The sequence below is a fragment of the Anoplopoma fimbria genome, chromosome 11, assembly GCF_027596085.1.
Source record: "Anoplopoma fimbria isolate UVic2021 breed Golden Eagle Sablefish chromosome 11, Afim_UVic_2022, whole genome shotgun sequence".
NCBI lineage: Eukaryota > Metazoa > Chordata > Actinopteri > Perciformes > Anoplopomatidae > Anoplopoma > Anoplopoma fimbria.
Genome location: NC_072459.1, coordinates 17,439,769 through 17,583,138, shown reverse-complemented (window position 1 = coordinate 17,583,138; position 143,370 = coordinate 17,439,769). Strand labels below are relative to the sequence as shown.

Here is a 143,370-nt window from a genome sequence, read left to right as displayed (position 1 = left end):
CCATTTACCATTACCAGTCTCATTTTTAATCATGAATTATGTCAAGTCACTATGTATAGGAGGAATAATTACAGCGACTAACTCTTTCAGTGTGTGAATTCATGTGATTATTGTTTTAAACAGACTATAAAAAATGTAAACCTTTTGTCTATCAAGAGCTGTTTTCTAATGTTTTCAATGGTTTATAGTTTTGAAACATAACCCTGCATATGTGAGCCTGTTCACAGTGGAAGTGTGATTGGTCACTGACTGAGTGATCCTCACACTGAGTACTGACCCCACACAGGAAGTCAAACTGCTGACAGGAAGGAAGCTCCCTCCTCTCCTCAGTAGACCTAATTATACTGCTGAAGGCATTTCCCAAGGCCACAGCAAACCAGTGAGTCAGACATCTTTTACAAACCCTGCTCAAAGCAAAGTGACGAGGAGCTGCTGTGGTTAAGTATGGCACAGAATGATTTAGGATGTTGTATTGATTGTATAAATCAAGGAGGAAAGCTTGTTTTTTTGTTTGTTTCATGTCAGTGCATGCTTTTTACCAACTGCTAAAGGTGAAAGGTCAGAGGACATGATGAGACCTACAGCAGGGTTTCAAAGTCTGAGACTGCAAATAAGGCAAAGAGAACTAACCAATTAGAGGCAGGGTAGAAATGCTTCCCTGAATGCAGGTGTTGGGGGAAAAGTAATCAATCAATTACTGGCTGTGTACCGACTGATTTATTGATTTATCAGTTTCTGACTCTGAGAAAGTAGAAAAATAGTATAAAAGGGTTAGGGTTAGGGTTACACTCATAGTTAGGCTGTGCTATGTGATCTTATCACTAATGTAAAAATTAATGTCATATTTTTTCATTCCCATTCGTTCTCTCCCCTGAATAGTTTGGAGCCCCCCCTCCCACTTTAAAAACCTCAGACCTAGAGTGATTAATGAAACACCAGTAATCCTAACACATCACAGTATTTCATCAGCTATCCCTACGGTTTATGTTTGGGTGTTTTAGGCCCCAAAAGCCTAGAGGTCTTCATCAGGTACAAGTAAACAGTAGGGCTGTCCTTTACTAATTAATTAGTTTGTTCAGTTAACAGATCAGTACAACTGTAAAAGCAGGTGGCACCGTGTATGGAGGCCATTAGTGTATGAATGTAGTTTTCACAGCGCTTTCAGTGGTCTGAAGACTAGAGAGGCACTATATAAATGCAAGTCCATACCAGAGATGTGCTCATAAGTTTCTTGGAAATGAGTCATTCAACATGAAAAAGCATAAAAAATTACAAAAGAAATCTTCTAGTAAACGGTTGGTTTGGAGGACAATCCTTTTAACTCATTCAATGCATTATTGTGATAATTATGATGATTACTACAATTTATATTATTATTATTATGTCCAGCAGCCCAGTGTGTCTAATGAGATGCACAGATGTTTTGCACAGGAAACATAGTTCCATTTTAACGCATGCAAACTAAACATATACAGTGATTACTAGGAAAAAATGTATATTCATTTAAACATGCTCAGGTTTAAACATGGTACTTAAGTAAAGTGGAGTTTCTGGTTTCCAGATTAAGTAATTGTGTAAGCATAACTGTAATTCATAAGCAGTAGACTTTACCTGAAGGTGAGATTCTGTCCTTTGCCCCGCTTCTCTTTGTTTTCTCCCTTTCCGTTCAGCCCTGGTTCTGATCTTTATGTAGTTTTCCTTTTCAGATCCCTTTCACATTGGTCCCTGAAGCAGCCAGGGTTTTCAACCAGCTTCCCTTTCTTCTCTTCCTCTCTTTTGTTCTTCACTGGTAGACGTTGATCGCCCGCTTTCCCCAAATCGACTTGTCCTCTTCCACGATTTAGAACTTTATATTGAATTTATGTAAATTTCCACCTGGAAGGTTTTAAGCTACTTTTTGTTTCCTTTTCTTAACAGAACTATGTCTGTCTGTCTCTCTCTCTCTCTCTGTGTCCTAAATTATTTCCAGATGTGTGTTGTTGCCTGGCCCCCTCTGTGTTCCTCCCCTTCCAATGTTGTCCCGCTACTTGTCCCTCCTCCCACTCAGCCTCCAAACCTCAGCCTGCCCCACTTATCCCACTTTTTTCTTTTTGTTCCAGAAACGTTGGGTTATTCTCTTGTGTCCTGTGTCTCAGCGATGTTCTCTACATTGCTGAACTTGGACATACTGACACAAGTATGCACACTGCTACACATTATTTGTGACTCTCGGTGTGTATGGAGCAACAGTTAATAGTCAACTCATATGTAGCCTCATTTACAATCACTATTATGTAGTACATAATAGTGATTGTAAATGAGGCTACAAAGTGGCTTCACAGTGGCAATATCTCAATCTCAAGAAGGTTCTACCTATAACAGAGCTCTGTCCCAAACACCTGGGTACGTCTTTATACAGCAAGTATTGCTTTTAAATGTTAATACTTACTACATTGTTCATTGGTAATGGAGACGTAATTTTCGATAAAGGGTTTTTACTAATTAAGGTCTAAATTATGCTCAAACTTGTTGAAGTGTTACACCATGTGTAACTACTTTTCTGCTTCTCTTTCATCAAATAATCTCAACAAGACTCCGAATGAAATGACAAAATACAGATACAATACAGAATACAGTCCTCTAGAATGTTTTTTAATTAGTTTACCTATTAAGGGTAATGCAAAAAACAACAACATTATAACAGTTTATGATACCAGGATACAGGTGTGTTGAATGAAGGATTTATTTCTGGATTTATTTTATTATCCGACCCTGTTTAGGCCTTTCTGCCTAAAAATGTGTTAACATATCATCATTGCCAAAAGTACATTAGTTTAATTGAGCATATAATGAATTCCTCATACATGTGATATGATCATGTAAAAATGACAATGTTTACATCATTTTCCAATAATTTTATATCTGTTGCAAATGTGCATGTGTAGTAGTAGTATTTTGTTGTTGCGCTATATGTATTGAATAACAGTAAATTCCCGCAGCTACTAAAGTAGACACTGTTATTTTGAAGGGGGGGTCGGCGAGTAGCCTACTGGCGGAAGTGGAGTGGGAGTTTTATTTTGTCAATGACATTACCCGCGCTTCCATGGGTGGGGCTTCCTCTTTGCCTTGAACTCCCTTGGGAAGCACGCACTTTTATCGCTCTTCTGACTTTTATTAGTTTTAAGTTGTAAATAACATCAGAAGTTAGTGTACATGTTATATAATGTTGTTTTAATGATTTCATGTTAGTTTGTTGTGTTGCCAAATATTGTATTTGTGTAAACCTGCATGTGATGAAGAGGTGTGTCTGCTGTAGCGTGTTGCTCGTATAGGTACTGTTAGCATGCTTAGCGAACATTGTGTTTGTTAGCTGAAAGCTAAGTAACGCTATGTATATTGTACAGGCGATGAGCAAGCAGCCACTTCATCCAGACATTGTTTTGTTTCCATAATTGCAGGTATGTGAGTTTATGTATGTCTTGTTGTATTATTTTCTTAATGTCCAACACGTACGTTAGATTGTTTAATCTATGTAAAGTGTATTGTATTTACTTTATTTAATCTTATTTATGTTAATTACTTTATTTCGTTTTAGTGATAATTAATGTATCTTCCTCTTTGCCTTGAACTCCCTTGGGAAGGCGATGAGCAAACAGCCACTTCATCCAGACATTGTTTTGTTTCCACAATTGCAGGTATATGCTGGAGGTCAGTGTGGAAGACAAACTCTGAAAAGCCTGTTATCGGTTTAGCTGTTGCTGGACAGACAATAAAAACAATTGTAAAGATGTATTTGAAGTGTGTCTTGAAAATACATTCACAACGCAGAAGTAAAGACACTACAAATTGGTGCCGTGACCCGTCGACTGGTCAGCTGGAGCTGACCACCTTCGTTGCTGCAGTGTAAACCATCGGTGAGGTTGGCAGTTCGTCACCGGAGCAATCTGGGATTGATCATCACCCTACTGTGTCTGCTGCCGGATGGTCGGGTATCGTCGACCGGTTTGTGGGAGCTGACTGCAGTGGTGCGCTGATTCACCGGTTTGCAGAGAGGACTCTTGTTTCAGTGTTTCAAGAGACTCAATTCCTTCTAGTGGATCAGACAGACTAATAGTCCATTCCGGTTGTGTTATAAGTGTGAGTACTCTGTCATTTCAATTTCAGATTTTTTTTCTTTCTTGTGTTAGAGGTTTTACTGTGATTCTGGGGTGTGGGAAAGTATGGAGTCAATTACTGTACAGAAAGTGGAGGTCGACACCAAAGAACCCAGCTGTGTCACGATCCAGCCATTCTGCTGTTGAAGGGTCCAGACATGTGAGGCTCAGTGTTAATGCAGACGGACCTCCACCATTCCCCCAGAAATTTCTTCTGTTGATTTTTCACCTCAGAGGATGACTGATTCTGGTATAGAGGCATCTTCCAGTCAGTTAGCTGACTTGATCAGGTCAATTGGAATACAGATTGGAGAATCTATCAAAGCTAGTTTGCGACAAAGTGTCAATCCAGAACAAACGCCTGGTGTGGCGTCCAACCAGCCTCAACATGTCCTTCACCCTGATCAATGTGGCACTACAGTCATTGATGCTTCTAAGCTAAATTTGGTTTTGCGTTCGGAAGCTACAGTCCCGCCTTATTTCAGAGGGGATAGCTCTGATAAGTATTCAGTATCTGAGTGGGAGGGGCTGATGCGGAACTATTCAGCAAAGCAAGGAGACAGTGGGTCTGACTGTATAGAGCAGTGGTCTCAAACTTAATTTACTTGGGGGCCGCTGGAGGCAGAGTCTGGGTGAGGCTGGGCAGCATCGGGTATTCCACAAGAAAAGCTTTGTTAAAAAAATTCCAATCTTCTCAAATGTCTTTATTTTTATTTTTTTAACACAAAATAAGATGAAAAAATAAATAAACAAATTAAGAATTAATAAGTAAATAAATCAGTAATAAATAAAATAATAATTAGATTTCTCTAGTCAGCAACTATGTGTGGTTTCTTCAGTCTTCTATATCTGCTGTATTCAGATTTAAACGTCTTTATTAACAGTTCTTTAACCTCAATGGGTTCTTCTGAACATGAATTGTCCTGAACATGAATGGAACATTGAAGAACATGAACTGTTCTTCTGAACATGGCTTCTCTTGCCTACTCCTTGCTGCTAGAGACCTGGCAGCGCTTCCTCTCGCATAGCTGAGCCACATTTGTCTTGAGGGAGGAAGCAGTTGAGACCCTCAGTATGGCTTGAAGATGATCATCAGTAAGTCTGGACCTGTACTTGGACTTATTGAAGTTCAAGGTGGAGAAGAGCTTTTCACACAAGTATGTGCTCCCAAAAAGGCACATGGTCCGCTTGAACATTCGGGAAGGCTCAGGGAAGCTGGGGGTCAATTCTCTCAAAAATTGCCCAAGCTTGTCTGCTTTTCCACTCACCTCCCTGAACTTGGCTTTGAGGTCAGAGTTGCACTGCAGGTCAATGAGCTCCATTTGAAGCACAGGAGGGGCATCTTGCACATCAAAGGAGAAGGGGTCCGCAAAAATTTGAAATGTGGTTCTGTGCGTCTTGAAGTCTGCAAATCTGTGATCAAATTCCTCCTGTAGCTTCAAAATGGCATCAACATACTTCTCACCACTGAATGGTGTGCCTGCATCCACGAGTGCCTTGCATGCTGGGAAATGGCAAAGGTTTGTCTGAGAGAGCTGGGCTTTCCATAACACAAGTTTTGTGGAGAATGCTCTTTGTGGAGAATGCTCACGTTGTCATAAGCAGCACTGACGAGTTGCCCCTGGCCTTGTAACTTCTTGTTCAGTACATTAAGCTCATGTGTGATATCAACAAGAAAAGCTAAGTCCATGAGCCATTTGGGATCACTTAGCACAGGAACAGCCACCCCATCCTTCTCCATGAAGGCTTTCACTTCTGCTCTCAACTCAAAAAATCTCTTCAAGGCGTTTCCCCTGCTGAGCCAACGTACCTCGGTGAAGTAGAGCACATCCCCATATTCTGACTCTATTTCCTCTAAAAAAGCACAGAACCTTCGGTGCTTTAAGACTGTTATTGCCGACGGACAGGTGTCGGTATGTGACTGCAGACCACATTAGGCTACATTATTTTCTTACTTTTCTTTTATCTCACCGCGTATGCATCACTTTGATTTATTTTGTCAGAGAGACATATATACGTATAATGTCCCGCTGGGCAGCAACTTAAAAAACTTTTTTTTGGAGGTGTTGTGAACGCAGCGCTGGGACGAATGTCCGCGTTTGCCTCATAGACACGAGGCAGCCAGCCAGCACGGAGAGAACTCTCCATGGCAACGCTGCTGTCACTGTAACTCCATGGCAACGCTGCTGTAACTGTCACTCATTGAGAAATGTTTCTCTGCTTGCATCCAGCCCGGTCGATGTCCCGCCCCCGGGAGCCATATACCCCACCGTGATTGGTAGGTTCGTTCAGCTCCGCACACAACACTGTAAAGTGCCATTCATATAAAACTCGCGGGCCGCACTAACATTAAACTTTCATATTAAGGTGGGGGCCACAATTAGCCGCGGGCCGCGAGTTTGAGACCCCTGGTATAGAGGAAGTCATGAATAGATTATTGGGCAAGGCTAAAGTTTGGCTTCGAAGCAATCCTAATGTCATCGATGTCAATGTGGTCTAGTGTGCTCAGACGCCATTGTGGAGAGATTGTCCATTCTGACTTGCCTCTGGCTGATTTCTACGCAGTGCAGCCTCTTGCTGGGGAAAACCCCTTGGACTACTGGATCAGACTTAATAAAGCGGCTGAGGCGACAGAACAGTGTTTAGTCAGTAAAGGTGAGCCTGTTACCGACCTGAGCCGCCATGCAGTTATTATGTTTGTTAGATATTGCCCTGATAAGGAACTGGCCTTGATCTTTAAAACAAAGTCTCCACGTGAATGGTGTGCCCATGAGGTACAGGATCACTTGGATAATTACCATAAAGTACAAGTGGGTTGTAGGACTCAAACATTATCTCAGAAAGAGGTTGCAGTGACGCTCTGTCCAGAGGGTGGGGGCAGTGCTGCACATGTGGGTGGGGCTTCTTCATCAGGGTTTCAGACCTTGTCTGGCCGTGCTCTCTCTGGTGATGACAACCATACAATGGACAGAGTTTTGAGTTTATTGGAGAGAACTGTGTCTAGCAATGCTCAAGTGGCTCGCAATCTGCCGCAGGATAAGATGCGTAGGTACACTCGTGACTGTAAAGTTTGCGGCAGTTCTGATCACAGCACTAGCACACATTGCAGGATGGACAGATTATGTTTCAGATGCTACTCGCCTGGGCATGTCGGTGCTAATTGTACTCAGTCGGTCCCCATGCAGTCTGCAAATCCAAACCAGGTTTCTCACAGGTCGGAAAACTAGATAGCTCTTCTTTGGCAGAGGGCAAGGTGGAACTAAATGGGGTTCCCTCCAGTGATGATGATAATCAGTCAGTGTTTTCTGCTGCTTGTGAGTCAGCTCCAGTAGACAGTACAGTAATTTTTCAGAACACAATGCGAGTTGGTAGAAGTGATAGTTTATTTTTCACTACTGTGTTGGCAGGTGACTGTGGAGATTAGGGGATGTTGGATAGTGGGTCGATGGCCACTTCCCTGTGTGCAGATATTGTGCCAAAGTTGAGGGATGCAGGGGTGGTGAGTGGTGATCCGATATCCTCTGCAGACATTGTCCTGATTGGTTGCGGCGGGAAACAGACAGAACCAGTTGGTATTTGTGAAATGAAACTCAAAATTTTTGACTTTGACTATCTTTTTTTGATCGTTGATGGACAGGTGGATGAACTGATAGTTGGCACAAATCTCCTTAAGCCAATCATACGGAGATTTAAGTCTAATGAGGCTTATTGGCGCGTTTTGGGTAAACCTGATTCAGCTCAAACACAGGAGACAAGCGACTTTATTCGGTTTCTAGCCAATTTGGAAAGATGGAGGGGAGGGACAAGGTGGGAGATGAAATTCAACACGGTTCATCACGCTGTCGTTGTGGAACCCAGTTCATCACGCTGTGTACCTCGAAACATACTGATTGGCAGAGTTGTGTCTCCCTTGTGGGGAGATGGTTGGGTTCCGGTGAAAATGATCAATCCAACCACAAACAAAATCACACTGCGAAGAAATGCAAAAGTAGCCGATGTGTTTCCATGTATTGCATTGGAGGACTTTGAGGATGGCTCAGAACAGAGAGTTCATCAGAATGTCGGGAAGGTCGATGATGGGAGCTGTAATGGCAGTTTAACAGCGCGTAGTTCCGTTAATGGCAGTGTGGCAAGTGGGAGCTCTAAGCTTGGGGACATGGGACTTGAGGCGTTGTCTGTCGAAGACTGTGATGTGTCCCCGGTTTGGAAGGAGAAACTGATTGATTTGATTGTGAAATATGAAGGTGTGTTTTCAAGGCATAATTTGGATTGTGGAAAGGCTACTGGTTTTTGTCACCGCATCCGGTTGACAGATGATAGACCTTTCCGGTTGCCGTATCGGAGACTCTCCCGGCTCATTACCAGAAGTTGAGAGAGACACTGGATGACATGGAAGAGCGAGATATAATCAAGAAATCCAATAGTGAGTACGCTTCTCCTTTGGTACTCTGTTGGAAGAAAAATGGACAGCTGAGGTTATGCACAGATTTTCGCTGGCTGAACGCTCGCACAGTCAAAGATGCACATCCATTGCCTCATCAGGCAGACGTTTTGGCGGCTCTGGGGGGTAATGCATTTTTCAGTACAATGGACCTGACATCTGGCTACTACAATGTGCCACTACATGAAGACGACAAGAAGTACACTGCTTTCTCATCACCTCTTGGGTTGCATGAGTATAATCGTATGCCACAGGGACTGTGTAACAGTCCAGCTACTTTTCCCCATGAGAATGATGCTAACTATTTTCGGTGATCAAAACTTCCTCTCCTTGCTCTGTTACCTCGATGATGTGTTAGTATTTGGCAGGACGGAGCAAGAGAGCCTTGAGAGACTTGAGTTAGTTTTCAAGCGGTTGCGGGAGCATAATCTGAAGCTTTCTCCAGCAAAGTGCAAGTTTCTGCAGAGATCTGTGAAGTTTTTGGGACACATGGTTTCCCGGGAAGGGATCGGCACCGATTCTGACAAGGTGAAGGCTATTGTTAATTTGAGCGAGTCTGATATTCTGGAGAGCGATGGTGCCACACCTTCTGTTGAAAAGATTTGTTCATTCCTTGGCATGGTCGTGTACTACCAACATTTCATTGAGAACTGTTCTGTGATTGCTAAGCCGCTTTTCCAGCTCTTTTCGGGGACAAAGCAGCCAAGAAAGGCACGTGGTAAAAAGCGCCGAAATGTGGTGCGAAGGCTCACTCCCGACGATTGGACCTCAGAGTGTAAGATGGCTTTTGAGGCTTTGAAGCGTGCTTTAGTTGATCAGGCTTTGTTGGCACACCCTGACTTCGCTAAACCCTTCATTCTGTCTGTCGATGCTTCCACCAGCGGATTGGGGGCTGTGCTTTCGCAGGTTCAGGACGGTTGTGATACGGCTAGGCCTATTGCATTCGCTAGTAAGTCATTGACTCATGCTCAGTCTAAGTACCCAGCTCACAGACTCGAGTTCCTTGCCATGAAATGGGCCATCCACGATAAGTTCAGTCATTGGTTGCAGGGGCATAAATTTACTGTGTGGACGGACAACAATCCTTTGAAGTACATTCTGACTAAACCGAAACTGGATGCCTGTGAACATAGGTGGGTGGCTAAACTGGCTCCGTTTGATTTTGACATTCAGTACATTCCTGGTCCAAAGAACACAGTGGCGGATGCTCTGAGCAGGGAGCCTTTTGTGAGACGTGGGGTGATGCATAGGTTGATAAGAACTCCTTATGAGGTGTTGGTGAGAGAGGCAGATGGAATTTCCTTGCCTCAAGTACAGGATATGTTTCGATATTCTTGTGAGCAACCAGGAACGGGGAGACAGACTTCGGCTGTCCCAAACTCGTCTGGAGTCTGTGGGGGTGAGATGGTTGCTGTGGGTAGGATATCAGTAGATGACGTGTCTGCTGTTTTGGATGTGCATCGTCATTGGCACGAGGGTGCTTCACTGAGAGCCGTCTCTCATGTCCAGCATTTGCAGCAGATGGCATCAGTGGATCAGAACCCGTCAACCGTTTTCACTCATGAAGAACTGCAGGAGATGCAGTCTCAGGATTCCACGTTGAGCAGAGTGAAGTTCTTTATAGACAGAGGCCGCCGTCCGTCGCGCAGGGAAAGAGTTCACGAGTCTGAGGAAATTAATAAAACATTGAAGCAGTGGGATAAACTCACAAACCGGCTAGGTGTTCTGTACCGTGTCTCTAAACATCCGGTGAGCAAAAAGAAAGTTTTCCAGTATGTTGTTCCAGTTTCTCTGAGAAGCCGAGTGTTGAAAGGTGTACATGATAACGCTGGTCATCAGGGGCAGCAGCGCACTTTGTGGCTTGCTAGGCAACGTTTCTATTGGAATACTATGGCTGATGACGTTAGATCACATGTGGTGCAGTGTAAGAGGTGTGTGTTGAGCAAGGCTCCAGAGCCTGAAGCCAGAGCGCCACTTGTGTCCATAGTCACTACTGCACCGTTGGAGTTGGTGTGTGTGGATTTTTGGTCAGCTGAAGACACGAGCAACAAGTCTGTTGATGTGTTGGTGGTTACTGATCACTTTACCAGGATGGCTTGTGCCTATCCTTGTCCAAACCAAACCGCCAAGACAGTCGCTCGTGTGCTGTGGAACAACTTCTTTTCGGTGTACGGATTTCCGGCACGCCTTCATTCAGATCAGGGGGCTAATTTTGAGAGTTCCCTCATTGCCGAGCTCTTACAACTGGCAGGTGTTGAAAAATCTCACACAACACCATACCATCCCATGGGCAACGGTCAGGCGGAACGCTTTAACCGCACTTTGGGTGCGATGATCCGAGCTTTGCCACCACGTTCAAAGTCAAAATGGCCCCAGATGCTGAAAGCGCTGACATTGGCCTATAACTGTACGGTCCATGAGACTACCGGGTTTCCACCTTTTTTTCTGATGTTTGGTCGTACTCCTCGCTTACCTGTTGATGTGATGTTTGAGAGTGTTCTTTTGGATGGAGAGACTGTGAATGTTGATGCATATGTTCGGTCTTTAAGAAGGGACCTGAGGGAGGCAACCTTACTGGCTCAGAGGAACATCAGTAAGCAGCAGGCGAAACAGGCAGAGGGGTATAACAAGAAGGTGAAGGGGTTTTCTGTTGAAGTAGGAGACAGGGTCCTGCTATCAAACAAAGGGGAGAGAGGTAAAAAGAAGCTGGCTGACCATTGGGAGGGGGTGGTGTATGTGGTTGTGGGTAAAAATGGGGGTCTTCACACATATAACATTCGCCATCCTGTGACAGGTCGGATTAAGACAGTTCATCGGAACTTGATCATGCCTGTTCATTTTCTACTACTACCTTCTTGGGGGGAGGGTGATAAGGAGATCAGCCTCTCTTCTTCCACCACTGGTCAGAGTCAAGATTCTGCGGGTACCTCGAGTCAGAGGGAGCAGAGTGATACTAGGACCGCTCGTTGGGTATCTGATCTTGCCGAGTCTCAGGTTGATGATAGCGAAAGTGCACGTCCAACATGTGGAGTGGATGGTGGTGTGACTGCTGAGCTGCAGGCTCAGGTGGGCATGGGATCTGTTGGTTCACCTTTCAGCATACGTCAGACATCAGACAGGTCATTCAGTGTTCAGAGTATTGTGTCTGCTGTCAGTGATTCCATGCGTTCAGTTGGGACTTCATGTGGGGAGTCGGCAGGGGAAAGTGAATCTACAACTGTGTCTAGGTTAAGGGAGCAGGAGACGGTGAATTCCTTAAGAGGGGGATTTCGGACCAGGTTAGGTAGACTGGTTAGACCAGTAAACAGACTTATCCAGACGATGTCAACAAAAATTGCCAACTAAGGGATTTTTTTTATTAGGGTGAAAAATGTTTCAAAAAAAAGGAACATGGGATTTTGGGGGAGCATAACTTTGTGGGTGGGTTGCAGTTGTCTGTTATCTTAGGTACACATTACTGACATTGTGTTTTTCCATAGCCTTAAAATGTGTATATGGCACGTTTTCCCATGGTTGAGCGTGTGACTGATCACCTCGCGTTTATCCTGATCCTTAGTTGGATAGTTTCTTAACTGGTTTGGCTGGTTTATATGGTTAGTAAGGGAAAGGCACAGTTGTACCTGTAGACGCTGTATATAAGAAAACAAAGTTATAAATTATATCTTGTGGGTGAGAAGGGTCATGTAGTCATATAGTGCAAAACAGTGGAGGTGAATGTAGTAGTAGTATTTTGTTGTTGCGCTATATGTATTGAATAACAGTAAATTCCCGCAGCTACTAAAGTAGACACTGTTATTTTGAAGGGGGAAGCCGGCGAGTACTGGCGGAAGTGGAGTGGGAGTTTTATTTTGGCAATGACATTACCCGCTACTAAAGTAGACACTTCCATGGGTGGGGCTTCCTCTTTGCCTTGAACTCCCTTGGGAAGGTACGCACTTTTATCGCTCTTCTGACTTTTATTAGTTTTAAGTTGTAAATAACATCAGAAGTTAGTGTACATGTTATATAATGTTGTTTTAATGATTTCATGTTAGTTTGTTGTGTTGCCAAATATTGTATTTGTGTAAACCTGCATGTGATGAAGAGGTGTGTCTGCTGTAGCGTGTTGCTCGTATAGGTACTGTTAGCATGCTTAGCGAACATTGTGTTTGTTAGCTGAAAGCTAAGTAACGCTATGTATATTGTACAGGCGATGAGCAAGCAGCCACTTCATCCAGACATTGTTTTGTTTCCACAATTGCAGGTATGTGAGTTTATGTATGTCTTGTTGTATTATTTTCTTAATGTCCAACACGTACGTTAGATTGTTTAATCTATGTAAAGTGTATTGTATTTACTTTATTTAATCTTATTTATGTTAATTACTTTATTTAGTTTTAGTGATAATTAATGTATGTATGTTCATTGGGTGGGGCTTCCTCTTTGCCTTGAACTCCCTTGGGAAGGCGATGAGCAAACAGCCACTTCATCCAGACATTGTTTTGTTTCCACAATTGCAGGTATATGCTGGAGGTCAGTGTGGAAGACAAACTCTGAAAAGCCTGTTATCGGTTTAGCTGTTGCTGGACAGACAATAAAAACAATTGTAAAGATGTATTTGAAGTGTGTCTTGAAAATACATTCACAACGCAGAAGTAAAGACACTACACATGTTCCCTGATATGCAATACATGTGTATGTGCAAGATTTTATTCGTGTTTGTGTCTTTGTTCACAAATTACAAATTTGCCTCAGAGGGCTTAACAATCTGTACACATGCGACATTCTCTGTCCCAGAACCCTGACATCGGCACAGGAAAAACTCCCCTAAAAAACCCTTTTAACAGGGAGAAAAAAGGAAGAAACCTATGGGAGAACGACAGAGGAGGGATCCTTCTCCCAGGATGGACAGAATGCAATAGATGTCATGTGTACAGAATGAACAGCATAGCAGAGATACAACACATTCAATGTATATGACATAAATGATTCATATAATAACAGTAGTAAGCAGAGTCCATCTTCACAACACTTTCAGTTAGGTAGGTTGACAAAATAAAGCCATATTTGAAATTGTGAATTTAATAAAACAATGTGCGTTACAGAAATACACTGCTTTAACAGCTTCTACTCTTCTGGAATCGGATCTGGGAACATTGCTGCAGGGATTTGCTGACCTTCAGACACAAGAGCATCAGTGAGGTCCAACACTAATGTTGGGTGTCTTCACTAAATAACATTCTCTTAACACTTGTATTAACACTCAACCTCACACGTGCACACACACACACACCTCTTCCTCTTATGTTTCCGTTGATGATGAATGGCTGGTAAAAGCTGACTCGCCCTTTGTGTAACTGTTCATCGATAAGTCATGCTGCGGGGTCACTGGTTTATTCAGCGGCCACCTCCTCTATCTCTGCTGCATCCAACACCATTTGCCCTGAAATAAACCCATTCCAATCCTCCATGCCTCCATCAACTACCATCTCTTCATCTGTCCACTCTCCCTCCTCCTGCTCTCCTTTGCTTTCCCCATTCTGTGTTTTGCACGCCTCCTAAGCATGTTCAATTGTGGTTTCTTCCTGGCTTTCCATCTGGTGTGCAAACGCTTGTTTCGTTTAGGCCAATGTTAAATCAGGTTTCATTTCATGAAAGTGTCTGTCAGCAAACACTGGTCAATAGCAGCTCCAAAGGATGCAATCCACAAATCAGCTCTTTAAAAAAAAATGCACACTTAGTGAGAAAGATTGGTTATTTACTCATGGAATTACTGTTTAACCAATGGCAAAATGATTGACCTGAATGACAAATGGTTAAACATTAATACATTTTATTCATAGAGCGCTTTTCAAGGTTCTCAAAGACACTTTACAACGATTAAAATCATCATAAAAAGCTACACACTAAAAACATAGAACACACAGCATTCGTCACACATTAAAAGCAGTTCTGAAAAGGTGAGTTTTGATTTGTGATTTGAACATGGAAAGATCGGTGCAGTCTCGGATGTGTTTGGGGAGAGAGTTCCAGAGGGAGGGGGCAGCTATGGAGAAGGCTCAGAGGGCTTTACAATCTGTGCACATGCGACATCCTCTGTCCTTCCCTCACATCGGCACAGGAAAAACTCCCCTAAAAAACCCCTTTAACAGGGAGAAAAAAGGAAGAAACCTATGGGAGAACGACAGAGGAGGGATCCTTCTCCCAGGATGGACAGAATGCAATAGATGTCATGTGTACAGAATGAGCAGCATAACAGATACAACACATTCAATGTATATGACATAAATGATTCATATAATAAGACTACTTATAATAACAGCAGCAATTATTACAGTCGAATTATAGCCATGAAAATAGGGATAGTAATGTGACTAATAATAATAATCGAAGTAGCAGTGGGTGTCAGTCGGCTCACAGCAGGAGGCACGACTACGGTCCAGGTACCACAACGATTCATGGAAACCTGCAGAACGAGAAAGCAAAAGGGCTTCAGGGTGGAAGTAAAGCTAAAATGCTTAATGGTACAGGTAATAGTAATAGTAATGTGACTAGTAATAATAATAATGGTGGTAGCAGTTGGTGTCAGCAGGGCCGTAGCAGGATGCACGTCCACGGTCCAGGTACAGCCACGATTTATAGAAGCCTGCGAAGCGAGAAAGCACAAAGACTCCAGGGTACAAGCAAGTCAATAAGCGTAATAGTACAGGCAATAATAATAGTAATGTGACTAATAATGATAGTGGTAGTAGTAGTGGGTGTCAGCAGGGCCTCAGTAGGTGGCACGATGACAGTCCAAATATAACCCCGATTCCTGGGAACCTGCAAGGCGAGAAAGCACAAGAACTCCGGGGAAGACGCAAAATCAGTAATGTGCATAAATAGGAGATTAATACATAAAGAAGGAGGGAGAGAAGAGGAGAGAGGAGCTCAGCGTATCCTAGGTAGTCCTGTACCTACCTAGGCTGTCTAGGCATATAGCAGCATATCTAGGGGCTGGACCAAGGCGAACCTGAACCAGCCCTAACTATAAGCGCTATCAGGAAGGTCTTAAGCCTGCTCTTGAAAGTGGTGAGTGTGTCTGCCCCCCGGACTGAAACTGGAACCTGGTTCCACAGAAGAGGAGCCTGATAACTGAAGGCTCTGGCTCCCATCCTACTTTTATATACTCTAGGAACCACAAGTAACCCTGCATTGATTGAGCGCAGCTCTCTAGTTGGGTAATATGGAACTATAAGTTCCTTAAGATAAGACGGTGCCTGACCAGTTAGAGCTTTGTAGGTAAGTAAAAGAATTTTAAATTCTATTCTTGATTTAACAGGGAGCCAGTGCAGAGAAGCTAATACTGGAGTAATATGATAGTTTTTGTTAGAACACGTGCTGCAGCATTCTGGATCAACTGTAAAGATCTAAGAGACCTATTAGAGCAGCCTGATAATAAGGAGTTACAGTAATTAGTCTAGAGGTAACAAATGCATGAACTAATTTTTCTGCATCGCTTTGAGACAGGATTTGCCTGATTTTCGCAATGTTACGTAAATGAAAAAGGCTGTCCTTGAGATCTGTTTTATATAAGAGTTAAAAGACAGATCCTGGTCAAAGATAACTCCAAGGTTCTTAACGGTAGTGCTGGATGCTAGAGCAATGCCATCTAGAGAAACTATATCGTTAGATAATTGAATTCGAAGGTGATCTGGGCCTAGTAGGATAACTTCTGTTTTTTCAGAGTTTAACATTAAAAAGTTACAGGTCATCCAGGTTTTTATGTCCGTAAGACATGCTTGAAGTTTAGAGAACTGGTTAGTTTCGTCTGGCTTAATTGATAGATATAACTGGGTATCATCTGCATAACAATGAAAGTTTACTGAGTGTTTTCTGATAATATTCCCCAAGGGAAGCATATATAAGGTAAATAAAATAGGTCCAAGAACAGACCCCTGTGGAACTCCGTGACTAACCCTGGTTTTCATCGAGCTTTCATTGTTGTCACGGTGTGTGTGGTGTGGACCCAAAAGCAGAACGACCAGGAGACGGATACAGTTCTGGCGCTTTATTTAAAGCAGAGAACTCAGCATACAGACAGGCAGGATAAGACTCACAGAGGGAAACAGGCAGGGGATCAGGCAGACAGAAATCAGAGGAAGCGGAGGTTAAACTCGGGGTCGGGGACCGAAGGCTGAGTCGTTGACCGGGGCACAGGCAAGGCAGGTAAGTCCAGACAGGCAGGCAGGGTCGGCAACGGGAAATCAGTCCGGGGGATAACGCTGGAAGGTCTGGCATAATGCGAAGTACGATCTGGCAGTGAGTGTGTGTGAGACTGGTGTTTAAATACTGCAGAATTGATGAGTGGATTGAAGGCAGGTGTGTGTGGCTTGGAGCAGGTGAGTATGCTTGGCTGATGAGGTGATTAGGTGAGTGAGGGAAGAGTGTGGTGAGAGAGTGGGAGGGGTGACACACCCACCTCACAGACACACACACAGAGATAACCAAACAAGGGAGCACAGGAGACACAAGGGCAAGGGAAAACACATGAAACACAAGGAATAAACAGAGACATGGCCATGACAATTGTTTACATATACAAACTGAGATCGGTCTGATAAATACGACTTAAACCAGCTAAGTGCGGTTACTTTAATGCCTATAAGATGCTCCAATCTCTGTAATAGGATTTGGTGATCAATGGTATCAAATGCAGCACTAAGGTCTAGCAATACAAGTACAGAGACTAGTCCTTTGTCTGAAGCTATTAGAAGGTCATTGGTAATTTTCACCAGTGCCGTCTCTGTGCTATGATTCACTCTAAATCCTGACTGAAAATCCTCAAATAAACTATTGTTATGCATAAAGTCACAGAGCTGATTTGCTACTGCTTTCTCAAGGATCTTAGAGAGGAACGGAAGGTTAGATATAGGTCTATAGTTAGCCAACACCTCTGGATCTAGAGTAGGTTTCTTAAGAAGAGGTTTAATTACAGCTAGTTTGAAGGCCTGTGGTACATGGCCCGTCAGTAAAGACAGATTGATAATTTCTAATAAGGAGTTGCTAATTAAAGGTAAAACTTCCTTAAGCAGCCTAGTCGGAATCGGGTCTAAGAGACAGGTGGAAGGTTTAGACTTAGAAATAGTTAAAGTCAATTGTTGAAGGTCGATGGGAGAAAAGCCATCTAAATATATTTCAGGTTCTACAGCTATGGATCGATCGGTACTGGTTGAGGGCAGTAGATTATACATTTTTTCTCTAATAGTTAGAATCTTATCATTAAAGAAGTTCATGAAGTCACTACTACTGAGGTTTATAGGAATACACGGCTCAACAGAGCTGTGACTCTCTGTCAGCCTGGCTACAGTGCTGAAGAGAACCCTAGGGTTGTTCTTATTTTTCTCTATTAATGCTGAGTAATAGGCTGCTCTAGCATTACGGAGTGCCTTCTTATATATTTTAAGACTGTCTCGCCAGACTAACTTCATCCACATTGGTGGAACGCCATATCCTTTCAAGTTTTCGCGATATTTGCTTTAAATCGCGGGTTTGAGGATTATACCATGGAGCAAACCTCCTTTCTTTTATTAGCTTATTTTTTAGAGGAGCTATAGAGTCCAGTGTCATTCGCAGTGAGCATGCAGCACTATCAACAAGATGGTCAATCTGAGACGGACTAAAGCTAGCGTAGGAGTCCTCTGTTATATTGAGCAATGGTACTGAATAAAACCCTGAAGAAATCGCTTCTTTAAATTTAGCTACAGCATTATCAGATAGACATCTAGTGTAGAAACTTTTGCCTAATGGCGTACACTCTGGTAGAACAAATTCAAAGGTTATTAGAAAATGGTCCGATAAAAGAGAGTTCTGTTGAGAGACATTTACATTTTCTACTTCAATACCATAAACCAGAACAAGGTCGAGGGTATGGTTAAAACAGTGAGTCGGTTTATGTACACACTGACAGAAGCCAATAGAATCTAGTAATGAACCAAACGCAGTACTAAGGCTATCATTATACACATCCACATGAATATTAAAATCCCCTACAATAATAACTTTATCTGTCTTAAGGACTAAACTAGATAAAAACTCTGAGAATTCAGATAGGAATTCAGAATACGCACCTGGTGCACGATACACTATAACAAATAAAATTGACTTTAATGCTTTCCCGCTCGGGTTTGAAAGACTAAGAACAAGGCTTTCAAATGAGTTGTAATTTAATTTAGGTTTAGGGTTTATTAATAGGCTTGAGTCAAAGATAGCTGCTACTCCACCTCCTCGGCCTGTGCCTCGAGGAATATGAGTATTAATATAACTTGGAGGAGTTGATTCATTAAGGCTAACGTACTCTTCATGACACAGCCAGGTTTCAGTAAGACAAAATAAATCAATATGATTATCTGATATTAAATCATTTACAAGTACACCCTTAGATGACAGAGATCTAATATTTAAGAGTCCACATTTAACTGTCCTGTTTTGATGCACTGTTGCATCGGTTGCCTTAACTTTTATTAAGTTATTTTGTATAACTCCTCTTCTGTTGACTTTAAATAATTGAAGTGGCCGTGGGGCTGACACAGTCTCTATCGGGTTTTGGGTGGGTAACTGGGTGGGTAACTGCTCCAAAGGAAGCGCAGAGAGGTGTGAAAGACTGCGACTCTGCTTCTGCTTCCTGGTCTGAACTCTGGGTCATGACCAGGAAGTGAGTGAGGGCTTTGTGAGTGAGGAGCAGGACTTTGTGTTGGATCTGTTGTGGGACGGGAAGCCAGTGGAGATTCTGGAGAACAGGGGTGATGTGATCACGGGAACGGGAGTGGGTGAGCAGACGAGCATCAGAGTTCTGGATGTACTGGATTTTATTTAGGACTTTGGATGATGTGCCATGAAGAATACTGTTACAGTAGTCAATTCTGGAGGTGATGAAGGCATGGATCTGTAGCGAGGCTGGACGAGCCTGGCATAACTAACAAATGGAAGCCTCTCCATTTGTTCCCCGAAGCATTCTTCTCCCCCTCCCTTCAGCCGTAAAGGCGTCAGGGTTGACACTCCACAGGCTGAGAGGACGATCTCAAGTCAAGATACGAAGTCAGCCCGGAAAATCTGAACCTATGAATAACCTTCTTCCTCTCCTCCCCCTCTCTTTTCTATGTGATAACTGAACATCTGGTCTTCCCAGGTCACATCATAAACTACTTGGGTCAAGTAAGAGGAACTGACCCTTAGTATCTCTGCAACAGTCCCTTGTATCCCTGTATAATACTGCACAAGTCTGTGAAACCTTCAATAACCCCAACCAAAGTATTGGTCATTTGAGTTCAGGAGGACACATCTTTTTCTCATAATTGTGGAGTGGAAAATCATTGTCAGATATTGTGGTATCCGGGAATGAAGAATGCGCCGGGATTCAGAGATAACACGTAGTAATGGTTTGTTTAAGCCGACTTCGGCGTTTATTTCAGGTATCAGACAGGACAAGGGTATGCTTGGGTCTCCGTGAGCCTCAAGCCTCTGCAGTCTATGCGTGTCTCTGCCTCCTCGCTCCATGCGTGTCTCTGCCTCTTTATAGTGGCTCCGGGCCTTCCTCCTCCCAGCCGCCAGGTGTCCCCATCCCGCTGATTGGGGGAAGGACCCGGTGCTCTCCGTCTCGGCTGGTGGGTGGGGGTGGTACACCCCCCTTCACGGTCCCACGGGACCGTTCAGGCCGAGGCTTCAGGGGCGGGATGCCACACTCCCCCTCGTTTGCTCAAGCCCCTGGTCTCTGGGGAACCCACCCAGACAGGCATCCCGACGTGACAGGGCGTCGGCGTTGGCGTGCTCCCGGCCCGGTCGGTGGTCCACCCGGAACCGAAAATCCTGGAGAGCCAGGAACCACCGTGTCACCCGGGCGTTTGTATTCTTGGCCCCCGCCATCCATCCACTTCAGGGGGGCGTGGTCGGTGACTAAGGTGAACTCCCTCCCCAGGAGGTAGTAGCGCAACTTCTCCAGGCACCATTTAATGGCCAGGGCCTCCTTCTCCACGGTGGAGTAGTTGGGCGCTCATTGGGGAGGAGCTTCCGGCTGACGTAGGTTATCGGGTGCTCCTCTCCGGCCCGGACCTGGGACAAGACCCCCCGAGTCCCACCTCTGAGGCGTCTGTGTGGACAATTACAGGGAGATTAAAGTCAGGTGTGATTAGTACCGGTTCTGAGCATAGGGCCTCCCGGAGCGTCTTGAATGCCCGGTCCGCCGCCTCTGACCAGGTGACCCGGTCTGGCAAGGCCTTACGGGTTAGGTCGTTCATGGGGCTGGCCAGCGTGGCGTACCCGGGAATGAAGCGCTGATAGTAGCCCACCAGCCCCAAGAACGCCTTCACCTGCTTCTTAGTCCTGGGTCGCGGCCAGGCCCGTATGGCGGCTACCTTGCCTTCCTGCGGCCGCACTGTCCCTCTCCCGACCCGGTACCCCAGGTACGTCGTCTCCTCTCTCCAGCTGCAGCTCAAAGGGGGAGAACCCGGTGGACGCCTGGGGGACCTCCCGTGGGGCTGCGAACAGTACGTGGGGTAGTAGTTGGTCCCAGTTCTTCCCGTCGGCTTGCATGGCCTTCTTGAGCATCTGCTTTAGGGTCTTGTTGAACCGCTCGACCAGGCCGTCCGTCTGGGGGTGGTACACCGAGGTCCGGAGCTGCTTCACCTGCAGGAGCCTGAGGACCTCCTTCATCAACCGTGACATGAAGCACGACCCCTGATCGGTGAGCACCTCCTTCGCTATCCCCACCCGGCTGAAGAGGAGCATAAGTTCACAGGCGACTGCCTTGGCGGTGGCGGCGCGCAGGGGAAGGGCCTCGGGGTACCGGGTGGCGTAGTCCACTAGCACCAGGATATAGCGGTGGCCCCGGCTGGTCTTGGGAAGGGGGCCCACGATGTCTAAGGCCAAACGCTCGAAGGGGGTCTCAATGATGGGCATGGGAATGAGGGGGTGTCTAGCGGTGGCCCGGGGGCTACCCGCTGGCACTCGGGGCACCCCTGGCAGTGGCGCTCAACATCCCGCTTAACCCCCGGCCAATAGAACCTGGCTAGGACCCGCTCCCGGGTCTTGTCCATGCCCAGGTGGGCCCCCAGGAGGTGGGTGTGGGCCATAAAAAGCACTTTACTGACGTAGGACCGGGGCACCACTAGCTGTTCCCTCACTCCCCCTCCCCGGAGGCTACTCGATACAACAGACCCCCCTGGTGCTGAAGTGCGGGTGTGGTGTGTGACTCACCGAGTCTCGGGCCTGCCCGTCATGAACCAGGACGTGGCTCCAGGCGTGCTTGAGGGCCTCATCCTGGAGCTGAGCGGTGGCGAACTGGCCGGGTCGGGACGAGCCTTCCCCCTCTGGTAAGAAGTCCGAAAACTCAGTAAGGGGGGAGCTCTCCGGGTCTTCCGGTGGGTCTGGTTGCTCGGAGGCTGTGAGGGTCTCCGGGGTGTCGGGGGTAGGTTCCGGTGTCTCGCTCCGGACGGGTCCTCTCGCCGTGCGCGCCGGGGTCCCCGGTGGGGAAGGCCCGTTCCCCTCAGATCCCTCGTCCTCCGCCGTCAGCTCTCCTGGGGACGATGGACGCCGGGTGGCCCCGTAGGCCTGCCGAACCCCCGCGTCCCTCTGCGGGGAGGGCCTCTCCAGCTCCGTAGCTCCCGCGTCGGGTCCCACAACCGGTGGAAAATCGGGCAGTCCCTCCCGATTAACACGGGGACCGGTAGGTGGGGGACAATCCCCGCCCGGATCGTGAATACACCGTGTGTGGTGCGGACTACCACGTGGCACGTGGGGTATGTCCGGGTGTCCCCGTGGACGCAGGCCACCTCCATCGGGTCCCCTGCCTTCCCGCCCGCCAGGTCGGGGCGAAGGAGGGTAACCGCACTGCCGGTGTCCAAGAGGGCCTGCGTGTCCTGGTTCATCACCCGCGCCGGGATGGTCGGACTACCCGCGTTCCCTGCGTCCAGCAGGTCGCCAACATGCACGTGTGGTCCGCCCCGGGTCCGCGTACGCTGACGGCATCGACACATCACGTCCCCTCGGGCAATAGCGAGCGATGTGGCCGGGCTGGCCGCACCCAAAGCAGCGCCGCACCTCCCGGTTCTCCGGTACTCCGCTCAGTGGGGTGACGCCGGGAGCCGGGTTGCCGATGGGGGTCCCCTCGGGGCTTGGCGGGTCTCGGCGCGCCGTGGGGCTGGGGCGGGTCTGGCGTCCAGGAGCTGGGCCACCTGCCAGTTCTCCAGCTGGAGGACCAGGTCGTCCACGGTGGCAGGATGATGGTGGGCCAGCACGCGGCGGGCGTCCGGCGGGAGTCGCCGCAGGGTGTGGTCGATAATCACCCGGTCGATCGGGCTGGGGCCCTCTCCCACTGTCAGCCACCGCTTCACCAGCCGGCTGTGCTGGGCGATCTGGGTGCGCACAGCTCCCTGCGCGTCAAACCGCCAATCCTGGGCGCGTTGCGCGCGCGCCGCGAGGTTGTGGCCATAGTAGGCCAGTATGGCCTGTTTGAGCGCCGGATACTGGCGGGCGACGTCCGCCGGCAGGTCCTGGCTCGCCTGCTGGGCGGGTCCGGTGAGGAACGGCGTCACTATGTGCGCCCACTGCTCCTCTGGCCAGCCTTCCCTCTGTGCGGTCCGCTCGAAGACCTCGAGGTAAGCCTCCACGTCGTCTTCCGGTCCCATCTTCGTGAGGCGGCTGGTCGGGCGGCGGTCGGCGCAGCGCGGACGGCGTGCTGAGTCAGCCGCAGAACAGCTTCGCGGAGCAGGGCGAGGCTCTCGGTGGTCTCCCGCTGGTGTTGCTGGGCAGCCAACGCCGCGGCTCCGTCCGGGTTCGGCATGGTGGGGTAGTAGTAGTGGGACGCTCAAAATGCCCGCCTTCTCCACCATATGTGGTATCCGGGAATGAAGAATGCGCCGGGATTCAGAGATAACACGTGGCAATGGTTTGTTTAAGCCGACTTCGGCATTTATTTCAGGTATCAGACAGGACAAGGGTATGCTTGGGTCTCCGTGAGCCTCAAGCCTCTGCAGTCCATGCGTGTCTCTGTCTCCTCGCTCCATGCGTGTCTCTGCCTCTTTTATAGTGGCTCCGGGCCTTCCTCCTCCCAGCCGCCAGGTGTTCCCCATCCCGCTGATTGGGGGAAGGACCCGGTGCTCTCCGTCGCCGGCTGGTGGGTGGGGGTGGTACACCCCGTCCTTCACGGTCCCACGGGACCGTTCAGGCCGAGGCTTCAGGGGCGGGATGCCACAATATTTCAACTTATATTCATCATTTGACCATACTGCCCTCCAGTGGTCACTTGGAAATACACATATCTAACACGCATGACCTCTGTTAATCCTGTATACCAAGTGTGTAAGGTCTGTTAAACTCATAGTGAAGAAAAGTATGTGGAATATTTGTTTAAAATGTTAGATTAGTTAAGCTACCAAACTAGAACACACCGAAACTAGGAAATAAAGGAATCCAAAATCTTGGCAAAACAAAGCTATAAAATCAAGCCACACCCTGGGACCCGACACCTATCTTGAACAGATAAAACCAGGAGGTTTCCTTTGTTCGCTCTCTTATTCCTCTTGTTTTTTCTTGTCCTCTTGTTTTTTCGTTGTTCGTTTATCTTAGGTGTATGTTTTTAGTCTGACGGAGTGTCCGTTAAAAACACGTGTCCGTTATTTTATTTTTAGAAACAGAAGTTTTGCCAGTATTTTCCCTCCTCGAACTCCTTTGAGCATCTTAGAATTATTCTTTCAAGCAAGCCTTATTTTTAGTGAACATCTGTTGGTCTCGTGAGATATCAACTTTAATTATTATCGTTTAGGCCAAACGAGATTAGTTAGAGAATATCAGCGAGTAGCCTCAGTTAGCGAACTATTCAGAGCTCCATCCCTCTCCAAACACCGGGCCGGATCCAACGCCCGTCTTGAAGCAAGACCCAAAGAATTCAAGGCTTTTGCCTGCTGACGGAGGGAGAACCCCGGAGACAGTGGAGAGTCAGCTGAGAGCCACAGGTCTGTGAACCATCACCTTCACCCTCTTCACCTCCGACGGACCGGAGAGTCCGACGGCAGAGCTGAAACCACCAACCAAAAGGCATCCGGACCCCTCGGCACAAAGTAGGAACATCTCAACCGTACTGTGATCCAGAGTTGGTGTAGGAGATATAGAAGCTCTGAATAATAATATAGATTGACCAGATAGAGCAGAGATAGGAGAAAGAGGAGACCTGCAACTTTCCTTCACTATTTGATATAATATTGCCTGATTGCCTGAAATCCATTCATTCATGTTTTGTATTGTTCATTAATAATCTTGTCGTACATTCATTATATTACCTTTTTAATAAATTACCCATATATCGCCAAGTCGTTGTCTGTCATATTGATTCAAAAGATTGGAGCTATAAGGTCACTGGAATCAGGACTTACGCCTGAGATATTGAGACTGGATAATTTGTCACCAAATTATTGATCATAATTTTATTTTTATTTCTTCTATTCAGAAGTGGTGCCCCGCAATTTTTATCGTAAGCAATATTTTATTTTAACGTAGTCATAAACAACGCTACAGATCAAATGCCTTCATCATTTGATCCATGCCTTCCCAGTACCCAGTACCCACACTCCTCTGCTGGGTACTGGGTACAATTACATTACAAAGGCACGTGATCCCCTTAATATTAAACATTTTCCATCTATCTTTTCTGCTGAGATTGACAACTCTGTGTCATCTCAGCTTTAGAGATTGGCTCCGTCGCCAATGATTGGAAGTTGTGTGCAAATGCTGACCAAGAAATAAAAGTTTGGTCCAACTACCATTTTTCATTTCACAATTTACATGATATTTCATTGCAATTTGAGGATATTAACCTATCAACATTAATGTGGGCCATATTATCTGATGTCTTTTAAGACTGGTGTTGGAAAGTTTTAAATGTCTAGACCCCTCACGGCTTTCAACTTTTGCGATTTGCGACTTTACATTTTTTTTTCTTTTTTTGCATGAATGATAAACCAAAGCTTTCAACTTCAAACAACAATTATTCCTGTTAATCCACATTCATTTATTAACACATAAATAACAAATTAAGTTAAAATGTCTTCTCTGGCTCAGCTTGTCCGACTTTCCCACTCACACTACTTCACATACTTGTCTCATAGGTTCGCCTCTCTCTCTGACATTATTCTTCAACACATTAATAATTACATATTTAGGCACATTAATAATTACATATTTATTTGACTGTCTTTTACAATAGGCTGCAGACATTGGCTGATCTGTCACAGTGATACCTGATCTTCAGGTATCAGCAGATACTGAGTACTGAACCGATACTTAATTAATATGCGAGAACTCTCAGTCAGCAGATTCAGCTCAGGTGTTAGTTTCTCCTTCAGCCTCTGACCCTGTATAACAGAACAGACAAGCAGTTTCACTGAAGTCAGTATGAGCGAACTGGATCTAAAATAGCAATATACCAAGTCATTACTTTGTCTATATATCACACAGCCAGTTAAGAATTTGTCATTCCATGTCAGACTGCTCAAAAAGCTCCCAAAAGTGGGTTCTTCTCAATTCTGATAGGAATTAGTAAATTGGTTAAATGTTGGTGTTCATATGTGATGTCTAACAGCTAGGCATGATGGAAAACTCACTTAAACTGAACCATTTTGTTTTTATTTCTCTTATACATGTATCTTATATATTATTATGTAACAGAATCTAACATAACTTAGATTTTTTATCCTAAACAAAAATAGAAATTATACGATTACTTCAGGCTGTGCGCTTTAAAACTGAACATGACAGAGTACTGTTTCATTTCTGTCTATCACTTTACAATACACCTATTTCACTTGCATATTATCTGATTACTTCTACTCATTTATGCATGTATTAAGTCATATTAAAGGTTACTAAATATTTCGACCACATTGATTGCTATAGTCCAGAAAAACATGTGGTTTCCTTCATAGAGCTGGTGTAGCTTAACGATATCTGCAAGGTGCAGGTTAACAGGGTTAACATGCTGAGTCATGAAGTATTCAAGCAGCTTTGGAACACAGCTAGACATGATTACACCATCGGCTTTGAAACACACTCTCATGCAGACACACAGGGAGTGACTAAGCATTCTAAGATTTACAGATTACTGTAATACAGACTGAACTCATTCCAGCCCATCTCTCTCTCTCTCTCTCTCTCTCTCTCTCTCAATTTATTTACCTCTTTCAATTGTCGTTGCTGCAGTTTATCCATGAACAGTGACAGAAATGCATGCGTAAATACAGTATTGGAGAAAGATGGATTTTTAGATGGAGGAGGGATTAAGCCAGAGCAGAGGAGCTAGAGACAAGCTATGTAGAGACACTGCTGTTAAACATTTAATATCTAATTTAAATTTAATCTAAATTCCGGATTATGGCAGCACAGATTTGGATGTTATAAATTTGGATATGGTTTGTTCTGCCTGTTATTCCCTTTGGCGACTGAACCAAGGAGGTCCCCACTAAACATCGGGCATTCTAAAATCTGCACAAGGCACATCAAATTATGTATCTTAATATTTTAAATGACCAAAGAAAATCTCCACAGGACTTTAATGAATTTGGTGTAGGTGATTTTATTGAAATGTGTTTATTTTATTGAAATGTGTTAACCAGCACAGTCAAGCTCTTCTCTTTGCCTGTTTTCCTTTTATGCTACATTGAAAATGTTAGAGACACAGAGCTTCTAACTATTGCCAATTTGTTTTTGTTATTTCTTGAAATTGGAAATAGAACCTGCGTAGTACAGTTGTTGACATTTGGGTGGGCCTGTATGTTAGTGTTTTGGTCCCACTTGTCATAGGACTGTGCAGTGTTATTGTTGGTGGTGTTCCTCTCATGGACTGTGTCTGCAAAGACAGCACAAAGTGGAACAAAGAAATATTGATTGTTTGGATCAATTGATCGGGTGAATTAAAAACGTATGATTGGTTATCTCTTCACCGCGTCATTGGAGTGCTGAAAAAAGTTCTATAGTCGCTGTGTCTTTCGTAGTGTGAACACAGAATTAGAATTGGTGTACAGTATCGAACTGGAACACAGGGAGCGATAGTGGATCTTGAATTCAAGATCCACTATCAGTGTCCCACTGGCTCTAACTGAGTGAATGTCCAATGTCCAGGGAATTAAAGTCCAGCTTTACACCAGAGAGTGAGATGAGGAGGGGCAACAGCAGCAAGACAAGGGCGGACTGGCTTGTACGGGGAGGCGTCCTAATGGGGTATCTACAAAAACAGAGTGAAAAAAAAGAGAGACACACAGGGAAAGATTTCCTCATTGGGTATGCCATTTATTCTGACAGGAAAAAAAACCTATTTGTTTTCTTTTAATTATTGATCTTTTCTTGTTTAAATATAATAGTTGTGATTTTATGTAATTTAGCTTTGTTTATAAGGGTAACTTTGACATTCATGGCAATAAAGATTATTTTAATTTTGGGAAAGGTTAGGGATTAGGGGTGGTAGGAGCAGCGGGTGTGTCCACATTGGTAGAGCAACACAGAGGGAGAGGGAAAGAGGAAAAATACTAATACACGGAAATCACTCTACAGCCAACAGCTTTGCAAATGAACAACCAATGGGCTCATTGTGATACAGCCAATTACAGCCATTCTTATTATGTTCTGTCCACTCGTTTTTCAGAGCACATGAATGTAAACAGGGTTGTTTTTGCTGTTGCAGAAGTTATTATATTACCAACTGTAATCCTGCAGACTGTTTCCATGGTAACAAAAACAAATCATATTTCTAGTTATAGACTGATGCCGTAGTCATAGCAACAATCACTGACCTGGGTGTTGTAGCTGTGCAGTAGGAGCTGGTCTCCTTGGATGATGCTCTCAATGATCCTCTCTACGTCTGACACCATTCCTGCAGCCCAGCCACCACAAACCCAAGCTTACGCATGAAAAGACAACTATTTGAGTGATTATACTACCTAGTTCCACAATCAGGTTGCATGAAGGATCAATAGTAAAAAAAAAAAGAAGTAATTTGCTCCTTCTGTCTATTGAAACAAGTATAGACCTTAATGACATCATACCATTTTGGATAAAAAGGTCCCACAACAGAATTAAAAGATTTCTTGAAAATGTCAAATTCTGTGAGAGAGAATTACGTTGTCATCAAATTCACGTGTTCAAGTTATTGCTTACCTAAGACCAGGGGTCGGCAACCTTTACTATCCAAAGAGCCATTTTGCCCTATTTTCCACCAAATAAAATGTGTCTGGAGCCACAAAAGCTATTTGATATCACAGCTTATAAAGTTTTATATATAGTTATATTATATATAGAAAAACTACAGTTTGTTGTATTTATGAAATTATAGAACAAGAATAAAGACAATTCTTGACATGTTATTGCTATTTTACCTGTTAAAATACACTGGCATGTGTAGGCCTTCGTGAAAGTATATTTACTTTGCTGCAGCAGTTGAGAAATCGCTCATCTCCAGCTTGATACTTTTCAGCAAATGCTGTGTGCTTGTTCTGGAAGTGTCTAGCATACAGGTAAGCCAGCATCGTTGGCAGTGAAAGCAAATTAATACTTCCACGCAGAATTAAACTCTCTATTTTCCTCCGTGGCTTTTCTTTTTTGGGATTTCTCCAATGATACTTTACCAAGGGCGGGGGTCTGCAAATCATGATTAGCCACCTGCAGGGAAAGGCACTTGACAGTGAAGTAATAGGATGTGACGCACATTTTTGTTGACAAAATATTCAAACATTTTTTATTTTCAGTGACACAGTATCACCTCAAACTCCAAGATAAGAGATGTTCCCTTTGAAAGATTGTCCACTGTGCAAAAAATACAATTAAAATAAACTTTATTTATTGTGGTATTTGTTATAAATGTATGTTTGTACACAGATGTTGAAGGTATTCTTGATTGATGATAACAAGAAGCCTTACGTATAGGGACTTAGGACCCAGGAGAAGATATGTGATGCATGGCAACCCGTGGGGGGATCAGGGTTCTCTGGCTGAGTAAAGCAATGGACCAGTTATGCTAATAAAGAGTTAAAGTTAAGCAGTTGTTCTCACGTGAATATATGTTTCTTTAAAAACACGACATTTATTTCCATGTTATTTTTTGTCAAAGCCTCAGGTAGCCGCAACAGAGGGGCTGAAGAGGTTGCCGACTCCTGCCTAAGACAAATAGTTTTTAGTTGATTTGTACAACATACACATGATTAAAACCACAGTTGCTAATGAAATCAAAGCATTTAGGGTAGTGATGCAGCTCAATGCTACAACAGAAGCACTCAGCAGTGACCTGCACTGCAAGAAAATATCCAAACAGGTCGCTAGTCTCAAAAACCCTCCGACTGAAATATCAACTGTGTAAACAAGATAAACCATATTTGTTGAAGAATTTCCCTGAAACTGAATGGACATTTATTGTGGATGTGCAGAGTCACAATGAGTATCGTGACTTCCTGAGTTTTAATCAAACCTTTGGGAGGGGCAATACCCCACAACTTGGTTTTGACCCACTATCAAGTATCACCAATATAATACACAGATGTTGATGCTCCAATTTGCCTTGTATTCAGCATATCTTTTTACTGTTCTCTGTTAATCACATGTATGTAAAAATAAATAAATAGAGAGAGACCACTTTTAATGGTAAATAGCATATGTTTAATGTGTGAATTCTCCAAACTAATGCATGCATGCTCACAACAGAGAAGCACATAGTGCATGCACTCGAAATACGTTTATGTGTCCACAACATGATCTAACACAAGATGTATTGAACCTTTTGACTCTAGTCGTTTTACTTAAGACAAGACTAAGTATCATTGGTGTCATTATTTTTGTTCAATCAGCTGCTAGTTTATTGTGGGTTACTGAGGATTGGTGTCCTTTGCATATGGAGAAACATAACATTTTTTTTTTTTTTGGATGCACATACTAGTTATTTTTAAATAGTTGTCACAAGGAACAATGAATATGAATAACATATTAATCTGGGCAAAGAAAAGAAAGCACAAATAAAGGCTGGCCTCCCCTCAGCAAAATGATCCTGCCCACAACATCCCACTGAAACCCCACAAAACTCAACACAGGAAAATAACTGTTTTCATATTTTACAACGAGTAGGGACTGTATTATCATTTAATGTTCACTACTATTTTTATTCTAGTTTTTTCGCTGTATAGATTATTATTATTATTATTGACAATATTATTATTTATTTAATCAACACATGTATGCAAGTACCAAGCATGAGCTCTTATAGAATGTTTAACAATTAAAGCTCATAATTGGCATCTTGCTTGCATGTCCTGTCTGCAGCTTCAGATGGATCAGGACTAGATGAAGTTGGCTGATCATCATGGCCGGATTAACCTGTTTATGTTCCTATCAAGAATATTACATTATTGGAAGCTTTTATTATGTTGTATACAGTGACCTAGAAACCAACCTCCTGTAGGAATACTACTTGAACCAAAGGTTTCTTCATGTCCCTGTGTTTGTATGTTATGGTGCACCTTTTTACATGGCTGCAGGTCAAGGATTAGGGGTCATTAGGGGTCTGCAGTCAAGGATTCAGCAAAGACAGAAATTACTGACACGCCTTTATAGTATTAAGTATTACTTGCCTTCCCTGTGAAAAAACAATTCTCTCCTGCGAGAAATTATTTTATTTTGTTTCAACTTTTGTATGTATGTGAGTCATGTCTGAGGCAATGCTGCACATAACCGAAGAAAAGTTTTTGTCCTCTCAAGCACAAGGATTCGCTTTTTCTCACCCTGTGTGTGGGCTCTTTTAGTATTTTTATTTATCTGAAAATTATTTTTTATATATGGTGGGTCATAAAAAGAGCAAAACTTTTGCAAGCCAGTAGGACGACAGGTGCGTAGAAGAATACCTAAGGTAGACAATATAGAACAAAAAAACTCCTGCACACTGTCTTCTTCACTTGCATATAGGTATATTTCAGTCACAACGTTTCGGTACCAACCTGATGAAGGTCTACATACTGAAACGTTGTGACTGAAATATACAGTGAGTACGGAAAGTATTCAGACCCCTTTAAATTTTTCACTCTTTGTTTCATTGCAGCCATTTGCTAAAATCGAAAAAGTTCCTTTTTTTTCGCGTTAATGTACACTCAGCAACCCATCTTGACAGAAAAAAACAGAAATGTAGAAATTTTCATAAGTCATAAGTATTCAGACCCTTTGCTCAGTATTTAGTAGAAGCACCCTTTTGAGCTAGTACAGCCATGAGTCTTCTTGGGAATGATGCAACAAGTTTCTCACACCTGGATTTGGGGATCCTCTGCCATTCTTCCTTGCAGATCCTCTCCAGTTCTGTCAGGTTGGATGGTGAACGTTGGTGGACAGCCATTTTCAGGTCTCTCCAGAGATGCTCAATTGGGTTTAGGTCAGGGCTCTGGCTGGGCCAGTCAAGAATGGTCACAGACTTGTTCCGAAGCCACTCCTTTGTTATTTTAGCTGTGTGCTTCGGGTCATTGTCTTGTTGGAAGGTGAACCTTCGGCCCAGTCTGAGGTCCTGAGCACTCTGGAGGAGGTTTTCTTCCAGGATATCTCTGTACTTGGCCGCATTCATCTTTCCTTCAATTGCAACCAGTCGTCCTGTCCCTGCAGCTGAAAAACACCCCCATAGCATGATGCTGCCACCACCATGTTTCACTGTTGGGATTGTATTGGGCAGGTGATGAGCAGTGCCTGGTTTTCTCCACACATACCGCTTAGAATTAACGCCAAAAGTTCAATCTTGGTCTCATCAGACCAGAGAATCTTATTTCTCATAGTTTGGGAGTCCTCCATGTGTTTTTTGGCAAACTCTATGCGGGCTTTCATATGTCTTGCACTGAGGAGAGGCTTCCGTCGGGCCACTCTGCCATAAAGCCCCGACTGGTGGAGGGCTGCAGTGATAGTTGACTTTGTGGAACTTTCTCCCATCTCCCTACTGCATCTCTGGAGCTCAGCCACAGTGATCTTTGGGTTCTTCTTTACCTCTCTCACCAAGGCTCTTCTCCCACGATTGCTCAGTTTGGCTGGACGGCCAGATCTAGGAAGAGTTCTGGTCATCTCATACTTCTTCCATTTAAGGATTATGGAGGCCACTGTGCTCTTAGGAACCTTGAGTGCTGCAGAAATTCTTTTGTAACCTTGGCCAGATCTGTGCCTTGCCACAATTCTGTCTCTGAGCTCCTTGGGCAGTTCCTTCGACCTCATGATTCTCATTTGTTCTGACATGCACTGTGAGCTGTAAGGTCTTATATAGACAGGTGTGTGCCTTTCCTAATCAAGTCCAATCAGTTTAATTAAACACAGCTGGACTCCAATGAAGGAGTAGAACCATCTCAAGGAGGATCAGAAGAAATGGACAGCATGTGAGTTAAATATGAGTGTCACAGCAAAGGGTCTGAATACTTATGACCATGTGATATTTCAGTTTTTCTTTTTTAATAAATTTGCAAAAATTTCTACATTTCTGTTTTTTTCTGTCAAGATGGGTTGCTGAGTGTACATTAATGCGAAAAAAAAATGAACTTTTTCGATTTTAGCAAATGGCTGCAATGAAACAAAGAGTGAAAAATTTAAAGGGGTCTGAATACTTTCCGTACCCACTGTATCTATATGCAAGTGAAGAAGACAGTGTGCAGGAGTTTTTTTGTTCTATATATGGTGGGTCAAAAAAGACCCTTCAGATATTCTCTGTACGTGGTGGTCCAGCTTTTGAGGAAAAATATTATTTTAGGGGGCAGGGATTTACTTTGCCTTAATGGTACAAATGGAACAGGAACGCCATCAAACTTCATGTTGAATTTTGTGTTATTTAGGGAGGTAACTCCATGAACAGGTCATTTTTGAACCTCCTGGTTTCCGCACTAGATTCAGGGTTAACCTACTGGATCTTTAGTGCAGTGTCTCTGTATCAGCTCAAATCCACTTCTCATGCATTGCTCATACTTCAGTAAAATAAACCGAGCACAAGGCGATATATTCATCATCACTTTTTTCATTTGAACAGTTTTATTTCATTATGTCAAATACAGGAATTTCATGTACAGAAGAGCAACTGGGAACTAGAGAATGAAGTAGCTGTACAATATTTACACATCAAAACAACAGAATTGCTCTACAAGAATATCCTCTGAGAGGTCAAAGAATAGGAAATATCAATCAACAACAAACAGATAAAAATGACTGACATTAAACACTGACATTTATGAATTTGGATCATTTCACCTCTCACTTCCTTCAAGAAAGTCGTGCTTTATTTTTTCATTCATCGTCTTTACAGGCATTAAATCCTCTCTCTCATTGTCTTTTGAAGAACAAACAGAAAGAACACAGCTTAGTTTTAAATACATTTCCCTTCAATCAACTGCTTCTAACTGAGGCAGATAGAAACAAGAGACTATCATATAGTCCTTTTAAATTTCACTGCTGTCTCAATCAACTATAGTTTACCTATGTCTGTCTGAGAGATGCAAAGAATTTCAGTAGGGCCATTTTATGTATATCCCTTTAAAACATTTTTCAAAAACAATAATAACAGCAAACAATCCCATCTCAGGACGGTCATTTTTGAAATATCCTTGTATAAATTATACAAACCATAGTAGTTAATACTTATAGACATCTTGTGTGTGTCTCTCAATATTCTGTAGGTCTTAACAAAGAACTATTTTGTAGTGCTGACCAAAGTATCTTATCGTCCCTTATTTGACTTTTGTGGAAATCCATCACATTCACATAGTTCACTCCCTCCATCTTTCAATACTGTTCATGAAATAAAGAGGTACTTTTAAATGGACTTAATAAGAAAACAAACACTTTAAAAGTTAAATCTTTGACAAACAAACCAACAGTGAATGTTCTCACTAGTAGCATCCGTAGAGTATCTGTAGCATGATCCTTTTGTTTCACAAATTGTGGATGCCTCCATCCTCTTAATACTGCAGGTGGATGTGTAAGCTTGGTGGCTTGGGCTGTGGTCCTCCTTCATGCCTTGGCACTGAGGCTAAGCAGTTCCATAAAGGAGTTAAAGAGGCTTTCAAGCCAGCCCTGGTTAGCCATGCACTGCTGCACCACCTCCTCCTGACCGGGGTCCTCCGCTGCCTGCTCAATGCTGTCCGTCTAGGCAGAAAGCAACAAGTCAGTTATGACACTATAATGGCCAAAATGCAACTCTAAAGAAAACTAAACAAGGAGAGCAAAATCTGCTTGGAGCAACATGCTTATTACTAAAGGGGAATATTGCCATTGACTGTGTAGGTGGGTGAGGGGCAAAGACAAATTCTAATGCATACATTTACTGCAGAACAACAGTCACAGCACATTAGGGCAGTTTGCACAGTCCCTGTGGTAGACACTAATAGATCATTAGAGTTTATTTTCACCATCCCCTTTGTTAGATAGCCCAGCATTATTACATATTACATAGATATGTGTCGACATATTTACCAGTAAATTATAACCAATAGTAGCCAATCAGAATAAAATAGGGTAAGCAAGGTCACCCGGGGTTGCGCTGGGGCTCCTATTAACTCTTGCTGATACAGTAGCTCTAAACTAAAGCTAACCATGGGTTCAGGAAAAACCAGAAATATGTGATTTTATTGGTCCTCTGAAAAACAAAAACAGCTGGATATCATCTAACAGCCTTTGGAAACATTACACATTTATACCAGCATGAATGCTGAGAGGTTTTAGCTTGTCACAAGGGCAAAGCTGATGACAAGGGAGAAGACATGTTACAGAAATAAGGGAAAGAGTAGATCAATTATTATCTTGACCCAACAACCTGATCACTTTTTCTGTGCAGAGGATTGAGAATGAGTCCAATGACATATGCTAGTTGAGGCGTTTTATACACAAATATACCGATAGGATGTTGGAGCCAGACTATTAACTAAATAAATGTAGCTTGATGCAGCCATCCTTACCTCCTTCTTGCAGTGCAGGAAGGTGTGGTACTTGTAGTGGTGAAGGGAATGATACAGACTGTAGATCCGGCAAGTTTCGATTGAGAGCTTTAGATCCTAAAAAGGGTTATGAAAAAAAAAAGGTTGAGATTTTTTTGTATTAAATTTATTCTCCTGAATGACTTGAAAAATAACTACTGATAATTAAAGCAACAACATAGAAGACATTTTCTTTGTACTCTGAGAGATAACCTTAAAATTAAATCACAACAAAAAAACATTGGGAAGTTTCTTTAAACTTAAAAATAAGTGCCAGCTGAAGTTATCTAAGGGAATAGATAAGATCTCTAACCGCTATAGTTCTACCAATCTTGTGGCAGTTGTCCTTTTCTCCACATCAGCCAAACAAACTGAAGAACTGCAGATGGAGTGGTGAAACATTACAACACAGACTGTAACAGAACTGTGCGTTCTCAAGCTTGGTGGCCTGCTGAGAGCTCTATGCTTTCAGCTGAACTGCATGATAGACCACACATCTTCTGTAATCCTGCACCATAGGACGGGCCCATTCATCATATTATGTTCATGGGGCGCTCCCAGGTCTGCTTCAGGTAGACAGATATCTCTCCCTTACCATCAAGCCTAGTGTTACTTAGAATCTTCAGTTCATCTAATCATGGTGTAATCATGGATCACTCACTCTCCCACCTGTAATTATTAATAATCAGTCTTAGAATATCTTGACTGATCAACCAGTATTTTACAGTAATCACTAAATAGTTGTCCTTGTCAACATATCACTGCATGACTATGCACAATATTTTATATTCTCTCTGTGTTCATCAAATGTGTAAATATTGTCATTTATCTGAGAGAAGATGTCATGTCTTTTGTCCCTAGTATCAAAGTCCATGAAGTTCCCAAGAACTTGAAGAGCAACTTGGTGTCAGAAATATATCTAATATATTTCCAAGCCATGTTCACATTCAATCACTAAAACAGCATTGAAAATGACACCAGGGGTACAGTGTACCTCTTAAGACCAGTCAAGCAAGCTAAAGTGACTCTTGTTGCAGGTGTACAGTCTGTTTCTTGATAAGTCTTGGGCCACTGGAAGTCCATATGCTGCTTCAAAGTGGCCTATTATCACTGTAGAAAACATCTCGGATGCTATGCTTTGAAAAGTTAGGACCTTAACTTTTGTCCTACTGTGCTAAGCTTTCTAAGTTCAAACAACAATTTATTAGCTTTCTGAGCTTTCAGTTGCATCCCATGGTCTTCATTCAGCAAATGGAGCTGGCTTAAGTGTCAATACATGACCTAAGTCTGGAACTTCAAGTGGTCACATATAGGAAGAGATGTCTCCATTCAAAGATGGTTGATGACCTTTGACCTGCGACTCTGGCTCAGTGGTAGAGCAGGGTCGTCTTCCAATCAGAGGATCGGCGGTTCGGTGGTTAGCTAGTCCTGATATGCAGGTGGCACCCTGCATGGTAGCCCCTGCCATCAGTGTATGAATGGGTGAATGGTGACATGTAGTGATAAAGCACTTTGAGTGGTCGAGAGACTAGAAAAGCGCTTTACAAGTACAGTCCATTTAATGTCCATTTAGTCTTTCCACTGGATGCTGTGAGAGGTTTTGCTCTGGTGTTCACAGACCACTTTTTTTTGAGTCCATGTGCTGCTTCAGAGGAGTGAAGCATAGGGAGTTCTCCACAGTCATGATGATGTAATACACCACTCCAGTCTTCCTCTTAGGGGTATTCCTGTCCTTAGGGTGTACCTTAGGCGTAAATGTGTGTATGGACAGCACCTAACAATGTCAAGGCGCAGCAGGATTGTCCCTCCCAATGTTTTTTAAGATCTCAAAATTCTATCCACCCCTACTGGTACCACTGTGACTGAGTGAGTTAACAGGCACTGTGAATGTGCCACTTGTGTTTTTTCACCACTCGGAGTCACTACTGTGGTGACTGTGGCTCAGTGGAGAGCAGGGTCGTCCTCCAATCAGAGGATCGGCAGTTCAATCCCCGGCTCCGGCAGTCCATGTCGAACCCCAAGTTGCTCCTTGGGCATCGGTGTGTGGATGTTGTATGAATGTTAGTTAGACTTAGAGTCCTGATGTGCAGATGGCGTGAATGGGTGAATGATATGTAATGTAAAAGCGCTTTGAGTGGTCGGAAGACTAGAAAAGCGCTATACAAATACAGTCCATTTACCATTGACTACTGGGCTTTCATTTTAACTCCACACAGTGTTACCGCTGAGGTCTATGCTGAGTTGCCAGGTTTGTGTGTTTTCTGCTGGAAATGGGCAATACGGAAGAGTGAAGGAGCAATATATGAGCAATACCAAACCTGATGATCTGGCAACCAACTGTACTTCTTCACTGTTAGAGAGCTGCTCTACTGCCACTCTGTCGGCAGTTAACTTTTAGATTTTCTGTTACTCAGTGGGAAAGATTACTCAGTGGGTAGGATTACTCATTGGGAAGGATTACCTATTGAGGAGGATTACTCAGTGTAAAGGGTTCTTTCTGACCTGTTGCTTAGGAATACTCCTCTTGACCCGGTTGAGCGTTTTGCGGTTGTACCCCTCCCCACCCAGGTGAACTTTGACAGCTCCAGATTCCAGGGGGTCTGCAATCATTTTGGGGAATATATGTATAGCCTCCTGGAGAGAGGAAAGCAGAACGCAGTCAAAGGTAGAGTACTGATGTCTACAGTCTCTACTTGTTTTAAACCACTACACCAAGGTATTAACTTTAAATCAACATCAACAGACACTTATAACAGAGTGTGATCTGAGAAGTGCCCATAAAACAAACTATAAGGATGTGTAGACTTACCTGGTGCTGAACACTCATGTTGACTCTCCTCAACAACCTCTTCTTCTGGTCACTAAGAAGGCTATCAATTTTCCTCATTGGTGGGAGGTACAACTCATCTGAGGAGTTAAAGTAGAAGAAAACTCATTTACATTGATTTCTGCCACTGCCTATTATCATTAAAGACCTGCAAAGGACAGTACAAGTGTAAGTAGTTTAAGTTCACAAGAAGAAGAAGCCTGTTAGGGAGAATTTGTGCATCTAGTCACACTTCAATGAAATCAATATGATTTGACTTTGACATGTGAAATCATGTGAAATGTCCAGCCAGTTCGAGAGAGGGTGTGGGGTTGTCCTTTTTTTGAGGATTATTGTTTGCTGACAATTCTGTTTTAAATCTGCACGGAAAAACAATACAAGCTGCAAATAAGAAGGGATGCTTTTGGCTTTAGTGAGTGTAAGGACAGTGACAGAGGTCAATGACTGGGAAATGTTTGATAAAACACTGTATAACTTACAACTATGTGGACTGCCATTATTAGCCCACTCGCTCCTGCAGAGTATGTTTACAACCCTACCCACGTTTTTTACTGTGGCCTGCTGATTTTGGCTACACCACACAAGTTAATTCCTCCAGGAAAAATTCAGTCTGACTACGGTGTTTATAGGCTCTATAAAGGGTTATTCAGCTACGTGTATGGTTGCTGCTGTTCTTTTATCACTCTTGTTGCCTTAAACTATGACCACACACAAGACTTTGAAAAAGTGAGAAAAAAACAATCAAAACATGAGATCACAGAGGAAACACAGAAGGTGTGGAGAAGTCTGTGAGACTGAAAGAACTTCCACAAGTGGGTCAAGCATCAGCAACGCTCGGTGAAAGAAATCTCAGAGGTCATCATCCCTGAACAGTTCCTCAGAACCCAGAGCTTGAAGTTTGGATCAGAGAGCACAATCCCAAGAGTGTAGAAGAGTCAGCTAAACTTGAATTGTCAAAGTGCCAAATTCAAAAGAATAAATGAACACCCTGTCTCTAGTAATACTCCTAAAAGTGTGGAAGCTACTCAAGACAAGGTAGTACACGTACAGTTCAGGTACCCCCCATACTGATCATAGTTCAGCCATTAAACCATCTGTCAAGACCATTAAAAGAGATGTAAGATGCTTTTAAGTTGTGAGGCATACAAGAACATCTTGTCCAGCAAGACAAAGCAAGCAAATACTTCTCTGTTCTGTGCCCAGGCCATCTAGGTTAGTTTGTCACATCGAAAAGATAAACATAATTTTACACCAGTGCTTGTTTATGGAGTGTCCAAGGAGCTATCAAATGATCACAAAGGTTTTGTAGTAACCTGTGTTCAAGGTGATGAGAAAATGTAAGCCACTGCAGACTTCTTCTTGACATTTAGCAGCATCTGCCTATTGGTTGCCTATCGAGAACCCAGAGTCCAAAGAGTTCACCGCCTTCATGTCTCCATTTGGCATGTTTAAGTTTACAGCATTGCCTTTTAGCCCTCTTAACGGCTGGGGGACCGTGTGCTAAGTAAGGGTTATGTTAGACGGCAGACTCATGGATGGATACCTTCAGCCACCCAAAAGTTGTCACAGTCCATCTCAGCCTGTTTGGAGCATAGCTTTCCTCAAGATCATTTAACACTGCAGAAATTTCAGAAGACCCTGGAATGAATAGTCTATACCACCCCAGCAACCCCAAGGATCATTGTTATCTTTTTCTTGGTTGTGGGCACTGGTAACTTCTGGATGCCTTGCACCTTCCTTAGATACTACAGCTCCTGATGTGTGAAGGCACAATCACAAGGGTTGAAGGTGAGGCCTTCTGTTTTGAAGAGCTGGATGACCTAATGGACGTGTGCCACGTGGTCCTGCCTAGAGTTGCTGAAGTTGTCCACATTATCTAGATATGAAACAACAAACTCTGGGACTTTCGTTCTCCAAGGGCTTTACCCTGCAAACAGTTTCATCAGGAGTAGACCTGGAAGCCGGGCTGCTACAGGAAGTCAATGGGGAGCAGAGGCCAGTGGAATTCAAAGCACTGAAATACTACTTGCTTGGGAAATACTTTGTTTTGGAGACTGATTACATAATGAATAATGCAAAGGCTGAGGTCAGACAGGCATAATCCCCCAAAAGAGAGAATTATTTTATATAAATATATAAAATAAAAAACGTATTTACTGCTGCAGAGAACTCCTAAGCAGAAACAGAAGATTAGTCATGACAGAAAGGTTATGGGTAAAACTTGTTAGAATGAGCTTGCTTGAATTGAAGTTAAGCCAGAGTTAAGAGGGGTAAACCATAGCAAAGGATAGGGTAGGGCTCAAGATAGACCGCAGACAAGGATAGGGGGGTCTCGATAGACCGCAGTAAAGTCTGGTGGGATCTTGACAGATCACGGAATGGATAGCGGGGGTCTCGACAGACCACAGGAAAGGATAGGTGGGGGTCATGTTAGACTTCAGAACAGAACAGTTGTGGTTCAAGTTAGAAGGCAGCACAGGACAGTTGTGGGTCATGTCAGACCACAGCACAGGATAGTTGTGGGTCATGTTCGACCGCAGAACAGGATAGCGGGGTAGAGTAAGACCAGAGAGAGACCTGAAGAGTCCCCGGAAACCGGATAAAAGACTCATTTAAATTTTAGTTTTTACCATGGAATGAGAATACGGTCCTGTTAGACCAGAAATTGAGAAAAGCGGTCCTTCTTGACCAGGTCATGTTAGACCAGGAAAAGAGAAAATTGGGGTCACTGAGACCAGGTCACTGCCGACCAGGAAATTAGGAATTGGGTCCTTGGGACCGGAAAATTTGAAATTGTGTCCTCAGGACCGGGTCACATTCCGACTGGGAAATGAGAAACGGTCACATTAGACCTGGGGAATGGAAAACGGTCACGTTAGACTAGGTAAATGAGAAAAAGTCACTTTATACCGGGAGATTGAGAAACGTTCTGTTACGTCCAGCAAATTGAGAACATGGACACGATAGACCAGAGAATAGTCTGACTCAATGAACAGAGTGCAATGGCATCATACAGTGAATAAGAGAATATCCACTTAAACAATAGAATGCAAGAAGTAGCTTTAGTAATAATATAAGGAACATTAGGCCTGACGAAGATAATGGTATCCCATGCTATTGGACAAATTAAATGACATGCCAATATTGCAAGACACTACCTGAAAGTGACACCACCACCAGTTATATGCATGACTTACCAGGTCTTATTTCAAGGCTTTGCTGATGTTTAATGGAGGTGAAGGCAGAGGATAACCAACGTCCCATTTGTCTCAAGGATGTAGATGAGATGCCTTGGTTTGTGGCTGAAAAAGCAACCCCTATTCTTAAAGAATGCCCTGACTAATGCTGAGGTGATAAATTACTTTTGGTGAGGATCACCTCTAATTGATAGTTAAACCAGGATTTAGATAAAGGAAGATTACCTGGGGAATGAAATAAGGCGAAGTGGAGCAAGTATGGGCCTTAGACGTAGGTAGTTAATCATGAATTTAAAAGGAGCAAAAGAGAGTCTGTACGAACCACAAACAGAGCATGCACCTCTGCATTTCCCCAGTGTTTAAGACGTAACATATAATGCCCAGGATGAAAGGCCAGATCGGAAAATGTCTCTATTTTGGTTGAAGGATTTCGAAGAGGATATAAATTCACCACAACTGAGCTCGCATAGACGGCTAATATAAAAACAGAATCAAACAGCGCATCAATGTAAGGGGAAAAAACGCCTGCTCTAGTTCTGTCAGTATCATATGCAATTAAAGAGTAATAGGCTGTCTGCTATTGATAACTGGGGAGAAGCTTTAGCACACTTTTAAGCAGTAACTTTAATGCCAAATTAGCAAACAAACTTGATGAAGAGGATCGTACCATCTAATAATAATATGCCGACAATAAAACCCGAAAATAGGTAGGTTTAAAATGCAACCATCAATGCAGTAGCAAACAAAGGCAGTTAAAGAGGCAATCCAACAGAACCAAAACAAAGCAAAAGCACTCCAAGCAAATCGTAACGTTTTACCGTGGAAACTGCAAAACCCTTAAGCTTATACATCTAACCTTGAGGCTTTGATTTAGGAAAGCATCAGGTTCTGACCAGGGGAAACTAATACCGATACTGCTGGCCTCTGGAAAGATGCTCCGGAAAGTCTGGAATGTAAAACGGGAAAGTGAATCAGCTTTTGTGTTACCTACACATGACGGGCTGATAATAAAGTTATGTGTGATGGCTGACCACGCCGTGTTTCTCATAAAAGGCATGATGTCTTTGGAAAAGAAGCGCCCTCCGTTGATGATAACGATACAACTTAATATTGCACAGACAGAGATCAAACTGTGCAAAGACAGGCCAGTGACTAGCAAACCACTGGCCTTGATAGAACCCCCCAAAACCCACAGATGGCGCGGCATCCGTGTAGAAATGACTCAGAGGAACTCATCAGCTCGTTGTAAAAGAAACGCAGGTCAAAGCAGCACCCATCAACAAGATAGATGAAATAGCATAATGGACACAGAAGACACCATGTCCAGCGAGCGTGAGATGAAAGAGAGCCCCTGAGAGATGACTTGCCTGCCGAATTTCAGATGGCCAAGGAGGGAGTAAAGCTTTGTTTATACTCGCGCTTGCGCCGCAGTGCGACGTCCAAGCATTAACGGAGCCGTTTAAACTCGATGTCCTGATAATCTCCCCAAAACGCCAGAGCGCATACGAGCAAATTACCTGTGAGAACAGGTGTAACCCATAGAAAGCCCATAGACTGTAGGTGTAACCGACAAAAGCAATAAACCAACCTCCACAATGCTGAGGAGTGATTGTAATTATCTGTAAGCTCATATCTCATATTCATGGAGTTTGTTCATGGCATTTTTTTTTCAAAACAACGTTTGTACAAGCCCTGTAAAAACACGTCAAGTAATAAATGCATTTTAAAGAAACAAAGGTGTACTATCCTGTAATCTATAGACTTTAAGACTTTAAGACTCCTGTTTCTAAAGCATTTAAAAGTGAATTGGCTTTCTTTCTATAATACCCAGACATTTTTATATTGTATTATTAGTAAACTATTTGTGACAGTCACTTGATCTAGCACGCGACCACTGCGGGCCTACGAGCACCACGCGTCGGCCGTGAGTACCTCATCATCTGGCGCGCATGCGCTGGCTTCACTACGGCGAGTGTAAACTAATCTTAACTGCTGCTTAGTTTAGCTGTAGTTTAGCTGTAGTGTTTCCAGGTATTGAAGGCGAGCATCGATGGTGTGGATTGAGCTATCCCGTGGGTGGAGATGACCACCCTGCATTCCACCCTTACTTCGTTTTCGCCTGCGGAGCTTTGGATGAGCCTGATATTCCAGTCCTTTACGCACCGCGCGGTTGCCAGGGAGGATCGGCTGGATCAAGGCTAACTGTTAGACTTACTGCTCGCGGAGCAGGGAGAGAGGAAGGACTGGTGCTGGTAACCCACTATCTTCTAGCTGAGCCAGAGGCTTCCTGCTCGTCTGAGGAGCCACTGCACAGCGCTGCCGACTTCTCCTGCGCCGGCCACTGGCAGGCTGAATGCCAGCTCCGGCTGAACATTGATATTAGGTCCCCACTTGGATCCAACATCGTCTCAGTTACCAACAACAAGATGTAGAAAAGGGTAAGGAAAAAGCATCCATTCACATCTGATCGTGCTGAAGTGACAACTGACAGCAGCAGAGAAGAGAACATTTTAAAAGTTTGAGAGCAACGATGTGATTGTCTTAAGGAAACCGTGGAAGACTCTGGTTGGGTAACTTTAAGTGAAACCCACAATCATCTGATAGAGTAGTCATGGGGAGAGAGTGACTGGGATTATGAATGACAAGGAGTGTAAAGATAGTATTCCTGACTGAATTTACGCTAAACTTCATAAAATGCCAATATGCAGATTGCTGGTTGGTGACAGCTGTCTCTTTGATGGTATGCTAACTGCTGCTAACACATTAGCAATGTACATTACTTTCCTAGGTTACGCACCTATCATCCTCCTCAAGCAAAAGATTGCTGTGGCATTCAAGGCAATCATACTTCCTGAATGAACCATGTTTGAGGAGCAAAGGGGGATTATGTGGGGTTTTTTTTCTAGAAGCAGCACAATTAATAGATATTGGATATTGTTATTGCTTATTGATTTGTGAAGCAAAAAGTATGATGTGCGCGTTTAGGCCTCCAGGTCGTCCATCAATTCCTGATAATGGACACCTCGTTGGGCATTGTGTGACCTGCGCTTTTCAAATGAATCTGCACTTACAATTCTAAAATATCAATTTCCAGACTTCATCTTCACTGTGACTGTAGTCAAAGTTCAGGAATGAATAATACATTCAACAACCCAAAACTCTACAGCATGCCTGAAAATGCAATCAGCTTTGCAAAAAACACTCGTAAGTGTGGTGATCTGGTGTTACACTGACAACAGTGAAAAGGCCACTCTATCTCTTGACGAGCCAGCGCTTTTCTCAGCTCATTCACACTTTCACTTAAGCCTTTTACTGTGTTCCTCCATCTGGGTGCTCACCATCAGTGTCTTCCAGTGCTTGGATCATGTCAGGGTCTAGTGCTGTACTGACCAGCATCTCCACATAGCTCCTGAAGATCTCCCTCATGGCTCGGCTGTTAACTCCAGCCCGCACCGGTCCTACAACACAAGAAGTCACCCTGAGTGCCTGAACACAGCAGACACTATCCTAGGGAGATTTATTAATATGTGATTAACCAATATGTGTGAACCATGCTCTCACACACACACACAGAACAGCTGACCTTCGTCATCGCTGGGCCGGGAGGAGTCAGACTCAGAGGAAGAGGATGGCACCTCCTTCAGCCATTTCTTCCTCTTCTTGGGAGGAGGCTCTGCCTTATCCTTTGATGTCTTGGCTCTGGACTGACAATCCATTTTCTTCTCTCCTCCTCTCTTCTCCTCCTTCAACCTTGCAAACTCCACTGTGCCATCTCTCCTCTCTCCCTCCTCTATCACCTGTTTCTCTTTCTCATGACCCCTTTGTCTCTCTTTCTCTTTTTCCCTCTCTCTTCCTTCCTTCTCTTTCTGCTCTCTTTCTTTCTCCTTCTCTCTCTCCTTCTGCTCTTTCTCCTTCTCCCTCTGCTCCCTCTCCTGTTTCTCCCTTTCTCTCCACTCCCTTTCTCTCTTTTCTCTCTCTTTATCTGTTATCTCCCTCTCTTTTTGCTGTTTCTCCTGCCTCTCTCTTTCACTTTGCTCCCTATCCCTCTTCCCCCTTTCTTTCTGCTCTCTCTCCTGTATCTCTTTTTCTTTTTGCGCTCTCTCCTGTCTCTCCCTTTCTGCCCTCTCCCTATCCTGTTTCTCCTTCTCTCTCTGCTCCCTATTCCTTCTATCCCTCTCTTTCAGCTCTCTCTCCTTTCTCTCTCTCTCATACTCTCTTCTCTCCCTTTCTTTTCTATCTTTCTCTCTTTTCTCCCTTTTTTCACTCTCCCTCGCCTTCTCCAGCTCCATTTCTTTCTCCTTCTCCGTACGTTCCCTCTCCTTTTGCTCTCTGTCCTCTCTTTCCCTCTCAGTGTTCTCTTTCCTTTCTCTCTCTTTCTGCTCCCTCTCCTGTTTCTCCTTCTCTTTTTGTTCTCTCTCCCCTTTATCTCTCCTCTCTCTTTCCCTATGTTCTTTTTCCACTTTCTCCCTGTGCTCCCTCTCTCTTTGTTCTTTTTCTCTTTCCCTCTGCTCCTTCATCTCTCTATCTTTCTGTCTCTCCTTGTCGTCTCTTTCCACTCGAGGTGGGGTTTGATTGTGAATGGAGGGTAGCTGTTTGGGAAGTGACTGGCGTCTGTCAATTGGTAGATGCATGAAGAAAAACACAGAGTGAATTAAGCTGTCTTAAGAGTTATTTAATTGACAGGCCTTTAACATTTTTTGACAAAGGTTTCACTGAATTTGCTTCAGATCTATGTTTTTATGTAGCATGAGCTCTGATTTTTGTATTACTTTCCAGTTTGTGTCAGTTCATCTTCCCAACCTCTGAATGAAAATCAGAAACATTTGACAAGAAATCAAATTCATCTCCTTACCTCAGAGTGAGACCAGCTCTATGCCAGGGCTTCCGAGAACACACTCTAACATAATCTTTTTTGTTGACGTTCTCCAAGAACTTCACATACAAACGCTGGTAGCGCATTTTGGCATCACCAAAGTAACCCAGATACTGAGGGAAGAGAAATTAAGAATAACCATTGAGTGAACAGTAATGTTCTCCACAAAAATAATCAAATTACTTACAGAGGATATTAATAAGGATCAATCAAACTAGGTACTCTAAAATGTCCCAGATTGCAGTGAAAGTGAATTGTCTGAATTCAGGAGTTGGAATAAAATATGTGATGCTATAAATGGCCTATAAGCAGGGACAAATCAAATATTAGTGTGTACATTTTACTGTAGACAGGGCACTCACTGCATTTGAGGAAGTACTTTTGATTTCACTCTTGAAGGAACGCTTAACCATTTTCCCATTAAGGGTTTTCCTCTTTACTATAACAGCGGATCAGAGTGCACTGACACCAATCGGTTTAGTGGTTAATGAAATAATTTAATACATGGATTAGTTACAAACCGTCCTTGAGTTAAAACAAACTCCAACTTATGTGTCATCAGTCTGTCCTTGTCCGAGAGCATTCTATATAAAGACAGTGTTCATCTTTGTTTATTACTGCTGCTCTACTTGTCTACTTGTGTTTCAGATTCAGAGCAGGGAAAAACAATGTTTGTTGCTGTATTGGTATTTATTTGCCCTGCACTATGCCCCACTGATAGGAATGTTGGCCAAAACTTCTATGGACTACATTTTCTGGGGGAGAGAAAGTTTAGAAATACAAATTCTCCTGCTCAAAACAGATAATGCCCTTAAGCACAAATTTGCCGTTGTTATAAGATATTTGAATAAGTATGTCCTCAGTTGTGAATGTTGTTCTGTCATTATTTCTGTATAAGACCTATATCAGCAAATGAAAATTGTCTTTCAACGGAAAAGAGATAATTTGTCTGCAGCCAGCACTATCTAGAATCAAAAGAGAAAGAAGATATGGAAACTGAAAAAAGGAAATCAGAAGAGATATTACAAACACATATATTATAATATCATTAGTGTTGTCAAACATCCTTTACTTTGATGCTACTCCGTGTAAGTATGGATAGATATGGGCAGCAATTTAGAGCTCTGGGATCTATTGGAATAATTGCTATATTTGTTCAATATATGTATTTTATTGTTAGTTTAGACCTGTTTTCTAATATAAAAATATAATTTATATCAAACATCAGCCTAGCAGTGGACATTATAAAAGTATATACTTAATGATGCAATTAAATTAAACAAAGCAATTATAACATGAAGGTTGATATTTCCTGTGCAGGTTCAAGAGCTCTTAATCAGTCTGAACCTTCTGCAGGCAGGTAGGGCTCACACCCTCATTTCTCTGTAGTGCCTTTTTGGACAGCTTAACAACACAGACAGCTTGCCCCAAACAAGGTCTGACATCACTGACTTGTTTTGAACCGATAAAGAGTTAACACTAGCAGATTTCTGCCCATTGTTATGTAGTATTGATTGAATCTTTGGGAGAAGTGGGTTAAACGTATGTCCGATGGAAAAACTCACGTTACTGGTTGCACAGAACTGCCTTTGACCATCTTTGATCTCTGGGCTGAATTTCTGGAGCAAGGCTTTCTGCACCCTCCAGATGGGTGGGGGCTCCCGGCCTGTCTGCAAGGCCATCTGGTGACACAAACAATCACAGTATACCGTAATGTAAAGGTATTTAACACTATACATACTTCCTGGGAGCTGTGAGGGGACCTCACCTTAAGCGTCCCGATGTCCTCTGTTCGAACCACAAACTCGTCCCGTTCACGGAAGATTCCCTCTCCTCCACTCTCACTGTCCTCCTCTTCACTCTCCCCAGCTATGGCAGCATCAGCCTGCTTCTTTGCCAGGTGGAGGGAGGTAAGACGCTGAGATGTTGGGGCCTCTTCCGGGGTTGGAGGTGATGGTGGCGGAGAGGATGTTGAAGTGGGTGACGAAGAGGTGAGTGAGGAGGGGGAAGGCTGCTCAGCTTCGGGTTCCTGGTCCAGATCAGAGGATGATGGGGGAGGTGTGGTGGATGGAGGGGGAATGGACTGACCCAGGGGAAGGTTGGAGAGGGGTGAGGATGGGATAGCCGGAGGGGATGTTGATGGGGGAGGGGAGGTACTAGTTGGAGCCGGTTGGTAGGAGGACTGCTGCTGCTCAAAAGGAGGATAGGTTTGAATGGCCTCTTCCTCCTCCTGCTGGATTTGCAGTTGGGAGGGTATGGAGAGACTCAGGGGAGGCAGGGGCGAGGGTGAAGAGTATCTGGGTGGAGTGGAGGGGGAGATGGACGATGATGGGGATGGAGGGGCAGGAGCAAGCACAGGTCCTGATGGAGAATCTGAAAAAAAAAGGGTGGGGGTGAGAAATGTTATCCTGAAGCTGCAATTCCAATAGCCCTGCACTGTAAACTTTGGGGGGGAGGGGGCATGAAATCACCAACTGCTTCCTTTCACCTGTCAGCCAGGAGACTCGCCGGGAGGCAGTAACAAGCTCATTAAATCACTTCCACCCCTGCTTGGTGCGAAATCTACCAGTAACAATGACACAGTCTTTCACTTGTCTCCCACCCACCCATCATCATTTGATTTATGTCATTTAAGTATTCAAGTCAAGAATGATCTTTCCAGAATTTATATCATTTTTGAGTAGGGGAGAAGATTTGAAGAAAGCTAAAGTGGCAGACAGTAAAAAGCAGACAGAACTAACACATACATTACCTTCAATTTGAGGGACCTCCAACATCTGCATTCTAGACATCCTTTCCTCTTCCTCCTCCTCCTGCTCTTCCAGGGCTCCCTGCTGCAGATTATGTAGATCTCTCATTTGTTCTTCATTGTCTGCATAGTGCCCACCTCCCTCCTTCTCCTCTTCTCCTCCTTGCTTAACCTCCCTCTCATCCACTTTTTCTCCATTTGACTGTGAGGAGACCGATTTTTGCTCCTCCTGCATGTGATCCTGTGTGTAAGTGAGCACCTCCTCTTTTCCATCCTCCATACTGGGGATGAGGGGAGGCATGGCAGGGAGCAGAGGGCTGAGTGACGGCTCTTGTGGGGTAGGGGGAGACAGGTTGGGTGGGGCCTTGGCCATGGCAGAAGCCATTGCAGCAGCTAATGAGTGTGGGGTGTCATAAAGGGCAGAGATGGCAGATGAGATGCTTTTCTGCAGGTCCTGGTTTTTACTAACCGAGTCCTCCTCATCAGAGGAGAAGGAGGGCAGCGTCTCCAGGTTTCCTTTTAGCTCATCGTCCAGTGGCTTGCAGGGACTCGGGCAGCTGCTGAGAGCCAGGTCTGCCACATCGCCCTGCCCTCCCTCGCTGAATGTTCGCGGACGCTGTGGAGGAGTTGGTTGTAGGGGTGGGAGGGGTGGTGATAAGGGCCTGATCCCTCCCTTCATAGAGGAACAGGGGTTTAGGGAATCATGCTCACCTCCATCATGTCCCAGTTCAAGGCCTGTCTGTTTTTTGCCTGTCTTCAGGAAGTCCAAAAACGAGGCCATGAAGCCAGGTTTGAAGTCGAAAGCCTTCTCATCAGCCTGCAAAAGGCAAAAGAGCATAATCTCAGCTTTATGATGTTGCCACTGCTTGTCCACTGCACTGGCAAGGTTTATCAGTTAGCTGTAATCCTCTGTACACTGCAAAATGACTAGTTGACAGTTTCAACTTGTAATTTGGTCTCATGTTGGCTCAAAAAGACTCATCGGTCTTTAAAGCAGCATTCATTGATTTTTTTGGACCACAACATGGCAGCGGAGCAAAGCGGTTTTCATAACTTTATCACCTTATAAAGTTATGGAGAACATGAGGGCATACAGTTGCCAGCAGACACAAAGCATGAATGAAAGACAAATAAGTGTATATCCCATCAACTTTAAGCTCTGGTTTAGTCTTCACAAACTCCTAGAAAAATGCAGGAAACTCAGCTGATTTGTGGTGAGAGTGAACAGAAACAGTTGCAAATAAAATTCAAAACAAAGAGCTGAAAGACGGAGCTGAGGGGAACATCCTATTTATTTAAATTGTGAGATCATAGTGAAAAGTCTAACATGATGTAATCAAACATCTAAATTCTAAAAATATTCAGTTTACTTTCACATAAGAAAACACATTTTGGGCTGGATTCATGATACATTCATGATAAGCAATTATCAAAACAGTTGCTGGTTTTGTTTCTGTTGAAAAATTGATTAACTGATTAACTTATTGATGAACTGGTATAGTAGTATCAGCTGTGAATGCTTTACAAGTCAAATCTCATCCAAATGGCAGATTTCTTTTGGAATTGAATATAAATACACTGTGCAATATAAACACTTTATATTTCCTACCTCTTATGTGGCATTGTGTGCATCCACTACTCATTCTGGTTATATTGTATTTTTAGATTATTTTTATTTTTTTTACGGCTTACTTATTTATTAAACATTTACTGATTTATTATTTATTGTACTTTTTCTTTCTACTGATTTCTTCGTTGAACTATCCACTTTGCTGCTGTAATCCTGAAAATGTCCCCACTGTGGGACTATTATTTTAGGTACATCAAATTATCTTTATCTATCTTTCTGTCTGAAAGAAGTCATAAGATAACATATAACAGATAACTACTTTTGGGTGATTGCTCAATAAAAAAATACTACATTTTACTAGTGATCTGTTTTTTTCTGCAAAATCATTTTAAATTTTAAAGTTAACTTTATTTGAGTGTAATTTTGAACATGTGAAATATAAGGAAAGACCAAATTGACAAGCAGACGCTGAAGATGCATGAAAAGTGATTGCAAACAAAATCATTGAATGTTTTTTTGCACTACCGAGTGCGAGAAATTCATATATTGATTCAGCTAACGTATTTTTCATCATGACCAATGCTATATTGTACCGTCATTCTAAAACATGGCGTGTTCACCTCAACTCTTGACAACCTAAAGAAACCTTTGAAGCTCTCTTATATTTAAGAGCATCTTTACCTTAAATGTGTGAGATGGAATAAATATTAAATAATACATTTTACTTACTTTCTAAGCTCTAAAATGACATTTTAAGCGGTTTAATAAATACAGGTCCTGGACACTTGGCTATAGGTAATGAAGCTTAACAGACAGCAGGTGGCAGCAAGAGTTCTGTACTGAAAAATGTAGTAACCGTGGCAACAGCTGCCCTGGTAACAGCCATCTCTCTCCTCTCTCTTTTGTCAGTCAGAAAGAGCTGGCTGTCAGTCAACTATAACCACCTTCTCTCCAAACCTCAAATCACAAAAACGTGATTTATAATTCAAATATTATTTTAGTTCCACTGGAGACGACACCACTCAAACATTTTACATTCAGTTTGAACACATACATGGCCATGATGCTACCTTTTTACACATTACGTATTGGCATAAGTAACTGTAGGCACCTGTGGTATAAAGAAGGTAAAATAATGTGCTCCTCTCTCTACCAGAGGCTGGAGTTTGAATGGATCAGGTATGAATTAAATATGAAGCTCCTGGCTTCGCTCATTTTTGTAGAGGGTGTGAGGCAACTTACTGAGCAGGAGAGCTTCTGCATAGCAGCCCAGTCTTCAGGATTCAGTGGATCGTCAATGTCTTTCTTCCACGCCATCTGTGTTAACGTCAGAGAAAACTGCTTTCAAAAATCTTTAGAGAGCTTCTTAAGTATAAAGTTTACTTTTTCTTTACATGAGCAACAGTGTGATGTGTGTGTTTATGGTAGGGTTGTTTAAAATCAGGGACACATTTATCTATCTAGATGATACTTAAGAGGAAGAGTGTTCATAAAGTGTCACTTTGTCTCTTTATTATTTCATTGTTAATAACCTCTGTAGATGTCCCATCATTTGTTCTGCCCCCGTATTATATTTTACTCTAAAAAAGGAGTTTGAACTTGATACTTAGAATAACTTTAATGTTTTTACCTAGATTCATCAGTAAGAACAGTGTAGAAACTCAAGCCTTTTTCTAGTTTGTCTTGTAAAGTTTAACAAACAAAAAATAATGACAAAAAAATCATCAGCAGACCCAAGGGATGCTCTGCACTGTCTGGACTGCACTTGCCTTAAGGTTCTTAAAGGAACACTTCACCCACAAAATGACCATTTGTATATCAATTACTTACCCCCTGTTACCTTGAATTCTTGAAGTAAACAGAAAAACTATATGAAAACATGCATTAACAAAGTCTCACACAACTTGTGCAGTATAATCCAAGCCTCTACTTCTTCTTCCAAAACACACGCATCTTCACAAAAACGTGACTGTTTTATTCATCAAAAAAGTATTTGTGTTTTTTGATTATTGAAGTTATATAATTTCTAGAATTCAAGGTAGAACTGGTTTAATAATTGATGTACACATGGTCATTTTGTGGGTGAATCATTCCTTAACACATGCTCAGTCGAAATTACGTCTTGTTATTGACTTAGCCAGTCAAGGCCATTTCAATGTTTGGCCCTTTAAAACTCCTTGGTTGCCATGGCTGCACTATATTGAGACTCACTGGCCTGCTGCATTGTTCTGAAATTGCGGAGCTAGATTTTAAAGGGGTTAGTCCTTAAAGCTGACTCAGCATTTTAACATCAGTCCCCGGTAATGTCCCCTAATGTTCTGGAAAACAGAGGCGGCATTATGAGAGGATAACTGTTCAAATACTTACAAACTCAACTGCATATCAGCTTGACTTGATTTGAAAATCTAAGGTATCACTTCACAGTCAAAATACTGCAGATGCCTTATACCACACTGTTGCTGAGGCAACTAGATTTAATTTCCCTCTAACATGAGATACAGTTGAAGCTGCCATGCATTGGTCTTGGCAGCCCTTCGTAATATCGACCAATCCTTTTCCCTCACACCCTGACATCAAGAAGTGACAGACCTCAACAAATAGTATGATGGAAGCCGCCAACATGATTCTACTTGATTTCAAGGATAGAATGATTTAGGATTTTTGATTAACCAATTATTCTGAAATAACATTTGCAAATATAAGTTCTTGGGAGCATAAGTCAAAACTAATTAAAGGAAGCAGAATCTTGGCTGGTAAATAAAGCAATCATTGGCGTATATACTATGGATTACTTAAAAAAATACATCGAAATCCTCTTTTAAGTTAATATCAGGTGACTGCTCTCCCAAAAACTTTTGTCTCCAAATCCCCTTTTGTAAAAAAATGAATCCAATGTTGAAATAATCAAATGTTTTAGCCTTGGATTCCTCCTCAAATAAGATTTATTTGCAAGATATTTGTCATTATGTTTTCCCCCTGTGAAAAAGACACCCCCCTCTTGTGTGTAATTTAACACAAGAGGGGAAATGAGAAAACTCTCAGCTTTGGTCACACATCACAGAGTGCCATTTCATTCAAATTTGCATGGTAGAATCAGCATTGAATTCTTATAGGTGCTCATGATCGTTTAAACCATTAAATATTTCAGTACATGGTTATGGTAAATGGACTGTACTTGTAAAGTGCTTTTCTAGTCTTCCGACCACTCAAAGAGCTTTAACACTACATGTCATCATTCACCCATTCATACGCTGATGACAGGGGCTACCATGCAAGGTACCACCTGCACATCAGGACTCTAACTTACATTCATACAACATCCACAAACCCATGGCACAGCCTTAGGGAGCAATTTGGGGTTAAGCGTCTTTCCCAAGGACACATTGACGTGGACTGCCGGAGCCGGGGATCAAACCGCCTATCCTTTGATTGGAGGACGACCCTGCTCTACCACTGAGCCACAGTCGCCCCTTAGCATTGCATTGATTACAACTAAATTTACACTTCAAATAGATTTGAACATTCCCAACAAAGACAAGTTCAGAATTTATCAGAGAGAAAACCATAGAAGAGCTTTGCCAGTAGAACTAATGAGTAGACAGAACTTCTATTTGGGGTTTTCAAGTGTGCCATTTACCTCTACAGCTTTTTGCTGATGCTTCATCATCCTGTCTTGAGTCTGGTTCTCCTCATTTCTGCTGATGTCCATGGCGGCACTGGGTCCAGGACTCAGTCCCAGAGATGGTGCCGACCCCACAGATCCGTCAGACAGAACTGGCTCAGTGCTGGACAGTGAGTCTGTCCTCAACAAGGATTCTGATGCAGGCATGGTGGGAACGGGTAGTTTGATCTGGTGACAGACACGTTGGATGGAAGGGTTGGGTTAGATAAAACATACCTTTGTTTTGTTGAAATGACTGTAGCTTGGCTACCTAGGATATCTACAAGATAAGAAAGTAATACTGGTTGTTAAACCCTTGAGGGGTTGGTTTCATAGCGATATATTACACTATTCTATAATGGTCAGCATGATTTGTCCTGTTTTGCTTTTAGACTAATCTCATTTGTGTCAGGCCGAAACTGGCAGAGGGACACGTATCGCACACTGTGGTGAAAAACGTATCAAGAAGTATTATGGGCAGACTCTTAAGCATAAGAAGGAATTGCTGCCTCGATTGGTTAATTTGTGTTTGTTATTTTCGGATTTTGATGAATCGGAACTAGCCCTTTAAAACATCAAAGTCACACAATATGACAAACAAACTAACGTCTGAGGCAGGGGTAGACTAGCAACTCCTGTGTGCTGCAAGGTCAAATGACTGTTTGTGTCAAAGAGGTCTGGTGGCTTTGAAGAGAGCACAGACAATGGCTTTAGTACACTCAAATTGATATTGATTTTTTACGTTTTGCTGCTGCTGCCCATGGGCATCCGTAGCTCCTGTGCAGGTGCTCCTGTCTGTTTCTCCAAACTTTGGGCGTGCAGACCATCATCTACTGTAGGTAATACACCCACTATATAAGTACCTCATACAACCCCACTTCAAAAAATGAACTATCCCTTTAATGCGCACAGCAAATAATCAAAACACTGAAGCTAAATAAAATAACCACAACTCAAGTTTACCAGATAAATGCATACACACACACAACATAATATTTACCTTTTGTATTTCTATGTGTCATAAGCTGTGAGTTATTCAATTGGAACTTCTATTCTTCTACTCAGTGCAGGTAGGAAGATAACTAATGTCCTACTCCAAGCTAGGACCATTTCAGCCCATTCAAACTTTAAGGCATGACTATGATTTTGACAGACACAGATTATATGGTCTTTTCATGATTACCTTGATAGGTCTGATTGGATCTTGTAGCAGCTGCTGAGATGGTTGCTGTTGTTGTTGATGATGATGCCGTTGGTGTTGCTGCTGTTGATGCGGTTGGTGGGGAGGACAGGAAACATGCTGCTGATGGTGCAGGTGATGCTGTTGTTGTGTTGCTTGGTGGTGCTCTGCCTGCTGTCGGGGATGGTTGTGTGGATGCTGTTGGAGATGCTGCTGTGTGCCAAACTGTTGCTGCTGCTGATGATATGGGAGGCTTTGAACGTTGTTCATATCCTGATGCATTTCAACATGCACTTCCTCCCTCCTGCCTCGCCCTCGACCCCGCCCCCGACCTCTCTTACTTTCTCCAGCTACTGATCCCATCAGCCCCCTGCAGTAAGGAGGCTCTGGAAGAGGACGAATGCGTGGTCTACCTCGTGGGCGAGGAGGGCCTTCACGTTTTGGTTTAGTAGGTTTCCTGCCTCTTTTTTTAGGTCCATCATGGGGGAGGAGTTGTGGAGGATGTCCAAGGGAGGCATAGCTGGAGGGCTGGCAGAAGTCCATGTCACCTATCAGTGGACTGAGTGCACTTACACCTGATGCGCCACCAGCCTTCCTACAACTAGACACCAAGTCAGGGAGCAGGTCAGGAAGGCGTCGACTGTTTAGGCGAATATCAGCTGGAACATCAGCTTTATCCTCGTCGTCTTCAAATTCGTACTCCTGCGCATAGCTTTTCTTTGTTTGTGGTTGTGGCTCACGTCGCTGTTTGAGCAAGTGAAACGAGCTGGTCTTCAGCAGTTTCTTGGGTCTAGAGGCACAGAATATAGGTGAGGTCAGACCGGTAGTACTTGAACTTCCACCCACTCCTACAACTCCCATCATCTTGTTTACTGAGCCATCCCCTTGAACTGTTGAACTCAAACCCATAGTGGGTGTTTGGGATTGGATGAGGCCTAGCTGGTCAGTATTCACAGTAGAGGGAAGCTCGTGGGCCTTCATAGAGTCAAGTTCTAAGTGTAGACTGCCATTCCCTGTTCCTGGAAGGCTGTGGCAATACCGTCCATAGCCTTGATCACTGTGATGACCAACCATATCATAGCCCTCTCCAGCACTTCCTGTTTTTAAGGCCTCCATACCCTCTTGCCCTTGCCCATGGCCCTGGGTAAGGCTTTCTTGAGCATCCTGTCCTGGCCCAGAATCCTCAGCACAGCTTGATTTGTAATCAGCTGAACAAAACATGTCCTCCATCTCAGGAAAGAAAGAGCGGTCTTCATCGTTCAAGAGAGTGTCTGGAAAGCAGATGGATGTTAGAGGTGCAAACCGCTGCTGTTGCTGCTGAACTTGATTCAGTCCTCCTTTACCCACAGGGCTCACTGTGTCAAACTGGTGCTGTTTGAGCTGGTCTAGGTGGGAGTGTGACAGACTTTCAGGCTCTATTTGTTGGCGCTGCTGCTGTTGTTGCGGAGTTCCCATATTTACTGTCATTCGGTGGGAGTGGGGGTGAGCTAAAAGAGAGTGTGCCATCTGATGGTGAGAGTGTGCTTGCTGCTGATGGAGGGCATGGGAGTGGGCATGGGCCTGAGGCTGGTTGAGGTGGTGAAGGTGTGAGGGGGTGGACAAGCCCAAATCGGGTTCAGAGAGAAAGTCATGGAGATCTGAGGCCGTTTGTTGGGTATGGTGGTTGGGTGTAAGTCTGTGCTGCTGTCCATGTCTGTCTCCACCACCTCCCTCCCCTCCTGTTACAGTCACTCCAACTCCTGTTCTGTCCAGAGTTCCTCCACCACCTCTACTGTTAGTCCGGGAAAGAGATTGGTCTAGCATGTCTAGTGGAGACACTGAGTTCAGACTGGTTTGGGATTTATCTCTTTGCTGGGCTCCAAGGCTGTAGTGTGTATCTATACCCTGGTTCTGGATTTGGAGTTGCAACTGTGAGGACTGGCTCTGTGGATGGGATTCCACTCGAGCAGGCCCTGCTCCTCCAGCTGAACCCATCATGGCCTGCTGGCTTAAAGGATGCTGCTGTTGCTGCTGCTGCTGTGGAGTGGCTTGCTGGGGGTCCATCTTAGGGTGAGTTGTATGAGAAAGGACAGATTGGAGCATGTGAGTTTGCTGGGGAGGGTCTGGCGGTGAATCTATCAGGGAGAGAGGGACCTGGCTTTGTCGAGCCTGCTGCACATCTGATGTGTTACACAAGTAGGCATGTTCATTTGCATCTGAAGGCTTCTTCAGCTCCATGTGAGGGTGGCAGTGAGAGTGGGAATGAGGATGACCATGCTGAGTATGTTGCGAGTGCTGTGTGTGTTGAGTGTGCAGAGAGATTTGGGGATGCTGAGAGTGTTGCTGAGAGTGTGATGACACATGTGAGGTGTGACGGGAGTGCTGTGTGTAGGGATCCCCTCTTCCATAATGGACCACAGGGCCCAAGGAGTCATGTTGTTGTTGATGGGAGTGGGTAGTATTGGAGTGGGAAAGAGAGTCAGTGACCCCTCCTAACCCTCCAACGTTGGACTTTGATATGGTCAACTCTGATTTGGCCTGTTGCTGTTTCTTCTGTGATGCTTCCAGCTGACTGTTTAAGCCACTTGCAACATCATCAGTTGCCGTTCCAGGACCTGAACTGCTGGTGATGTTATTAGTACGAATGACACTCTGAAGGTGGTAGCGCTCTTCTGAGATCTTATTAATGTCATAGGTCAACCCCTTGCCTTTCCCATCTCTAGCTTGTGGAAGCGGCAGTGGTAGTTGCTGAGGAGGTGGGTGATGTTGGGTAGCATGGGGAGTTGAACTCTGGGCATGTAGTAAGTGGTGGATGAGGAAATCGTCATCATCCTCTTCCTCATTTGGGGATTGTTGAACTCCCAACATGTTGGTGTCCGTTTTTGGCTTTGGTGGTGTTGTGTGGTAGGACTGGCTCTGCACTTGCCGTGTATCAGGGTAAACTTGGGGTGAGGACATAAAAGCAGGTGAGTGAATGGAGGACAAGTATTTGGTAGCCCCTGGGCCTCCAGGGGACTGAGCAGGGCGAGCAGAAGAAGGAGAGTGCAATCCAGGGCGAATGATAGTAGAATTGCTGGAGGGCGAGGGGCAAGACTCAGGAAGGTGGTAAGAGCTGCTGCTTCCATTACGAACACTAGCAGCCCCGCTCCCTGATTCTGCAGATGTAATGCCACTGCCCATTGAAGTAGCTCCTGATTCCGGTCCACTTACTGTTGATCCTCCAGCAATCCCATACCCTAAAGAGGGACTGCCTACTCTTCTGAGAGGAGTTGAGCCAAAGCTCGAATCCCCAAAGACTACCTCTGCAGAAAACGAGCGTCCTCCTGAGACTGTACCAGTGAAGGCCTTCCCTCCAGAAACCCCTGTTCCAGAGCTCAGATCCTGAGCATGAGGTGAGTTAAAGCCTCCATAAGACTGGGTCATGTGTGCAGATGGAGGCTGGTTGGGAGAGTAAGACTGGGCATGTTGCTGGGGAGGGGTCTGGTCTGGTAGGCCTGTGCTGGATTTGGCCACAGGCGGAGAGCCATAGGTGGAGAGGCATTGTTTGGGTGCTGGCTGTTGAACTAGGTTGGATGACACCACTGGTAGAGGAGGTGGTGCTGGTGCTGACTGAGACGGAGGCTGCTGACAAGAGGGAGCAGACAAGGTGCCAGTGCTTGTCTTTGAGCTTGAAGAGGATGAGGAGGAAGTGGAGGAAGCTGATGGTGGAGTGTGTGGAGTACGGGAAGAGGATGAAGCTGAGCCCGAAGAAGAGTAGCCACTACTGGAGCTGGAATTCTTGGCTCGGTTAGGGCCAGACGAGGAAGGGGCTGAGGAGCTTGAGGACGACGATGTGTAGGGAGTTTGGATGATAGGTCGATATGTCTTGGATTCCAACCTTGGTGGGGGCTTCGGGTCAGAGGTTGGGCTTTGCTCCCCAAGGGGACTGCAGGACAATCCAGCATGCCGGTGATGGCTGGCTATCTGCTGATAGCTGGATGACCCACCACAGCTAACATATTGCTGTGGGACGAGTGTTGTGGACTGGGCGGGGGACGAGCGTTGGTAATGCTTTATCACACTGTCCTGCCGGGAAACTGGTCTCTCTGAAGGAGGCTGTGGTGGAGGGGGAGCCGTGGGCAGCAGGGCTGGTGTGGAAGAGTACAAGGAGGCATTATACAGCTGGGAGGATTGGTTGTTGAGCTGGGAGGACAACAGGTTGAACTGAGGAGGGGGCAGGTGGCAACTGGAGGAGGTGGGAGGGGCTTGGGTCTGAGAAGGGGCCAGGTGCTCCTGGGAGCCCCGGTAGGTAGCACTGTGGGAAGACAGCAAGCGATCAAAGCCTAAGTTGGCCTGGGAGGGTGTTTTGATGTGCAGCAAGGGATCATGGGGGGATAGCAAACCATTGGAAGTTGGGCTAAATGTAGGCGTGTCCTGCAGGGATAGTGAGGGGGTGAAAGATCGTCCAGAGAAGGAGCCAGGATGCTGGTATGCAGAAAGGGCTGAGGAGGAGTGGAAGGAGCTTGAACCAGGAAGTGCCCCTGACATAAAGAGCTCCGCTGGTGCCGGTGTATGCATTGCTACAGGACACAACATTACATGGACAGGGTTGGTAAATGCAAGTCATTCACATTTAACTAATTAGCAAATTTTCAGTTTGAGACAACAAACTTTCTACTTCTTGAATGTTTTTGCAAATCAAATGAATGCAAATGATTTAGTAAATGAAAGTATTATTTATAATTTAGGGATAATAGTTTTTAAATAGTAACAAGAACAAGCGACGAATTGGATTTTTTTTGTAACATTACACTAAAAGGCAGACACTCACCAGTCTGCCAAGAAGGAGTGCGAAACTGAGAGAGGAGGGAGGAAGCAGAGGGTGGCGGCTGCGGACCCCGCGACTCCAGAGCCGAAATCAGATTCATGACGGAGGGGTCAGGACCCGAGGGATTGGCATGATGGAGGCTGGTGTCAAATAGTCCCGACAGACCTGGCAACAAAACACAACCCTCACTTAATTCATATTCATTATATCATTTTCATATCATAGATCATAGCATCATCAATAAACAGTTTAAGAAAACCTCTTTCTTTCAAACTTCTCTTTTTATTTTTATTGAACTACTTTCATTGTGGCATATAACAAAGACACAATTATTATATTTTGATCTTTGTGTTGCAAAATAAAGTGCAGAAAAAAGATTTTACATCTTGCTTCTCTGCATCATTATGACAATTGTATTATTTTCCATCTAGACAGATGGCTTGTGTGTCTTCTCATTTGGTGAACCATTTTCATCATGCCGCACTGTGATTGGCACAGCTGTATAAAAGATATGACACAAGTAATCTAAGTGGTTAAGAAATGAGTGATTAATCACCCTACCCTATTTATATTCCACTGTAATTGTTTGGCACATGCCACCACAGCACTTTCTCTATATAAGCAAGTACAGAAGGGTAGCCTGGAAATACTCACACTCTACACAAGATGTAGCACTGTGCCATGGTTGGCCTTAATTGTAATTACCTATCTATTTAATAATTACAAGCTTGCACATCATCCCTCACAATGTTTTCCAGTTCTTTCTGGGGAACCCTGAGGTATACCCAGGCCAGACGAAATACCATCTCAGCTATCCCCTTTTAACATAAAGGAGCAGCTGCTCTACTCCAAGCTCATCTTATCTCCAAGGCTGAACCCAGACACCTTACGATGAAGCTCATTTCTGTTGCTTGTGTCTGCAATCTCATTCTTTCGTCACTATCCAAAGCTCATGACCTTAGGTGAGGGTCGGAACATATGTGGACTGGTAAATCGAGAGCTTTGCGTTCCAGCACAGCTCCCCCTTCATCTCAAAAGGTCCGGTACAATGCCTGCATCTCTCATTTTGGTTATACAAGGACCAGATGGCTCAAAGCAAAGACCCTGGTACCCCATATTCATGCAGTACCCCCCAGGTCTGCCCAGGGGACACAGACATAAGCCTTCACCAAGTTCACAAAACACATGTAGACTGGATGGGCAAACTACAGGTTTGACAATTGGTCGGAACCTTCTTTCCAGCAACTTCAAATAAACTTTCCCTGGGAGGCAGAGCAGTTTGATATCCCATAAATATGCCACACTTTCCCGCCCCCCTCTTTTACTCTGTTATTCACCCCTGGAGCATTGCTTCCAATGAGCTTTTTAACTTCCTCAGCGACCTCTACCAGGGATATGGATGGGTCTTTCACAAGTCATTAAACTTTGCATCCTCCTGGGTTCAGATCAACCAGGCCGTTCCTCAAACACAGCAGAGCTTAGCTGGGGGCTAGTGAGTACCCTTCCAGAAGAGAAAACATGGAAAAAGTGCCCTGCATGATGCCCTTTCAGTAGAGAAACATGATTAAGTGCCCTACAAAGTAGAAAACTCTCAGAGTGCTAGTGCCCCTCTGCATGCAGCTGGATCCCTTTTTTATTTTCACCCCTGCCCCTCAGACAGCCTGAGTTTGCCACTGGAATACACCCTAGCTAGGTCTACCATAAGGCTGACACTTATGGACAGTCAACCATCAACTTTCACATTTTCTCTAACTTTACAGGTTATAAAGACTTGTCAACAGTCTGGAAAAATTCAAAAACATTTTTATTTTCACCCAGACTATAGATATAAACACATTTGATGTGAATGTATATATCCTTGAATAAAGTTGATATTTATACCCAAATAAAGACTTTACTACACATTGATAGAAATACAGTATTTCTAAATTTGTATTTCTACAGATACATCCTCTAATGGATCCTTACCAAGTGTGCGTCCAGCAGCACCCCAGGCCCCAGCCTGTCTTGAGCTTCCTGGGTGGTGGTTGGTTGCATAGCCCTGGAGGGTGTGAGGAGGGCCATAGGTTTGCCGATGGAGCAGCTCTGAGTCTGGGTGGGATGACCTGGAGCTCCCATACACGAAGCTGAGGAACACATGGTTATAAGGTTTAACTTTTATATATATCCTTATTTACAACAAGTCTGCTTACACAAGACTAGTCATACTGTTGGGCCTATAGTTTAGTGGTCCATATACCTGTTTATAGCATCCACACTCCAGTACTACAGTATTCCTTCATCCATAATATATGAATATGTAAATATTTTTCATTGTGAAAGTTTATCTGCTGCACACATGATGTCTTCAACTTCACCGAAAAATGTCAATTTTCAGTGTATGTGACCTCAAAGTACCACTGTATTTTTAACCTTCCTATCATCCAACTGTCTTGAGACATAAACAGGGCATGACATAAATGCGGCATAATTCAAAATCTATGCTTAAGACAGGAGGAGGCAGTGTGGGCAGACCAACCACTGTTGCAATAAAGGCATTATTTCCCACTAGCTTCCTACCCATGAATGTTGCCAATAGTGTTCAACACAACCCTAAAAGCCCCTCTTCCAAGAATTTAATTTATGTCTTTGTAACTGCCACCAGTCATTGAACAACAATACGTATTGTACCTTTAGGTCACCTTTAATTCTTACAAACTAAATTTAAGAAGTCAATCATCTTTCATCAGAAAACGACATATGCCTAGAACTTTTTGGGCCAACTGCAGCTACTAACGCTGGGCTTGTTGCACTCTTTGATAACACAATACAAAGGAAAATAGCTGAAATGGCAGCTGGAGTTGGTTTACCAATTCCAATAGTTTGAAAGAGTCCATGGTCCCCATGTGGCAAAGCATGAGTATCATTTCCCACTGAAAATTTTACTGAATTCTACTGCTGGTCTGACTCCGACAAATTTGGAATGTAAATGAGCATTGGTTGCTTACCTTAATCCTCAGCTTTTCCAGTAGGAATAAAATGTTCTTATCATCACATTCTCCTTAGCAAATCTCATAGGCAGCTGTGAATCACTTGCATGTGATATATTTTTTCCATATTTTCCTTCAATACCGTTCCCTGCTCATTCCAGTTGAACTTTTCTTTTTGCAATCTGTGCTTGAAATCAAAAAGTATCCCAGAAAGTAAAGATTATTTATGGCAACCAGCCAATTTCTCACAGAGTCCACCTCGAAGTGTATCCTGGATGACCCTCAGATCTCTACCTGACACAAGTAAGGCTGAATTGTCTGCACTTTACAGGACCCACAGGTTAAAACTCTAGTTACGAGGCCACATCTCCTAAATTGCAAAACTGGGATCTTTCAGGCACATATTATTTAAACCATTCAACTGAAACTTCAGTTGATCCTAAGCATCGTAGCTTCATAAGACGCCATGCAGAAGGCAGCAAGGATGCAGGTAATGGGGAAGGAAGTTCAAATAAAGCAGAAGTAATAGTTTCAAATGGGACTGAACGAGGGTGTAAAACACTGATGCATGAGGATTCTCATGTATGCTTTGAGCAAGTGTCTTGGTTGAAGTTTTTCATCTCATTTAATATATTTTTTGTTATTTATGTTGATCAAATCACATTTGTAGTTCAGATACCATGTCAATTTGTAAATTTGACATAATTGATTAAACCCATTCAAATTGTGGTCAGAATAGCAGTTTATCATGCATCAAATGGTTGCTGCAATAATTGACGCTGAAAGCTTACCCATGTGGTGATGAACTATTGTTTTGGGTTACATGATACCATCTCCAAACTGCTGTGAATAGGAGTAGGAAAAGTAAGTATCATTTATCCACACTTCTACTCTTATTGATTCGCCTTATCGGTATTTAATAAATTGTTTAAAAAAGAACAAATTGTTAAACAGGATTAGACTGTATTTTTATTTTACATATAACCAAACGGTGAGCAGCAACAATATGTTCAAGCTATCAAAGTCACCATTTAAACTAAAATATTATCTCACGGGAAACAATGTAAAATTTCTATAAAATAATACTATTCCTGAATAAAAATTAGTCAGTCAGTATCAGTCATTCCTCCTGTCCTCTGGCCTCCTCCCTCTGCTGATGTGATTCACTGCCTGCAGGTACTGCTGGTAGAGGGAGGAGGGCTGCTTTATCGTCACCTCAAGTTGAGGTGTGGTTAAAACTCTAATACGTATTTTGATGGAGCGACCTCAAAACAGAACTTTTCATCAGAGCAGCTGCTTTTTCATTAGAAAGCAGTCTCTTATGATGTGAAAATAATGTCAAAATGTTTTTGGGTTGTTTTAACTTGAGACCTACAAGCAATCTCTGAATATGTTTAGCAGAGCACGTCAAACATAAAATACATTTTAAAACAATGTTGAATCTTCAAACATCACCAATCCCCATGAAAAATCCTCCTGCCATGTAATCGTATTGATTACAAACTGATTAACACAATTTTAAGATGTGTTTAGTTTGTTTATAATCAGCATCTAGAGGCGAATGTGGCTCAGTGGTGGAGCAGGGTCGTCCTTCAATCAGAGGGTCAGCGGTTTGATCCCCAGCTCCTCTAGTCTACGCGTCTTTGGGGCTAGACACTAAATTGCTCCAGCAGGCTTTGCCAGCAGTGTATGAATGGGTATGATTGTTTAGATTGTCCTGATGGGTAGGTGGCAGCTTGCATGGTGGCCCCTTTCATCAGTGTATAAATGTGTGTGAATGGCTGAATGATGACATCTAAGTTTAAAGTGATTTGAGAGGTTACAAGACTAAAAAATTGCAATCCAAGTAATGCCCATTGCAGTATAGATCTCTTAAGTGCCAGTATCCATCACAGACAGATACAGATCACATCCAGGTCTCTACAATCACACAAAGACAATAAAATTAGAGAAGTACATATGAGTCTCTTATATTTCTGAAAATGTCTTATATTAGGTCTTATCTGTAGGTTATTCAGAAAAGGAGTTGCCGTATTTGATGCTAATTTTAGATTAGTTTCTGATCAATAGCTAACCCTTACGAACCGATAATTAACTGTTAATCTGGTTGAAGGGGCTAACAAGCTGCCTGTCTGCAACAATACCTGATCCACACACACGTTAAATCCATCTTTTACTGCCAGTGTATAAAAATAAAAAAACAGGCACATGTTCTTCGTTCACCCATCCTGGAGAGTTCGCAGCCATGGTGTTGCATGCATTATTGTGGACACATTAGGCCACGCTCACATTAAATCTCCAATGCATCCATTTAGTAAAACGTTAGCTGCAAGGTTGTCATTGTGTGTGTCTGGCTGTGTACTGCAGGCCCGGAGTAACGTTAGCTAGTGACTGGTTCGGGAAAGAGATTGTCTGCAATGTTAAGTACTAAGTTAAGAGTAACGTCATAGCTGTGACCGTAGCAGTGTGTGTACAATTATTTGGTTAAATTAATTGGTGAATAAATGCTACAACTACTCAAGATCCAAGCCTAGTTTCAGTGTCTTAATTGTCAGCCACCTTTTGATTAAAGTAAAGGGTTTTAGCCACACAGTTAGCGACAACTCAGACTCAGGCGCACTTAAGGAGGGATGATATTTAAGGTGGAACAGCTATTCTCTTTTAAATGGTAAATGGACTGTACTTGTATAGGGCTAGTCTTCCTACCACTCAAAGCGCTTTAACACTACATGCCATCATTCACCCATTCACACCCATTCATACACTGATGGGAGGGGCTACCACACAAGGTGCCTGAAGGACAACCCTGCTCTTCCACTGTGCCACAGTAGCCCAAATAAGTATGTTTTGCGCAGCTTTTCTTTTGTTCTTGATATTTATTTTCTAACTTTTAACTGATCAAATTATTATTGGTTAGGTTGTTAATTATTAACATCCCTTGATGCCCTAGAAATTTGTACTCTTGCTTGAATTTGAATCCTACTACATTACATTACATTACAGTCATTTAGCAGACGCTTTTATCCAAAGCGACTTACAGTCAGTAGTATATTACATATCATTCACCCATTCACACACTGATGACAGGCTACCATCAAGGTGCCACCATCAGACTCTAACTAACATTCATCATCCAGTCCACACCGATGGCAAGCCTTCGGGAGCAACTTGGGGTTAAGTGTCTTGCCCAAGGACACATCGACTGCCGTGTGTTTTTTTTTTTTTCCTAATTAGATTATCTTCCTGTGAATTCTCTTCAAAACTTAAATATGAACTTATTCCATGGCCTCTTATAATTCGTCGTTTTGATTGGATAGCAAAACAGGTGTTTGTTCACCATTCTAAATTACAGTTTTTCTACACACATATTTACTTCCGTTCACTTCTTCAAAACTCTTCTTTATTTTTTTTTACCAACGTGCTGCTCAGCACAGCAGTACATCTCACTTCTCTAAATGTAGTTATGCATCTGAAATACCTTCATGTTTTAGCAACAACTTCAGCAACATCTGTCTCACAACATGAATGCAATAACACAATGACCTAAATCCTGTAAAACTAACAGCTTTATAATATATTTTTGTTTGTTCACATACTATAAACCAACATTCCATAACAAAACTAGAACAAGGCATTGTGTTTATGGAATGTAAACCTAGAAGTTGACCAAGATATGTTGCATTATTTTTTGTGTTCCAAAATACACCATGAAATTCCAGTAATGTTGTATATCCACTTCACATACATGTATTGTGTATCTAAACATTTTGTATTGTGTACCTAAACATTTTTTAACAACACTGTCATTTGACCAGTTCTCATCCATATAACACCTGAAAGCCTGCCAAATGCATCCATTCTACTTCGAATGCAAAGAGTATGCATTGTCACTTTAGTGTTTGTATAATGATTACTCACTCTTTTAGTATATCTGTAATTATTTGCTGCTGCGATTACCCAATTTATACAATAAAAATCTTTATCTCATTTCTGCTCACGTTTTCATCCTTCACAGAGTAAAGGGGAGTATCAGTAGAGGGCTTTTTGTGCTTGTTCCCTAAACAGTACTGGCGTACCTCCGTTCAAGACCCTGTCTGTCTGTTATACTCACAGTAAAGGCTTCCCACTGATCATTTCTAAACCGGATAAGGCTCACCGAATAATTTTGTTGGCTCACAACTCCTGTGTTCACGCCTTCAACTTTAAAGGTTTTCCTCAGCAGCCTCTCAATCTGTTTCCAGAGTCAACATTGCTTTGTTGACTGTTACAAGTCTACTCTCTGCTATGGGCATATATGTCACTTCCTTTACATCAAAGACTCCATTCTCTTTTCCCAGGCACAGGCTACAGGAAATGGCTCACGCAACAACCTATGTAACAGGGTGAGGCAACCACGCAGGCAGCTACTGAAAGCAACAATATGATTAGCATTTATGCCTTTATATTCGAGATTTACTTTCATCCTTTGACCTTTATTCTGTTTTCATTTGATGTTTTTTTTAAACATTGTAATGAATTGGAAGCATTCCTGACAGAGAATTGCAACGCGGTTTCGGAGATGGAACCCCTTTGCAGTCTGACGGAAGACGGATGTGGTTGTCAAGGCGACCGCTAACGTGGAGCAAAGCTAAGAGGAGCTAGCTTACGTTACTTCCGCACTTCATTCCAACACACTAAGGTGTAATGAAACCCCACTTCAATCCTTATTGACAGCGGCAGCTTAAATAGACCAGACGGCCAGAATTGTGAGAATCTTTGAGGACGATTAGCCTGTTTGCTAACGTTTATCACGACAACAGCCCCACAGAGAAGCCCGTTTGATACGGATACAGGGGAAGTGACTGCAGCTGCACCGATGCGTTCACGATCAGATACCGATCAATGTGCTGGGAAGATAACTACACATGTAGCCTGAGTGGGCTGAAAGCTAACGTCACCTACTGTCAGTAACGATCGTAGCACTGGCTAACGTTCACTTCATAACTGCAGCGTTACGGTGACAGTCAGGGCACGTTTGTCAGTCACGTGACATTATTGTAAAGTAGTGTTTACTAATAAGGGAGAATGTCACCCTTGACGTTAAGAGACCAACAAGTTAATTTGTAGCTTAAGCCATCATTTGACACATTTTATGGATGAAGTCACGCAGCTGCTGTTACTATAACCAGCTACGGGGGCAGTTTTCATTTCATTTTGACCATCTTTGAATCATGACTTTTATTAAAAGAAATAAAAAAAAATCAATAGATAAAAGAGATGAGTGTAATTGGCACATTATTACCTTCTCACACAAGTTGCTTCTCTATTTTGTGGAATGCAGTGATGGGGTTTTGTTTGATTCGCTAGATAGCAGGGTGTAGCTATATGCATCGGACTGCTTAGATTAAGTAGCCAATTAGTGCTGCTATAGGCTGCCAATCAAGCTTGCCAGCCAACCTGCCAGTGTCCCTGTCATGCATTTGTCAAGTCAAAAGCAGGACAAAGCTGCTGCAGCGGAGACATTGCCGTGCTGGAACTAAGATGTGATCTTTCATTTTTTTTTTTTTTTAAATAACAGACTCGATCTGCTTCCAGCAACCCATCCCCCCCCCCCCCTCCGTTTCTCCCCTCTCCTCTGTCTCCGTATCACTATTAACCTTCCATCGCATTCCATGCATTTTGGAGACAGCCCCCTATACCCCCTCCTCCCCCCACCCCCCCCCTAAATGACAATACGGCTGGCTCTACCTGAGGCTGGTGGCTGTGTAAGCGGCACCGTGCAGCCCGGCTGAATGCAGTGGCGCAGGCAGCGCTGTGGCATTGTTAGAGCCGGTCCCCAGCACACTGATGCAGCCGGAGGAGCGGACGGGTCCCCGTGCTTTGGCCACCGAGGCTTACCTTGCTTTGGCCGATCTGTCGTAACTCCATCCCGTCCCGGCCCCTAGGTCTCCGAATCCTGCAGCGGGATAATTCCTCTCCATGAAAGAAAGGACTGGATGAAGATGGGCAGATAGTGAGGGGGAGGGGAGGGAGGAATGTCTTCTCTAGTTCTGCGCTCGCCTCTGTTTATTTCTCCGCTTGACGAGCCTGTAGACTGGGAGGAATGGAGAGGGAGGAGGAGAGGGAGCGAGAGAGAGAGAGGGGGGGGGGGGGGTCACAGCAGCCAGGAGCACCTCCTCCTCCCTCCTCTCCTCTCCCCATATATTTCACTGTCTATTGTCTCCCGTGTTGAGCTGATGGGCCCTAGAACAGATGCTCCACGTTCTTTAGCAGCAGCTTTAATAAGCGGGGCTACAGTCACAGAGATCCGCCGACAGCTGCTCACTCACACACAGTAAAGACACTTTCGCTCATTTTTTTTTTTTTTTTTTTTTTCTCGCAAGACGCCATTTTTAAGAGGAATGACTGGGCTGGCGTTCATCCTCTCCTTCCCTCCCTGGCGCTCTCTCTCTCTCTCTCTCTCTCTCTCTGTGTCTCTCACGCACACACGCACGCGCACAATGTGTCATGCACAGCAGCGCAGTGTGCTATAGCATTGTGAAAGAGCTTAGCTTCTGTTGCCAGCTGTTTTTTTTTTTTTTTTTTACTGGGTTCGACTGCTGTGATGAACAATGAACACAAGTTGCAACACGTAAAGGACGATATGCTGAAGTCCTCCTGAATTCAAGTGCACACACATGTACCTGTCTCTACTGGCTTGACATGTTACAATGGATGCACAAAAAAGACTGGAGGCATGTGTAATTGTTGGGTCATTTATTTTATAAAACATGTTTGGGTGTTAAAGACCGTATAGTCTCTTATGCATTTTGCAGATTTTCTTCTTTTTTATTTTAAGTGCACAAAACACAACACAGTTTGATGTACAGTTCAACCACACAAATGAACCACACCCTCAGTTGTGCCCACTTTAAGGCATCATGAGTGTAGTGGACAGAGTACTGGCCAGCCAATATGCAGACCATGCTGTCAGTAGAGTCCATTTTGAGTTTGTGTCTTAACTTTACCTATAAGTATTGTAAAAAAAGAAACACAGGAGATCTTCAAAAGTTCACTCAAACCACCAGAGCCCATCAGCTATAATGAGGAGCCTCTGTCAGTCCTCTCATTCGTTGACTCCGGGATCAGCAGGCTCTGATGGCGCACCCCTGTGGTCAAAGAAAGGACAAACCGGTGTGAGCGTTACTAGACACAGCAGCATGAACCACGGACGTCCAACAGTCTGTGGTTTTGTTCCTAGAAAGAGGCTTCACAAAGACAGGGCTTCAGCACACTGTGAACAACTTTGAGCTGAATTGTCAAAAGAGTCTCATCTCAAACAATGACACTTTGATCAGATGCACATCAATGAGACCGACGATGGTACAGGTGGTTTAAATCCAAACAAAACTACTGATGGTTTTGAACATATAAATATATGTTTTCTTTAATATACTTTATTTTGTTAGTTGACAGGTTTCTACTCAAGGCAGAAGGATTGCATTTCATAAACATCAACTATTTTATATATATATATATTTTTATTTTTTTTTTTTTTTATTAGGTACACCTTGCTAGTACCGGGTTGGACCCCCTTTTGCCTTCAGAACTGCCTTAATTCTTCGTAGCATAGATTCAACAAGGTGTTGGAAACATTTTCAAGCAACCAGTTTGAGATGATGTGAGCTTTGTGACATGGTGCATATCCTACTGGAAGTAGCCATCAGAAGATGGGTACACTGTGGTCATAAAGGGATGGAAATGGTCAGCAAAAAACTCAGGTAGGCCGTGGCGTTTAAACGATGCTCAATTGGTACTAAGGGGCCCAAAGTGTGGCAAGAAAATATCCCCCACACCATTACACCACCACCACCAGCCTGGACTGTTGATACAAGGCAGGATGGATCCATGCTTTCATGTTGTTTACGCCAAATTCTGACCCTACCATCTGAATGTCGCAGCTGAAATCGAGACTCATCAGACCAGGCAACGTTTTTCCAATCTTCTATTGTCCAATTTTGGTGAGCCTGTGCGAATTGTAGCCTCAGTTTCAAAGTCACTTAAATCCCCTTTCTTCCCCATTCTGATGCTCGGTTTGAACTTCAGCAAGTCGTCTTCACCACGTCTAGATGCCTAAATGCATTGAGTGTTGCTGCCATGTGATTGGCTGATTAGCTATTTGTGTTAACAAGCAATTGAACAGGTGTGCCTAATAAAGTGGCCGGTGAGTGTGTGTCTGTCTGTCTGTCTGTCTGTCTGTCTGTCTGTATGTATATATATATATATATATATATATATATATATATATATATATATATATATATATATATATATACACACACACACACACATTTAGGACTTGGGGAAACCAACCTTTCATGAAAAGTGTTTTCTTATTAAAATTGGTTATAAAATGTATATTTGAACATGTAGTACCTTTTGCAAATAATGTTTATTTGTCATCTGCAATTTTTTTCAATTTCACCTGAATCCTTGTTTTTATAGGTGTCTGGTGGATCCATGTGAGGAGCAAACTGGAGCATCCACTTACCCTGAATAAGGTGGTGGGGGGGCATCGTGTTGCCCACTGTGGTGCAGGGCCTCATTGTAGCTGGGTAGAGCTGGAGGGATGAGGATCCCGGCCAGAGGCAACGTCTCTGGGGCTGGACGCCCATCTGCTGCCATCCTCACCGGAGCGCTGGACCAGCACACAGAAACCAACCTCAGTAGAATTCAACAAGCCAGTGAAAGTACTGTATAGCTAATCAAGTCTAAAGCAGACATGAATGTGCTTAGTGAAATCGAGTAAATATGTTTGATTTCCTTTCATAGATTGTGGAAATGTTCACCAGATGGTGGTGCTAGAGAGAAGGTTGTGGTCCAACATCAGGATTTGTGAGACACTCAAAGGACTACAGACCAGCATATTCTGTGGGAGCTATTATTAAACTTCTGGTCCACATCACTGTTGGGTGTGCGCTTGACTCAATGTTACTTTATAGGTTTTCATTCAAAATTGTTTGAATGGTTATATTGTGATATGAAAGTACCATTGCTTGTAATGTTTTTTTCTCTACAGAATTAAAGGATTTCTTTGCCAGGCACAAAAAAGAAATTGAATATTGAATAAAATAATGGATGAATACTGCATGTTGAATAGGTTGAATAAATAATGATCTTAGAATAGAATAAAATAAAATACGAAACAAGTGACGCTAGTTGAACCAACAAAGTCTCAAATGTAAACTATTATTAAAGAGACTTTATTCATTTTGTAATTAATGTTGATTAATCATCTGCAGAAGGAATAATACCAGGTCATTCCCTTTGCTGAGAAACGAGGGAGATGTGACCTTTGTCTAGCACATTGTAACGGCCTCTTGTGTCTACCAATAAGATTTAGAATTTAGGGGCCTTGAATTTGGGCTGTTTGCTTTAAATCTGTTTTTTTTCCCCAAAAGAGCTGCTCACTGGGAATTTTTGGTTGTTGTAGACAAAAGTCTAGGGGTTACTGAAACCTTAGACATCATTATTTGAGGAACATGAATATCCATTACCAATTTGATGACACGCAGTGATAAAATGTAATGGCCAGGCTAGGGTGTCCAGATATATCAGTATTGCTATTGATTGATAAGAGTGATATTTACAAAATTAAACATTGATATCATGTTTATAATACACATATGATATTATTGTGTAAATAATCCAGCTCATCTTGGATCATTTTTTATATACAGAAATGGTTTCAGACTCTAGCTCCTCCTAAATGCGCTCGTATTTTGAGCATAATTAATTTGCATAAAAAAAGGACAAAACACACGATGAATAACAAGATAAAGATGAATTTGACTGATAGTGGTATTTTTGGGGGGATTTTCTATAGATGTCTTGATAATATCGTTCGAGGGAACTATTTTGGCCACAATAATTATGAGGTGACAATCTGATATGGTGACAGCCCTAGTCTGAGTTTAAGTGCTGGATGGAAGGCCCAACGGACCAAAGCTACCATTTCATTCCACATCGCTACATCTGCAGCCTTTACTCATAAATGTTCCCATTACAGTGAACTTACTGGCCCGACCTCGGTCCACCTTTATTCTTGTTTTTGTAGCAGTAGATCCCCAGCACAGTGGCAATAGCAGCAAGCACTAGGACAGCCACGATCCCTGCCACCAGCCCTGACACATCCACTCCGAGTGAATCATCTACAGAGAAAACAGCAATGACATCAAACCAATGCTTCTTATACAGTTCTCATAGCAGTTAGTCACTAATCACTACAGCAAGACTTCAGTCATGACTGTCTTCTGTTAGTTGGCTTTTGTCAAACCGACAGCATAAACGTGTGACTCCAACACCTTATTTTTGATGCTCAGTGCAGTTTCTGAACATGACAACAGCTGCACTGTGAAATGTGCAATTTTTGTCCAGTTATAAACTTAAGTTTGCAGCTTAAGCATGCACACGTTACAGGTTCATTCTGAATACACCTTCACAGAGCATTTGATTATAAAGTACAGCCAAGTTTAAATATTATAAATGACCAAAGTTACACTCAATAGCAACCCCAAAATCATTTGGGGATGCTATTGTTAATTGTTAATTATTATACTCATATATTTTTTTGATGTGCATGTAATTCATGTGAAAACACTACATTCATTTGGATGAGCCCAATGCAAAGGCCAAGGCTCCGCGACTGCAATACCATGTTCATCTTTAAAAGCATTACCTTGACTGTTGGCATAGCTGCTCCAAAATAATTTCTAAAAAAGGAAGCAAAAGAAGATTCAATGATGTAACTTCATTAAATAAGAGAAAAATAAACAAGGGGCCACTACAGGGGCCAATGTGAACATGCCTTAAAAGTCATTTTTTTCGAATGCAAAATAAATTATTCACTATTTAAGTTAAACATTTGTTGTTCAATTATATACTAGAGGTGTTCTCCACTCTAAAACTGCAAACGCAACAATGCAGTGATAATAACTAAAGAAAGCTGTAAACTATTAGTGATGTCTGGTTCTATTAAAAAAATATTGTCACTGTTCTCACAGCTGTCACACAGAAGTTACCTCAAATGTCAGGTTTCTCCTGATCGGTCTAGGTACACTGAAAACAGCTGTAGGTTTCTACATCTAAATGAGTGTACAGATCTGGTCACTACCAGCAGCATTACCGTCTGAGTGTCGTCCTCAAACACCTCTCTGGCCTCCTCATAGCTGCAGATCTCTTCTATGCACTCCCTCTCCAGACTGCCGGTGACCACGATCTCAAAGTCCCAACTGTTGAAGAGCAGCGAGCGGGACAGGAAGGAGTTCGCTGACTGCTGGTCCACCAGCACTGGATCTCCTGCAGGACGAAGGCCATGTAAACTCACAGAGCATACACTGAGTTACAGCAGTAATAACAGCTGATACAGAAATACTGTTTCTGAAAAAAAAAACCTTTTCACTGTTTGTCTATGTGTTGGCCCATGTGGTCGCATGCTCTGACACATTTCATTTACTCAGTATGCTCAAAACAAGTGACTTTAATGTACCAATAAATGTCTTGTGTTTCAGATGTGAGCTCAAACTTAATGAGAACACAGTCAATGGTTTATCTAATAAACGTCAGACATGCCGGTGATACAACTGAATGCCAAGTTTTAATGATGAGATACAAAAGTCACATAATGACTTGGTGAGTGCACTGTGCCCCTGTATGAACTGACCAGCTCAGTGAGAAGAGGTGTGGTTTACCTGGAGCATGTCTGAAGAAGACAGAGCAGTGAGCCAGCTGCAGCAGGGACAGCACAGGAATCCACACCGCTGACAAGGCTGCCATTGAAGCCAAAACCACACGGAAAAGTGACAAGGAAGAGCCTCTGTGGAAATGAACGCAACGCGTGTAGAGGATGGGCCTCCAACACTCACCTGTCCAGCCCTGTCGCCCCGTCTGACCTTAACGAAACGTATTATTTTAGATTATCAGGCACGCTCTTACTCCAAACTAAACTGTTCTGACCGTCAGGCTTATAAGGGTTGCGCTGTTTTCCCAGAAGAGCGTCACATCACAAACCTGTTGGGCAGCATACCTGCTGGAGGGAGGAACCTCGACAAACCAGTCCGTCTCACTGTCAACACTCTGTTGTTTACCTGCTTGTTTCGGCCACCAGCTGGTATTGTGTGTGTGTGTGTGTGTACACTCAGTGTCTGCTGACTTGACAACTGTGGTTGTGGCATTTAAACTGATATAAACTAAAGCTGTGTAATACAACCGGTTTCGGTCACATTTCTTTCTGAGCGGTGTTTGACTCCTTTAGTAGTTTTTGGTGATGTATTAAGTTTACTTATGAGCTATACAGATGATTTAAGAGAACACGGAGTATACAGCAGAGTTAATAGAATGAAACAGAAAACGTTGAATGGATGAAGAATACGTCATGCCATCTCCCCTATGTTGCCTATGTTAGAGGCGGCTGTGGCGTAGTGGAGAGCAAGGTAGTTCTCCATTCAGAGGATCGGTGGTTCGATACCCGGCTTCGGCAGTCGATGTGTCCTTGGGCAAGACACTTAACCCCAAGTTGCTCCCGAAGGCTTGCATCGGTGTGGACTGGATGTTGCATGAATGTTAGTTAGAGTCTGATGGTGGCACTGTCATCAGTGTGTGAATGGGTGAATGACATGTAATATACTACTGATCGCTTTGGATAAAATCGTCTGCTAAATGACTGTAATGTAATGTAATGTTACTCGCGTGTTAAGAGCCGCGCAAGATGGCGACTGTGGTGAATGATGCGTGGTAAGCTGCCGTAGTAAATTGTTGTACCTTGAACCATTTACTGCGTTTAAATATGTCGGACTACTAGGATAATGCTAGACTGAAATAAGAACGTAGACGGCGAAAATATTCAGAAACGTGAACACGTGCCGCAAACAAGTTAGCATACCTAGCTAATAGCAACACCTCACTTGTGGTCTAAAATGATAAAGAGAGACAAAAATAACTTTCAAAATAAGAGCAATGTTCTGGTCAACATTAGGGTCTGTCAGTCATAAATATATAGGTTAACAAACATAATAAATAGTAAATAATAGATACAATTATTGATAACTCATTACTGGATTTCAGAAAAAATAAATGAAATTTCAATTGTGTGAATACTTAAACAAACTTTTTTTCCAATGACTGATCTAACTTCAGAATGACACCATCTCAAATTCCGAAAAAGACATCAGAATGTCTTGATATTTTCTGAGTGAGCCTGAATTGTCTTCTATCATTCTGAGGTGAAATTAGTTTCCTTTGAATTGGAATCTGAATTTAAAGGGAAGGCAGCTCATATGAGATATACAGTACATTAATGTGTGTATGTGAAAATGCATACCCAACATAATATATACATCAGTCAATGTATATACTGTGTGTATACAGTATACACTAATGACTCATGTATATTCTGAGCTTGGACACAGTCTACATATGACTAAACTAACACCTCCATCTCCATTGCACTAGTGAACTGGATGTAAAATGTGTTGTCCTATTCATGAACCAATATCTTACACAACTAATCTTAATTAGGAGAAAAACATCTTCTCTGAAGCCCTCAAATGCTCAAAACTGTGCCAATGTGAAACATTATAGAAGACACACCAGAAAGAAATTCTTAGTTGTAAATGCTTTAATGGTATAAAATAGATTTGACTTTTATCTCATTACAAAACTGAATGATGTGAAATGCAGTTTGTATTATAGGTATACAAATTAATTCTTAAAGTGAAAAAAAGTAACCAAACTGCCCAAAGCATTAAAAATGACATAAAAAAGGTAGATATTATTGGACATTTACTATGAGAGATTTCATTTTTCTTCAATTTTCAACTTTTTCTTAGTGTGCATAATAGTGAGTTAATCTGTCCTTGCAAATAAAAAGCAGTGAGGACGGTCTTTGAAGATGTAAAGTGGACTCATGTCTGTGGTTTTTGATTATCTCACCATCAATACAAGAACAGACATAATGTCAACGTCCACCACTACGGCCCTAGACGTCTGGCCTGAATGTGGGATTTGACACTAACAGTTGGTCATGTCTGTGTGTGGGGAGCTGGGGAAGACTGCTGGCTGCTCATCCCTGATGCTGCAATAGGGACCTCCACCAGTGGATTCGGGCTACTGCAGTTGGGGGTGGGGTGAGGATCTTACAGAGGTGGAACGTCTGTTAGTTAGACTGCAGTTCAGAGTCCAAATATGACAAATGGGGAAAAAAGAACAAACACACTCTGTAGACCTGTTACTCTGGGCCTAGTTTTGTTGCTATGCAGAAGAGGGCTAGGCCATCCACAGGCTCCTGTGACACTGTAAAGGAGACAATATATCTCCAATGTGATATGATGGGCAACATAGATTATTACACACCTTCAAAAGCAAAAGAACCTCAAGTCAACATCCACTTATTCATTTTTTCCAGAACTTTCAACCTAGAAACACTGTCTTCATGGTGAATAAAGCTTGCTCAGTTGTCATGAAGATGGCTTAGTTGTCATCATGTGACCTCAGAATGAAACTTCAGTCACATGATACCAGTATGTGGTGAACAGGGACCCCCAGAAGCCTCCAGGGTTATCCCTTATGACTTTCAGCACTTGAGACACTAAGAAGACGGGAGTGTCGATGACATCATCGTGACATCACGTGTGACAGCTGCAGGGAACACTACTATCAGTGAAACAGCAAGATGCCTGGATGAACACCAGAGCCAATTCACACAGGACACTTCCCTATACTGAAGTTCCACATTTATGTCATGCGATGACAACCGAACCATCGCCATGGAGTCCAACAATCATCTAATGAAAACCATGAGATGCAGTTGAAAGCTCTAGAAAAGCGAACCTGGAGATCTTTTTGTGTTAGTGAGATTTCACCACTAGTTCACTTGATTTCTGTGAACAAACATTATTATACATATACCACTTATTAAATGAATTGAGTAAAATAAAGACATTAGTACCAGAATGCAGTCCACCTATCCCCAAAACCATTAACATCCGCAGAGTATATTTGTGTCAAATGAAAGGTGCAAATGCAGAAACCAGTTCTGCTGTCATGACTACTGCACTGCCAGGTTATAAATTGAATGCAGCCTTGAATTAGGCTTTTCTTCATCCAGCTTGTGCAGGCTGTGCATGGCCATGGGACCAGGGCTTCTATACTGAAGTCTGATCAGACCTTTTGTATTGTTGGATGGTTTCATTATTCTGTCACAACATGGCACCACAAGTGGGAGGATGGGGATGAGGCACCAAAAGACAAAGTACAGCAGCTGGAAACGTAGCTGTAGCCTGAAAGTCCTCTCCCAATTCTGCAGCGGGGGTCTGCTGCCCCCTGCAGGAAGGTATGCAACATGGCAGCACATGGATTTCATGGCTCGCCTTTGGGCGTGCCACATTTCACAAGAAGTTGAAATGTTTGACATGTCCATTTTAAAGACATGGTATTGGAAATGATTGTTAGGGTGAGTCTCTCCACGCAGTCTAACAGTCAGCCCTGTGGTGATGTCACTGCTGACATCATTCATCACAGACGCGGTGTCCTTTTCTAAAAGCAGTTTGGTCCTTTTTACAACATGTGATGATATTTCTATTTGTGAACACCAACTATGTACAGTAACGTGATGATTACTCCATGTCACCGGTACACCGGCTACAGTACTTTGTGTTTCTTCACCAAACTGCTACTAACACATCTCCCTTTATATCCTCAAATTAAAATCAACCATTACACTGATTAAAAGTTGCTTTTGGCAAGTGTGCAAATAAAACCATTTGGAAAGAAAATGATGCACCTTATCACTCTCTCTCTCTCTCTCTCTCTCTCTACACACACACACACATACACACACACACTCCTTTTTGAACAATCTGTAGAGGGATGATGCTTCGGTGTCCATGGTAACAGTGCTTAGAGGAGGACACAGGGACAGCCACCCCTTTTCTGTTTCCTTGTGTGATGAGTCGTCGGAGGAGGACACTCCATCTCCTGAAACCGTCTGTGGATGATAAACAGTGGAAACAGAAAGAGGAGTGAATCATTCGAAGGTTTTGCCGTTGGTCAGTCCCCATGTACAAATTACACAGTGTCATGTGAGTGACTGTTGATATCCCAAATAATTATCAAAGCCGGTTTAAAGAGATCTGAAAGGTCTGACTAGAGATTCTTGGTAGTGAGATAAAACCAGCCATTAACTAGCTTTTAAATGTAATGTGAGAGGACATATATCAAATTCAGTGCCCCATGCCTATTTCCCAAGCTACTGTAGCTGTAAATAATCTGTTCCTCCAACTTGACTAAATTGAATTAAAATAAATAAGGACTGTACCTGATGATTTGCACCAGCTCCAAGAAGACTTCATCCACGTTGTGGCGATTCTTGGCCGAAGCCTCCATGTAGTGGATCCTGTTCTCTCTGGCGAACCCCTGAGCATTCTCCCTGGTGATCTGCAGACAAAGCAAACCAGCCTCCAGTAAAATCTTCCACTGTCACCTCATCCCTGTCATCCTGTACAGCTGTGCTGTCTTTACACTTTGCACTCACTTCAGTAAATAGCCACCGGTACATTACAGTACTGTGAGGAGATTAGCCCAGATAGAAACAGACACTTTCATAGTAATCTCCATCAACAGGTTCTACTTTCATATTCAGAATCTGTAGGCACAGGACAAGATCTCGATACCCGAAGTGCTCTGGTTTCCGTTTGTAGTCCGAATAGTATTGACCAATCAGAATGGAGCAGGCTTTGGTTGAATGCAGGTAAACATTTTGTGTTGAGAGCTAAAGAGGCAGAAGACATAGGTCGAAATGCACTCTCGGAACCCACCTGCTACCGTCGCCGTGACGATGATTTCGATTTTTATTGATTTCAATTTAGCTTGTAAACGGGCTACTTCCGAAAGGGTTGTACATGTCTCTCAACTTCAACTCAAGTCTCACATCTTGAGTTGCTCATTGGACAGTAAACAATGAGCAGCACACAGAAGAGGAAGTCTTGGCCCGGATCGCCTCTGGCTACACCGGAACCTCAGAAATAAATCCCCTCGCACCTAGAGGCTTATCGTCGCCAGGCCGATATACGATGGGTTTAGAGATTGCTTTCATATAGAACTCTATTTGTCCGGGCTTTGCTTCCATTTACAAAATCAAAAAAAGTGTTTTTTCCAGTTAAATTTATAAGAAGATCGATTGGTGAAGGAAGTACATGTTCAGTTAAATAGTAAGATGCATTTGACATTAATTTGCATCATTCCTTTTTATTGTGTTAAGTTTTGGTCCCTACAAGGTCACAGCTGTGTTTGAACTTTGCCATCAAGTGATTTGCTCCTCCTTAAAATGAGGCGTAAATGAGACCTGAAGTTTTACAAATTCCCCAATATTTCCCAACCTTGGATGGGAACTGATGAAATTCCTTGACCTTCTGGAACATATCTGTGTACACTCCACTATATTCCAGGAACATTGGGAGAGCTGACTGACGCTAGAAAGATACACGAGGGCCTTACTCACCACTCTTTGCTGTTCTAGGTCTGCCTTGTTTCCAACCAGCACCATGGGGAAGTCATCTCGGTCTTTGACTCTCAGGATCTGAGTGTGGAATTTCTGGACCTCATGGTAGCTGTCGGGGGGACAGAGGGAAAGAATTCGCAATCAACATAGAATGAATGAATGAATGAATGAGTATCAACAACATAGATTCATATGGATTCTGATGAAAGAATGTGCCATGTACAGGAGATGGACACAATAATGACCAAATGTGGTTCCAGGGTCATCAGTTTAATTTAGTTAATAGTGTCTGTGTATGTTAATTACAAAAGTCCCAACTGTAAACACTAAGTTATCTGAATACTCTTACTTATCATTCATGTGTACTGGATGCATTCAGACAAACAGACATCATACATGTAAAGACATGTTGTTACTACTTTGGACAGAAACTAAGCTAAACATCAATATTATAACAATTGTCATAATGCATATTGATCATAGTGCGATAGTTATTTGATTTGTCAGGTTTGTGTAATTTGCCAATGTAAATGCTTCTATGGCTTCAATCGAACATAAAGATGAACATCTGCGCTGCATTCATTGATGAACTGCTAACCAAAGAGCATGCGGTCATAGTCTAACAACTGACAGGACCTGTTAGGACAGCCTGACTCTAATGGTGTTCATTAAGCTTTGAGACAAGAACACCTCTAATATGTAATTTCCCCAAATACAAAACCCCCAGCGACACTTACCATATCGACTCACATACATGTATTGAGCGTGTGTGAGCCTTGTGCATTAAACTAGTTTTTGTTGAAATGGAATGCATGTGATTGTACAAGTACCCATGACATTGAGTCCACTCCCTGTCTCTGTCTAAATAACAGCTTGACAGAGAGTCCTCACGTCAGTCTCACCTACAGCGACAGCTGGCTGCACTTCCTCTTTAGCAGGAGGAAGGACTGTGAGTGACAGCATCACACTTTTACACCAACTAACCATTCAGCACAACATGTCCACCTCTGATGACACTAGAAGCATCCATCTGCAAGGTAGCTCCAGACACACAGACACACACACACACACATTACCTGCCCCGGTCGTTGAGTGCAAACACCAATAAGAAGCCTTCTCCTGAGCGCATGTACTGCTCCCTCATCGCTCCGAACTCCTCCTGACCTGCTGTGTCCAAGACTGAAACACATGCACACACACACACGTTATATATTCACAACACTCACTGCTGCCCTGTAGGTATGTCCACAATCCCCGTAGACTTCTACAAACACATTCTGTCCACTGCACAATCAAATTCTTGAGTTGCTCTACAAGTTGTGACTATACATCTACTCACCCTTGGATGGTTGCCAGAAAAGACATACATTCTTGCTTATATCGTACACATAATAATGGAAAGAAGTTTAGGGTTCACGCCGTACAAATCAGTGGATGAGATATGTAAACAGGAAACAGAGTCACAACTTCATCTAGATAGTTAGAGGCATCTTTGAGGGTTACCGTAAAACCAGGGTTTTTAACATCCTTTTTTTTGTATAATAACAATGGATTTAACTCTCAGAAAAACAATGGCTCATCCGTGTGTTTCAAATGTTATGTTAGGGTTTAAGGAAGCCCATGTTTCGGTAGAGAGCTCTGACAGAGCCAGTGACTAGACACAGCATGTGTGTGTCATGATATGCTGGTCCCACCCTTAACACCACCCATAGCCGAACTGCAACATCCATGTACACTAAAGCATAAAACAGGCGCTCCCAACATCAAATCAAATATCATTTTTTTTAGATATACTGACTATAGGATTTGATCTCCAGTGATGTTTAAGAGTACGGTATAGAGAAGAATAAAGAAGAGTGTGAGATCTAGAGCGCAGTAAACAAGCTGTGATTCACATATCACCGTGTGGTGTAACGGCAGTGTGACCCAACACACTGCAGCCTGGCTCTGTGCAGTAATACTGCCCAAGTACAAGTCCTAACAAGGGAATGAAACCTCCAGAGAGCAAACACACTGTCTGTGTCGTATCGCAGTGCAACACACCCTCTGCTTTCAGACAAACAGTGTGCAGAATGAATTCGTATCCGGTGTGACGGAGCCTTACTGTCCAGCCGGGTCTCCTTCCCGTCCACGGTACAGATCTTGGTGTAGGAGTCTTCGATGGTGGGGTCGTAGTCCGACACAAAGTAGGACTGTGGGACACCAACATTGTTAAACTTACTGCTGTTGAATGCACAGTTCATATACTATATCTCTACCTGTATTACAATTCTCCCAACAAATACCTGGCTCCATCTGGAATGCCAATTGTTTCTGGTAAAGGTGAGAAATAGATGCTGTACATGCATTCAGCAGTGGTACAAATGTGAATATTCCAGTAAAGAGATTTGTAGCCGTAAGCAGAAATAGGACATAACTAAGTAAATTTACCCAAGTTGTGGAAGTGCAATTAAGTACACTTTTGAGCAACTTGTCCTTTTCTGAGTGTTTCCATTTCAACCATTTGTCAGGAGAATATTGTATCATTTACTCCACTACATTTACCTGACAGCCATAGATACTAGTGACTGCTCAGATGTTACACATAGTGTGGTATTGTAACCATCTGAATACTTCTTCCACTACTGCCTGTACTAGAACAACAGTTTACTGTAGTTTCCAAAACAGAGGTGTACCTGTAGTTGTTTTTTGGCTTTGTGAGAAATCAGAAATAATTTCCTATGTCACCTATGTTAATGTTAACTTATGTTAACTGAACAGTGAAATGATGCTTCACTGTTGAAACAACTCACACATTAAGAACTAGATGTGGAGGACCGTAACCATGGTCATCAGGTCATGGGTCACCGATCAAACCTCCACACACTGCAACAGTATAGAGGCACAGCACACAGACGTGTGGAGGCAATGCGAGCAGCCAATCAGAAATGAGGGAGATCTGTGATCTTTTATTTCAACATTCAAGTGCCAATTGATGACAAGTGAGAGCTTTGACCTGTTGAGCTGCTGGTTCCAGCTGATCGGAGAACAGTTCAGTACTCCCTCACAACGAACATCATGTCTGCAGCATAACTGTGATGAAATAAAAGCCGACATGATGTTCACTGTAATATACTACCTACTGCTACTTGTTTTTCAAGTTCATTTTCATATAAAGGATGGAAATATAAAACCAGTGTTGCCGAAAAGCTCGGAGAAAGACATTAAAACATCTAACACGCTGTTGAATTGTTTGATGGATGGAAGGCCTATACATGAGGGTTTAGAGGTTTATGCAATGGCTTTATAAATCCCTTACCACTACTTCATAGATCAAGAATGACTCATTTTCAGTTAGGTTGCCAGGTTGTGAAAAATCCTCCTTACACTTTGCTTTGCCTCTTGAGCTCTTAAGTTCATCAGAACTCTTACCTCCTGGGAGGGTAATTATCAATCACTTCTTCTCGTGTTGAATTCAACACTGGGTCGTACTGATTGATACGTACTTATTGTTCCTACAGTAAGACCTGATAACTTTGGTTCATGACTAATAATGACTCACAGCCAGAGATTTTTTCATTACCCGGAAGATATGTTTCTCATTAAGCCATACAGATGTGGTGCGAGTCCGTACCTGGATGAACTGGATGGTCAGGGCGCTCTTCCCCACCCCTCCTCCTCCCACCACCACCAGTTTGAATCGTTCCTCGTCTCCACTCATACTGGTTTTGAACTGGGATTCGTCCCGATCAAAAACCGTCCAGGGCCTGAGCTAAAAGCCAACCCGAGCCACGATAAAAAACAAACAAAAAAAAACCCCACAAAGTAAAGTAGTCGAGCAGATCCGCCGGTCAACGTTGATGTTCGCAGCAGACACCAGCACGGGCGGTTTTTTTTTTTTTTTTTTAATCGGTGCAGCTTCAAACTAAAACTTTACTCATTTTTTTTTTTTTAAACGAGGTCTTCGACACAACAACCGGACCTGAAGACGAAAGTCCCGCCGGAGCTCTGCTTGTCCATCCGCCACAGCAACAAGTAAAAGGCTCCACGGCAGCGCGGCGGTGTGTCTCCGAGGCGGGCGGCGTCCCTTTCGGCTTCTTTTCTCTTCTTTCTGCTTCTTTGCTCCTCGGCCTTACGGGCTGGTCGTGGGGGCGGAACGGCTTCCTCTTCTCTTTTCCCTCAAGAAACTACAGCAGCTCGCGCACTAATGTTTTCACACACGCGCACAAACACACACACACACGCGCGCGCCGATGTATCTATCGACGTGACCGAAACAGACACGATGAAGCACCAACGACACAAAGCACTTCAGCTTTCTTCCCATTAATATGAAACCGACCAGAACAAATTCCACTTTCATGTGTCAGGTTTCCTTATTTGGTCATCTGGAGTGGCCTAACGTTACCTATCCGTGACATCATTTCAACCTACTGGCCCACGCACGAGGTCTTCTTTCACTGCAGTTTTGATCATCCATAATGGGATTTCATCTGTGATTAAAACGTCGTTGCCTTGTCGTTGTTTTTCTGGCATAAAAAAAAAAAAAAAACACGTAAGTTCACAACAGTTGTTAACACGACGACAACTCTTTCAGGGTGAACTTAAAATGGATTCTTATGTCATCTTCGATCCCTCTCGAGCAGGACGCCATTGTGTTTCAATCCACATGTGGAATGCTTTTGGGAAAAGTGCGCCCTGAGGCAGCAGCAGCACATACCTCACCTCTCTATGTGGACACGTGCCAGGAAATCCTCTCCAGCTCCAGTTCACCTGTAGAATGCACAGTGAGATCCACATCCAATAAAAAGCACATAACACATTTGAATGCTACATTAATGGTGCCATTCTGATCAATATTTATACTTCACTTTCTGACATATTGTGATGAAACTTGTTCATGCTTATGGCTTATAATAAAAAAATAAAATTAAGAGGTTAATACACTGTGAGAGTCATAGAAAGTATTACCAAATATTCACATTTAACATTCTCATTTCAGTTTAAATACCAGTTGTTATTGAGGAAACAATTTAGAACAGATTCATGTTATTTCCTCATCAACCTGCTGACAGCGCTCTCTGTCCTCCAATACAATCCTAAAACGACCACATTAGTGAATCAGCTGCATTCTTAAATGCAAAAAAACCCCCAAAAACCTGCATCTCCCCTTTGACTGACTTGTCACCCACTGAACAATGCATTTAGTCTAAATGCTGCCCCCTGGTGTACAGTATCCCTCTGCTGGGATATCATGTGCCCCCAGGTTAGCTATCTGGTCATCAGATTAAAGTTAACACAAGTTGGAACATGTACGATGTACGCACAATATCGGCTACAATAATGAAGGTTTTAAAACTACATTTAGACACAGGAACCCTCCTTACAGGGCCGCGGGATGAGGTAATGAAGGAAGATCCACCATAAGGCCCTCCCTGTGTCAGCGGATATTGTGCTTTAGTGGTACCTATACCCAAGCACATTCATAATGGAATCATAAGAACCACTCACAGTTAGCCTGGCGCTGTTCGGCCACATTTTTACCAAGAAGATGGAACATCTTGCTTGTAGCAGGCCTTATGAAGATAATAAAACAAAGGAGGTTTGCTCCATGGTATAACCCTCAAACCCACGAATTAAAGCAAACATTGCGAAAACTTGAAAGGATATGGCGTTCCACCAATTTGGAAGAATCGCGGTTAGTCTGGGGAGACAGTTTTAAAATATATAAGAAGGCACTCCGTACTACCAGAGCAGCCAATTATTCAGCATTAATAGAGAAAAATAAGAACAACCCTAGGGTTCTCTTCAGCACTGTAGCCAGGCTGACAGAGAGTCACAGCTCTGTTGAGCCGTGTATTCCTATAAACCTCAGTAGTAGTGACTTCATGAACTTCTTTAATGATAAGATTCCAACTATTAGAGACAAAATTAATAATCTACTGCCCTCAACCAGTACTGATCGATCCTCAAATACAGTAACCTTAGAAACAGAAGAACCTGATATATATTTAGATGGATTTTCTCCCATCGACCTTCAACAATTTACTTTAACTATTTCTAAGTCTAAACCTTCCACCTGTCTCTTAGACCCGATTCCGACTAGGCTGCTTAAGGAAGTTTTACCTTTAGTTAGCAATTCTTTATTAGAAATGATCAATCTGTCTTTACTAACGGGCCATGTACCACAGGCCTTCAAACTAGCTGTAATTAAATCTCTTCTTAAGAAACCCACTCTTGATCCAGAGGTGTTGGCTAACTATAGACCTATATCTAACCTTCCGTTCCTCTCTAAGATACTCGAGAAAGCAGCCGCTAATCAGCTGTGTGACTTTCTGCATAACAATAGTTTATTTGAGAATTTTCAGTCAGGATGCAGTTATGCAGATGATACCCAATTATATCTATCTATTAAGCCAGATGAAACTAACCAGTTCTCTAAACTTCAAGCATGTCTTAAGGACATAAAAACCTGGATGACCTGGAACTTCCTGATGTTAAACTCCAACAAAACTGAAGTTATTCTGCTACCAGGTCACATCCGAAATCAATTATCTAACGATATAGTTTCTCTAGATGGCATTGCCCTGGCATCCAGCACTACCGTAATGAACCTCAGAGTTATCTTTGATCAGGATCTGTCTTAACTCATTTCGAAAATCAGGCAAATCCTGTCTCAAACCGATGCAGAAAAACTAGTTCATGCATTTGTTACCTCTAGACTAGATTAGTGCAATTCCTTATTATCAGGCTGCTCTAATAAGTATCTTAAATCTCTACAGTTGATCCAGAATGCTGCAGCACGTGTTCTAACAAAAACTAAGAAAAGAGATCATATTACTCCAGTATTAGCTTCTCTGCACTGGCTCCCTGTTAAATCAAGAATAGAATTTAAAAATTTTCTCCTCACCTATAAAGTTCTAACTGGTCAGGCACCGTCTTATCTAAAGGAACTTATAGTTCCATATTATCCAACTAGAGAGCTGCGCTCAATCAATGCAAGGTTACTTGTGGTTCCTAGAGTATATAAAAGTAGGATGGGATTCAGAGCCTTCAGTTATCAGGCTCCTCTTCTGTGGATCCAGCTTCCAGTTTCAGTCCGGTGGGCAGACACACTCACCACTTTTAAGAGTAGGCTTAAGACCTTCCTTTTTAATAATGCTTATAGTTAGGGCTGGCTCAAGTTTATAGTTAGGGCTGGTTCAGGTTTGCCTTGGTCTAGCCTCTAGATATGCTGCTAAAGGCCTAGACTGCCAGGGGACTACCTAGGATCCTCTCTCCTCTTCTCTCCCTCCATCTTTATGTATTCATGACTATTTAATGCTATTTATGCACATTACTGACTTTGCTTCTTCCCCGGGGATCTTGTGCTTTCTCGCCTCGCAGGTTTCCGTGAATCTGGGTTATATCTGGTCTGTGGTCGTGCTTCCTGCTGTGGCCCTTCTGACACCCACTGCTACTACCACTATTATTATTAGACACATTACTATTACTATTCCCTATACCATTACTGCTCTTAACATTATTATAATTTTACTATATTGCTGCTGTTATTATAAGTAGTCTCAATTTTTTTCCTTCAATACTCTGCTTACTACTCTTATTATAAGAATAATTTCCGTCATATGCATTGAATGTGTTGTTTCATCTGGCTTAATAGATGGATATAATTGGGTATCATCTGCATAACAATGAAAGTTTATTGAGTGTTTTCTGATAAAAAAATCATTGTTTACATATACAAACTGAGATCGGCCTGATAAATACGACTTAAACCAGCTAAGTGCGGTTCCTTTAATGCCTATTAGATACTCCAGTCTCTGTAATAAGATTTGATGATCAATGGTGTCGAACGCAGCACTAAGGCCTAACAATACAAGTACAGAGACAAGTCCTTCGTCTGAAGCAATTAGAAGGTCATTGGTCATTTTTAGCAGTACTGTCTCTGTGCTACGATTCACTCTAAATCCTGACTGAAAATTCTCAAATAAATTATTGTTATGCAGAAAGTCACACAGCTGATTAGCGACTGCTTTCTCGAGGATCTTAGAACGGAAGGGAAAGGTTAGATATAGGTCTATAGTTAGCCAACACCTCTGGATCAAGAGTAGGTTTCTTAAGAAGAGGTTTAATTACAGCTAGTTTGAAGGCCTGTGGTACATGGCCCGTTAGTAAAGACAGATTGATAATTTCTAATAAAGAATTGCTAATTAAAGGTAAAACTTCCTTAAGCAGCCTAGTCGGAATCGGGTCTAATAGATGTCATGTGTACAGAATGAACAACATCACAGAACTCTGTGATGTTGTTCATTCTGTACACATGACATCTATTGCATTCTGTCCATCCTCCTCTGTCGCTCTCCCATAGGTTTCTTCCTTTTTTCTCCCTGTTAAAGGGGTTTTTTAGGGGAGTTTTTCCTGTGCCGATGTGAGGGTTCTGGGACAGAAGATGTTGCATGTGTACAGATTGTCAAGCCCTCAGAGGCAAATTTGTAATTTGGGATTTTGGGATGAATAAAATACATTTAATTGAATTGAATTATGCCCAGTATAGAGCCATTTGGAGGCAAAGCATTTAGAAAGGAAATAGCAATGTATAAACCAACGGTAAGATGTATTTTATATAAACTGATGCATGTTTGGTTATCTAGTTTTAGTGATGAGGCAAAAAAAGAAAACTTCAAAAAGCCATACATTGTTCAGATCTGTTTTATCATAAGAAAGGATTGAAGCTGATATTTTCTCCATGAGTTATAATCAATGAGCATGTTATTAATAGCAGATCATGACTTCCAATTCTTCACATTTGGTTTCTTGGCAATGATTAGGGCAATAAGCATCATTCTTTTTACTTGTGAGAAATTGTCTAATACACAGAGAGAATGGGATAGAGCAGCTCAGTCTTTGAGATGAATGCTTGATTTTGTTCCACCAGAACTAAGTGAAACAATTAGAAGGGAAATGTTGTGAGAAATGCAACTGTCATAAAAGATACTGTCCTCCTGTGCACCAGGTATTTGTTTCAGCTGTTGTAGCTCTCTAAATTCTGGGGTTATCAGAGTGAGGAGACCTAAAAACCAGATGACAATGTTCAAAAGTGCTGCCCTGAAACACACTGATTAAACGGCAATAAGACAAGGGTTTAAACGTCATCTTTAATTGTCAGTTAATACATCTCAAGCCATTGTGCCAGAAGTCTTAATAAATAACAGGATCTTACAAATGTCAAGATAAGCTGACCACTGTCAATATGTAATAAACAAGATGCATTTGTGTGGAGGTTTATTATGTATTGTAAGTATAGTTCTTTTATTCAGCTCTGCAATAAATAAATGAATAAATAAATAAATAAAATACCTCCTGCATGTGTGAACCACATGGTGTGATTTAGTTCAATTTGACAAACATGCACAGACACAAACAAACACTACCAGCATCCTTCACTCCAGCAGCTCTTTCCCCCTCCAGCACCCTCAGCACCTGTAGGGCAGTGCAGGCTGTCCCATCCTTACAGGGTGGAAAAACACCCCTCCCAGCAGCACCCTCTCCCCCCAGCCAAGTAGCTTGTTGAGGGTGATGCTGAACGGCGACAGCAGGCCCTGCTCCTTAACCTCTGCTGTGCTGCTGCCCTTGCTGTGGGGGGGGCTCTGCTCCCTGCAGGTGTCCTCTGTCGGCCTGTGGCAGCCAGTGTTCGTCTGTGTCTTTGCCTCAGGCTTTTCTCCCGTCTCCCTGTTGTGGACGGTTTTGGACGTGGGGGTACCCCTTGCTCGCTGGCTGCTGCTTGCTGAGGAGGGATGGCTGATTTCCACAGGAGTCAAAGAGAGGCTGAGGCTTTTTCGTTTCTCTAATAGAGAAGCAGAGCCTGCTGGGAGTTGCAGTTGATTGGGCTTTGCTGCTGGTTTGACTGGCTCAAAGGGGCTTGGAGCTGGAAGCTCAAATGGCATCTGGACCTGCTGCTGGCTTTGATTAAGAGTCAAATGAAGAGTCTGAAGTTTACCTGAAACCTGCTGGTTTCCATTTCCATCTGAATGTGAGAGTCTCTGCTGTGTTGTGTTGTCTGTGTGGTAGGAACTCTCTCTCTGTGTCTGCCTGATCGCTGCTGAATCGCTGGTCGCACTGACGGCAGGAGTATTCATGTTGCGACTGATCTGCGTGTGGTTAACTCCAGCGTTGATGGACGGCAGACAATTGTCCAGCTGCTGGAGGAGGACGTCGCCACCAGAGGCCTTCTGGCTCAGAGTGCCCTGGAAGTGCTGCAGCTGACCCAGGAAGTTGAAGTTTGGGGAGATGGAGGGCCGGCGCTCTTTCACAAACCTTACGAGGGGACACACAGGATGTGGGTTAGCTACTAGGCTTCAACAGCTCAAACAGCTCAGGTGCTTTAGTGTTTGGCATTTATTCAGCAACATTCAAGTTCAGAAACAAAGGAGTTTATGTCACTTACATTGTGAGTGTAATTGGAAGTGTATATTTGTGTACTGTAAAATCCTTGGAAAGCGTAATTTATGCCCTTACTAGAAGAAGTTCTTTACAGAGTCCTTAATGGCAGGTATTGTTTTCTCTTTGTTGCTTTAGCTTGTTTGCTATTCAAAGTTATTGTATCTCAGCTTTTGTAAAATGAGCTCAGAGTTGAAATGTCTTTGGAATGAGCGTGGTCTAAATCTTTAAATCTTTATGGTAAATGGTCTTCTAGTTCATTGCCCTTTCTTTGCTTGTGGGAAGAGGAAATATACATTGATAGGCATTTTCCTACTTCTCAGAGCAGTGCATTAAAGCCTCCCCAGGAATCTTTGGGATTCAATTCAAGACAATTTTTTTCTTCAAGTCACTCTTGTCAGTAAGAACAGACTTAATATGTGGTGACAGAAAGTTGCAACTGAAAACCACTGTCAGTAAAAGATACTGTCAGCGTAAAAAAAAAAAACTGACACTGAAAAGTAGAGTGACATGAAGAAAAAAAATGAAGATTGTTATTGAAAAGCACATCAGAATGCAAAATATATCAAAATAATATAAAATATTTTTAATGCCTGTGTTTTCATTTTCAATGCCAATATTTCCCTTTTTACTTCAGGTTCTTTTTTCATCATTTATTTTTTCAATGCCCGTAAATCAAAATCAGATTTTTAACAAATTTAATGGATATATTTGTCTCTATGTCTCTCTTTCTAAATCCAACCGGTCGAGGCAGAGGGATGGCCAACCAGAACCAGATCCTGCTCAAGGCTTCTACGTGTTGAAGAGGAGTATCTTCTTGCTACTTTCACTGATGGAGGAATGTTGTATCTGTGTAAAAATGTAAAAGTATAGCCTAGACCTGCTCTATGTGAAAAGTGTCATGAGATAGCTAGTCTTATGATTTGACGCTATATTGATAAAAATTGACTTGACTGGCAGATACAGTGACTAAGAGCACAGCTCAGATGCAGTTTGAATGTGCTGAGACAGCCGTACCTGTAGGCGTGGTCCAGGTCCATTCCCAGTCTGTACATGATGTAAGCTACAGCCAGAGCCGGGGAGCGGGAGATTCCTGCTGCACAGTGGACCAGCACGGAGGCCCCAGAGGACATGGCTGCATCTGAACACACAGCACACAGCAACAGTTAGTCCAACAGCAAGGTGGGAAAACAAGCAACAGTTAACTATTGTTGAAAAGCACAGGTTACAACATAATGATCAATATTTGTATATGTATATAAGTAAACAAGTCCTGTGGGTAAACTGGGCTGTTATTTGTATTGGAAATATATGTATTAGAGATTGGAGGTAATCAGCTTGTAAGGGTTTTGTGGCTGTTGTTGCTGAATATGTGATTCTGTGGGAGGGTAAGTGAAGGTCCTGACCGATGAAGTGCAGAGCCTGTGGGATCCAGGGCAACAGGTCGTCCCACAGGGAGTCGTCAATGGGGATGCGAAGGTATCTGGAGTGAGGCAGAAAGGAGGGCTGGGGGCTGCAGCGGCTCACACTCAGCACATAGGAGATACCCAGAGAGGCCAGCCGCTCCTATACACACACACACACACACACACACACACACACACACACACACACACACACACACACACACACACACACACACACACACACACACACACACACACACATTTTAGAAAGACACTTTTGGTATTATTCCTGAAAAAGTTGAAAAAGTTCTGCTACTTCTGCTCCAATACATTTCAGAGGCAGATTTTCTGCGTTACTCCATCACTGAGATGTTTAATTTGCAGAACCAGATGTTACATACAAATCGTGATCAGTGTCTAAAATCCCAGCTGTATATAAAGAAGTTCAAAATAGCTCCACCTCGACCAGTTTTACACATCACACACATATCAGTGATGATCATACCATGATATCAATATGCTGCATGATGGCCTGCTTTAAACGAAGTTCTGTTGATAAAAAAAAAAAGGAAGTGAGTAGACTGTCCCCGTCTCACCTGCGTCACGTCGCTCTCCGCTCCCAGGTAGAGCCGCGGCAGGATGACGGACAGCGGAGGCCGCTCCGCCTCTGTCTCCCGGGACCAGACCATATCTGCAGCACAACACACACCGCCTTTAATACCGAGAGGCACTTGTCCTCGCAACTTTGATGACATAATGTTGTTTTCACAATGCGCAAGATATCTGTTCTATGAGAACGCAGTGAAGAGAGCGACTGTCAACATCTGGAGCTACGTTCCCCTGAAACTTTTCCTGATCTCAGCAGAGTCTGCAGCTGAAAAAACAACTAGCAAACTGAGATCACATGCAGTTTCTTATTTAGTCACTCTTTCTCTCACGCAAAACGGTGATGCTACTTATCTAATATTACTCACTGTAAATGCCCCTGTTTCAGGTCGCCGACAAGTCCTTTTTTCTGAAGCAGGTCTCAGTCAAAGTCCTGATTCTCTCTGTCCACTGCTGCTTTCTGATAATAAAACAAACTGTCTCACTGTTGTTGCTGCTGCAGCCTCCTCCGTCCTCACTCTGCGTTCACAAACTGGGATCTAAACGATGAGCTCATCCTCTTTCCAACAATAGATCTCGCCTGGATGATGTCATTTTTAGCCAATCAGCGCCTTGCCAGGCTTCCCACACGCGCAGACGCGTCTCCGCTGTATCAGCGAGCCGCTCAGCAGCAGAGGTGGAGCAGAAGCATCCCGTCAGCCTCCAACCGACTGGAGAGCGAGAAGGATGTAGTTCACCGACCAGCAGCCTCCCCCCCCATCGGTACCACTTAATATGCACAGTGGGGAGAGACAGCTGGAGCCTCCAGCACCTACCTCTTCCAAATGCAGTGTGCATCACCTGATCACCTGTCGAGCAGTAATACATGAGGATCTCTGGAAATATCACGACACATCTGAACATGAAGGTTGACAATGTGACCTAATTCACACTGCAGACAGCACTGACATGTAACCACAAAATAAATATAATAATACGGGAGTAATAGTAGCCAGTGCAGACTGTAAACAAAATAACTAAGTTAAATGATATACACCATCTTTAGTTCATCTCTTGCATCATTTTAGATTAGTGTCTCTAGCATTACTTAATGCTACATAAACCTCAGTTAAATGTGTGTTTAACATTATCACTATATAATTAAATTATACTGCTGGATGTTTGTGTTGCTGTACAATTGAGCCTATAGGTCCCCCTGTTTAAAACAAAGAGCATGCTGCATATCTCCGTGATAGACTAGTTTGATGGGATCAGGTGAGTTTCTGTTTGTTCTGAACAGCACAGGGACATTCTGCTAATGCTAATGCTAATGCTACCCTGCACAGTGGGCAGTGGGTACCTGCTCTTCCTCTCTCCTCTACATCACCTTCTCCTTTTGCCAGTCTCCTCATCTTGTCCCTGCAGAATGTTTATTTAAAAAAAAAAAAAAAAAAAAGTAGGACTAGCTTGTCATTGGCAAGGTAGATATGGGCTGAGTAATCCGATTTTGCATTCATATTCGGACCCGGATTCTGCATTCATGTGCAGAAACAGTAGGCAACGGGACAAGTTCGACCGAAAAGTATTGACCAATCACGTTCGAGTAGCCTTTGGTTGAATGCAAGCAACCAGTCAGTACCATGGGTGTTGCAAAAGAGTCAGAACGCATTGGCCGAAATGCAATCTGGGAAACCACAGACTATCGTTTGACGCTAATTTAGTTATTATTGGATTTATCAAACTAGCTACTTGTGAGACTGAGACTCTGTCCTACACGTGGTCTCTCAACCCCAGCTCACTTTTTGGCCATTGCCCTTAGTAACAAAAATGTCCCAAAAATGATGTGAAATTGCTTAAATTAAATGTTGATACATCACAGTTGATACACACGCCAACATGTGAATAAAGAAATGATGGCACAGTTCCCCCCCCACACACTTTAAGCACTGCTCATTGCAAGGCACTTACCTGTGCCACAGGATAAATTATGAGTGATATATAATCTTGCAGAGGGCTTAAACCATTATAAACTAATCAAGGGTGCATACTTTTGGAATTTCCTGTTACTTTGATAATGGATGTTATTTAGTGACTTGGGGAGAGTCCTCCCGTCACAGAGTACTCCCTTTATATACCTCAGAACACAGAGGAAGTTTCACTTTTCTGTATTTTTTTTTCTAGTTAATACTAAGAATCTTAGACAATAAATAATGACCTCATGTTTCCTTTAACTGTTCTTGTTTGATGCTGTTGACCACCTACTGTGCACGTGCTGCACTGCTTTCATCATGTATCACTGTGAAACAGTAAGACACTGCAAGACAGGAGGCGTCATGTAGGATATATGGCATAGTTTTACTTTCACATTTTTTCATTACAGAGTAAATCTTAATTCTAACACAGGTATTGGACAGGTTCTTAACACCGATACATGAGGCTGCATTAGCTAGTTGATACTGCATACACACACACACACACACACAAAACACACACACTCACAGAATGACAAAATGACTACGTTTTCCACTACAAAGTTCAATGTCCTGTGATTGCCGTGCAGCCACAGAATGTAATGTGACCACGTATTAGAAATGTCTCTAGGCTTTTTTTCTTACCTGCTTACAGCCACATTCACATTCACTCGTATACACACACACACACACACACACACGCACTCACACACTGTGTCCCCTGTAGTTGTAATGGACAGCTGGGTGTCTTACATCCTGTCCTCTCTCACAACATCAGTGCTTGTGCACGAGAGGAAGCCCGGGAAGAATTAAAAAGCCGTGGATGCATGACTCTAAACATTTTAAGATTGCTGAACATAACTGTGTTCTCTTAACATTTGCTGTAGTGGTTGTGTACACATCAGATTTGTTTGCATTGGTCTTTTGAATAAATGCTTGGCTGGAGAAGCAGGATATATATGCAATGAAGCTCTTTTTTGGCGCTTCATTGCCTGGCTGCAGAACTTTAATCCTTCAGGTGGTTGCGGTGCGTATAGGATCGCTGAGTGTACAGAGTCACAGACGCTTCCCTAAGCTTTTTCAACGGCACGCACCTGGAACCATCTCCCAGGTCCAAGAGACAGACTCAAATGGGTATAAAAGTCTCTTCCCTGTACTACTACATAGTGTCCATTCCGGGCCATCCTTCTACTCGAGTGGCTTGGTTATGGGAATGTCTCAGAAAGCGATAAAGTAATACACTGGCATGTATTTACAGACACATCAATAACATAAACGAGCGTACTAGTTCTTTGAAATGAAAGGCTGCCCGTTAAAAGGCTGCCGGGGGAGGGATCAGGTCATTCAGGGGAAAGGTAATGGGAATCACGCTGGAGGGTCTCAAAGAGGGTCTCAACACCTTAAGTGCATTTTCACAGGGAATGCTTGACGGAAAGGAGTGGGCAGAAGCCGTGCAGATCAGAGTGCTGGACCGCCAGCTCTCACTTCATTAGTGGATCCCACCAGAGCCACAAGGAATCATGGATGCCTCATGTTTGTGTGTTTGTGTCTGTGTGTGTACGTATGTCTGTATCAGTGTATGTGTGCAATAAACAGCTTTACCCATTTGTATTCAAGGAAGGCTTAACCTATTCAAATGGTTTCTCTCTCTCTTCACACCAACACACAGACACACACAGCATCAGTACTACAGTCAGGATGGAGCAGAATGGGACCCTCAGCACAACCACGGGACACACACACACACACGCACACGCACGCACGCAGCCACGCAGGCTCCAGCTACACAGGTAAACACAACAAAAACAAGAATGTAGCATCATGTTAATAAACAAGTAGAAGATGAACTGGAATCAGAATCTGGGACAAGAATAATGACAATAATATTGCCGCTGCTGCTAGCAGTGGCTGCTTATTCCCTTATGTAGGTTACACCTTTTTTTAATCAAAGATTCTTTGTTGGAGGGAGGAGGAGGTGGGACACGAGGGCTCCAGGGAGAGGTCGCTGGTGGGGATGGTGGGAGTACTGGTTACGGTGGAAGTCGGGACTCTAGAACTGTTGGGCCAGCAGCTCGCAGAGACGCCTGGACACAGAGTCCTTGCTGCAGCGCAGAGTCAGACGGTACATCTGCGCACACACACACACACACACACAAAGTTAGGGAAGTCATTATTCACTCCAGGTAAAAAAAAAAATATGAAAAGGGTCTGTTTTTTTTGTTTGAGTTTGTTATTTTGCATTCTCCTAGCTAATAAACAAACTGACCTATGTCAATGAAGCATTATGTTCATTCAAAAAATAACCTCCAATTGGAAAGCTGTGAAAGGGCGTTTCTAACACAACATGTTTTTCAGTGGTGACAACAAATTAACTGTTGTTCCTGCAAGTCCAAATCCTTGAAACAACACAAGGAGCAATACATCAGAACCCTAAACCCGATGAGACCTGGCCTTGCTCTGGTTCCGGGTCAGGTCTCGGTTTAACAGCCACATTCAGGTTTGTGTAAAGGCACCAAACTGGTCTACATGTACGACTAGATTTCAGAATTGGAGCATCAACAAAGGGTTTCTGTAAATATAAACAGAAATATGATTGGAAAATCGATTAACAGCAGAATTATATATTTCCACATTCCAAACACCTCTGTCTGGTTAGCTGGCAAGTGTTTGATTAATTAGTAAGTTTAGTTTGAAGAGAAGCTACTGTATATGCTGCATATAAGGCTTTGAAATGTATTTATCATCTCCAATATTTAGCGACTAGTGGAACAATGAGGATAAATGCGATGCGAGTGTCTGGGGACAGAGGATGTCGTATGTGTTCAGATTGTAAAGCCCTCCGAGGCTTATTTGTGATTTTGGGCTTTACAAAATAAATTTGAATTGAATGATTTAGCAATTCCAAACACTTAGCAAAGATGTTTCAGTGAGCCTTGTGTTGTACCTGTGCCTGGCCGTTAGGCTCCAGTCTCAGCAGACAGCCAACCTGCTGGCCCTTGGTCTGGATCACTCCAGCACACACGTAGTTCTCTGGGTTTGGATCCACGTCGTCCAGCAGGGCCGTTCCTAGTCCCAGTAGCTAAGCACAAACATATCCCCATGCACATAGAATGAAGGAGACCATTATAGGATTAAAGTAACATCATAATATGAGAATAGACTTGAGGCAAAAGTTGTTTGGACTAAAAGTTATAAATATGGATTTTCAAACACTTTCAAAAAACTATCAAACTAAAGTACTACAACATCAGAGCCCAGAAAATGTTGTGTTAGTTTACTTTCAACATGGCTTATAACATTTAACATCCTTTCTCCTGATTGCATCACTAGGATGAACAGAAAGATATTATTTGTAACATTGTCGACTACAAACAAATCCCTGGTTGTAAGCAAGAGAGTGCTGTGGCATTACTACTGAGTACTAGGCACTGAACATAAATAAAGACGTACCTTAGCCTTAAGAACTTCAGTGTCCATGCTGTGGTTAGCCTTGAATATCTTTTGTGCTTCTTGTTGAGGCCTGAGGAAAGTTTACACAGGAGATTTCCGCTTTACCAGGGAACCGAATTGAACTGACGGAACACGCACGCACGCACATATGCACACACACTTACTGGCTTAGCTGTTTCCAGCGCTGGAAGAAGTCATGTGAGGTCATCTCAGTTGGCTGAAAGAACTTGTTGATGGTGACGGGCAGCTTGAGGCTCAGGTTCTGCAGAGCTCCACCGTATCTAGACATAACACATACACAGCTCAGTTCTACACATCTTTCTAGGTTTTAGTCTGACACACAGACAAGACAGCATAGCACATAGCACAGCAGCAGCATCGTTAAACACTACGGTCAAGTGACCCGCCGTTTGGGTTTCCATGCACGTGCTTTTGTGCTGTGATGGTACCTGTACATGGAGCGGCCAAAAAGGAGGAAAAAAAATATTTCTGACATTTTATTTACCACATAAACCTTCAGCAAATAAGTCCTAGTTTGATAGAACAGTTTACATAATAGGTTTGATTAGAAGTGCAATGCTAACTGACCATATACAATCGGAAGTAGTTTCACTGTACATTACTTTACAGGAATGTCGGTCTCATAAATTAAATAAATAAAAATGTTTTTCTCTAGGTTTGCTGAAAATCCTGTTCTGCATGACCCGGACTGTGACCATGTCAAATCTGTAGTAAGTAATTTCACTTTACAATTTTTGAGAAAATGAAAGGGGACGTTAGCTCAAATTATATTTTAACATTAATTATTTCCTCATATTTGAACGGTCGGGAAAAAAAATAGCTAATCAGTTCAAAAAGGTCCTCTTCAGGATGAACCCGACTTTGATCATATCAAATGTGAAGTAGCTTTACACACAACATTAATGTCCTCATGTCTGAACTCAAATTACAAAAGTCATTTTTTGCTCTAATGTAATTTAAAAAAAATGTAGAATGCATGTTGAAAGTATGGCTGCTTAGACTTTAGACGTTTAACAAGAAAATGGTTTTGTATAAAAATAGGTTTATTTTCCTTAAAGTAAGGCATTGAAAAAGTGTTGAAACATCAAAAAATGTTATAAGATACCAAGCCACCCATAGCTGCCTCATTTGAGAATCTATAGAGTGAAAGAAAACTGCAGATTTTTCAAGTGAATTCATCAAACTCTTTCTTGTTCAGTCTCAATCTGTAGTTTTTCACTGCTCAACATCAGGACTGGGGTTGGTTGTCGGAGCTTACCTGAACTTGATGTTGAGAAGCGGGGCTTCAGAGAAGTCAGTCAGACACTCTATGTTGAGGACCTGTTGGATCTGGGCTCCACCCTCTACCAGTGGTTCCACTGGCTTGGTCTGAACATTGAGCTGTGGCTGGTTGTCAAGGGCCATCAAGACAACAGATTACACAGCGTAACAATAATTAGTGTTCGAAAATATGCAGCATGTTCTTTCTAGTGTTTTCTGAAACTGATGATTTGAATTGTAGATCCTTCTAGTTTAAGGTTCTATGTGTAACTCTCCACATGTTGTTTTTTTATTGCCAATGGGTGAAAGTGATCTTAACACGACTTGAGAAAATGAGACCAAACTTTCTCGGTTGCCTATGGACAGATTTCTTTGTAAAGGACTCGGGACATTTTTCCAGGAAAAGCCAAAGGATGTGACGTTTATGTGCCTTAACTCTTTCAGCTCCCAACAATAACTGAACAAAAGGATATGAGACTGCAGCTCCCCAGGACAGTTGACTGTGGTGGTGAAGCTGGCAAACTGCACCGACGTCTTGTTCCCGTAGAATAAGTACATTCTCCCTGAAAGAGATAAGGGCATTCTGTTTATAACATGGCTTGGGGTTTATGGAGTACTCAGAGTAAAAAGTAATAGGATCAAATATTCCAAAAGTTGTAAAGAAAGCAATATAATAAAGCCTTGGAGGACGGAAGTGGTTGAACCAGGTTAAAGACTAACTGCCCGTCAGGGAAGTTCTAGTAAAGAAACACAAACGCAAGAAGGCCGGGATCATGGCATTGGTCAACACTACACCTGGCATTTTATTGTTTGGAGAATTTTGAAAGGGTTGTTGCACAAAAGAAATAAATATCTAAGAGCAGAGGAGAAATCCCTGAGCACATGTTTCACGAGCACACAGAAGCAGCTTCAGATTGTAAAGAGATGAAAAATGGAGGTCTCCAAAATGGAGTTGGAGACCTCATCGGGGATTCCTCCTGGTGAAAGAGTCAGTGTTAAAACAACGACGACTCAAAGACTCCCCATAACAAAACAGCAGGTTGTGTAGTGTGAACAGTACAGCGTAGAGTGTGAACTGCGCTTAACTCATGCCAATTAAACCTGCCGGGCAGTGCTTGCTTCTCTGTGAAGACAACTCACCTAGATTCTGACGATACTCTGACTTGATGCCAATCTGTAGCAGCTGATTCTCAAACAGAACCCCGTTATTCTTGCACACAAACCTGTAGGATGAAGGCATTTAAAGGGTTAATCAGAACAAGCTAAATAGTCTTTGCTCTAGCCTTAACAGGTCTTTGTTGCTACATTTATAGCTACTTGTTGCATTCAGAACTCTCTTTATTCCACAGCATTATAAATAATTATACATAAAAAAAAAAGGTAAGTGGCCCCAGCCCAAAAGCTAAAATGTTTGACATTTTGTCAATTGTCATAAAAAAGTAGCTAAACGGCTATTAGTTAAAACTTAAACCAGGAAGTTGGCCTCAGTTATTACTTGTAGCCAATCGACAGCAGGAAGTTCCAGTTAAACAACCAATGACCTCTGTGCTGCTGTCTTCTATTGAGCTAATGACCCAGTTATGCTATTACTATGGATGCTCTGATCAGCTGATAGTAACATTTGACTTATTTCCAAATACAGTGCTAGAGTCCAACTAGAAAAACAGCATGGTTAACAGATGAGGAAAAGTGGTAGATTTTGCAGTCTCTATTAAAACTTTCCTTTAAAACAGGAACCCATCGCCCAAACTCAAACTACAGAGAAAAACCTTACTTGTTAAGAAGTTCGTCTGCCTCAGACAGAAGAGGAGCAGGATCCTCAGAGGGAGGAGCAGAGCTGAGAGACCCCAGGACAGCGCATGGATGAAGAGACAGCCCACAGGACAGAGGAGGGATGGATACAGACAGGCAAAAGGACAAATGGGGGATGAATGGATAGAGCAGAAATGAGGTGAAAAAGCCATCCATTCAACACAGGATACAAGGACAGCATGACAGAGATTGGTTTAGAGAAACATGAGAGAAGGAGAAAGAAGGATAAAAGGATAAATGCAGAGGTGGTTAGTTAAAGCAGTTTGTACAAAATTGATATCATTACACAATGAAAAGTATCTGCTGGGTAGTTATACTGTATAATAAATACTCATCCAGTGCAGTCAGAATGTGTTTAGACTATTGATATTGTTTTGGTGCTCTGCTCAAGTACACTGAATAACAAATTAAACAAAAGCTAGAGCTGTTATTTGACAGCGTTTGTATCCAGACTGAGTGAAGACATCATAGTCCTACTGAACATTACAAAATCGGGGCTACAACATACAACACGGGCCACAATTCATACAGTTTGCATGCAGGAAGGATTTGAACAACCTTACAAGACATTTTGGCTGAAAGTCAATGCTTTTACCCCAGTCACTGGTTCATTTGAAATCTGATGTGCTTGAATCCAGAGCTTAAACAACCGAAAATTATTCACTGTCCAAATGTGTACAGACTGCACTCTATTTCAGACACTGTTCACATGTTAGAAAGCACATACGTAGTCTACACAAAAAGCTTGATGCCATGAACACTGTTGGTGAAAATAATTGGTTGTTTGTGTGCACAGCATAAGTCCTACTTTAGCTGCAGTACATAACTGAGACTTTGTTTGGGGTTTTAAGTTCACTAACAATCTAAATATATATATATATATATATATATATATATATATTTAGATTGTTGTACACCAATTAAGATTTGTCAGGAGCTCTTTAAATAACGTCATCTCATTGCACCCTCTTCTTCTGCAGAGGTTTATTGGTCTCCTTATAGAAAATGAGCTGTCGATGCATTTCAGTCCTAATATTCACATAACAGTAGAGGGCAAAAACACATTAATTAGCATTATCTTTTGCACTGCATTTAGATGAAAACCTGTCTAGTGACTCTGGAAATGTTTGCATGGTAGTGTTAATAATAATATGGCTAAGCCCTCTTGTGGCAGCCGAGCCTTAGTGCATTCTCCTACTTAAAGTGGCCCTATTATGCTTTTCCACTTTTCCCCTCTCCTTTAGTGTGTTATATATATTTTTTAATTTTTACATGTAAAAGGTCCGTAGAGTGTAAAACCTGAAGTCCACTCCTAAAAGGAGTTACCCTCCCCCTCAGAAGCTCCTGAGCTGCCTGAAACGGCTCCTTGAATTCTCTCCTTCACGTCCGTAACATTATGACCTCATAATGTTACAGAAGTGACGTAAAACTGCTTCCGGCTAGTTTGGCCCTCAAACAACAAAAGAGAGAGACGCAGCTGAAGCTCCGGAGGAAGAGTTTTTTGAAATGTGAATTGTGATCAATAACAGAGTGGGCTAGCTGACCAATCAGAGCAGACTTTGTTTTCTGGAGGGAGAAGCAAGCACTACAACGGAGCATTTCAGAGAGAGGGTGAGAAGAGGTGCTGCAGGACAGCCAGGATGAGAAAAACAAGGAGGATTATGAGCATTAACGCATGTAAACATGTTGTAACTGTAACTTGAGATAAAAATATGCACCCGGAAAATAGCCCGTTTAAGGCTTTCTGATAATTTGGTCATACCCATGGAGCGCATTGTTTAAAGTCAAAAGACAATTGGCTACCTGTTCAACATGCGGTAAGTTGCATCAATACTTTCAGTGCCCTTTATTGGATATTACAATTAAAACCTATTTCTCAGAGAAACAAACTCTACAGCTAATCCATATTGTGGCTCTTTTGTTCAGTTTGCCTTTTCTAATGCTCACACTAATAACGTAGCATCATTTACATTGTAATTGTTTCTGGCTTTTGTCCTCGCTCCCCAAATAGAGAGGGAGGGAAGAAGGGACGGGGAGAGAGTGAAGAGGATATCTAGCGCTCTGGTAGTGCAGAATATTTACGTGAGTTCTCCGATTAATAAATGTGTTCTTTGATTTTCAAACAATAGCCTTTTGTTCTTGTTATTCAGTCTTTCAAGATCAAGATGCTGCTCCAATGGTCCCACAAATTTGAATAGAGCAACTGACATGGTTTATTTATTCACGCACAATAAGGAGATTGATGAAAAGCACGGGAGTTATTTTCACATTTTAATCAATTGTATTATCAACAGGCTGATACCTATACCAATATAGAATTTATAACAAATTCATTCTAAGTCAAATCTGAGATTCAGCAAGAGCCTTTGTTGCATAACTATATTTTCCATCACTGTGACAATTTGACTGTAAACTTGGCAGTATGAATCAGGCTCCTTAGATGGTATTATGGACTGTTTAGGGGGACCCCATCTAGTATCCCTAATAAGTTGAGCTTTTATTTTCCCCACACATCTGTCTCTTCTGTTTTCCCACAACAGGCCTCTGCGTCTCATGGCTAGGTATGCACTTATAATGCAGGCAGGATAGATTGTGTTGCAAATACACATCAACCATACCATAATACAATGATATTCCATTCATCTAAATGATATGGTTTCAGTTCTAAAAATCTTGAAAGGCATCAACTATGTGTAGAGCAAGTCAGGTGCTTTTATATAAACCAAAATGGCTCATGTGCATCAAGCTACCCATTCAGCAGGGTGAATGTTACCAACGACATATTCATTGAAAGATTAAAAGCCTGTCAGAAAAACATGTGTCATATTTGCATTGTTCTAGCTATAGCTGTAGTTTACTAGTGGGCCCTTACTCCGAATCACCAGAGCCCTCCACCAATAGGGAATCAGAGGTCTCGGTGGTCTGTTCCAGATCTCTGTCAATGTCCAATCATGGTTGAGGACAGGAGACGGACACACAGACAGACAGACAGACACACACACACACACACACCCCCACACACACACACACACACACACACACACACACACCCACACAGGGAAATGAAGAGAAGGGAAGGAGAGAAAAAGACGAAAGACAGTCACATACACAGCAAGATTAAAAGGAACAGACAAATGTAGCGGACCTGCCAACCATGAAGAAAAGTTTACACCATTTCCTGATTTCATGGTCCCCCCTTCAGACGGCTGTGGAACTGGACAGCCTGTGCCGACCCAACACACACTGCCCTGCTGTGTCTTCCTCCGTTACTTTGATTCAGCACAGCAGCTGAAGCCGAACCCACTCCACTGCACACACATACCTTTCCTCCTAACTAGGCTCACATCACACTTCTTGTCTTCTACACTCTAAAGAAAAGACTGAGATTCCACAGCTGTCTTCTTACCTTCCTGAATAGAGATTTACAAGGTGGTCACCATGATCTCTTTATTCTAACAAAAACGGACCAGTCCGTCACAGTGGAGCACAAGCAGAACCAAATGATTCCCTGACGTACCAGTGAGTAGATAGCCACCTTAGAATACACTACATGTAGTCCGGAAATTTGGGCGCTATTGAAAGGAAGGCATAGTGAACATGGAAAGAGGAGTAAGAGTTTTAAAGGAATTCCTAATGATGGTTATAGTAGATTGTTAAGCCATGCTATAGCATTACCTACCAAGGGACTAATTGACAGCTATCTCATGCACAGCACTGTTAATCTAACAGGCAGTCTGGATGTTACCTCACACACATTATGGCAACTGGATTTGTTTGGCCTCACTGTATGGCTTTCTGTTAATATATTGCCTTGCATCCTGTGTTTGCTTTTTTGTGTTAAAGCACTTTGTAAACTCTGTTTTTAAAAAGGTGCCACATAAATGAAGTTATCATCATAAATAACTACGACAACATACTTCTGAGCATCAACCTGACCTTTCAAACACCAACCTAAATACTGACATAAACAATGAGTCTAAAACCAGACTGCTTCTTGCAAGCAGTGCTACAGAAAAACAACAAAGTGCAAAGAGAGGAGGGAGGGACAGATTCAGGTTTTTTGAACAACAATCATATTTTGAAAAAAAGCTATTTCAGCATACAGTATCTGACTATGAATGTCTTCAGGTTGACAGGTCCATATAAGACAAAGATAGAGCAAAGAAAGACAGAGCCAACAGAGCAACAGCCAGCACAGACACATTACAACTAGTTGCATAGTAGTCTAACGGCGCAAGCACACCACAAACATCACAACTATTTACAATAACAGATTAAGACATGAAACAACAGTATATGACAGAAATCACTCATTCATCTCCATTAGGGTCCAAGACCAGTTTAGCCCAATCCAGTATGAGAGCCATTTTTGAATGGTCAGTGTCTTTCCTTCTTATTTTGCTGTTTTCGGGACCTTTCTGGGCGTAAACAAAAAGCATTTGGACCCCACGTTGGGGTGTAATCCCGAGCCAATAAGCAGAGTGTCCAGCCGTTGTCATTCCCAGGTCAAACACGCCGCTTTCTTATGCTCACTGGCCTACAGAAGCTCAAGGTATGTGTCACTCTTTAGCATCTGATACAAACCTGGCAGTCTCTCTGCTGTGTTCTGCTGTATGGGACACAGTAAGTCACCGAGCACAGACATCCCACAGCAGGATGAAGCTAGCCTTGTGCTGCATTCGTTCAAAATCCATCACCTCCCCTCAGGTTTGTGATGCGTGGATGCATTGATGAGTGCTTTAGAATGTTACCTCAATAAAACAATTACAAAAATACTGTTTTATTCATCTGGTCTCTCTCTCTCTGTCTCCCTCTCCCTCCCTCCCCTGCTGGTATTCGTTCAGTACAGCTGGCTCTACCGTGTAACAGAATCAGATACATATTCAATCGATATGTTGATAAATAGTAGTATGGGATCAGACTTGGTACTGTTAAAACACTCGGGTCAAGATCATTTCTACAGTTCTGCTGTCTCAAGCAGACACAGTATCTTCCCTTTGGCACAAAGACACTATTATAATCATCATCATCATACTGGACTTAGGCTCATGGTGGATTCTACATCTGCATATCAAGAGATGACTTTTCACCTTAGGAAGCCGTCGTCGTTCACAGCAGCAGAGGGTGCGGCTGGCCCTGCCTCAGAGAACACATCCACCAATAGGCTGCCAGCGCTGGTTGGAGCAGCACCAACGGGAGCTGCTGAACGAATCCCTAGGAGGTCTGCGGATGGTGACGGGGTGGACTGGAAAACAAAGAAAACTTGCCTTATGGCCATGAAAATGTCTCTTCATGAAAATATTTTTGGTACAGTTGCTGGTATACATAAAGGCAGCTCGAAGAAACCAAGAAATAGTGTTTATTTGGGAATAAACCCTCCACAAAGTCTGCTTACAGCGTTGGAGGCAGACATGGCTGATGTGTCTGGCCCCCGGTCGCCGCCTCCATTCAACTCCCCACCCTCTCTTTTGCTGTCTTCCAGCTCCGGCACAGACACAGCACCGGGCCCTTTCTTCTTCTTCAGCTTGGCCAAGATTGACGACTCCCTCTCTGGGAAGGGAGGCATCTCCTCCAGGACAGTGGCCTGAGGGAACAGAGGGGACGATCATGCTGTGGGTTTGGACTGAAAGGAGCTGCCGACACTAAATGTGACACTGTCCGCCAGTGCACTTGCTAATGCTCTAGACCTTTGCACAGTTGTAAACGAAAACAATCCAAATGTGTCCCAGTTCATTTTCTGTTGCGGAGTATGTGAATTACATTAGCTGACAGGAAACAGGAAGTAAACTGGACCTACGCTGTTGCTAGCTGCCTAGCAATGCAATTCATTCTGTTGAAAAACAAACTGTCTATTGTCTCATTATTACTGGAGCTGAGCTGAGTCATCATCATTATTAATAGGGTCATGAGAACTAACCAGAACATCAGTGCTAGCGATGGAAGAAAGCTTCAGATACTCGACAGCACGCTGCTGGAGCTCCACATCAGAGTTGCGGATCTGGCTGTCGCAGCGCAGCACCTCTTGGATGGTGGCCTTGGTCTCTGGGAACAGGTTAATGAACTTGATGTAGGCTGACAGCAGCAGGGCGCGAGTCGGCACAGAACACAGATGGAACTTGGAGTGGAGAAGATTGAACTGGACCAGGGGGCTGGATGAAAGGAAGGCAAAGTTACTTTTTTATCATTTCAACAGTCAACTTAGAGCCCAGGCAGTTAAAAAAAACAAAACATACCTGGAGCGTGGGTCACCAGCAATGAGGTTACCAAACTCTCCCAGAATGTAGCCTCCAACCTTTACCATGTTCTCATGGCAGGCAGGGGCCTGCAGGGCCTGGAAGAGACAATGCATCAACTTACTGTTTTCTAATTACAACACAACAGTGCTAAAAGACAAACGTATTCTACCCTTATTCCTCAAAAATGCATTGCTCGAGTTTAATAAATGCCACAATGAGCAACAATTCTTCAACCAAGGTACGAGCACGACACCGGTGAATTTTTCTGTAACACCTTAAATTTGCCCTGAGTTTCTTCAATGAGTTAATGAGCTTGTGAACAAGGTAAGATAACATTCTTCTTATTCGACCAACTCTATGTTGTTCTACTTTTAAGAGCTAACTCCTGTTGGTTATGACATTTACACAGCAGTTTCATTATGAAATCTGTAATTATGGCGATTTCACAGGAGGTTTTAATCCTGTTTTGCCATTGTGTCCAATTGATCAAGTAGTTTGTTCATACAAACTCAATTATAACTTTCAAAGAAATAGCCAGTGTAACTCAATTAACTAATCAAACCAAAAGTGAATACACTCAACACACTGTCTGAAACATCCAATTCTGGAAAAATGAACCCCCGTCAAGGGGTGAAAAGCCATGGTTAACCCTAAAGCTACCTCGCTAACCCCAAATCCTTCTTCCTAGTACAGACGCCTGGTGGATGACAGCTGTTGTGCAAATTATGTTTAAAGAGTATCAATGGAGGAGACAAACAGGAAATAAAACCTAATTTCAAACTTACTAAAGTGTCAAACCAACCCTCAAACCTTTTATCGGCCAAAAAAGTGCCTTAAATCGGCAGTGTGGAAGCATTTGGAATATAGAAACGGACTAGGGAGTCCTGTGAATTATTTACACATTTCAACCATCATAATGTGAGTAGAAGTTACTGCAGATCAGCCTAGATTAATTAAAAATATGCCATCTGGATATCGGCTCTAGTCACACTCTAGTGCGTTCAAGCTCCATTCAGTAAAAAAAAAAAAAATATCGTGTATAAAGTATTGCATTATGTAGTTGTACCTCAAAGACCGTCTTGGCGGCGTAGCCCTGCACATCGTCCCGGTTGATGACTATCTGAATGACGCGATACCACACCTCTTCGCTGACGTAGTCTCCAGCAATGCGGATGAGGTTAAGAATGGTATCCACATACCAGGAGTAATCCACAGCATACTTCTCTGCAAGTATGGCCACTTTCAGCACCTGAATGAGGAAAGGCACAACAAATCACAGCTCCATCGGTTGGTATGTCCTTTTGTGTGAAATAAATCAGATTTGATCATTTTGTGAGACACTTAAGTAAAGTTAATGGTTTGGTCAGAATTAATATGTTTTCTAAACATTTCTGGACTCTTTTTTTGATGCTGATGTATTCAATATACAGCTGGTGGAAACAAACCACCGTCACCAATTCTCACTTGACATCTAGAGAGGAATAGAATGGAAAAAAAGAATATAAGATCGCAAAATCTTGCTTGGCCCACTCTCACCCACCATCTCCTCTCTGATGGAGTAGTCTGCTGTCTCAAGGTAGCTGAGCATCTCGGCGACGATCTGCTTGGCATTGCTGCGATCACACATGGCGTACAGCAGATCAGCTGCCCTCTGCCGGACACTCACATCCCTCTCAGTCTGTAGAGACACAGAGAGATAAACAGTGACAAAATGGAAGAAGCAATTGTGAGTGTGCATTGTGCTGTTTTTCTGATCTGACACCCAAGTTATTCTGCATCCTTCTATAAATATAGCCACAAATAAACAAACAAACGTTTAGAAAAAAAATAAAAATAAACCTTGCTCTGGGGGTAAAAAAAAAATACTGTAGCATTTTTGCTGCTTAACATTCATGTTCTGTCTGAAAGTATTCATGACCAAAACATCAAAAATGTATTGATTGAAAAACACCCCTAGTGTGTTGCCTTAAGGAATCAACTTTTTTGGTCTTTTTATTTACTCACATAGGACACTCTGTCCACACCGAACCCATTAAATATGCACTTCTGTTACGTCATATTCAGAAACAATGCACGCATAAGCTGTGCACTCCAGATCAGACTGGAGAATAAGGCTAACCACTTGGAAGATTTGTAAGTAGTAGTCTACTATCTATTTTACTATGTTTGTAGGAAACGTCTCCCTCCAGCCAGCTGCCACCTTATTTAGGTTTTTGTGGTGCAATGATGAGATATCCTACACGTAAGACATCACTTCAACTTCACAAATGAGCCGTTCCTCATCTATTGAGGCGTTTACAACACAAGCCACAGGAATAAATAGAAACAGGGCGTCGGACAATACACAGATGTGTTTTAACATATAGGCTACAGAGATCTCTGGGGTTCTAACATATTTGCTATGCTAAGAATTATATCTGATGCCATGGGTTGGGCCAATCAACAAGCCTGAAAGGCTTATCTCTGTTTTACTGCCGGGTTTGCTGTTTGTGTGGCTTTGGTCATTGGAAAAATTAGTCAGGATATGAAAATGCACCTGCTGGTATCCTGATTAATACTTTTTCGAGGAAACAAAGCTCTGTTGTACAAATTACATTTCCTCTTGATGTTTTATTTGTGAACCACCAACCTTAAATCCTTTAATTAGGAATAATCCTTTGAAATGTGCAATCTGGTTTTAAAAGTGGTCTTTAAAGTTCTACCTGCCCCTATGCTGCATGTGTCCAGAACAATACATGCAAACACACCGGCAGCTGGGGACTCTACAGCTAGAGGTAAATGATGGATTTAACCCTTGCATTGGGTTTACGTTGCAGCTGGGCTGTTTGGTAAGCATTTCACCTTACAACCCCTGCATGCAGGGCAATATTGTTGTCATTTAACAGCTAATATCAGTTAACAAGGGTCAGCTGTCAGTCAGAAAAACTGTTTTTCTAAATTAGCATCCCAGCTATGGTGTATTGTTGTGAAGTGTAAATGTACAGGTATGTAGACTGGTAAAAGACACACTGCCAAGTTTTTGAAGTGTGGGACACCACCTTGAGGGCGTTGATGACAGTCTCGATGTGTGTCTTGACAGCTTCGTGGGAAAACTCAGAGCTGGCCAGAGTACACATGCTCTCCAGAGCTAGGTAGCGCAGGTTAGTCTCTCTGTGCTGCAGGAACTGACCCAGCTGATTACAGGCTCGCACCAGCAGGTTTGGCTCACTGTGGAACAGAAATCAAGACTCACTTCAGTGGTAGACGGGTAAAAACCTCCGTCATCAGATTGTGCAGGCCACCGTTAGAACTAAGCAAGAAAAGCTGAAGTTTGATTTCACACAAAAATCATTTTAAAACGGTAAAAGAAAATTCTAGAAAATGTATTTAGAAGGGATAGTCATACTCATTTAATGCAATAATCAAAGTGGAAACATGCATTTGAAAACCCACCATAACAAACCAGCAATATTTCAGTTCCATTAACCTCAATCCTAATTTAAAAAAAAAAAAAAAAAAAAAAAAAGTCTACAATAGCTGTCTCTCTTTTCTTTATTTTAAATGCCAATTTTTTCTGACTTCAGACACATATGTGGCCCATCATAATACAAAGTCTTCTTTAAATATTTGAATACCTTCTGCTCAGAATACTCACCTGTCATAGTGGATTATCAGTGAGATAGCCTCAAACAAGATAGCATTTTTGGCATTGGAATGCTGCACCTTCTTGGACTTGGGTGGCTCCTGGGCCTTATTGAGGATGGTCTCCAGACACTCTACCAGACGGCCCTTGACAGCACCATCTTCTGGTGGAGGGTAGCACTGCAGCAGGCGCAGCAGCTTGCAAGAGAGCCACGGTGCTGGGACAAAGTAGTAGGTGTAATCCTGTAAATCAGTGGAGGCCGACGACACAATCTGGAGAGACAACAGAATTTTTTCTTAGTACTTGTTATGGCCAGTCTAAACTGAACCCATGCAAGACACTGCTAACCTGTCTCGGCAAAGTGCAGCTTCCTATATGAAGGAAGCCCAGAAACACAAAAAAGTATGCAAATGTTTTGCATACTTTGCATTGCTGCTGCAATGCATGCTGTCAGTGTAAAGTGAGACAATCTAAACACCTAAAAGAAAATCTATTTTGTGATACTATGACAACAAATGACTTAGAGTGGTCCATTCAGAATTTGGTGAAGAAAATGCACAGACCGAAAAGAACAGTGTGAAGAATAACTAGATTCTTCATAATGTCCACAGTCATTTTTCAAAGTTCTCTTAACTGTTCATGACACGCATGCACACGTACATGTAAATGAACACAAACACAAACTCACCCTGCTTAGTCGGGAAACGGCCAGGGAAACACAGGTCTTAAACTCATCTGGATTCTTCTGGCTCAGACAGGTGATCAGAGAGATCGCTGCCGTCACCACACCCTAAACCAAAGCACACACTGGTTTTATTACAAGTTTTAAACTTTTAACACGTAACAAATATGTTAGCTAATCAACGTCATTCTTTATGATATAAATCATCTCTTTAACAACTCAATTTAAGACGCAAACACAAACAGGGACACCGAGGCTGCATCATGAAACTACATTCTTGGTGTGAAGGGGTCTGAAATGAGTGCTCACCATGTGTTGGTCATTGAGTAGGTGCACCACGCGTGACGTCCACTCACCCATCAGCACCAAGTCAGGAGAAGTCTTATAGAGCCGCAGCAGACACAGGGCAGCTGACTGTTTCACGCTGTCCATAGTATCACTGTGGCGCATCACATTCACATTACCAGCAGCCAAGTGAAGTCACAGTGATGTAAAGCGACATGATAGAAAACTGTCTTTGATCATCACTTACAGCAAGACATGAGAAAGAAATACAGGACAACTGAGGATGGTTTCTAGTAATTTGACTTCCTTGAGCCACTAAAGAAGTCACACTCACCCAGCAACCAGGATGCGAGGGATCTCACTGGCGAAGGCCTCGGCCATCTCACGGCTTCCCACGTTCGCGATGCAGTGAAGCGCCAGACACATGAAGGTGGGGTTGCGGCTGGACAGGTCATTCTTGATGGCGTTGTTGATCAGACGTATCAGCTCACTGTTGCTGTTTACCAGCACTGAGATGAACAGGTAGCCCTGGAGTAACAGTGAACAAGAGGGCAACGACACCAATGAGAACAGTGGAGACATCAAAACCCCATAGCAGGAAATAGAAATAGTGTTCAGCAGCTGAGCAATATCATATTGTTCATGATAATACCTGTACGCAATCAGAGTCCGGTTTATTATGCCTCCTAGATAAAGACTAAAGTGGTCTGATAGAACAGTCCTACATGAAGGGTATAATGTTCAGATGTTGATGGAACTGTTTTAGAGAGGTGTTGACTCAAAATGGTAGCTGTAGTCGTGCTGCTGTTGAACTGAACTGGCTTTCAGACAGAATTTCTTATACAAATATAGTTAACCTTCACTGATATTAATGGAGTAGACTAACCCCACCCAGCCCCAGCAAATACCACATCTACCCCCCCAAAAACTACAGTTCCTTCATCATGAGCCTGACTGGAACACTGTGCAGTGTGTAATTTCACATTAACCAGTAGGTGGCACCAAAACAGTAATTTAGTATTAAAATCGGTTGTTGAGGTTAAATCTGTCAAGTCAGAGCTTTGGTATGACAGTACAGATGTTCAACAGACAGTAATTCAGTTACAGCACTTTTCCTAAAAGATGGCTTGTATTTGTTATATTGACATTATTGTTTCAAATATTCAGTCTAATCCAAATAATAATAAATGGGATGGAGAAAATATTAGAAATACTGTTAAATATAACACACAATTTAACAGCAGCAGAAACTGCACTAAAAAAACACTGCACTATGAAATACGAAAGTTGCGGATTTGGTATAGATAAGCTCGCAGAGATGGAAGGGCTTGAATATTTAAATGGACGCAGGATTTATTCACAAGTTATTCATAGCTTAAACATATAATGTAAACCTAGTCCAATACAGTCCAATACAGGCTTTTAGTTTAATAATCTACACTCATTATCAATTTTTATAAAAAAAATAATGGCCATAGTAAGCGAATCCATTTAGAAATTATGGGCATTTTTGTTATAGGCCACTCTCTCTGCAACACCCTTTGTCAACCACACACCTTCCCACCAACACACTTGACAAAATTACATCCAAATTACAGCCTCCTAGGGTAAAAACTGTGGCTGCCAAAGGGTGGGGAGAGTGTTGTGGTCCAACTGACCAAGTGAGCTCGAAAGCAGCTGGTAGCAGCTAAAAAAGACAAGACATAAGTTCTTTATCATCGAGCTTTGTGGAATATGTGATGGGATGGATTCCACTGGACCTTTGCATCTGCCAGTACAGCCCTATTTACTATCTGATGAATTGTTTGCCTTAAAATAAGTCAATCATTTTTACTGGGTCAATATATGTATACAACCACAGGGTCAGGCATTAGAAAAGCATTAGAACACATTTGGTCCATGGCTGCTATCATAAGACAGTGTCCCCTTACTTGTCTTAGGAATAGTTCTGTTGTCTTTGTTGGTACAGCACTCAACTCTACAAATAGAGATCCTGACTCGACATTATTCAGCTTACTCAACATTTCCTGTTCCTGAGAAAGTGGTCCACTGCATAGAATCAGGAAATAGTCACAGGGGTGGAGGTATTTGTTCTGCTTTAACATTTAGGACGGGAAAAAAAATCATGTATGCATCTTTGAAATGGGATTCCAAGGGACACATTCATTTGGTATTATACTTAAAGAGGTACTGCACACTTAAACATGTTTAAGTTTCATTTTCATGCTTAGCTTCCAGTATCAGGTCCCATTCTGTGCTCATGTGCTCAATACAACTACATCCGATACAACTACAGAAACGTGCCCTCCTGGCTTTTCTATTTTCAATATTTCTTTTCACTGTTAGCACAGTTAAAGGATTCATTAACATCCCCACAGCAAACTATGCTCCGTTAGTGTCAGAAAAACACAAAGTAAAATATTAAAATTTCAGTAAGAGAATCATGTTGAAAATTCGATTTGTTACAGTCAGAAAGTAAAGGAACATCTGATGAAAAATGTTTTCAAAGTTATCGGTAGAACTGTAATGATATTATTAAGTACCCATATCCGTACTCAATATCAGCAAGTACTCAAATGTAGGTACTCTTACTTGGTCTGAAAAAGGTGGTATTGGTGCGTCCCTAATATTTATAAAGATCTGCATTCATGGGTTGAAAATGGCTCAACATGCCAATTACTATATACATCAGCCATCGATTATGAAAGTTTGTAAAACTTCCTATCTGTCGACCTCTAATGTGTTTTTAATAAGTGTTCAGAGTCGAGTGATAGTATTTGTTTCTTTCAATTCTATGCAGAAAAGTACCGTCATTTTAGGTTAAAGCTGAGGAATTAGATTTTTTGTTTAAATCGGATGCAGAAAACACAGATTTATTTTTAAAAAGCGGTAGTTGTAGAGTGATTGGATCTACATCTAGATTAGGTTAAGTAAATAAGTAAGTGGTGAGATAAAGTTATGGGAAGTTATTTAATAAATCTGGATCTTTATCATCTAGTCCAACACCCTTACTAACACTAAACTAATTAATACTACTCTGAACTTCAACTGGTGATATTTTCTTATAGTCATGTTGCTGTGGCTGGGTAGCATATTGCCAATGCTGCCAATATAGGTCAGGAGACAGCTCGTCTCTCTCACCTCCTGCTTTTAGGAGCTACTTCAGCAGCTCAGGCCTCCAATATGGCTTGCTTACAAACTCTATTTCTCAGGTAGAAGAAGCAAGAGCCTGCCTGAAAGACTCCTGATTCGCTCAGTACCTACTGCTAGCCCAAAGCTGACAAGTTTAGCATCAACGGCTACAGCAAAGCCTGATTGCTAACCTTAAGAGCAATAGAGACAAAGCGAGTTAGTGCTGAGCAATTAACTCAAATAAAACAAAAAGGACTAGAGTAACCAGCTTTCCTCAAATCTATATTTATAAAGTTATAAAATGCACTAAAATCTGAATCCAGAGTTATTTTCCTTCCTCTGTTCATGTGAATGAGCCAGAGAAAGTGGCTGGATGGAAGGTGGTGTTAAAGGAAACGCTGGCGCCCTTGCTCTATAGACTACATAACGTGAAAGATCCCCAAATGATCCGAGTATTTTCATCTGAATTCTATACTCGGATGTCAAACTTTATTTAACTTCTCTTTATACATTGAGGCCACCACCGATTGAATTGCGAGCTAACAAAGGAATCCCTTTTCCCCCCATGGACTGGGTAACACATCACACAATGTATTCTGATTGAACACATATTTTAAGACAAAATACAAGTGGCTGAGGTGCTATTGGACATCATTGATTGAGCCATCTTTGTGGTTTTCCTCTATCAGACGTTTTGTTTCGTAGGCAATGCCCCCTTAAGTCTTTGTCGCTCTCGCATACAAATGCATGTGAACAGCAGATTAATTATACAGTTCAACTATCATAGTGTGAAATCAGTTTTTACTGCCAATCGTTATCAACCAATATTCAGTCAAATATGCGATCAGGAGGTGTGTATTACTGCTTTCTAGTACCATATCCCTGATAATGCTACATTGTGAACAACAAATTCGTACTGAAATTGACAGGAGCAGAGCTAGTAACGTCGGCCGTACAGGTGCTAACAACAAACAAACGGAGGTTCCATTTAGCTTCATTTATGATGCGTTCAGGCTCTGCTTCAGTAAAAATGAGCTACTGGGAAGGCAAATGATAACGTCATCGTGATGTGTTTAAATGCAGTCTTGTAAAATGAAGTTTTTGGTGAGAAACCTGAATAAATACAGTTGGTGGAAGAAAATGTTTCCACAGCAATATAAAGTAGATATTAGAAAGCATTATTTTCAGTAACTGAGAAATCATCTTTTATATTTTCTGATAATGACATCTGGGTCTCCCACATCATCATGATTAATGCCATGCTTAAAACAATTTGTGCTTGCATTTACACGGAGCCTAAAAATCAGTTGTGACCTAAAACCCAGTTGGGGTTAGGTAGTCAAGTGTTGTAGGTATATAAAATAAAAAAACACACACACTGTCTACCAGCTGAAAGCTAAAGCAGCATGATACTTTGAGTATGTGGGCAATGACACACAGGTCAATGATCTCTTATTCTGTCAACTTTGAGTCAACAAACTTGGATCTGGTGTGGTTCAAAATCGCAAGAGAACAGTGTTTGATATGTTATATGATAACACAGTTTAGCTCTCGATACTTTAAGTACCAGCTGAACCAAAACCTGTCAAGTACCAACATTTTGGCAACGAATCATGGTCAGATTCCTCAGCATGAAATCTCCTACTTGTTAAAGTAATGGCTTTCTAGCTAATGTCTATAATAAGGCAAATTACTTGCTTGGTTTCGTAACTTCAGTATCGAAATGAATTGTTGGGCTATGTAAACAGACCAAACAGCTGATCTTATTTGCTACATCATGATATTCGACATTCACATTTCCATCTCCTATTTGTTGCCTGAACTCTCAATGGACAAAAAGTACAAACATCAAGTAACTGGTAAACCTTTTAGTGATACTGTGGACGTTCATCCAGCTCTCCCCTTTGAAAAGCTGAAATGGAAACATGGATTTGTGTTTGGTTGCATATAAATTATAGAAAATAAATCTGAGCCCCCTTCTACATTAACATTATTCTTTAACATTCTTGAGCCACGTTCTTAACATTTACTAGGCCTACACAACAGTTTTAGAATAAGCAGAACCAATAGGTTAATTTGAAGCGGGCTTATAATAGAGACAATTCCCTCTGTTTAACAAGTATATTTGGTCATATTTTAATATGCAGCTTCTTTGTTTTCTGATCTGGATTGGATATTAAACCCTTCAGGTGACTGAAGGGAATATGGGGACTTCAATACTACGTCTTTTTACAGAGAACTTTGACTTCTGGACGTTAAAAAACAGCCTGCAACTGCCTTCTTTCCACTGAATGGTTCAACGCCCACTCACTTTTGGTACCGGAATGTCCTTTTCACTATTTGATTTTCAACTGCTAATAACACATCAACAATGCAGACAGGATTCTCAGCTAATTGCCATAGCGTAGCATGAACAACAGAATGCTGAGTGCCAATTGGTGACAAACCTTAAGCAAGTCCAAAAATTGTAAGCATCCTTTAGAATTGCTACTAAATATTATATTTTTCCCTTTCGAAGGGTGACGCCCCCAGGTGATTTTAATGTTATTTTAAATTCTTATTTAATGTTAAACTTAGTTGCTACCAACCAAGAAAGTTGGTAGCACCAGAACTACCAGTGGAAAAGTGAATTAGGACTGTTGAATCTTACTGTGCTATTGCACCTTTCTGTTGATGTGTAGACTATAGGTTTTACTCTGTAATGTTTGGTTTTGTTTTATTTTGAATCAATGTTCGTTCTACATCTGTCAACATCTGTCATAATTGTAACCAAACTACAAGGACATGACAAATTCAATTCAGAGGTCTAGTGGAATGTCTGACCTAAACTGGTGACTTGAGTAAACTTGAGATTCTGTTTTAAGTACAGCCACACAAAGCTCATCAATCAGTCAATGCTGTAAACACACACAAAACAATCAGTATAAGACTTACGATCTGTTTCTCTGTGTACTTGTTGGAGCTCAGCAGGTTGACTGCCTCCATGTGTCCAAAGTCAATATCATGTCCGAGCAGGAAGATGAAGAGCAGCTTGCAGACATATTTCTTCTTGCTGTAGCCATCGAGAGCCTTGTCCCCTTTAAACTTGGAGCGAATGTTGGCCAACTCTTTGTTGATCCGTTTGATCTCCGCTTCCTTGCTCTTACCTGACAGGGGAAAGGAAGTAGTACCATGTCAGCATTTAAAAACATAGACACGATGGACTCTATATTTTTGAGTTCAACAATCGAAAAGGAAACCATCTGGAAACCAAGTGTTCAGGGTGAGAACCTCTTTCATCATCTAAAGATGGCCTTATCTGTCTTCGGAAACATTAATCTGCACTAGGGATGTCAACAATTATCCATTAATGGGTTAACCAACAAGCAGAAAAAATATTTTGGACCTGTTATGCAGGTCGGTCTAACAGTTAATTTACAGTCTATAGCCTGGATGGACTACGCATTAATATAATTATATCATACTGGTTATTTATAATTCAATTTGTTCATATATAAACCAATTGAGTTGTTCATACAAGATGTACTGTGGAAAGCTCAGCGGCACAGGGCCCGCAGAGCGGCTGTGTGCAGGTGTGTGTCCGGCTGTGTCGCTCTCAGGGCGAATTAAAGAGCAGAAGAGACAGCAGATGAATGATTAGATAGATAGATAGATAGATAGATAGATAGATAGATAGATAGATAGATAGATAGATAGATAGATAGATAGATAGATAGATAGATAGATATTCCTTTATTGATCCCTATGGGGGACATTCGGGTGTTGCCCTAGCTCAAGTACATTATTGTAAACGTTTCAATTTGGAAAGAATAGGACATCTGATCTCTCTTCTGATCAGCCTTCTGAAACTGTTCCACTATTGGTGGCCAATACATAAATAAATATAATGCATAAAAAGCAATTATTTAGTAATGAATGTATTTTGTGCAGTATTACACAGCTATGACATAAATCATGAAAAAGTTGAATTTCTTTGATAATTTCTTTGACAAACAATGGAATCTATATATCCAACATTGTTTCAGGTGCCCATAAGTGTTACCAATGCTTGAAAAAAAAAAATGGAGGCTATACGTGCCATTATCAAACTATTTACAATTTTATAACCTCTACTTACAGCCTCTCCTGTCCTCAATGATAAGTGTTCAACAGCCTGCAGTTCGGTCGAAGGTTCACTGAATTTTTGTCATGTGACTTTTGGTCTCAGGTGAATCAACTATGGCCTCCTAGTTGTGCTGAGGAGCCCGGAATTTAATGTTTTTGGTTACTTCAAACGGTTTCTTTTGAGCGATATTTGAAAAATGTCCTGATGAAATATCTAAGGTTAGTTTCGGTTACTTTTTCTGATGAAAGCGTTCGACACACATGTGTTCAAGGACCGTTCGGGAGATGAAATGATAAATCGGTCAATTATGACAGTTTTTTCTGCTTCTGGCTAGCATAAAAACTGTAGTTTTGGCAACTGTTTAAAGAAAGAATGCTTTTCCATCCCACTGCCATTACCAAAGCATTTATCAGTAATAAAGTTAAGCCTGAAAAAATATGAATGTGTTGTGTTGCATGTTGATTAAGTGGAGCTCCTAAAGTTTTTGCTAAATTTTCTTTAGGGAGCATCAGTGCTGCTAGCACAAAAAATAAACAGTCAACATGAAGCGTTACACAATGAACTGCCGTTTGGCTGCATGGAGCCAGTGCAGACAGCTGCAGAAATGAGGGCCGTGTTTTGCTTGCCACCTGCTGATTAATGGAAAGGGGATTTGCACCAAAGTTAGCGACAACTTTGGCATACACTTTTCTGCCAGGCCTAACAACTTTGGTTAGTTGGTGGTTGAATATTTAGATCCAGCTCACATATCGCCCAGCCTTAATTGGAGGATATACGAGTCAGAATACATGACTTTGTATTAATGTTTCTACAACATTGAAACTATCACTTTTCAATACAATACTTGGAAAAGTAGGGGTAATCAATACCACTTTCAGTCCAAAGATGGGCACACAATTGAGGGCTAATCATTAATGTTTCAAAAAGAAAAACAGAACTGCTGGCTTATTAACTGAACTTTCTCACACACATGTATCAGGCCTTACAGCTTTAAGAGAGTATTGCTAAACATCATATAGCTTCCAAATCTCCAGTAATAGCTAGTCTCAATCCAACTGGAAAAAGAAATAAACAAATACCTTGTTTACAAAATGACACTAAAGTCACATGAAACATCATTGTTTAAAATACTGTAATAGCCAAAGAGATACAAAGCTTGAAATGTGAAAGTACCAGTTTGTATTTCAGTAACTACTCCAAAACAGAACTTTTAGAATCAACAACTTCAGCGAAGCCAACTGTCTTATGCTGCGTTAAATAATTACTGGGTGCACTGTTGAGCAAAAGCTGTTGTCATTGTTGGAGGTATTATGATCGGTAGCTACAGTAAAACAAATTACAAAGTAAAGTAAAAATGTTATAGATAGCACATGTAGCGAGTTCCACTTTGGATCTGATTACAGGTTGGCAAAAAAACTGTCAAAAACCTTTCCTAAACAAAGTCCAACAAACGCCTATAAAGTCTTTCATTTCTCCTCACTGTTTTGTGTAGGATGGGTGACATTATATCATATACTGAGAATAAATGAATTTGTCAACAGTTAAAGATTTTGGCATACTGTCCCATCTTACCCTTTCTCTGGGTGTGTTTTATCATAGTGGGAAATGTGGCAGTACCCGGGTATTTAATAAAATGGATTAGCCATTCAACATTTTGAGACCAGCCTTTATTTGTATGTGCTGGCCATGTCGCTAGACATGATTTGATTTTGAATTATTAATGTAAGAATTTATTATACAGTGAGATCACAATATAAAACACATACGGTGATGAGATCAACTGATGGAATTGCATAAATTTCAGTAGTTGGAACATCTCATCATCAATCATTTAGTTTATCAACCTAATTGCTCTAAACCTCCATCTACAGCAACTAGTTCTGGCCAATGTAGTTGGAACCAATATTAAAAGGGAACATCTATGCAATGCATTGCAAATATATGCAAAAATATTACAAACAGCTTATCCACTTTCTACAGTACCAGTCAAAAGTTTAGACACACCTTCTCATTCAATGGTTTTTCTTTATTTTTATTTTTATTTATTTTTTCTCTACATTGTAGATTAATATTGAAGACATCCAAACTATGAAGGAACACATATGGAATTATGTGGTAAACAAACAAATGCTCAACAAACCAGAATATGTTTTATATTTTACATTCTTCAAAGTAGTTGAATGAGAAGGTGTGTCCAAACTTTTGACTGGTACTGTATATTTAACCAATTATACATTTCATTATTTCTTATTCATTGTACTCGTTTGTGGATTACGGCAGGACCTTCAGTCTAAACAGGGGTCAGCTGGGGCTCTGCTGCCTTTATTCTCCTCTCAGTCAGTTACTATTATATGGAATGTCATGCTGTCAGCATTAAATAAAGGACACAGACACCGATCTCAGCTGTGAAATAAACCTCCGTTTCCAGATTGCATTAGACATCCGGGTTTCTAATATCCTACAGATGTTTATGGTTTCAATTCAACCAAAGCGACAAAAAAAAAAAGGCCTCGTTTTTCTGCTTCCAAGCATCAGAAACCTTGTTTCCGTTGCAGCCAGTGTTGGTTCAATTGTCATGTTACAGGAAACATCTGCGTATGCATTGCTACATACATGAGTAGTTAGCGGCTGGTAACAAAATATTAGGCAACTACAGGCGTTACCGGCTCTGTGCCCGACATGTCATTCCATTACAGCATGGAGTGAAGTCAAATGATACCGTGAGCATAAAAAAAAAAGGACACAAGTCAGGAACTAGAATGAAACAAAAATGTCACTTACAGTTTCTTATGTCCGAAATGAAAACGGCTAATCCGCGCATTCCATCGCCTTTCGACACAGCCGGCATCTTCGCAGGCTTCGGTCCTCAGTCCGGCCTTAACGTTACCCGTGAAAATGGACTGACGTCGGTCCGCTCTTACACTGGACTGGAGTGGAGTGGAAGATGGCCAACTTGACGTTTAGTAGTAACGCTAGCCAACTACTTCGTAGGCTCCGAGTCGCTCGCTAACGGTACAGCTTTTATAAAGGACTGCTACCCTACCAGACTCACTGTGTGTTTGCGGCTCGCTAGCTTAGATAGCACTTACTAGATTAGCTGGATGGCGGGGTGGATCAACCAGCAGCAGGATAAGTTAACGTGATCCCTGTTAACTGGCTCGTTTCCGCTGGCTAAGACAAGCTAACGTTATTTCATTCAATCCTTATCTAACGTTAGCTAATATCAGAGGCGACGCGCGGAACACCTAGCGTAAAAAATGACCTCGATTTAAAACCACCGACTATTTGGATGTCTCTCAGGTGAAGTCAGTCAGATGTACTGGTGGAAATAGTGTCCCGAGGAAAATAACGTTAAGTTACTTCGAGTCAAGCACCGTAGAGCTAGCTTAACAGCTAGCTAGCTGGCTAGCAATATCATTCAAAGACTGGAATACATCTCCGGTTGACCGGAAGAAAGTAGACAGTATTAACAGCCAACCAGCGATGTGGTATTGTAGCCCTGCTCTCGTTGCCACGCTCGTTATTTGGTAAATAAAAGGTTCTGTATAATTGATGTCCGTTCCAATTCTCCAGCCTCCACTCCGCGGATGGATAAGGCTCGTGACAGCAGATCCAACAGCGTGACCGCGCGACGCATTGGCGCACGCGCACGCTTCTTTTCCGTCAAGTGAGTGCAGCCCGGCGCTGATTGGTCCAGCCGGCAGCGCTATGATATTCGCCCAATACTACTTGGATCTCTCACTGTGTCCAAGGCTGCCTGTTCAAACCAAGGCCGAGCCACGATGACCTGTGTTTTGAAATACAAGCACCGGGGACATACGGCTTCTAAGTAGGGACACTTTGTAGAGAGACAGCGGGGTTGAGTGAAGGTACACGTCCCACCAGCTTTGGCATTGGGCTACGGTTATTGGCCATTGCCTTTTGACATGCACCGTCACTATGATCGCGATCAACGATTAGCTGTTGCAGCAATAGCTGTCTGTTTGACCTTATCAAACAAGTGAGAAGAGCACGCGATTTGTTTTGAATTGTTCATTTTAATGTTAATGACAATAATTACAACCCTTCCTTAGTTGGCGAGATTTAGGTATGAATGCCTGCCTGTCATACAGTTACAATTTTCTGAACCTTGTATTGTCAATGTGAATTTGACATATTGGCAGCGTTGAAGATCCAGTGCCTTCATCAATAATTCAATTTCCTTTTTTTCTTCAACATCTGTTGGTTTTTTGTGGCTATATTTTTTGCTGATGTACTGTACCTTGGCTAACTCATTGTGAATTTCAACCCATGTGTTTATGGATGGTATATTGATTGTACTCAAGGTTGCTTTACAGTGAACAAAACACATATGTGATATTACTGTACATGAACTGATTTCACTTTGGCTTACCGTAAAAAACTGTAAAATATCACTCTAGAAACTCAAACTGGTGAGACTTCCTCCAGCCAGTAAAGGTCTACCAGACTACTCTGATTTAGCAGCATGCTACTGTGGAATTCCTGTACTTACCTGCTCCTTCACAGTTTATGTCCAGGATGCTGTGATTTAGTAGTATGCTGCGGGATAATTACTGTGTAAACTGTACATATATTACACTAAAATATTTGTCTGTACATTTACATTAAATTATTGGGCACTCAGTAGCCAGTATTATGTGCTAAATGTACCCTTAAAAAAAACATCATAAAATACTGTAAACCCATCAATAACCTAAAACATGTCAATTAAATTCAAATTAAGGTCTAGTTAAATTCTGGAAAAATGTACAGTTTATATTTGAAAGAACAAAATTAATATTGTTCCATTTTTGTTAAAAGGTTAAAATAACAGGAGTGCTGGGAACAAGGAAGAGGACCTTGAGCAAGCTTTGGCAGGGTTGGCAAAAGGTATGCAGAGGACATTGTGGTTATTAATATCAAACTGAGCTCAATGTAAATATTCCAGAGGCTGAGCCATGGATACACTTAATACTCCTGGTAGACATGTGCTTTCTGAAATCAGTAAGATGGGAAGTAAATCTGTATACCACTTGTTAAGTTCATGTAAGAGAGCACTACTCAGAGTATATACATACAGATGGATCAAAAGATCCAGAACAACAACAACTAGGACTGCCTTTTCTTTCACCGAAAAAGTAACTGGTATAACGAGTAGCCCAGATCTTATTATCTGGGGGTTTATTCAGTGGTGCTGACAGTATAGTCTTTGCTCTGCATTGGGAAGAGGAACATCAACCAGAGAACCTTTTAATCTGCTCCGATTCTGTTTCAGTTCTCATCAGCCTAGATCCTTTGATTCCAACTGTCTAGATATTTTATTAAAAGTAGTCTATTACAAGAACATCAAGGAATGTCAAGTTTATGTTGGTTCCTGCATGTAGGTTTGAATGGAAATAGTCCCTTGTGGCTATATCTACAAGTACTATTAAGAAAATCAGAGTAAAGATAAAATAAGTGATTTTTTTAAGAGAATAAGACTTGGAAATTCCAATTTTAAATAGAAAACTTAAAATCAAAAACACCCAGTTGGTTTCTTCATTGTCGGATTGAGGAGTCTGTTGTGCAAATAGCCTTATCATAGTGTGAAGGCCTAACATGTAGGCCTACGAGCAAGACAGGACAAGATGCAAGAAGATCCCAAGATATCTAGAATTCATACATATTAATATAAAACATTGATGAACCAGTGGAAGTTGAGCAAACAGTGTAGATTTGTTTTGTTGGAGAAACTGTATTCATGGATTAGGCTCCGATCACTGATTCCCACTCCCAAGCAGAAGGTGACGGTAATGCAACTCAAACACCGGACGTCAAGAGCCGTTAAACCTGAAAGAAGAAGAAGAAGAAGAGCCATGAAAACAGTCATGGGCGGAGCCAAGGAGGACTTTTTCAATCTCACGCACGCAGGCAGGCAGGCAGGAGATCGAAATGGCGGCGCCAGCAGAGAGGATGGAGGTAGGGTGTTACAATAGGAAATACAATATTACTCCAACTTGTTAATGTACGCCGTATACGCGAGCATTTGTCCGTTTTCCTGAACAAGTGTTGTGATTTTTGTTTTAACATTCGTGTTTTTGTCACGATGTTCGCGCCAGCTTCTGCTGCATCCATCTTAACGTAAGGCTAGCGAGCGTGACTTGAGTGAAGAAACTGCCGCCGCCGTTCATTCATTACGGGTCGCTTACCGATCGAGCTAAGATTCGATCCCTATACGTTTACCACTCCGTACGCTTTAGGACGGGGCCAGCTTTGGACTTTTGACCGCTGCAACTGTGTCCGCAGAAACGTTGTTTTACTGTGTGCGACATCTAGCCGGCCTTTGGGACCGCATGGGTACTAACGTGTTAGCTCAAGACCTAGCTTAGCGGTGATCCTCTGCTCGCGGAATGGATGCACCGGGTTGTACTCGGTCCCACTGCTCGGGAGATACTACTAAGTGCGCGAGAACATATTCCCCCACTGCGTCCTGGTGTATTAGCGGCATCCACCATATATTTGCTGACATAACCGTATAATCCCTCGTTGTTGGAGTAATTTATAGTAAAGCCCGTAACGTTGAAAGACAAACGGCTTAAAACGTTAAATCGTGCCAGGTTATACCTGTTGGTTGGCTCCAGCTAAGGTACGTGCCCGGTAACTGCGTCTGGCGATCACCCGTAATTTAGCTATTTTTTTTGAATGAGCGGCTCGTTGCCGCTGCGTAGTTTGGGATAGTCTTGTGAGGAAGGCCAAGATCGCATCCGAGTACCACCAACCATGTGCTCCCCTCTTTTGTGCTGCGGGGGAGGCTGGCCTCGTTCACTGATTTAAAAAAAAAAAAAAAAAAAAAAAAAAAAGTAGTTGCGATAGTCCCGACAAAACCAACGATTTTGATTGAGGCAGAAGTTTGCACTACGGCAACGTTGATGCACTATTCCCGTGAAATAGTGTGCATTTAGCTTAGGTATTGTAAAGACCGATACCGTTACACATACACACACACACACACACACACACACACGTGTGTGCGTGGTAGGTTGATAACAATGCGACTACGTTGTGTAGTTTATAACCAACAATGTGGTTCTCTGTTAAGTATGTTTCAACTTATTCCGAACCGTTTCGCTCTGTTAATTAGTCAAGAAGTTGCTTAAGCCTATTAATAAAACGTATTGTAATGTAAATTGCACATGCCACATCCCACTGCATGGTTCAGTTGGACCCACTTTTGGTACCAGGTCTTACACTCTGGCCACATTTTGATATTTATTTCAAGGACTTAAATATGAGTGGAATTTAATTGTAGTAGCATGTGAAGAGGGATGAGATCTTTTTTTGAAAGATTTAAAAAAAAAAAGGTGAAACATTGACCGTTAGGTCCAAGCTTCTGTCTTTTTAATAAGACGACAAAAAAAAGCTATTGTGATCAATAGTAGGCATTGCTCTGTTTTCGCTATTTAACCATTACATGGGTTGTTTCCAGAATGGTATTACAAGAGTACAACACATAGAAATTCTCTTTCACCTTTACAGAACAAACTCATCGCCCTCAAAGCCAAATCTTACTCTAAAAATACTTTCATTTGAAGGAAGGAAATCATTCATGACTTTGTAGTGAGAACTTTTGGATGGATCTTGATATTTGAAGATCTCTGTTTCTACATTGTTGATTGGTCAAGAATATTCAGATGAGATGCGTACTGAGTCCAATTCCTGTTTTGCTAGGATGAGGAATGTGTTGGGTACTTCATTGATGATAAATTAAAATTATTTTACTTGACGCATCAAAAAGTAATGGAAAATATTAAAGGAATCTTTTAAAAAAAACTTTAAATCGTTATATTTGATTAAACTGTACATACATCTATAATGCCGCTAATAACTTGGTGCTGTGTCTTGATAGAAAACTCGGTAATGTTATGCTTCAAACTGGGTACTGAACAGATGATGAGCGAGTGGTGGTGCCAGATTGGCTGTTGAATAAAATCCTTTGGCTCTTAAATGAGTTTAGCCTGCATCAGTTGCCATCCATCTGAGCTTAGCTGCCTGTTGCACCATAGAGCCAAACTCTTGGTGGCACTACTGCGCACTACAATGCGTCGCGTTAATCCAGCATTATAGAAATCTGAATTTAGGACGTAATTGAGGCTCATACTGTCAGTATTCCTATCGTATCGCCCTCGCCTATCTTGTTTTCATGATAAGAGCTGCTTTTTGTTGCATCTGAGTTGTGGATAAACTTCTATAAACCACCATCTTACACACTGTCTTAGTATTATCATTACTTATAAACACAATAGCAAAGCCCAAGCTTGCTTCAGGTTGTAATTGTGTGTGTCTTTTGTTGAGATTTCTCAGGGGGAGAGCTCAGCCAAGCCTGCAGCAGAGGATATGACATCAAAGGACTACTACTTTGACTCATACGCCCACTTTGGCATCCACGAGGTAATTTCTTTTAAACCAATCAAACGGCTTTCATATCCAAATGATTAAACATTATAAAGTGTATCCCCTTTGTGTCACAATATCTTAACCCTAGTGCTATTATTCAGCAATTTGTCTATTTCTCTTTTCCCTGCCACTGTAGGAGATGCTGAAAGATGAGGTTCGCACTCTGACCTATCGCAATTCCATGTTTCACAACAAGCATCTGTTTAAGGACAAGGTGGTGTTGGATGTTGGCAGTGGGACAGGCATCCTCTGTATGTTTGCTGCCAAAGCTGGAGCCAAGAAAGTTATAGGGGTATGTGTTGGTCTACATCAGAACTAATACTTTTTTTGTTGTTTTCTAGATTGGCTGGACTGTCATCACTAGTTAGTAGGGTTTGACCAATGCTGACTGATCCTTTTTTTTTTTTTTTAGTGGCAAAGGACGGGAGGCATGAATTTAAATGTTGTTCTTTGTCTTAATAGATCGAGTGCAGCAGCATCTCAGACTACGCTGTGAAAATTGTCAAGGCAAACAAGATGGACGATGGTGAGTTCATAGAATCCTATCACGTGGTGACACATATAGGGTTTCAAAATGTTTTCATATTTTTGGATCACAGAGGGACAAGGAAATTAAAGTAGTTATCTAACTCCTGACTTCTCGTGTCTCCAGTTGTGACCATCATCAAGGGGAAGGTGGAGGAGGTGGAGCTGCCTGTGGAAGGAGTAGACATCATCATTTCAGAGTGGATGGGCTATTGCCTCTTCTACGAGTCCATGCTCAATACAGTCATTTATGCCAGGGACAAATGGCTGGTATGTATTTGTATTTGCCTCTCACTTTCTCTCACTCGTCTTCTTGACAAGTTTTATTGAACGTTTTGATATGTCTTTATTTTAATTATTTCAACTTTGTTACCTCAACCCTAATCTGAAAATATTCAGTTGGGTAAGGTGGATGGCTCTCATTACTACAGTTGTATCATGAGCTTGAGAGGGCCACTGAGATGGAGAAGCAGTGGTAGTCAGTAGTGTGAATCTGGGTTATACCAAATTCAACACTTTAAAAGCAATTTACCATGCATTGCGTTTGGCAACACTTCTCACTACCATGTACATATAATTTGCCAGCATCCCATTGTATAGAAATTCAGTCAAGCTACATCCCTCTGCATGCACAGTGCTTTGTTGTGCAGCCCACACTACCGCCAATACATGGCCACTGTTTGAGCAAAAGCACTAAGTCCTACATGCTTTCATGTAAATTGTGATGCCATTATTGGATTATATGTATTTGATATTTTGTCTATTTCCCTTAACCAACAGATGGTAGCCTAAAGTGACGTCCTCAGTTTACGACTTGTTAACTTGTGGGATGTAGCTTGCTTGAGCATGCTCATTGAGGAGTTTTAATTAATAATTTTCCACTTATTATTTTTTGTAAAAACATTTCTTTTATAACGTTCTACCCAAAGTACCTTTTCTACATTAGTTAACTTGCTAGCTTACTCACCAAATGGCACATTTCACATTGTATTTGACATATGAATGCTTGTCGTATATGGTAAAGGTTAATTTTGTAAAGGCATTTAACATTATAAGAAAGAGCAGATAACTCCAGCATTTTCATGTTTCTGTTAAATCCCATGGAATGCTTTTGCATCCCTAGTTGATACTGAAACCCGTTTAGTAATCATTAGACTGCACATTTCAAACTTTGTTCTAGATTTACTAGACAATTGGCAAAACTTGACTAAAAGCTATTATTTAATAGGAACTGGTCATGAGCTGGTTCAGATCAGATCCAATATAGTGCATCCCATGCTCTATAGAGATGCACCCATCGATCAGCCCTGGTTGAAACTGGCTGGCTGTCAGCTGATCGTGTCTCCTCCGGCCTACCAGTCTTTTATATCCAATAATATTGAATTTTTCAAGAAAGAAAAGTTTCCAAGCTGTCAATTAAGAAAAATGTCAATTGAAGGAAATTTCTTGGGCTCATCTCTCCTAAACTCTAAATGTTTGGCTCTGTTGGATGTCTGTTGATGTTGTGCAGTCTAGATGGTCTGTCACAAGCTATGAGTCTGATTGTTGTTGTTTTTCCCTATGACAGAAGCCAGATGGACTAATTTTCCCAGACAGGGCAACCCTTTATGTCACTGCCATTGAAGACAGGCAGTACAAGGACTACAAAATCCACTGTGAGTAGTCAACCCTTAGAACACCGCTCAGGATGGGAAACGACTGTCTGTTATCCACATGTAGTGTGTTCAGTGAACTGAGTTGTTTGTGTGTCTGCATCAGGGTGGGAGAACGTGTATGGTTTCGATATGTCGTGCATCAAGGAGGTGGCAATAAAGGAACCCCTGGTTGATGTGGTGGACCCAAAGCAGCTGGTCAGCAGCGCCTGTCTCATCAAGGTGGGTGGATAAGCAACTGTTATGATAAGATACTGGGACAGAGGTGCGTCTGTCCCTGGCTACACAGGTTTTGACTCTGGTTGTGCATTCTGTAATAAAAAGTCTGATGCCAGCTTGTGGGTTTGTTTGTTTTTTCAGGAGGTGGACATCTACACCGTGAAGCTAGACGACCTGACCTTCACCTCACCGTTCTGCCTGCAGGTGAAGAGGAACGACTACATCCAGGCTTTGGTCACCTACTTCAACATAGAGTTCACCCGCTGTCACAAGAGAACCGGCTTCTCCACCAGTCAGTCTGCTTTCTTACACACATCACACCTGTTGTCAGTGATCAGGAAAGACTTGATCCGTTGGCATTAGTAAGGGTTGTATGACTCTGTAACTGTAATAGTAAGTTAGGCTACCTGTTCTTCTAGTAACTGGATTAGAGCAATGTGAGGAGTTTTAGTAGTCAGGAAAAATATAGTTTTTATCCGTTGTTGATATATTATCATCTGATAAATGAGAATACTATGAACTTGTATCTTTTAATGGAATAACCAATGATTACACCTAATAGTGTGGAGCCCTTTTTAAAATGGCAAAACATTTTGTCAGTAGCTTAGATGGTCCATAGTATTCACATGAAAAATTATTGAATCTGTTCTTTACTACTCGGATGATGAAAGCTCGCTAAAAACTACTCATCCTTTATTCTCCACATTTTTGCGAAACGATCAGTATTGGCCACAACAAAATGAGGATTAATGTTATCCACCCTGAAATTCTATTCAAAGCCTCTGGATTAAGTATCATTGTAAATAACGTGGTTCTCAGCTTTGATGCCTATCCCAAATCTACAGTATAGGTTTTTACTTATGATATATTGGTGAAGAAAATACAGATTTCATTTTACATTATATGATATTGATTGATAATTGTTCCACACAAACACAGTGGGTACAGGAGAGACATAGCGTGAGCCCACACGGAGCAGGTTCCCTGACTATTAATACATTAAAATGTTAAATTCTAACTCATCACAGTTCCATCAGTCAAAGTTGTCGTACCTTTTATAAGACGTGAACTAAATGGGTTTAGTTTCGACAGATATTATTGTATACCATTTAAGCAAAACAAATTTGCTGTCTTTTTTTTTTTTTTTTCAATACTTACTATTGCTCTTTAATAATGAAAATGAAAAGTATTTCTCAATGGAGTTATTGGTAGAATACCTATTACAAAAAATAAATAATGGCTGCAGCTCTAAGCATGCAGGCTGAAACAGCAAGTTTCTTCATTTCTATACAAAGTGGTGTTTGGCTGCATTTACCTCAGTATTAACACATTTCTCTCACTCACCAGCTAAATGGAGTTTTGTTTTCTACATTGACTGCAGGAGTCTGAAGTATTCCGTTTTTGGAACAGACAGAATTCATGCACACTTTATTTTCCCTTCTCAGGCCCAGAGTCTCCCTACACCCACTGGAAGCAGACAGTTTTCTACCTGGATGATTACATGACCGTGAAGACCGGTGAGGAGATCTTTGGCACAATCAGCATGAAGCCAAACGTCAAGAACAATGTAAGCGGAGCTCCACCTTTCATAACACATTTTGAAATTCCTTCCCATTTGCTGTGCTTTGAACAATCTCTTTGTGTTGCATTATCTCTGGATTGGGCTGCTGTGTGCGCTTTGTCTGATTCGTTTCTGTTGGTTTGCAGAGAGACCTGGACTTCACCGTAGACATCGACTTCAAGGGTCAGCTGTGTGAGGTGTCAAAGACGTCAGAGTACAGGATGCGTTAGTCTCAATTCCTCCCTGTGTTAGTTAGTCTTTAGTAGAGGACAGATTATACTGTTTGACTCAGTCTCTACAATAGTTTGATGCTCCCCATGCAGCAACATTTTAATGTTTTCTTTTCTTGTTCAGACGTTCGCAGTATTTGAAAGATCTTAACATGCTTAGGGTCAAAGTGCATTGTCGTGGCGACGTAGTCACTCAAAACACGCGTGATGTATGCCTGATGTTTGTGTGCAACATCTTAGGTTTTGTTCAGGGTTTTTTGTCCTTTGCATGTGCAAGTGTCTATGTTGTCATCCATCCATACAGACACTAACGCAACCGCCCTGCCGACATGTCTGCATACTATACTGTAGGGTCACTTTGGCCCTCTGTTTGGTCATTACATGACCCCGATTCTGATCTCTCCTTATTTTTGAGTTTGTGGAAGCTGTTTGTGGGTTTTCAGATTTGTCTTCTAAAGAAACCATGCCTCTTTCACCTGTCAACCAGTTAATAAAAAAACGTGTTACTGACAAGCAAACTTTCCGCTAAACACCTTAGGACCTATTCCATCCCCCCAAAAAATAGCCATTTAATGAAATATAAAAAATACATGGATGTGGTTCTGGTGTGAAAGGGGGACCCAAGCTTCCTGGTTTTGGTTTTACCGGCATTCAGCATACCCTGAAAAGTGATCACAAACATGTCCCAAACTACATACTAACTCTACACAGTACAGACTACATATTAATTGTCCTAGGATACTGTTTTAGCATGTAGTTTATAAAATGTTCAGATACTTTGTCATTTTAACAGGATATGTGTATGTTGGATGTAAATCAACTATTTTGTAAAGCTACTGCCAATTAAACTTCAATGAAACGTCTAAATATCTCCTATGATTTAGTTTTGTATTTTTGTTCATTTTTTTTGTTAGCAATGTCACCACGACACGCAACTTAATAATTGCTGTGAGCAGCTCCTCCGTTTTGGGAGAGACTGGTGTGCATCAATGGCACAATTTAAAAATAAACTGAGTTAGTCTGAATACAGTGTGGTTTGAGAGAACCTTAGTTTGTCACTTTTGCTCTGTGAACTCACACCATATTAAAAACCTGCTTGAATTAGTATGTAGTTTAGATTTGGGACAAGAGTCAGGATGCTGATCTCATGCAGGCAGCACAAGTTGATTCAACCTTAATCAGGTTGATGGCTGTGAAACTGTTTTTATTTGGCATATGCCATGTGTGATAGCTGGGTTGCACCATCTGCATTGATCAGGTCACACCCTTTAAAGAAAACCACACTTGATTATCTTGAAGTGTTGATTTCTGCTGCACCTGAGAGATTCCTCCCGGCTCCACATCTGTCAGGGGTCCTGGAGCCATTGAGTCTTGATACAATGTTGGTCTTTATACAGTGCGTTTGTGGCTGCTAGTTGATCATAGCAGTAGTAACCATGTTTGCACTGCAAAGATTACTGACTCCCCACTCTTTCTTTTCTTTTTTTTCTTCCTCTTTTGTATTTTGTTTTGTTGTCTGCTGCTTTTTAAAAAAATAAATAAAACTAATCTGTAGATGTAACTTTTCTTCAAGTGTAGTGAGCTGTGGTATTTTCCCTACAGCATCTTTCAGTTTATTTTTTTCATTGCCTCTTTGAATTGTATACCCACCCAATAGGTATACTTCAATGCTCTTTTTCTGGTCCTTGAATGCATCTTCAGTCTCCAGTACAAAACAAAGCTGCTTGGCAGACCAGGTTGTGCATTTGCCAATATTGTCATCAGGTGAAGTCTCTAAAAAAACCACTATGTGGGCATTGAGTTGAGTTTTTTTCTCACACATCCTAACCCTACGGTCTAGAATGAACCCTGTTTGTGAATGCTGCAGTTTCTGTCCCAGCTCTGAGGACCTGATAGTGACTTGTTGGGTGTGTAAACAGCTTTTTCCAAGGCCTCTGTCAGATACTTTATTGCTTGTAGTCAGAACTCTGACTTGTCCCCTACATCACAAATATAATTGAAACATGTCATCTACTGATTTATCTAAGAGAAACAAACACTTTGTTAAAAGGAACTGTGGGGTCTTGAATGTAGAGGACCTTTCACGTTGTAAAAGAGGGATAAAATGTCAGAACGGATACCATTGAATCAGTCTTGCAATTTTGGATTGCATGAATCAGTCATTTTGGCAAAATACAAAAAATAAATGTGCTTATTCAAATTGAGATAAGATAAATATAAATTGCTTTTCTTGTTAACTACAAGGCTGAGTCGAATGGATGCAGATAAAATGCTTTACTGAAATAAAACGAAAAATGTAACGCAAAGCCGGCTCATTTAAGCATATGTTTGATGTTGAGTTGTGATTGGAGGAGCAGTGCGTAAGTAGCTATTTTGTAACTCATTTGAAAGGTGCACTAACTGTAGACATGCCCCTCTCATTGTCACACTGTCACAACTTGTAGTTCTGTTTCTTTACTTCCTGACTGCCAATGGCGGTAAACAAAGTGGATATTAAGCCAGGATTTTCAAGTCGCCCTGACTGAATTAAGCCATGACTCAGATATCTGAAAGCAGTGGCACTCAAATTACCGTGGAGGTTCATCCCGTGCAGATAGCTTACTCCAGATCAGGCTAACACTCAGACTTGATTGATCCTTGTGCCTGATCTGTTCAGCCAGCAGTCACTCCAAACGGATAGAAATGTGTATTTTTTTTTTGTGTATTTTGCCTTATTTTTATCTGCCTATATTAAAATACCCTAGATATTGCCACTTAATTACGTACTGTCCTTTAACATTGTGACCATTATTTATTTTTTATCATTATCAATTGTTACTGTTACATTGGGTTTATGAAGACTGCTGTTTGTATTTTTTATGCTAGAGGTTCGATGATTATTGTTGCAGCGGCCTAGATGATGATTTGAAATGGCTGATGAAGTTTGAAAGGCTGTGTTCACAGGACCAAAAACTATATAGTGTACTGTACATTCATGGAACAACAGGGTTCAAGTTTCAAGAGCATCCAGCTCCAGGTTACTTCTGTTGCTGGCTTGGTCGTTTACAACGGCCCCACTCGTCCGTATTTTTCTCTGCACGGCTCTGCTGCCATATCTGATCACTGAGCGTTATTTGACTCAGCCACAGGGGCATCCCTTCCTCTTGACACTCCCTGTGTGCCTGTCTCACGGTTTGCCGTCTCTCTCCAAACTGTCTTCTCTTTTTTCCAGCCCTGAACCCACACCTAGAAAGGAAATTAACCTGGAAAGGTTCCACACCGCCAAGACAGTGTGCCAATCATCTCCCCCGAGTGGACAGGTGTTTCTCAATAAATAGGTGTAGATATCAGTAGCCATATTCTCACATGCTACAGGTGGAGGGAGTCAGACCCACCAACATGCAAGACTATGACATGCAAGACTATGAGAAAACGACTCTACTTCTCTCTTGATTTATTCCCTCAGTAAACATTGTAAACATGAGTTTATGGTCTCAATCTCTAGTTTCAAGTCTTCTTCAATACAGCATGATGGTCATTCAGTAAATTAAAGTCAATTTAGAGTCAAATAGAACATAAAACAGCTGCTTTAGGGTGTTGCTTACTTTGAATTGACAGGTTGCTACTACGGCGTCTTCCAGTCTGGGTGATGTCTGTGTCGTTTTAGAAATAAAACCCTTGTACAGTGTGTTTTCAGTTCATTAAAGTTAATTATTACCTTTTTGGTTGCCTAAAAAGGTCTTATGCAGCGTTCGGTTGTACTTAGCTCCATCTTCTCTTGTCAAATCTGGTTGCAAAAGGTGACTTTGGGCACTGTTCACATCATAGAAATGAAATAGGAGTAGACGGGTCATTCCCATTCAAATTAACATTGATGGATGATCAGAACTGCGGCCATTTTCATGAGTAACGTTGCCATTACAACTTCTGTAGCGGGCTTACTTACCGTATAAACAAAAAAGACTGAGCTGAGGTAAGGTTTTGCAGTAAACTGCTTTGGCGGCCTTCTCTGATATGGGTGGCAGTGGTTTTCCAAGGAACTTTTTCCCCACTCTACCTGAAAGTGAGTCAATGGATTCATCTCTCAACCGTAACTTCCGCTGTGGTGCTCCTCAGCTCAGCAGCTTCTGGGCGGGTGCAGGCCACAGGCAATCTCTGGTCCTGGCTACATGGATGTAGATGATATGTAACATAAACCTTGATTATTTATCAAGGAAATGACATTGATGATGCAGCTAAGTAAGTGGACAATTAGCGTCTTTACCAACTAAAGTGAACAATGTTCCTGTTAATGCCTCAATGAAGGCACAGTTTGAGCCGGGTGGACACACTGCAATCTTAAGGCCAAGACAGCAAAGACACAAACACATGTTGAACAATACCAGGTGAAGTGGCCGGTGAAATGTACATTAGAATAGTTACACCATGCAGAATATTTTAAGGATTATTGTGGTGAGATGTACAAAGAAAACAACTTTAAAGTGAATCATATCAAGTCATTAATGGCAGAAATGTGTTTTGAACCAATAGATGGCAGTAGAAGTAGACATTTTGTCTTGGGCTAACTCCTAGGGGACAGAAAATTGCCTAAATCTAGGGAGATTTCTGCCAGACAGCCCTGATGGCAAACTTCTCAGTCCAGGTACCCAACATGCAGTGAGAGAGGACTGCCTTACTTCTCTTTTATATTGAGCTTATTTAAAAGTAATTTTACTATTATTATTCAAATATTTTTATATCATATGGCCCATTTGTGGTGAGTATTACAGTACAGAGGGTACAGACAACTGTATGCATTCTCTGATACACATGAAGTCACCAGTCCATTATTTTCACCTGCATGTGAAGAACTCCACTGGCAGACATGTGCAGAGGCTAACTTTATAACCCAGATCACAGTGATTCATAAGCACTCATAATGATTTTTTTGTTGTTATTTCACAAATTTACAATTTTTTTTTAGAGGACTCATAACACAGTATGAACAACGGCTCTGCCCTCAACAGTAAACACCTCAATTATCACACACACATATACTTATGTAGTACTTTGCTCATGTATGTGTCCTTATGTATACTTTTCTATATGCTAGGACTTTTTCATATTTTTACTCTGACACACAGACATTATTGTAACAAACTCATTTTAGCTGTATTTATATTCACTTGAATATGTCTCATGTCAATGTTAATGAAAAAAACTGAATTTCAAAAGTTTTTAACTGATAAAAGTGGAAATAGAAGTAGCTCTTTACTTGTTTAGCTGTCCGATGGTATTATAGAATCAGAATCAGCTTTATTTGCCAAGTATGCGTACGCATACAAGGAATTTGACTTCAATTTTATAGAAAATGGAGCCGGTTTTGTGGCCCATGTAGGTCCTCCTCCACGTCCATCACATGACGTTTAACTGCCCCCTTGTTTATTACAAGTAGGAAGTGAGTTTCCTGAGTTATCAAGCCACTGTTTCCTGTACTAACTACTTAATCTCTCATTGCCTCCATGGACACACACACACACACACACACACACACACACACACACACACACACACACACACACACACACACACACACTACAATATGGCAGGCGCTTCTGTTCTAAGGTTTTAAATTATTGGAAGTTTGTGTGGAACTTGAACTCATAAGAGACACAAAATGTTATAGTCAAGTCAGTTAACTACAAGTCCAAGGCAAGCTTCAAGTCTCCAGCTCTTGAGTCTTGCAAGTCTTAGGAAAAGTGCAAAAAGTTCCAAAATCAAGCCTGTACAGTTTGACAAGCTGTTGACATGGCTGGTGACAGTTTGAGCTACTCTGTTAGTACTCTGTCAGACCGTATCAAGACTGCTCACGGCATCTACATGGAGGAGGTAAATATACTGTACTTGTATATCTCTTTTCTGGTCTTCTGACCACTCAAAGCACTCAAACACTACATAGTATCCTTCACCCATTCACACACCGATGGCACAGCCTTAAGGAGCGATTTGGGGTTAGGTGTCTTGCCCAAGGACACATCGACATGGACTTGAGGAGCCAGGGGATCAAACCGGCAATCTTCTGATTGAGGGACAACCTGCTCTACCTTCTGAGCCTCAGTTTCCAATTCAAGTTCCCTGACCAGCAGCCAGCGGGCGTCCAGAGGAAGATCAAGGAGGGAATTCTCATCTGACACCAGAGACCATCTTTGAACAGAGACTAGTTACTATCTCCCCCCATGTACAACCACCATATGCTGAATGAAGACTGTTAGATGTGCATGAAAGTTAAACTCTGTTAACCTATTAAATGGAGCTTTAAGATTTTATTATCAGAAAACAAATCATGTGTCTTGTATTCCCACCTTGAAACAGACTTTAATATTGTGAAAACTTGGGTTTGTGTGTGTTTCCTAGTTCCAGTATTATTTAGTGTAAACCTCTTTGCACAGAAGGAAGATAATGAATTCCTTGTGTTGAGGAAATTACTATAGTGTCCCTAGGGAAGGACCAGCCTGCTTCAAGCCCATAGGGTCCACTTTAATCTTCTCCATGCAGAGGCCACGCATGAAGCACGTTTCAATAACTCAGACTCCCTTTGAGCTCTCTGGCTGCATTAAACCTTCATTCTCGTTCTCACTTGCTCACCAACATGTTCACTAGACTAGAATGTGGTAGTAATGAACGTGTATGTATGAATGATTTATGATATTTATTCTTCTGCAAAATCTTCTTAGAACCTTTTAAATAATCACACAACATGTAAACTGTAGGTCTGTTTGTGCTGTTAATTTACGAGAAGAGAAAGCACTGTGGTCCTTGAAGTGAAAGCACCCTAATGCTGAGCAAAAGATTCTCCCTGCAGATTTGGCCTGCAGTGTAGGTCAAGGTAAACACCAAAGTTGTCTGGTTAACCCACCAATCCAGCTTAATGAGACATTGCTCTTTTAGTATGTTAATGCAGTTATACAGTTCTTTGATACAGGGTGAATGATTGCAGTATGTAAGAACTAAACTCCATTCCAACAATTGCCCCCTTGTCGTGGTGGAGGAGTTTGTGTCCATGTGACCCTAGGCGCTCTGTTATTGGGAGCAATACCTACTGATGGGGTCTCCCAAATCGGTCAATTTGGCGAAAGGGCACAATTCCCAAACTCCAAACTACATCCGGTCCTTATAGAACCAAAGTAGCCTGAAATAAATGGCAACATGCGTAGACACAAGAACACAGGTGTGAAATGATAGTTAGTGAAATCTTCATACATTACATATTCAACAGAGATAATTAACACAAATCTGCTTTAAGGAAACTTTTTTCTTTATCAAAGATACATCACATGGAAAAATGATGAGCAGACCTCAGCTTCACTGGAGCACACATGCCATTTACAGGTCAGTCAGACTAACTTCCTGTCAGACAGGAACTACAAAGTCAAGCCCCAACACTGCATTATGGTAAGTGACCAGTAGGAGTCACCAAAGAACACTGAGTAACTAGCGGGGCAAGAACACTCCCGGTCTGGTATCTTTAAACAGGCCCTATTGTGCTATTTTCCAGGTGCATATTTTTATCTCAAGTTACAGTTACAACAGAAAAACAAAGCTGATTATGAGCATTAACACATGTAAACAAGTTACAGTTACAACATGTTTACATGTGTTAATGCTCATAATCAGCCTTGTTTTTCTCATCCTGCAGCCCCTCTTCTCACCCTCCCTCTAAAATGCTCCTTTGTAGCACTTGCTCCTCCCTCCAGAAAGCAAAGTCTGGCCTGATTGGTCAGCTAGCCCGCTCTGTTGTGATTGGTCAACGTTTCACATTTCAAAAAACTGTTCCTCTGGAGCTTCAGCTCCGTCTCTCTCTTTTGTTGTTTGAGAGTGGGCCAAACTAGCCGGAAACAGTTTTACGTCACTTCAGTAACGTTATGACCTCATAACGTTACGGAAGTGAAGGAGAGTTTGTTTAGCTGCCGTCATGTCGAGATGACACTGTGTTCTGCTCTGAGAAAGGAAATGTTCTTTGCATGAATCCCCAAAGGAAGATGACTTGAAGAATAAGTGGCTATACTTCACTTTTTAATGCATTTTACCGAGGACAACTTTCAAAACTGGACACAGTTCCCAGCTGGACTTTCGAAACGCTTACTGCTGAAAGATGATGGCGGTTCAGGATCACAACCTGTAAGTAGATTTATTACTTGCGGATGATTAATATTTACACAACAGAGGTAGCTAACATTACAAGCCGGGGTTCAAATGTTAACACAGTGCTCAGCTGTAGCCTTGGCTAATGTTGGTAGCTAACGTTATTGTTTTCTAATGTCTCTGCTAATCAGCTTTAGCCCTACTGCTAACACTGTGTAGAATATGAGGACTGAATATGTCCATCTAGAATTGTGTTCAAGTGAGGAGGTAGGTTTGTGATACAAGCTGTAATGTTACTACCACTATCCACTTTGGTTTTGCTAACTTTGTAGCTATTTTCATGACTGTTACCCCGCTGTTTCTACTCTGAGCCACTGGGCTCCTTTCATTAAACGGCCAACAATACGTCAACTAGACACATCCCAGCATAAGATGAACAACGTAAATTTTACTCATAGCTAGACAGCCGGGCTGTATTTGTGTCATAAAATAATATTGTGAGTTTTTGTGCATTTGCTTGCATGCATATTTATTGTCAGCTGATTCTTCACGGGACATGACTGTTTAGCTTGATTGTGATGAAGAATACAATTTTGAGCAGTACAGACTTACTAACAAAATGGCGCCTGGGTGCAACTTTCGGCCCCCTACTGTGTTAACCCCTTGACGTGATCAAATACCAAAGGTGTGTCCTTCTAAATGCAAATGCCCCTTTCCTGCCTTTTGCTACTACTTGTAATTACATGGTCATGGTCTTCCCTTACCTTTTGTTATTACTATTTACATACAGTCGAACCACTGCCTTGGCTTTCTGTATAAAATGCTTCCTTTCCCTTTGCTCTGGGTCAACTCACCGGCTCAGATGTGCTCTGTGTCTGTCAGTTCACCAGTGTGCCAGCATACTTCATTAAACTCACACCACCACAGCAACTTCTGAACTGGACTTGAATGATTTTCCTCAACAATTGATGTTGACTGTTTTCATCTGATGCAAATTAGTACTTCTCAAAGGATGGTATCTGTTGGCACTCAGCTGTCTGGGGGTACTCTGAGGGATACTCACCTGAAGAGCTAAGGTATGTTATACATTTAATATGCTTTTGTGTCTCACTTTTAGATATAGTACTTGCTAACATTGTAGACCTGTGAAATACTCTTATGGGGACTATGGGGAATACAGAGCACTACAGTTTCATGAAAACTCCAGAATTTCATATTTCGGGCTGACATTCTTGTAAACCTTTGACTTTGTTATGATGTTAGAGCATTCTTTTATTGTAGGTTGTGCCTTTTCATTTATTATTATGAAAATGAGGACCGTGAGCAAGCAACATCTGCAGGAACATCTGTCTATAAGGTCTTGTTCCCATAGTCAAAGAAGGGTGAATGCATAGCAAAACCAGTTAAAACAGACCCTACATACAGTAGATGTAAAATTATATTATTCTTTTATAACAAACATAATACAATGAACATAAAATGTGAAATACCTTTAAAATACAAATAAGGAAGGAAGCATACTTAATTTAAAACAATAAAATGACTGTTTAAATGCTATGTATGAGTATGTGGATGAACTGATGAGGCTGATGTCGTCCCAGTGTGAGAGACCCGCCATGTGTCCCTCCTCTGTCAAGGAGCAGCCTGAAGCCAACATTCTGACCAGCCGGATCAGGAAACTCCGCGTTTCTGAAATACAACAGATGACGGGATTGTGAGCCTCATGTGTCGTCCTAAACATCACCAGCTGACAAAGCCACGGTAGTCGAGAGGCCGGTATCACCTTTATGGAGAGGATCACACATCATTACCATTGCAGCTAAAAACTATCTATACAGTTTTACAGTATTAACAAATGTTTCTTTTTAATTCAAATTTTTTTATATTTGAAAAGAATAAAGTAATTTGGAGATAAAAAACCAACTAATTTCTTCATTAGTATTTATGATCTCATGTTATAATGAAACAATTGTGTTCAGATGTAAGTTTACACAGATTTCATTATATGTAATAACAACTTACTCCTCTTCTATACTACGCCTCAAACGTCCATAGTCAACTCTGTATATGTTGTGGATAATTGTTGTATGGATTCAAACAGTTTGTCAGGATGGTGAACCATGCATGTAAGAGGGACTGGAATCTGGTTCATTTGTTTCAAAACCTGATGAGAGAGGATGAAGAAAATAAGACACTGATTTACAAGAAATACTGTGTTATAATAAAGCAAATAATGACTTAGGAGGCAACATCACTACATAGGACAAATATTAATCCAGGAAGCAAAAATTTTACTTCAAATAAAATGGTGTGATCATATTGTTGTTAACAAACATAATAACAGCCAGCAGGGGATTGTTAAATGCAGCTACATTTTTTCAGAAAGGTTACAGTTAAGGATTATGAGCATTAACGCATGTAAACATGTTGTAACTGTAACTTGAGATAAAAATATGAGCCTGAAAAAGAGCATAATAGGGCCTGTTTAAAGGATCGTAAATTTTAGCGTGGTAGATCCTCTCTGAAGATCTTTAACCATTTGCTTTTTCTAAATATGCATTCGGATCAGAAATGGGTGTGCGGCCGATATCATTTGCGGCTTGCAAAATAGTCATGCCTGCTGGGAGTGTTGTTGTATGTTTTGTTTTCAAATGCAGAGCGACCTTCTGTGTGTTCAGTCAGGCTGGTCTAATCAGCATTCTAAGCTATTCCTACAGAAAGTAGTGCTCTGTAACTCGTAGATATCCTGTGAAAATGATTTAGTATGTTATCCACAGTATCATGAACAAGGCAGTTTAAAGGCCGCAAAAGCCCAC

General features: G+C 42.1%; 7 protein-coding genes across 15 annotated transcripts in view; 1 reads left to right on the top strand and 6 right to left on the bottom strand.

Moving 5' to 3' along the window:
• tspan4b (tetraspanin 4b) overlaps positions 1 to 1,978 on the bottom strand; it is a 10,040-nt gene extending 8,062 nt beyond the window's left edge. Inside the window, exon 1 of the mRNA XM_054607616.1 lies at positions 1,612 to 1,978. The gene's annotated coding sequence lies outside the window, so the exon portion shown is untranslated. The remainder of the gene's footprint in view (positions 1 to 1,611) is intronic.
• Positions 1,979 to 33,602: 31,624 nt separating this feature from the next.
• prr12b (proline rich 12b) lies at positions 33,603 to 69,300 on the bottom strand. Its single transcript, XM_054607568.1, has 18 exons — positions 69,218 to 69,300; positions 62,340 to 62,497; positions 60,375 to 60,536; positions 55,589 to 60,123; positions 54,388 to 54,594; positions 51,987 to 52,061; positions 49,178 to 49,991; positions 48,194 to 48,786; positions 47,991 to 48,107; positions 46,405 to 46,538; positions 46,013 to 46,163; positions 45,765 to 45,931; positions 45,136 to 45,500; positions 44,891 to 45,010; positions 38,338 to 38,435; positions 38,031 to 38,162; positions 35,511 to 35,606; positions 33,603 to 34,701 (listed from the first exon to the last, which is right to left on the bottom strand). The coding sequence occupies exons 1-18, from the start codon at positions 69,298 to 69,300 to the stop codon at positions 34,567 to 34,569; spliced, it is 8,142 nt and encodes a 2,713-aa protein (XP_054463543.1). The 3' UTR covers positions 33,603 to 34,566.
• Positions 69,301 to 70,424: 1,124 nt separating this feature from the next.
• Positions 70,425 to 75,133, bottom strand: prrg2 (proline rich Gla (G-carboxyglutamic acid) 2). The gene is made up of 6 exons (XM_054607593.1): positions 75,049 to 75,133; positions 74,484 to 74,656; positions 74,037 to 74,070; positions 73,377 to 73,509; positions 71,850 to 71,996; positions 70,425 to 70,467 (listed from the first exon to the last, which is right to left on the bottom strand). The coding sequence occupies exons 1-6, from the start codon at positions 75,131 to 75,133 to the stop codon at positions 70,425 to 70,427; spliced, it is 615 nt and encodes a 204-aa protein (XP_054463568.1).
• A 1,834-nt stretch (positions 75,134 to 76,967) lies between these two features.
• Positions 76,968 to 85,942, bottom strand: rras (RAS related). 6 transcript variants are annotated; one of them, XM_054607590.1, is made up of 8 exons: positions 85,803 to 85,942; positions 85,557 to 85,604; positions 85,266 to 85,360; positions 82,957 to 83,044; positions 81,929 to 82,031; positions 80,853 to 80,961; positions 79,671 to 79,789; positions 76,968 to 79,340 (listed from the first exon to the last, which is right to left on the bottom strand). In XM_054607590.1, the coding sequence occupies exons 3-8, from the start codon at positions 85,305 to 85,307 to the stop codon at positions 79,253 to 79,255; spliced, it is 549 nt and encodes a 182-aa protein (XP_054463565.1). In that variant the 5' UTR covers positions 85,308 to 85,360; positions 85,557 to 85,604; positions 85,803 to 85,942; the 3' UTR covers positions 76,968 to 79,252. The 6 variants fall into 6 exon arrangements, with proteins under 6 accessions (XP_054463565.1, XP_054463564.1, XP_054463567.1 ...); XM_054607589.1 differs by having other exon boundaries at positions 85,814 to 85,942; XM_054607592.1 differs by having other exon boundaries at positions 85,843 to 85,936.
• A 3,785-nt stretch (positions 85,943 to 89,727) lies between these two features.
• Positions 89,728 to 94,671, bottom strand: si:ch211-195b15.8 (dual specificity protein phosphatase 16). Its single transcript, XM_054607376.1, has 6 exons — positions 94,620 to 94,671; positions 94,096 to 94,155; positions 93,271 to 93,365; positions 92,675 to 92,834; positions 92,286 to 92,409; positions 89,728 to 91,145 (listed from the first exon to the last, which is right to left on the bottom strand). Exons 1-6 carry the CDS (start codon positions 94,669 to 94,671, stop codon positions 90,305 to 90,307), a joined length of 1,332 nt encoding a protein of 443 aa, XP_054463351.1. The 3' UTR covers positions 89,728 to 90,304.
• Positions 94,672 to 95,593: 922 nt separating this feature from the next.
• ap2a1 (adaptor related protein complex 2 subunit alpha 1) lies at positions 95,594 to 123,432 on the bottom strand. 3 transcript variants are annotated; one of them, XM_054607573.1, is made up of 21 exons: positions 122,616 to 123,432; positions 118,664 to 118,875; positions 112,932 to 113,125; positions 112,622 to 112,751; positions 112,319 to 112,420; positions 111,643 to 111,902; positions 111,047 to 111,215; positions 109,549 to 109,686; positions 109,075 to 109,257; positions 108,006 to 108,103; positions 107,690 to 107,921; positions 107,168 to 107,356; positions 106,863 to 107,017; positions 101,735 to 101,797; positions 101,101 to 101,183; positions 100,434 to 100,523; positions 99,959 to 100,082; positions 98,844 to 98,960; positions 98,680 to 98,749; positions 98,174 to 98,308; positions 95,594 to 97,357 (listed from the first exon to the last, which is right to left on the bottom strand). In XM_054607573.1, exons 1-21 carry the CDS (start codon positions 122,680 to 122,682, stop codon positions 97,280 to 97,282), a joined length of 2,889 nt encoding a protein of 962 aa, XP_054463548.1. In that variant the 5' UTR covers positions 122,683 to 123,432; the 3' UTR covers positions 95,594 to 97,279. The 3 variants fall into 3 exon arrangements, with proteins under 3 accessions (XP_054463548.1, XP_054463550.1, XP_054463547.1); XM_054607575.1 differs by lacking the exon at positions 101,735 to 101,797 and adding an exon at position 100,397 and having other exon boundaries at positions 99,959 to 100,086; positions 100,439 to 100,523; XM_054607572.1 differs by lacking the exons at positions 95,594 to 97,357; positions 98,174 to 98,308; positions 98,680 to 98,749; ... (1 more) ...; positions 99,959 to 100,082; positions 101,735 to 101,797 and having other exon boundaries at positions 100,141 to 100,523.
• A 2,284-nt stretch (positions 123,433 to 125,716) lies between these two features.
• Positions 125,717 to 134,622, top strand: prmt1 (protein arginine methyltransferase 1). Of its 2 annotated transcripts, none has more exons than XM_054607581.1 (10): positions 125,717 to 125,792; positions 128,166 to 128,261; positions 128,404 to 128,559; positions 128,730 to 128,793; positions 128,920 to 129,062; positions 130,360 to 130,447; positions 130,551 to 130,666; positions 130,805 to 130,955; positions 132,109 to 132,230; positions 132,371 to 134,622. In XM_054607581.1, exons 1-10 carry the CDS (start codon positions 125,766 to 125,768, stop codon positions 132,452 to 132,454), a joined length of 1,047 nt encoding a protein of 348 aa, XP_054463556.1. In that variant the 5' UTR covers positions 125,717 to 125,765; the 3' UTR covers positions 132,455 to 134,622. The 2 variants fall into 2 exon arrangements, with proteins under 2 accessions (XP_054463556.1, XP_054463558.1); XM_054607583.1 differs by having other exon boundaries at positions 125,728 to 125,792; positions 128,175 to 128,261.
• Positions 134,623 to 143,370: the final 8,748 nt, after the last annotated feature.

What these genes read in the sequence shown, in the direction of transcription:
- prmt1 (XM_054607581.1), top strand. Translation starts at nt 125,766, where the DNA reads ATGGCGGCGCCAGCAGAGAGGATGGAG. An exon ending in GAGCCAAGAAAGTTATAGGG is followed by an intron (nt 128,560 to 128,729) that starts GTATGTGTTGGT and finishes TTGTCTTAATAG; the next exon opens with ATCGAGTGCAGCAGCATCTC. An exon ending in CAAGGACTACAAAATCCACT is followed by an intron (nt 130,448 to 130,550) that starts GTGAGTAGTCAA and finishes TGTCTGCATCAG; the next exon opens with GGTGGGAGAACGTGTATGGT.
- ap2a1 (XM_054607573.1), bottom strand. Translation starts at nt 122,682, where the DNA reads ATGCCGGCTGTGTCGAAAGGCGATGGAATGCGCGGATTAGCCGTTTTC. An exon ending in CTGTCATCAACGCCCTCAAG is followed by an intron (nt 109,687 to 111,046) that starts GTGGTGTCCCAC and finishes GTGTCTCTACAG; the next exon opens with ACTGAGAGGGATGTGAGTGT. An exon ending in AGCCTAACGGCCAGGCACAG is followed by an intron (nt 97,358 to 98,173) that starts GTACAACACAAG and finishes GTGTGTGCGCAG; the next exon opens with ATGTACCGTCTGACTCTGCG.
- si:ch211-195b15.8 (XM_054607376.1), bottom strand. Translation starts at nt 94,671, where the DNA reads ATGAGGAGACTGGCAAAAGGAGAAGGTGATGTAGAGGAGAGAGGAAGA. An exon ending in AGAGGAGAGAGGAAGAGCAG is followed by an intron (nt 94,156 to 94,619) that starts GTACCCACTGCC and finishes TGATATTTCCAG; the next exon opens with AGATCCTCATGTATTACTGC. An exon ending in GCACACTGCATTTGGAAGAG is followed by an intron (nt 93,366 to 94,095) that starts GTAGGTGCTGGA and finishes GTTGTGCTGCAG; the next exon opens with ATATGGTCTGGTCCCGGGAG.
- rras (XM_054607586.1), bottom strand. Translation starts at nt 85,367, where the DNA reads ATGCCAGAAAAACAACGACAAGGCAACGACGTTTTAATCACAGATGAA. An exon ending in GAAGGAGACCCGGCTGGACA is followed by an intron (nt 82,032 to 82,956) that starts GTAAGGCTCCGT and finishes CATGTGTTTCAG; the next exon opens with TCTTGGACACAGCAGGTCAG. An exon ending in GCACTCAACGACCGGGGCAG is followed by an intron (nt 80,962 to 81,928) that starts GTAATGTGTGTG and finishes TCCCCCCGACAG; the next exon opens with CTACCATGAGGTCCAGAAAT.
- prrg2 (XM_054607593.1), bottom strand. Translation starts at nt 75,133, where the DNA reads ATGGCAGCCTTGTCAGCGGTGTGGATTCCTGTGCTGTCCCTGCTGCAG. An exon ending in GGTGGACCGAGGTCGGGCCA is followed by an intron (nt 71,997 to 73,376) that starts GTAAGTTCACTG and finishes GTGCTGGTCCAG; the next exon opens with CGCTCCGGTGAGGATGGCAG. An exon ending in CCCCCACCACCTTATTCAGG is followed by an intron (nt 70,468 to 71,849) that starts GTAAGTGGATGC and finishes CTTTGACCACAG; the next exon opens with GGGTGCGCCATCAGAGCCTG.
- prr12b (XM_054607568.1), bottom strand. Translation starts at nt 69,300, where the DNA reads ATGGAGAGGAATTATCCCGCTGCAGGATTCGGAGACCTAGGGGCCGGG. An exon ending in GACAGATCGGCCAAAGCAAG is followed by an intron (nt 62,498 to 69,217) that starts GTAAGCCTCGGT and finishes TGTGTTCCTCAG; the next exon opens with CTTCGTGTATGGGAGCTCCA. An exon ending in AGCACTGGAAGACACTGATG is followed by an intron (nt 38,436 to 44,890) that starts GTGAGCACCCAG and finishes TTAACTCCTCAG; the next exon opens with ATGAGTTGTACCTCCCACCA.